This window comes from Arvicola amphibius, chromosome 5, assembly GCF_903992535.2.
Source record: "Arvicola amphibius chromosome 5, mArvAmp1.2, whole genome shotgun sequence".
In the NCBI taxonomy this organism is placed as follows: Eukaryota; Metazoa; Chordata; class Mammalia; order Rodentia; family Cricetidae; genus Arvicola; species Arvicola amphibius.
Genome location: NC_052051.1, coordinates 122844819 through 122988997, shown reverse-complemented (window position 1 = coordinate 122988997; position 144179 = coordinate 122844819). Strand labels below are relative to the sequence as shown.

Genomic DNA, 144179 nt, shown 5'->3' with positions numbered 1-144179 from the left:
TGACCTTCAGGCAAGCTTTATTTGTTAGAATACAAATGGAATATTACTACAACAGGGCCTCAAGGCCAGGGGAGAGCAGCAAAGAGAAACAGTGCAACAAGTGGAGAGTTAAACCCATGGGGCCTTACAGGGAAGGAGAGGCTTCTTTAGAAAGTCTGGAGAGGAACGTCATCAAGAGTGAAAGCAGCCTGGAGAGAAACAGGCAGAGGTGGGACTGGAATTTCCCTTCCCCAGGGACAGGATGATCTGGTTATAAAGTATTACTAGCAACCAGTGCCTTTCGCTGTCTGCTTTCCAAACTCAGTCGATTGGATCTGTCAGATGACTCTGGAATCATCTACAGGACTGCCGTGCAATCAAAGACGTAGAAGCATTGGTTTCAAGACTGAAGCACAAATCCATCCTGTGTGCATCCGAGAAGGGGGTGGTGAACACTGGGCTGGCGGGTGCCTTCTTGTCACCTGGGACACTTGGAATTGATGATGCAGTCTTCATTATTCCGTTGTATGTGGGATTTCTCTTAAAGTGTACTTTGTTGCTTGTGAGAAGTAAATTAAAACCCTAATGAAGCCTTTGAGGTCCACCTGAACGTTAGAAGGAGGTGAAAGTGGGAGGAGCCTTAGGGCACAGATAAAGGCCATGGTCGTACTTTTCAATCCTGTGTAATGTTTAATTCTTGAAACTGAATCCAAAGCAGTGTTAAACCATGGCAACATTTGAACATTAGAAATGAGTGCCTAGCTGTGTGGTCCCACCCTGCAAATGCCAGCCACTTTTAAAGCTAATAGGCTTTGCGCTTTTTCTTGACAAGTTTGTATCATATTTAAATTTTACATGCGTCATCTCTACAGATAAGAGTGGAGAGGGGAAAATGTAATTTTTATGGCAATTTTGATACGAAAAGAAATCAATCATTTATTTTCACAATAGGCTTGGCTCACAAGTGATTTCAGATTTAGGATCCCTATCATGGGATATGATTTTATTTTATTTTTAGCAGCAACTTTGATTGACAGGCATAGCCAGATGTCTTAGTAAATGTAAATTTGAGGATTAAGAAAAGAGCAAGAACGAGAGGGGGGGGGAGTCGCCATGCTAAAGGGGGACACCAGAAAGATCCTTTAGAGGCCAACTTGCAGGGCAGTGTCCCTGAAGTCCTCCTGATGAGTCTCTGACCCGGCCCTTTAACAACAGTAACAGCAACAAAAAGAATCTGACCTTTGTGACCTTTCAGGGGTGGCGGGGGTGGGGGGGTCATATCGAGTGATTTAGCTCATGCCGAAGAGCCTGGAAGAGCCAGACTTTGACTCCAGACCTCTCAAGTAGAAACACAGTAGACTTCTAAACTTTCTGTTTCAGAGAGAGAGCTGCCCAGACTATGTCTGATTGGAGCCATAGGACCTCACCTGAAGGTTCAAGTTCACGTTCTAACTGAAGTGAGCATGTCTTTCACGTGTGAGCTGAGAACTGAATCTTCCTAAAAAGAACTGGAATTTGGCTTCTCTAAGTCCTTGTTTGTGAGTGTTCGGGTGTTCAGGCTATGTTTTCTTAACCTCTCTGAAGCCCATTGAGTTTTCTTGCCTGCCGAGGGCCTGTGGATATAGACCAAGCCTGTAAGTGTTAGCGATACACCGATCCTTTCTAGAAAAATCCAAGGGGAACTTGGATTTTTCTGCATGTCTGACTAACAGGAAGTGAGGGAAAGGGTGAGGCTGAAACCGCAATAACAGGTCTTCCCAGAAGGAACGGAATCTGACAGGGATACATCAGGACCTGAGGCCTGCCAGGAACACCATGCACTTGTGAGCCCCTTAGGAGAAGGCATGCTCCAAACGGTCACTTGTGAATAAGAACGTACTTGGCTCCAGAGGCCAGGCCAAGTTCCGATCGGACACCTGATTGAGCTGGGGGATCCTGAGGGATGGAAATGTGGCCACACAATTCCGGGAAGCAGCTCGGACATCTGTTGCCTGTGTTCCTGGGTTCAGCGTACCTTTGCACCAAGCCAACTGGCAAAGGAAGTTCTTCTCCCAGCCAGAGTCACCCGAATCATACAAATCCAAATTCACCTTGAATTCTCTCTTCCTTTGGGAAGTTGTTTTTCTTTTCTTTTCTTTTTTAAACTTCCTTTTTAATTATTCTTTATGCCTCCCACATCATGCCTCCCGATCCCACCCATCTCCTCCCTTCCCCAGAATAAAACAAAATAAAATATGTGAAAGAGGGGGGAAGGGAGCAAGGAAAAATCTTGTCATGGAAGCTGCAGTGTGACACAGTGAGTCACACAGTAAATCCCTTTATCCATACATTTTTACATGCAGGCGTTCATCGCAAAGAATCATTTGTCTGGTTCAAGGCCCCTGGTCTCTGCTCCCCCGATGCTGGGTCCTCCCTGGGACTCTTCCTGGACATCCTGTTGCTCCACTGTGTTATGGAAATCCTGCAGCCTTGGGTCCACAGGACCGGCCCTACCGCCAAGCTCTAGCAGATTCCAGATGGAGTGGATGTTGGGATGGGCCAACTCACAACTCACAGGGTTGGTCAGCCTGACAGCTCTCCCCTGTCTTCACCACCAGGGTGCGCTCTCCAGCACTGCCCTGGCTCTTAGCAGCATGAGCAAGAGGTGGGGCCGTTTCTCAGGCTTTCACATTCTTAAGGTCAGTTCTCCCACACTGACACCTTCAGGGCCCCTCTACTGTGTTGTTCAGGCGAGGTGTGGGGTCCACTCCCTTGAGTGCTGCAGCTGATGAGGGGAGGGATAGTTCTCTGGATCTTATGACCGCAGGACCAGCTCTTTCACCTGCATTTGGTGTTGATGGGCAGGGGGAGGGGGAGGGTATCTCTTCCCCACCCATGCCTCTATAAGACAAATGAATAATGGGGACAGGTCTCCCACTCTCACAACGTTGGGAATGACTTACCCACACCTCTGCCAACAGGATTGGCTCTACTGTGCTGCCCAGGTGAGGTGCAGGTTCCACTTTCCTGAGTGCTGCTGCTAGTACGGGGGAGGGTGAGCTCCCTTACCCACTACAGGCAACAGGGTCAAGGGGGGAGGACATCTTCCCCTCACCCTCACCACATAGCAGACTAGAGGGATGTGGCCAGTTGTCCCATGCTCAGACACTCGGGGCTACCACACCTGTGCCTCTGCCAACAGGGTCATCTCTACTGTGCTGCCCAGGGGAGGATAGGGGCCTGATTTCCTGAGCGCTACAGATGGTAAGGTCAGCGACCTCATCTGTCAAAGGCAGTGAGGGGTGAGGGGCAAGGGGGGGCATCTCTCCCTACCACACCACCGCATGATAGAGGAGTAATGGAGACAGCTCTCCCATGCTCACAATTCTGGGGCTGGCTCACCCACACTTCCGTCAACAGGGTTGGCTCTCTTGTGCTGCCCAGGTGAGGTGCAGGGCCTGTTCTCCTGCACGATACATCTGGTATGGGATAAGGGGCAGCTCTCCCACTTTCCTGAGGCATTGATGTGGGGGGACGTTTCTCCTCTGCCCATGCCACCATATGGCAGATAAGGGGTGGGGCTAGTTCTCCCACTCTCGTGTTCTCAGAGTTGGCTCACCTGTGCCCTTGTCGACAGGGTCAGCTGTGCTGTGCTGCACAGACAAGGTGCAGAGTTCATTTTCCTGAATGTTGCAGCTGGAAAAGGCCAGCTTCCTTACCAGCTGGAGGCAGTAGAAGCAAGGAGGGGGCATCTTTCATCCATCCCCACCACCGCACCACAGAAAAGAGAGGTGATACCTGATCAGAGCTGGCTCACCAGCACCCCTGTCTACGCGGTCAACTCTCCTGTGCTGCCCAGGCAAGGCAGAGAGTCTGTTCTTCCTAGTGCTGCAGCTGGTGAGGGGTTGGGTCAGGTCCCCCACCTGCTGGAGGTGTTGAGAGGGGAGAGGAGGAGGACATCTTTCCCTCACCCCTGCCCTCACATGGCGGATAAGAAGGTACTTACCTGCTCTCTCAATCCTACACCCTCAGGGCCGGCTCACCTATGCCCCTGCAAACAGGGTTAGGTCTATTATACTGGTATGGCCCTCTCTCCTGAGCATTTCAGCTAGTGAGGGACAGGATCCTACCCTCTCTGCCTTCCCCTTGGCAGCAGACCAGACCTAGACACGTGGCCCAGTGGCAGTAGGGCATCTGTGCCAGCCCCTGCCGCAACTCCCTCAACTCTTGAAATCTGCCTCTCTCCCATGCACATGGCTCATTCTGCCTCCCCGCCCCCATATTACCATTCTGTACTCATTCCTAGTTGAGTCATGCCAGCCACCTGGCATGGTGGGGAGCTATTGCTGTGTGGTGGCCCAGGGCTACAGTCCCCAGGTAGCTCCTAGCTGGGTCCCGCCCCTGCCAGCCGCATGGGATGACAGGGAGCTGTTGCTGCTGTGGCCCAGGCCAGCAGGAAGTTGTTTTTCTTTCCAAGTTTTGTTTTCTTCTATGTGTGCTTTTTCCCTCGTTACTTTAAAGCTTGCATTTAGATAGATGCTTTGAAAGAAAATTGCTTCACTGCAAATCTTGTGACTGTGGAAGTCACAGTCTGGGGATGCATGGAATAGGAACAGGATGTTGTGTTGTTATTTATCACCAGATTCAGTGCTTTGCTTTGCTGTGGGTCTGTCTGTGTTTGGAGAAATGAGGGTTCTTTTCTGAAGGAAGCCTCACCTCTTAGCCCAGACTATCCTGGAACTGCCTATGTAGCCCAGGTTGGCTCCAAACTCCCAATCCTTCCACCTCAGCCTGCCACCACACCCAGCTACTCATAAATTTCATGGAGATGACACTTCCATCCCTTTTCCTAGTTTCTCTAAGTCCTTGGTTGTGAAAAAAGTCTGGATTTTCCCCTGACCACGGGTGTCTCAAAGTACCACAGATAGGGTGTAAGCAACACTAATCACCTCTGCTCAGCTCGCAGTCCTCCACCTCTGCCTGCAGCCCTCCCCCTCTGCTCAGCTCGCAGCCCTCCACCTCTACCTCAGCTCGCAGTCCTCCACCTCTGCCTGCAGCCCTCCCCCTCTGCTCAGCTCGCAGCCCTCCACCTCTACCTCAGCTCGCAGTTCTCCACCTCTGCCTGCAGCCCTCCCCCTCTGCTCAGCTCGCAGCCCTCCACCTCTACCTCAGCTCGCAGTCCTCCACCTCTGCCTGCAGCCCTCCCCCTCCACTTCAGCTTGCAGTCCTTCATGGACCCTGTGGACCTTGACTTGTGAATGGCTGCATTGCTTCCATAAACTAACGTCTAGATTTTGTCCCCTTCTTGCTTTGCTCTTAGTCTTAGAGATAGATTTCTACAAATTCTCTAACAATTTTGACTGTGATTGTCTACAGTAAACAATGTCTCACAGTGTTGAGCCTTTCAAGGAGTGTGCTGACTGATACTCAGATGGGTTCTCACCTACTAGTTCAATGTTCTCTGTGTGCTTCTTTGCGGGGGGGGGGAACAGATGGTGTAGTCTTATTTAATTCCCAAAAGTACAATTTCCTGGGAAATTAGGCCAGTTCCATAGACTAATTAAAACGTTGGTACACATGCCTACCAATAACAGAAATCCAAACAAAATCCAAAGGCTATACAAGCATTTGGGTACTTTCTCCCTGCCAGCTGAAGGGTCCAAGAATAAGAAAATAAAAATGTAGATTCTAGAAACAGGAATGTAGAAATAAAGAAATATAAAGTTGTAAGCCTAGGAGAATGAGAGAATGAGAACAGACTGTCAGCAGCTTTCTCAGTAGCTTAAGGATTAACTATTAACAGTGGGTAACTGCTCTACAACGCTAAAGCATGCCTCTGCAAACTGAGAGCTAGCCTATCAATATGAGCTGAGTCAACTTTTAGAAAATAGATATATGACCTCTGGGTTATGCATTATCCCTGCTATGTGAAACTGGCAGCATCAAAGAGGAGACCACAGGGCTTCAGTAAACACTACCTGAAAGTACCAAGGAAGACAATAGATTAAATACAAACACTAGCTTAACTGAAAAACTCTGTTAATGGAGATTGTAAGTTAAGGCAATCAGTATCTGAGTTTTACCTCGAGATTGCAAAAATTTCTTTGTTCAGACCTAATGCTTGGTGCCCCTACTATAAAAAGATGGGTTCAGAAACCTCCTTTGACACAGCCTTACAAAATCCATCTCTGTCTGTGGTCTCATGTAGCTGATAAGCTTTTTGTGCCCCATGGAGATTTTTCATTTTATTTTATTTTTTATTTTTTCCTGGATTCTGGTTTCTGGAATAAAGTTTGCTTCTGGTTTATTAGACTTTGGTGGTCTGTCCCCATCTTTGCACAACCTCCCTGGAACCAACACTAGCTGATTTCTGTTTAGGTTGTTATGGATTTTTGATTTGCTCTAGCCTGTTGTCTGTGGGCTTCTAGCCTGGTACCCAAGAAAAGCCATGAGGAGGGGGAAGATAAAGGCACCACAGTCAGGGGCCAGGCTCTTCCAAAGGCCTCTGCTGTTTATTGGACTTATGCTTTCCCAAAACTGTTGCAGCCTATTTTGTATGTTTACCAAGGAGATTCACTGCACAGGATTAGTGACATTTTATATAAGGTCACTGCCTGAAAGCAGAGCTGGGGGCTGCTTTTGCACACGGCATCCTCACAGAGCCTCATACAGGCATTTCAGGAATGTGTGTTTGCTAAATTTAGATACATTCCAAAAAGTTGCATGTGAATTCAATTTAAATAAGCTAAACCATAATTTTAAAAACATATGGAGAGCATATTTAGAAGAATACAGTATGGAATCAATTCTCCAAAAGAAGTACTTCCTGATTTGTCTATTTTGCAATTAGAGCCTGGGTTGTCAGGCTTCCTTAAGGCTGAATGTGAAGGCCCTCCTCCACACCTTACCTGAACCTAAAGAGGCTAAAATTAAAGATCGGGGACTAAGATTCCAAGGTCAATTAACCTTAGACTTTAGAAACTGGGGTCTGGCTACTGTCTCTGCTTTGAAGTACAGATGAAAGAAAACAATGCTTTCTTCAGCCTTCAAGTTTCTTGTAGGCATAGGACCCCTGATAGACAGATTAATGAAAGCAAGCAAACAAATTTATTATTAACCTATATGCCATTGTTGCAAGCAAAAATATACAGAAAATAAATAGCTGAAAGGAAGCTGCCTTTCTACAGAATCTTCACTTGAGAATAGTACTTTAAAAAAAATAAACAAGACAAAAAATTTGAGTCTCTCGTGGTGGTGATTTGCGGGAAGGCGAACAAAGGAGCTATGATGGGAGAAAGAAGGGCAGGGCTCTTGTTTTTGTCATTCTGTCCCTTGACTACAGGCTGTCAGAGAGAAGGCTAATGTAGAGGGAAATGCAGGTATGACCTAGCAGCCAGCCTGCCAGGCTCATTGCACTTTTAAAAAGAAGCATAGCTCACCATACTTCTGAATATTCCCAGAAGTTAGAACACAGAATTCTGAAGTAGCCAGCAGGTGGCCTGCTGAGGAGTCTGTGTTCCTATGTCTCCCTTTTACGTGCTTAGCAACCCTGGTGGTGTGAGTGTTCACTGTCCAGTTCAAGCTGGAGAGATGAGGCTAGAGAGATGGCTCAGCGGTTATGAGCAAGGGTTGTTCTTCCAAAGGACCCAGGTTCAAGACCTACCAATGACAAGGCAGCTCACAACTGCCTATAATTCCAGTTCCATGGGAACTGACATTCCCACAAAGACATACATGCAAGCAGAACATCCGTGTACGTTAAGGAAAAAATTTTTTAGGAAGGTATATGTAGTTTGAGGTGATATGCTAACCAGTCACAGCTCACAGGTTTCAACTGTGTAAGTGGTTACTCACATGCAATAAAGTGGATCTGTTCCCTGAAAACATCTCCGAGCGGTTCATCTCTGTGCCCTTCACTGACCCACAGGCATTGCTGGCTTGTTGGGTGATGCCCTGCAGGCCCAAAGCTTCCCTGTGTCTGCTTCTTCCTAAGCCCCTCCAGTGTAACAATCTCTGTACCTTCAACAGAACATTCTAGTCTCCCAACCATAGAAAGTGCAGTGGTCTTCTCTTCGTTTTCATTTATTCCCAACCAGCCCTCTACAGAGACTGTGTTCATCTGGAACAAGTATTCACCTCTCACATGAACGAAGCTGTACCAGGAATCGCTTGGCTGTTTTCTTTTAAATATGGTTATTCTTGTCTACAAATTAAGAGCACTCAGCTGGTTGAAGACAAAGGTACTGAGCATCTCTCCTTCTTGTGAAAGCCGAGTGTAAAACAGACGCCGTGATCAACAGAACCACAAAATCAGCGCACTCTGTGCGTGAGAATATTTGAGTTGTTCTTTGGTTTTTATTTTTCATTATAAAGCAACTGCATTCTGGGCCTGGAGAGATGATAGCTCAGTCATGAAAAGCATTCAATTGCTCTTACAGTAGACCCAGTTTTGGATCCCAGAACCCACATGACTATGGTGGCTGTGGCAATTTGAAAGAAAATCACCCCCAAAGGGATGATGCTTTTAGGAGATGTGGCCTCCTTGGAGTAAGTGTGGTCTTTTGGAGGAAGCATTGCTGTGGCCCACGGAAATCAAGCAGTGAGATTTCAGTTCATAGAGCAGAAGGCTGACCCACCAGAATGAATGCATTCTGATGAAGATAAACCGAGTTTGCAAGGCGCTGGGCCTACCACCTTCTGTGTATCAGCTGATTCTACTCAGGAGATCTCTTGTGAAATCACAAGTACTCTCTCTTGACGCAAGATTCAGTAGACTGTGGATTATTGGGCACAGTTCTTTCCCATGTACTGGTATATTGAGTCATTCCTCACCCCACTCTGTGGGACCTCCAGTGGGAAATTTACACAGTCAATAGCCTTGGCTCTCACAGTCACGTCTCCGCCTCGTTCCCTGAGATACATTAGAAGCCACCTTCCTGCAACTGTCTTCCACTTGGCAGGACATGCAGTCAGGAAAGGAGTCTCTCATATAGATCACATTCGGAACTTTCAAAGATAAAGGGACATTCAAGCTCAGAGAACTGCCTTTGTTTTGTGCGTATATAAACTGGAAACTTTACAGAATAGGAGAGCAGGAGAAGAAGAAAGAAACTGATGCAGAAAAATACATAGCGGAGAGTTCACTTCTCTCTCAGATCCTTTTAAGTCTCACTCTTGCTGTGAGTCTTCTTCTGGACCCTGAGGGGACACTGAGGCTGGCACTCAGAGGTCCCCATAAAGTGTGTCACTGTGGAGGTGGGCTCTGAGGTCTCATACATGCTCAAGCTACACCCAGTGAGACAGACCACTTCCTGTTGCCTATGAGTCAAGATATAAGAACTCTCTCAGCTCCTTCTCCAGTGCCATGTCTTCTGCCTGGCTTCCCTGCCATGATGATAATGGACTAAACCTCTGAACTCTAAGTGAGCCACCTCAATTAACTGTTTTCCTTTATAAGAGTTGCTGTGGTCATGGTGTCTCTTCATTGCAATAGAAACCCTAAGACAGTGGCTCCCAACTACCTATAACTCCGGTTCCAAAGGATCTGACCCCCTCTTTTGACCTCCACAGGCTGCTGCTGCTCATACATGGTATGTATAAACTCAGACTCACATAGATAAATAAATATTTTAAAATAAGCTTTATAAAAGAAAAACATGACTGCATTCAAATGCTCTGATGGGTTATAGCCATTCCTTGGGTCTTCATGATATACACGGTATGCTGTAATCAGAACAGTACTAAGGTATTAGGTTTCTGGTGATTTGTATCTCTCAAGCACCCTCATTTAAATAACATAGTGACTTTAATGTTTTGATAGCAGTCACATGATTATTAAAAATCATTTACAAAAATTTAGAGACTCGGGAGGCAGAGGCAGGCGGATCTCTGTGAGTTCGAGACCAGCCTAGTCTACAAGAGCTAGCTCCAGGACAGGCTCTAAAGCTGCAGAGAAACCCTGTCTTGAAAAACAAACAAAAATAAATTTAGAGACTCTTTATAAATTGCCCTCTATAAATACATTAAAACAGGGTAAAGAACATTATACGCGTCTTTCTATGTGTAAAGAGAGAGCAAAGAACGAAGAGGGAAATGGAGTTATGGATGAATGGTAACAAAGGTAAGAAAAGAAGTTCACACTATATATGCTTTAGAGGACTCATAAAGGTTAATTTTAAAAATTCACAAATTTCAAGGTAAATGTAGGTTTTCAGAAGAGAATAATCTCTTGCACCCAGTATCCGGTGACCCCTATTGTTATTACGGTATTTTACAATCATCTTAATTACAAAAACATACCAGTGCACGAGCATTAGCAAAAGCCTCATTTTTGTTTGGTTTTGAGTTGATGTTCTTTCCGACCCAGAATCCCTTATGACACTACGGCCCTTCTTAGGTAAGCCTGTGGCTGCTTCTCAGATCTTTCTTATTTGAGATGGTATTGGCAAGACTTTGAGTGCAAGGTACTTTGTAAGATAGTCTCAAATTGAGCTTGCCTTTGTCCCCTCATGATTGGACTGTGGGTTGAGGTTTTTGGAAGGAATAATGGGAAAAACTCCTCCTTGTTTGGGGAACTGCACCCCACATGAAGCTTTCTGAAAGCTGGCAGGCTGAAGTCTTAAGGGCAAAGAAGCCTTCAGAGTGAAGACTTGCTGGACACAGACTCGTGGGAAGCCCTCGCTTCCCCAAGCTTCTGCTCCACGGAGAGTTCACGAACCAATCCGCAGTATTCCAGTAGCTGTCAGGGAGGACTCATTCCTGCTTCAGTCACTTAAGACTCTGCGCTCAGCAGGGCTGCAGAAGCGGGTTCTTCTTGCAGCTGCCTCTGGCCTCCACTGCCTCTGAGACTAGAAGCTACAGACATCAGGCCTGCAGTTTTGGAAGCTTGGGGTTCAGATCTGCTCCAGCCAGCAACTGTCATATCTGCTCTGCAAGGGACTGCTTTTCATGGGGGTTTTGTTGTCATTTCTTTGTTGGTTGGTTGATTGCTTTGTTGACTCTCACTAGTATCTCTGGCTGGCCTTCAACTAATACGTAGACCTGCGTGACCTTGAACTCACGGAGATCTGCCTGTCTCTATGTCTGGAGTGCCGGGATTAAACACGTGGGCCACCGTCATGCCTTGCTTCTCCCAGAGCTTTGGAGTTGCAATATTTCTCAGAGCTATTTAAAGGATGCTGGCTAGCATCCTATTGCTAGTGAAGATGTCAAACCTGCTTCATTAGCTCCTGTATGACAATCTCTTTTAAGTTGTTTTGTTTAAAGGTTAAAATCTACAAGAGCTAGTTCCAGGACAGGCTCCAAAGCTACAGAGAAACCCTGTCTCGATAAACCAAAAAAAAAAAAAAAAAAAAAAAAAAAAAAAAAAAAAAAAAAAAAAAAAAAAAAAAAAAAGGTTAATCCTGAAATGACAAACACTCAGCTTCCTGTGTGTCTTCTTTGCTTTTTGCCCACTCATTCTTGAGGAGGGTGGGAGAAGAACCTCCTTGGAGACTGAAGATAATCTTCACCAACTGATTCATCAGCATCTCATACTCAGGGCCCTGAGCTCCTGGACTCGACACATTTCCCCACTCATGTCCCTCTCCATGTGTGTCCTTTGGAAGGAAGACACACTACGTAGCCTGAACTGACGGGATAGGAAATTATGTTCTGTTTACTTGAGGAGGGGAGGCAGCAGTATCGGCACAAATTACATGGAATTCTTTTTACGGATTTGCCAGTTCTTATCTATGAACCACTTATTTGTCAGTGTGGACTTGAGAATATTAGTTTTGTACTTTGTTATTTATTTTATTGCTCGGATTGTTTTGGTGTCTGCCACCGGGAGCTCTTGAATCCCTTTGACATACACCCACTGCTTTGCTATCTGAGCACATCCTTACTTTGTGGGACCAGATGATGCTTCGGGGCCATCCTGTATGTCCCCGTCTCAGTTCTAAAATCTGTCATTTCCCCCGAAGAGCCCTCTGCCCTTTTACTTGATATTGGGATGGAGAAACTGAGTTCTGTCCCTGTTTCCCTGGGGTGTGGCACTTTCTTCCTTTTTCTTCCTATGCCTTCATAGACAATGGAGTAAAATGTATGTGTGGATACTAATTTACATATACACACATATCTATAAAATATGTCTTTGTTTCTTGCTGTATCTATAGGAAGTAAAATACAGGTTGTACTACTGTCAGTTCTATTTCTTAAATTTTTATTTATATTTGCACATATATTTTTGTAACATCTAGCTTCCACTTTCAACCTGTAGATTCTTGTCTGTTTACAATCCCAACGTCTTTTAAAATCAAGCTTTGAAATATGTTTTAGGGTGCATTTACATTGTTATCTACTATAGCCATACCAATTATGTGGTCATTAGAGTGCCTGAGTCTGCCTTCCATAGCTCTGACCATCCCAGCAGGAATAAAGACATTCTAAAGAGACACTGTGCCCCTCCCTCTGACTGTCAGACCATTAGAACAGTAGACTCCAAGAACTTGGAGTTCCCCATAGATGGCACACTGGGAAGGAAAAGGCTGAAGCCTGGATCTAGCCAAAGGTAGAGCGTGTGTGCAGAAGGGGGTTTATAACTCTTCAGGTCACCCTGCAGGAAGGACTGGCAACAAGATCATGGTGGCCAGGGCCACACCTTGACCAGGAACTACTTAGTTTACTTCTTGCCTTCTAATTAAACCTAAAGTCAACGTCAGGAGCCTGAAGACAGAGCAGTTGAGGGAATATGTTGTTCCCTTCCTAATGTCCTTTCCTTGCTTCTCACTGTTGTCTGTTTGCTTAGTGGCCAAGCCTGGCTACGAAGGGGCCAGACAGGGCTGAAGCGGAGGTAACTCCTGTGACATAGCTGTCATTCATCCCCAATTCTCATCCCCAGTCCCCACCTTCTCCTTTACATTTATATTTATTTATTTAGTGTGTTGGGGTGGGACACAAGCCATGGCATATGTGGAAGTCAGGGGATACCTACAGGACTCCTAGACTTGAAATCCAGGCGGTCGCGCTCGGCAGTGAGAGCCCTCGCCCACTCAGCCATCTTGTTGCTCTATCCTTCTCTATGAAATTTATTTTTAGGATCTATGTTTTGTTTTGTTTTTCTTCTGCCTCATGTCAAATTCTTCTCAAGGCTGGATTTATCCAGACTCTTCATCACCCTTCTTTTCCCTTCCTGCCTCCTCTCTCCTCTCCTCTTCTCTTTCGTGACTCTTCTATGGTATGTTTTTCTCATTCATCTCTTTTGAGTTCCACGGGTCCTTTTGATCCCTCTGACTTACATTGTTAACTACCCCTGCCAATTCTTTAAGCTCTTAGAGAAGTCAACATATCTTAGTTTTCCTTTGAAATGACAGATGATATTCTCCATTTCTGAATTCATTTGTCTTTCAGTGCATCTTTTCTGCTCTCTTCCCATTCATTGGTGGTAGACTCTACAGACTCTTATGTCCCAATAATCCTTTATCGTCAGCTGGGACTAAGGGTAAAGAGGAGCGGAAAGGTCATGGAGTGACCCTCAGCATTCGTTTCAGGTTAATAGTAATAAGCCAAAGGAAATGAGAGCAGTGATTCCTAGTTGCTGGGTTTCAAGGGGCAAGGTGGTGGCCTAGGCTGTAAGCCCTGGGCTCTCTGTAAGTGAAGAGCTCTCAAACCCACGCGGTCTTATTAGGCTGGCAGATGGTGATGCAGTCAGCAGAACCCACAGGCAGCTCAGCTCCACTTTCCTCTGTGGTGGGGAGCTTTGTCTAGGAGCATTCTCTGCTTTTCCCCTTTTCTTAGGACTGACCACAAGAAGCAGAGATCTAGATCTTTCTAGACTTCTTCATAATGTAAAAGCTCATTTCAGGGAAATGTTTCCAGTCAAGCATCTTAGAAAGCAGAGCTAGCTTTTGTTTTCCTCCTGACTTTGATTTCACAATATTTCAAGTTCCCTTTGGAGTTTGTGGCCTGGGCTTTTGGCCACATCCTTATGTTATGGAAGATGGACAGGCTATTTATTTTTGTTTATTCAGTGTTTTTACTGGGGGGGGGGGGCGAGTGGAAGGAAGGGAGGGCAGACTTTTTTTTTCTATTCTAGCATAGATTTCTGTGAGTTTTAAGAACTGTGGTGTAAAATGCTTTATTTGATTATACGTCACTGGAATAGCCAAGGGCTTTCTTTCTAAGTCTTTCTTCCCTGACCCCTTCTCCAAATTGGCAAAGTCAGACAACCCAACACTGGATGCAGGTCATTTATCAATTACTCAGCAATAGAGTGTCCGTGTGCTCAAAACCCCCAACACCAGGCCCATCTTCAGGGCCTAGTTTGCATTATCACCTTCTACCCATCCTCCCTCCCTGTACCTACTATCCCTCTGTAGCCCTGTTTACCCGCCTCCTCTCTTCTGGCCAGGTAAGATAATGTATGTGTAGCCTTGAAGTAGGTGAGTGATTTTGCTTTCTGGTACTTTATAAATTTCACTTCATGAAAGTGGATTAAACAAGGGGAATGGAAGCTAGAAAGATTGTTGCCAGAGGCAGTGCATTTCCAGCTGTCCAGACCAGAAATAATCACTCAGAAACTATATTAATTAAATCACTTCTTGGCCAATCACTTAAGCATATTGCTAGATAGCTCTTATATCTTAAATTAACCCATTTCTATTATTTTGTGTATCGCCATGTGGCTGTGGCTTATCGGTAAAGTTCCATCTGGCTGCTGCAGCTCCATGGCTTCTCCCTGACTTTGCCTACTCTTTCCTGCTCTATCTGCTTGGAATTCCAACCTTGCCCCATTCTGCACTGCAATAGGCCCAAAGCAGCTTCTTTATTAACCAATGGTATTCACAGCCTACAGAGGGGAATCCCACATCAAAAGATGCCTCAGTGGTCCCTCCAATGCTTTCTTCTCTTCCAGGGAACCTGAGTTCAGTTCCCAGCACCCATATTAAGCAGCTCACAATCTCCTATAGGAGCAGATCAAGCTTCAGGAAATCAGACTCTTTAAGCCCCAAGGGCACCTGAACTCATATGCTTGTATTCACACACACACTCACACACACACTCACACACACACACACACATTTAAAATAAATAAAAGTAAACATTTAAACAGGGGAAATGGGCTGTTTATAAAGGCTACTACCAAACTGTTTCTGTTTGAAAGCAGATACTGATTCCGGGGTTGAAAAATCACCAACAGAGCAGAGATGAGTAGGGCAGCATCCTGCCTGCATTGTACATGGAAATCAAGTCCTAAACGTTGCTGTTTAATTTTGCTTTTTTAAGACAGGGTCTTAGAAGCCCAGGCCAAGGCAGAAGCGTCTAGGTAGACAAAGCTACTCTTGAGCTACGGACCCTCCTGCCTCCACCCAGCAAGTGCTAGGATTACAAACCTGCACCATCACACCAGCTGAAGTTTGTATTCCCCATGCTCTTACTCTGTGAGCTAATCTTGTGAGTTAGGAAATCTTCTTTAGAGAGTGTTTTCATCTTCGCAGAAGCAGCCCACAGAGCATAACAGACCACTTCACTGTCATTTGGCAAAGTTATTCTTTATTGAGCAATGGATCCTGTGTGTACACCAGTCAGAATTTCAAGGAGAAACGTAAAAGCATTAGCTTGGCTCACTGAGTCATGAATACACAGCAAGAACTTCATTTGTTCTGAAACTGGAAAGTCACAAAGGGACCTTTATTGCAGACAAGCTTCAAGAAAACATTCTAAGGTTTGCACAGTCATGGAAAATCAATTTTAAGAGAAATGGGGTAGAAAAAGCAGGCATACAATGCTAGAACAAAAACCCTGGCAATTCATGTCAGAGAGTCTGTTCTGTTTCTTTATAGGTCATGGCTAAGCACTGAATATTCAGCCTTCTCAACAAGCAGATTTCAGTTACTGCATTTCTCTCATTGTATCTTGAGCGAACCACCCATGGTTATCATGATTTAGTTCTCAGGAATGACTAGAGCAAAATTCCTGTTTGACTTCTGGAGTCTTTCATCCCGTTCATCTTTAAAAAACGATGCTGGTCAACAGGGTTCACTGTCAGGGACTTCCTGAGCTTGTGACTGCTCTCGATCATCTATAACCTGACACTGGTATGGTCCCTGGCCAGCACACCTTGCCTCTAATCTGCCCACACAAAATTGTGGGTGGAGTTTGGGTTCCAAAGACCTCATTCGATGTCCTGTTCTGTAGCCTGCAGCCAGGACTCTACAAAATATGTCTCAAAGAACCTCCTGACAGCTAGCTCCTTATCTATATGTTTAATACCAGAGATTGGGAGAGGTATTCCTTCTTGCTTTTTCTGTTTCTTGTCAGTTGGCCACAGTTGGTTCCAATTGGTGCCAATTAGCTTCTCTTGTTTTTCTCAGAAACGGCCACATCTCTAGGAAGGCAGCAGTTGGTCAGAACCAGCTCCTGAATCTGAGCACCAATATGGCCCCACTCCTCTGTCTTTCCAGTCCCTCTCTGCTTGTATAACCTGTCACCTATATTAAATCCTACCTCCGTTCTATTTGTTAGTCAGACTCCTGCCATGGCGGTGACACACCTAACATGCACTTAAAGGAGGAAAATTAAGTCTGGCTCGTGGTTTCAGATGACTCAGCCCACGGCTGGCTGACACTTATTTGGGGGACTGTGAGAGGTAGAACATCAAAGCAGGGAATTAGGGAACAAAGCGGCTCAGAGCACAGAGGCCAGGAAGTCAAGGGAGAGGAGAGAGCAGGGCATCCTCCTAGGGCACTTCCTTAATGACTTAACTTCCTTCTACATCATTTCTACAAGCTCCACCACCTCCCAGTAGGTACTGAGAGATGGGCTTTAGTAGACAGTCAACAACCCAGCTATAGCACTCATAGAATAAATACCTAGTCTAAGTGCTATTTGCCTGACTAGACTGTAAATCCAGGAAGCCACAGAGTGCTCAGAGCTTCCATACTCCAGGTGGGCAGTACAAAGCTTTATGATTTTTTCCTTCTTAATGGAAAATACAGACAATACATTCTGATCATAGTTTCCCTTCTCTCATTTCCTCCTAGATCCTCCCACTGCCCACCCTTCCAACGCCATGCCTTCTTTCTCTCTCTTAAGAAAACAAATAGACAAATAAAAAAGAGATACAAACAAGGATAAACCAAATAAATAGAAAAAGAAACCAAAGAAACCAAGAAAGAGCATGAGAAATGAACACACACACACACACATGCATACACAGAAAAAAACACATAAAACCTCAAAATCAGAAACTGTAATATACAAATAAAAGATCAGTAAGGTTTTTTAAAAATGCCCAAACAAAGCAACATGAGAAAAAACAAAAACAAAACAAAAAACAAAGAATGGAGCTTCGAAAAATTCTTTTAATGTCATTTATTTTATATTGAAGATTTCTGAGGCAGAATTAACTCTGTGGTACATAGTTCTGTGGATTTTGACAAATACTCAGAAATTAGCATCTACCACTAAATTGATAGCACAGAACAGCTTACTCAACCCAGTTTCTCCTGCTGTCCTTCAGAGACAGTCCCTCTCCCTAGCCTCCAGTTCTGGTAGAAACACTGCCGTGTTCCTCATTCCTGTCCTTTCGTCTCCTCTGGAAAGTCATATAAATGAAAATATACACCATTCAGTTTTTGAACTGGGCACATTTCAATGAGCAAAAATCAAATTCAAGATTTGTTTGTAATGCTGACTGAATTTTTTATTATTTTATTAATTTATTTTGAATCTCCAGTTCATCTATCTATCTATCTATCTATCTATCTATCTATCTATCTATCTCATCCTGGTCGAGGTTTCCTTTCCCTCTTTTCCTCTCAGTCTCTCCCCACAAATCCCCCTCTGTTCCCACCCTCCAATCCACTCCTCTATTTCTGTTAAGGAAAGGGCAGGTCTCCTATGGATATCAACGAAACATGGCACATCAAGTTGCTGTAAGACTAAGCACCTCCCCATGTATTAAGGCTGGGAAAGGTGACCCAGTATGAGGAGTAGGTTCCCAAGAGCCAGCCAAAGCATTAAGGACAGTCCCTGCCTCCACTGTTAGGAGTCCCACAAGAAGACCAAGATACACAACTGTCATATATGCAGAAAGCCTGGATCAGTCCCACACAGGCTCCCTAGTTGTTGGTTCTGACTGAATTTTTTAAATCACTTCAACTTAATACCCATATACTATAGAATATTTCATATTCTGCTTTGGTGAGTGCCTTGGAAACCTTAATTCATTTTGTATTGCCATATAATAAATTACCTCAAGTTTAGAGGCTTAGCATAATACCCATTTACAGCCACCATTTCCGTGGATCCAGAGTCCAGTCTCTGTTCAGAGTGTTGCAAGGCTGCAGTCAGCATAGGACAGGGCTCAATCTCATTTGAAGCTCATGATAGTTTTCCTTTTTCTTTTCTTTTTTTTCTTTTTTCTTTTTCTTCCTTTTTTTTTTTTTTGGAGGGGAAGAGAAAAGGGTTTATTCAACTTATACTTCCATATTGTTGTTCATTATCAAAAGAAATCAGGACAGAAACTCAAGGAGAGTAGGAACCTAGAGGCAGGAGCCAAGGATGGCTGCTACTTACTGGCCTGCTTCCCATGGCTTGCTTGGTTTGCACCAGCCCAGGGCTAGAATCACCCACAATGGACTGGGCCCTTCCCCCATGATCACTAATAAAGAAAATGCCTTACAGATGGATCTTATGGAGGCATTTTCTCAATTGAAGTTCCCTCCTTTTAGATAACTCTGGCTATTTTGTTTTGAGTTGACAAATGACTAGCCAGCACAACTGACACCTTGTCAACTTGACACAGAAACACATAGAATTAAGCGATACAATTTTCTTTCTTATTTGTCCCCAAGATCTCACATTAAAATCATAATTTGAAAAGGCCCACAGTGTTTACAAATTAAACACTTTAGTCTCTTTAAAATATCCAACCTCTCTAAAAATCCAAAACTCTCTTTTAAAAGTTCAAAGTTTTTCACTTGTGGGCTCCTATAAAAATCAATATTAAATTAAATACTTTCTTCAAGAGGGAAGAACCAAGGCACAGTCACAATCTGAACCAAGCAAAACCAAATTCCAAGAGTGTCAATAATTCAATGTCCAGTTATCTGGGACTCACTCACCATCTCTGGGCTCCTCCAAGGAGCCTGAGTCAGTGTTCCAGCTTTGCTATCTGCAGCATACACAGCTTGTCTTCTAAGCTCCGCGAGGCTCTATTCCACTATGGCTGCTGTTCTTGGGGCCGTCCTATGGTATTGGCCTCCAACACACACGGGTCCTCTACTGCAACTGGGCTGCACTTACACCAGTCGGCTCCCTCATGATCATTTTCTTTAACCCAGCAATTTAAACCTCTCGGCCATGCTATGTCTCATGACTCTCTTCTAAGTTCGTGGGTTGATGGGCAAATTCGTTTTCTCGTTGCCTTTGAACTAAGGTTCTCATTCTCTTGCTGTAGCCAACTTCAGGCTCCCTCTCAATGCCTCAGCTCTTCTAAGTATTACAGCTCAAATGGAAAAAAAAGGTATCCTGGCAGACAGGAGCCAAGGAATACCATGAAGTCACACCACACAACAAACCTCACACAAGAGATTTATTGGAAGAGAAAACCCCAGGAGGGTGGCTGCCTCTGCTCAAGCAAGAAACAGCAAAGAACTGGAAAAAACACAGAATTTATATAGGGTTTCTTGCAGGGGAGGGAGTTTTCCAGGGTGACCTGGGATTGGAGGGATTATGTGACCTGATCTTGGGGCAAGCTTAGGGATTGGTAGTTTTTTCCCACGTGGGCACCTGGTCACTCCTCTTCCACCCTGAGTTGCTGGGAAGGGACAGTAGGGAAGTCTGGGTGTGGGACCTGGCCACTGGAGTTCCTCAGGCGAGGGCCTGGCCCTTGAGGGTTTACAAAGTTTACAAAGTACACAAAGGGAGTATCCTTGCCTCTTGAGTTGGTGTGAATAGTCAACAGCTCTCCTATGTGGCCTCCCACCATGCAGTCAGCTTCACAACATGGCGGTGTGCTTCCTCAGGACTAGCGGGTTGCTTTTTGACTCTTCCCCTCCAGTGAATGCCTAGACTCCCCCTTAAGGGTACTACTTGATTAGGCTAGACCTACCCAAGTAAGTCTTCCTGGTTAATGCAAAGTCCCTTGATGGCTATCCTAATTTCATATGCAAATCACTTCATCTTTACCCCACATATAAGATAGTCCCAGTAGTGACATTCCATCACTTCCACAAACCCTGCCCACGACAAGGAAAGGGAACTGGGATTTGAACACCAGGAATCAAGGCTTTGAGAGTCTGCCTACCTTCCCACGTATTCCTTTCTACCAGTTTAAATGCTTCTTACATAGACCTTTCAATTCCCCACTTCTTCCTGAAGGCTTCTTTTAATGTCAACTTTGTTACTAACCAAGGAGAATATCCTTCCCCTCACCGTGTAACTTTGTTACTAACCAAGGAGAATATCCTTCCCCTCACCGTGTAGGTTCCAGGGATTGAACACAGGTAGTGAAGAGCCTTTACCTGCTGAGCCATCTCACTGGCCCCCTTTCATTCATATATATATATATATATATATATATATATATATATATATATATATATATATGCTTATTATTTATTATATAAATCTATATGCTTATTATTTATTATATGTGCTTATTATATATATATTTGCTTATTATTTTAGTTTCACACAGGGAAACAAATTCACCTGCCCCAGCACCTCCATTTCATTTCACTCTTTTAGGAGGTAGCAGTTTAATGAGGACATCTCTGAGGCACTCCTGGATCCAACAGCTTCAGGTGCAGGTGGAATGCCTCCACTGTGAGAAACTGGCAAGTCATTGTGAGGGGAGCGTACACCCTATTCACACATTGTCACCCTATGCAAAACTATATGTGAACGAAATCTTCAAAATACCAGAGAAAAGCTTGAACATACTATTTTGCCTAACATTTCCAGTTTCCAGATGAAAACCACAAGGTGCTTTCTCATGCAGGATCTTCAGTGCTGGAGGGGGAGACGTGAGTAGGTGCAGAGGACAGCCTTGTCACACTGGAGGAAAGGAAGACAAATGCCGAGTATGGCAAGGATGAGTGTTTCCTTAATCCCCCGAGGTACCTCGGGTGGCGGGGTGGTGGTGTGGGGATGTGGGAGGTCCTTCTGTATATGTGCTGCTTTTATTGGTTAATGAATAAAGAAGATGCCTTGGTCTGTGATAGGGCAGAGAAGAGCTAGGCGGGGGAGGGGGGAGCTAAACTGAATGCTGGGAGAAAAAAGGCCTTGGAGTCACAGGAAGCTGCTGGAGAGAGATGTACCATAACCTTGCTGGTAAGCCACAACCAGGTGGTGATACACAGATCAATAGAAATGGATTAATTTTAGATTTATGAGCTAGCCAATAAGAAGCTAGAGCTAATAGGCTAAACAGTGATTTAATTAATATAGTTTCTGTGTGGTTATTCCAAGTCTGGGCAGCCAGGAACAAATGAGCAGCCTCTGGCAATGAGGGTGGGATTGTGTGTTATGGTGTGTGTGTGTGTGTGTGTGTGTTCTCAAGACAGGATTTCAGTAAGTAGCTCAGGCTGGCCTCAAAATCACAACCATTGTGCTTTAGTTTTCCAAGTGTTGGGACTATAAGCATGCACTGCAACACCAAGTGCATAGCCATTAAAATGCTTAGACTTGTAAATGTTATTCTGTAAGCCAAAGAGGATTTTGCAGGTGTGATAGTTAAGGATCTTGAGACCAAAGAGATGGCCCTGGATTGTCCATATAGGTCCTATGTGATCACAAGAGTCCTTGTAGAGGAATCAGAAAAGCAGAAAGAAGAAACACATAAGAGAAGCAAAGAATGATTTGAAGGTAGTTCCCTGCTGACCCTGAGATGGAGAAAGGGCTCTGAGCAAAGGAATGAGCATAACGGTGTTCCTTGAGTCTCCAGGAAGAAACAGCCCTTCAGACACAGACTTAACACAGTGAAACTCCTTTTAGATTGTTGAACTCTGGAAAGAGAATACACTTGTATTGTTTCAAGTCACCATGTTTATGACAGTCTGTGACCTCAATAGAAACCTTATACTATACAGCAGGCATTAGGAGAGATGCAAGGGCATGGGATAGATTAAAACACAAAGGAGATTCTTAGACTTTATTGACTGCAACTGTTGGTAAGGAATACATTTTATATCAACATCCATTATAAGCAAGCATACAGTTTTAGACCTAGAAACAAAATAAAAATATTATATATGGATTGCAAATGTGTATTTAGTCTATGAACTACTGTTTTCTGTCATTTCATTCTAGTTTTTTAAATATATGTCAGTTGGGATCTATTAAATTGACCTCACAGCAACCTAAAAAGTACCTTGAAAAACACTGCCATTCAGGGAAGAGGCTAGGCATGAGGGGAGCTGGAGATCAGCTGAAACCAGGCTTTAGGTGCTGAGCACACATGGCCCATAGTTTGTGCCACTGTCACCAAGGCCCTAACAAAGCTAACACTATAGGCATTGTCTCTCCAGAACTGGAGTTCTCTACTTCAGTTACCTGACTGAAAGGGAAGTGTGCCACCGTCAACGTCTAAAGACAATTTTTGGGTAAGTGGGTGGGTGATGGAGAAGCCTTGTTAGCCAATTATCTTTAAGAGGTGTATCCAAGTTAAGGCTTTCTGGGACCCAGGTGTCTCTCTCTCTCTCTCTCTTTCTCTCTCTCTCTGTGTGTGTGCATGATTCCCACGGGGCAGAGCTGAGCTTGGACTTTTCGTTCCTGTTTCGTGAGTTTTTCCCTTATAATAAATTAAAATATAATTGCTTTATCCTTTAGTTAGCCTGGTTATTTCCCAAATTGAGCTAATTTTTACAGTTGGTGCCCAACATGGGGCTAGAGTCTCCAGCGGCTCTGGCCAGCTGCAGTCAGGATTCACTCCGCCATTCATTTTGGGTATAGAATTCCCGTGCAGTGTCCCTGAGTAGCCGCTAGTTGAGGTCCTTCATATTTCCTCATTAAACGCCTCAGAGTCTGCAGTTGCAGAGGGCCAAGGTACCTGAGGACTTGGAGCCACTCTGGGTCCAGTTTTTCTACACCTTGGAAACTCAGGTGAGACCGGGGCTTCCCCAGGATTCCCCAGATGCCTCTGTTCAGCATTGCTACCTTGCTATGCTACTGCTTGTGCAGCCACTGACCAGTCAGGAACCTCTGTGGAGCAAGCAGTCTTGATTTACACTAAATAACTGTTTCTAATCTGAGCATATCGTTAAGCATTTAACACTAAAATCAGACTCAAACCAGCCAAGTGGCTTCAAGTGCACTGTGACACCTACTGGCAGGTAATGGCTATTGCACCTACTCCAGTTCAAATTCAACCACAGGTAAGATTTATAATTTGAAATATACATTATAAACTTATAAGAAAAATTACAGATAACTTAACCCTCCAGAAATTCAATAGCCTCTTTACTCACACCATGTACGATGTTATGCAAGGTTTATATGACTTCCCTCCTACACTCCTCTATTTGATTCTGGGGATTAGCTTTGTCATTCATATTTTATCCTTAAAAAATGGTTTGATAATAGGGCCAAGAATGAGGCACTTTTAAAAATGATACAGTCTTTACAGATTGACAATGATCAATTAAAAGGGAAATTCAGCGCTCTGGAGTAGGAGACAATTTGACAAACAAAACCCAGGCAAATAAGATATTTTAGAAATGATAGTCTTTACAGACTGATAATGATCAATTAAAAAGACTTTAGTAAATGTTTTACTTTCTCCAGTCTATTTTGTCTATATCGTATTCTTTATAGAATGTATGTCTATATGAATAATGTTTAAGTTTTCCACAATGAACAATAGAGTTTTCTACAGACCCTTTTCCTACAATAATCTTTGAAGTTTCCCAGCAAGAAGACAGGGCCCCACAGCGACAACACCAGGTTGAAATGACATTGTGATGCTGATAGTACTGCTATAAGACCAGTTTTTTTGGTACCAGCTGCTGAAATGGTGCACTTTCTCATGACGTTCTGGCCAGAACTCCAAATAATAACTTTGATAAAAACCTTATCAACTGCTCAGAAGTCGTTTGCAACTATACTAAACAGTAATTTTGAAATTTAATCATTAATTGCAGGATCCCATAAAGAGAACATTGCCCCATTACAGCAGGAAGCAATTCTAGAGGACAACGTTCCCTCTCCTAAAAAAGTTTGTCTTCAGGGTTGGGAACACCATTTAGGGGTTGTTGACTATTATTTGTATAAGGTAGAGGTTTAGGGTAGAAACTATGTAGGTTCAAAAAAGGGGGAATAATAATAGTGGGTAATCGAGTATATACTTGTGAGCTATTATTTATAGATAATTTACATTGGCATAATTTTTGCTTATTGATACAAGTTCAAATTATATTTGTTTTTCTGTTTATAACATTTGTACACCTATGCAAAGTTATTCTATCAGATTGTATATATGCATGTTTCTACCTCTGTTTAGGACATTTTGTATATTGATACAACTTTTAGGATATATTTTTGCATTGCATTATATATTATTCTTACCTCTTAACAAGATACTTATACATTGTTTACATTTTGAGGTCACTGTCCTCACTTGCTGCACATTCATTTACAAATTAATATTCTGACATAAAGTCTTAGTCTTTAAGTTATATAGGTATTAAATATTACAGGTCAATGGTTGTTCATGTTTGTTATACATATAGTCAGATTAATTAGGTTCTTTAGATACATAGAGATTGTATTCAGTCACATACTCTGGGTAGCTTGTGGCAAGTGACAGCTGCACTCTAAAGGTGGAACTGAGCAGTGTGGGGAGCTGCTTGCCTGTGATCTGACAATTTAGGATGGGAAGGCAGGAGGATCGGCCACTAAAGGCCAGCCTGGGCCACTCGGGAAACCCTGTCTCTAGCTAAATGAATCAAAAAGTTTTTCAAATTCATCTGGAAGTTGCGAGGGGGTGGTGTTTATGAGATCCTAAACAATCACATCTGCAATGTGTCAAATTTGCTAAACAGCAAAGCAGGTGATCCTTGCCATCTCAAAATCTACTTGACTTCGAGTCTACTGCAACCAGATGTAACGTATACTCTATCTTCTGAATAGGACACAGGCATCATGGGCTCACTGTAGATATAAACAAGGATGACTTCTACTTTCTAATGCAGTATGGCTGTTTTCAGTTTTCTGAAAATAACTGTCTTGGACTTTCTGAGCTTTGTTGTGGGGCACTAGAAAGTGCTGAAGGGTGAAAGGATTGCTCAATATCTAACTGGTGGTGTCTCTACAAGAAACCATTATAAATGCACCCTATGTTTAGGGAATGACACCCAATTAGAGACTCTGTGGGCAGCCATGAGCATAGGACCAGTTCCTTGGGGCTCATGTGGGTTAGCGAGGAGTGGAGGACTTGGGGGGATGGCAGATGATGCCCAAGCCTCCAATATGGCAACTGTGTTTTAGCCTCCACTCAGGGAGAAAGTCTCACATGTATCACTAATAACTCCTCCATCAGCGGTTTTGAAGTCTGGGTAGGAGTGTCTTCCGCTTCCATGTGAACATGAAAGCACCAGTAAAACTGCCAGGAAGTGGGGGGTGCACTACAAAGGCAGCCTCGAACATAAGCATTTAAAGCCCTGCCTCCTGAAACCAAAATAACTCTACTGGGGAAACACTGTGATCTTAATTACTGTATGGTAGTGTGCAGCCTGTCCCCAGCCTTGTGGAAGGCTGGACTGTGGTAAAAAGTGGTCTTCGCAACCTCAAAAATTCAGGAGCATCAGTAACAAAGGCATTTGAAGAAAATGTTTCATGCAGAACAAACACTTCAAAATGAAAATCGCTCTTTCCTAGCCCTTGTATGGAGTTTCTGAAGCAGCGGCACATGTTAAAAACAAAATGAATCCGGAAAAAAAAACCCATTTCCCTGAACGTTGCAGAATATTAATTTAAGGTGTGCTACATTTGTTTAGTGATGCAAAGATATGTTGTGTTTGTTTAACTCTGTGAAGCTGTGATTCTTTGCCTGTCTAAAGCACCTGATGGTCTAATAAAGAGCTGAACTGTCAAGAGTGAGGCAGGGGAGGGAACAGGCAGGACTGGCAGACAGAGTATAAATACAAGGAGAAGTCTGGGAAGAGGAGAAGGAGCTAGAAAGATCAAGGGGTGAGAAAAGAAGGGACCAGCCACATAGCCAGATACGAAATAAGATGGAAAGAAAAGATATATAGAAATAGAGAAAGGTAAAAGTCAGAAGCAAGTAGGGTATTTGAGTCTTGAGGCCATATACCTCATGAGGCAAGCTGCATGGGATCTTTCTGAGCTTTGCCTTGGCTTGTTTTACAACGTGAAGGGAATGAAAGGTGTGCAGTTGAAACAAGAGATCGGAGAGGTTTTGACTGATGTCAACTCTATCAACTCTTAGGGAGTCATCTGTGATAGAAGCTAATTCTGACACGATGTTTATCTCCTACCTTCTGTGATGTTATAAGGGTAGTCACCTAGTAGATACCCTTTACTCGTCCTCATCAACGTTCTCAGGCTTATGCCCAAGTCTTGTACAAAAGAGGGACTGACTTTTAGTATCTGTCTTTGAAGTCTTACCCAGTGAGCTGTGAATTAGTAAGCTGGTATATGTAAGTGGGGCCACTCATTCTTCTACCTTGTGGTATCTGGGACCTGTGCAGTCTACTTACAGGGGGACATGGCATCATAGAATGGCTGATGATTTAGCCATCAATTTAACTCTGGAGAACGTGGCTCAATCTCTGTACCCTCTGCCCCATCGTTTCCATTTTACCATTGACTACTGCCAGGTCTGCCTATCTTCATGATCTGCTAGCTTGACAAAATCCCAGCTCTCTTCTGCATACACAGTACTTATCTCAGGGCCCAGATGCCCAAGAACTGTTTTCCACAGGATATGTGAGTTCCCTCTGTTGGTGGCATGATTTGGTTACAAAATCCTATGCTGGATTCTCCCACTGGGGCATGCCTATAAACACTATGCAGTCTTCTCCCATTTCTGGCAGCTCTGACACTACTGGATGCTCAGGGAGTGCACAAAGAGGAACTCCTTGCAGCTGCACAGCCCTGCCATGGGCAGCCCTGGAGTGCGGTTGATATATTCAGTGACGCTACACTGGAGAAAACTGATTTCCCTTTAACAGTGGGTATCAACTGCAGCTAGCTTCTCGGTTAGGGGCGGGACATTGTGCCCACTTCCTCTTCACTGTGCTGGGTTTCTGTCTGGTTTAAACTGTGCAGGCCTTGTGTGTGCTGTCAGTCTCTGTGAGTGCATGTGTCCCCTCCTCTGCTGTGTGTGGAAGATTGTTTGGAGCCATCATATGTGACCATCGAACTACAGGAATAAGTCAGTCATCTTTCCTTGTCCACTAGGGGCCACTGTCCTCACAGTTTCTCTCACCCTAGCCAGAGGTCCTTAGAGACAGGTTAAGAAGTCTGGTGGCTTCTCTGGTACCACCTGTGTGGCTTTTTAGTTTTTCTTACTTTCAAGTTGTTCGTGAAATTAGAAATGCCATCCCTGCTTAATTTTCTTTTTCATCGGCCAAGTTAAACCCCTTTCCCTAACACCTTTTGTGTGAACAGAACATGAATTATTAAAGCAAAAAAATAAATAGAAATAAAATGCAAACAAACAAAGCCAGGCATGGCTACATGTACTGTAACCCTAGCACTGGGGTGGTGGAAACAGGAACATCCTGAGGGCTCTGTCAACAAGACTGGCTAGGACGGTAAGATTCCAGCTTAGTGAGAGGCAGAACAATGAGGAAGAGACACACCTGATATACTGCTCTGACCTCCAAATGCATGTGCAATTACATACGTGCACCACATACAACACACACACACAGAATGCATTCGCCAGATTAATACTATATGTGTAGATGTGTATGTAATAAATGTGTATAGACAGACGCCACCTACAGGTTTTATTAATCTCCTCTAAGAGATATCACATTGACACAGTAGTTAAAACCGGGTTGCAGCCTGAAATTTGTAGTAGCACACTGTCATCTTCCAGGGCCTAGATGTAGGGAACAGATCCATCAATTAAATGGGAACATGGACTTCCAACCCAGTCTCTAAAACAGCACTAACAGTTAGAAGGTGGGGCCACAGGTCTGTTTGTCTTTGGTCAGTACGGTCAAGTATTTTAAAGTTTTGTGAAGCATTTCTTCTCTGGGCAGTAATATTACTAGCCTACTACATAAATCAGTTTATCTGGTTCAATTTCAACTTTTAAGGATTTTAAATAGTACACACACACACACACACATACAAATTATATAAACTATATAAAATGGTTTCAAAGTAATGTACTTTAAGGTTTACTTGTATTCCCAATTTCCTGCCATTTCTTCTAAATATGCATGACTTATCTTTGTATTTTAAAAAAGGTAAATAATTTACTCATTTTCTTTTTTTTAAGGTAACTTTTATTAAGATGGTTAATTTTGTGTCAACCTGACTAAGCTATAGAATATGAGATATCTGATCAAACACTCTGGGTATTTGTATGGTGCTGGGGAAGAGACTAACATTTAAGCTGGTAGAGGAGTAAGCGAGTATCTGTCATGTACTGAGGCTCATCCCATCAGCAGCTCTGAAAGAGCATGGCTTACCTACCTGGTCCCTAGGAAGGGACGGGCTCTGCTCTCACTGCCTTCCCCTTTCTTAGGATGGAGACTGAAGCACCAGCTCTTCCTGAGGCTTGTATCTAGTTGACGCTGCAGATCCTGAGACTTGTCAGTCTTCTCAACATGGAGTCATTCAACTCCTAACAGCCTCTCAGAAGTCCTACACACGGCTTTTCTGAAGGGCACTGACATACAGGTAACATCCACTCATCTACTTCCCTAGCTTCCTTTTTTCACCAAGTCATGTACTCTAAAGACTATTTCTTGGCAATATTGAGAGGCCTTTTGATTCTCTCTGGCAGCGCCAGGGGATTTTACGGTATGGACGCGACGCGGCCTTTCTGTCAATCCTTGACAGACACTGGCTCACCCCGGTCTTTTCTATTACAACAAGTATGGCAGTTACTAAATACTTCAGCCATTTTCTGGGAGATAAACAATTAATTTCATGTACTATTTTGGTTGGTAGAAAATCAGCGTAATAAATGTCTTTATACTAAAAGACATCAGTCAGAGGTTGTGGGACACACCTGAAGTCTCAGAACCTAGAAGGCTAAGACAGGAGGATCATGAAACACACAGATTCTATCTTAAAAGAGAAACAATGGAAGGAAGGAATCCTATATGAATACAGAAACAACAAAGGTTGTCCCAAGATGTTTGTATGTTTATTTTTCATTAAAATTTCTACAGAACGTGATATATTCTTTAAAATGTTAGGGTAAATCATATCCCAGCTATCAATCAATATGAGTAATCTCTTGTTTCCTTCAATCACCTCTACCATTTGCTGTAAGTCAACTCCACTAATTTTTGCCAAGACGATGTGAGTAACATCTAACTGTTCCTTAGCCCGTGTTCCCTGATTAACAGTAAGGTCACACATCACTATGTATTTACTGGATACTGATATTGCTGACTTGCTTTTCTTATCAATAGTGTAATCTTGCTATGTTCGGGTTACCAACCCTTTTTAAAAATTTTATACCAACTACTTTGTAGACCCACAAAAATATTTTAATTCTTACAATATACTCTGGTTCTTTCTTCCTGAACATTTAACATATTTAAGACTTGAGAACTCTGCTTTTAAAAAAAACTACTTAACAAATTTGTTTACAGACTTTTACTCTGATAATTCATACATTTGTATTTATAAATTTATAAAATATAAAAATTTAAAGACTCCTCTCACTTTGATATTGTTATATTGTCAAGGTTATTTTGAATAAAATCTTTGTATTAGTATTAAGACTCAAAAAGTATGTATAGCTCACATGTAACTGAAAATATGACTGGCACAGAGTTGTGCTTAATTTTTTCTTCAGGGTTTAAAGTCATTTCTCCTTGCAGTTTATATTTTTATTGCATGTGTGACATTTTTCTTATCTTTACTTCCTCACAGATTTTAGAGTCATGTTTTGGTATTAGGATCTGAACGTGTCCCTGTCCAAAGATGAAACAAGTCAAACCTTAATTCCCCAAATTATAATATAGAAAATAGAGCCTTTAAGATGTAATTAGGTCACAGAAGTGAAGTTCTCATGAATAATGCTTTAAGGCTACTAACAGAAGACCAACAGGATGGTTCACAGAATACAGGCACTTGCTGACAAGCCTTAGTTCAATCCTGGAACCCACACAATGGAAAGAGAGAACTACCTCAGCCAAGTTGTCCTCTGACTTACAGGGATGTACTGCAATGCACATGTATGCACGCACGCATGTGCACACACACACACATACACACACACACCTAATGAAGCTTGTCTGCCATGTGAAGACACAGCAAGCAGGTGCCTCCTATTAGGAATGTGACCTTACCTAACAGCAAATATGCTGAAGGCTTGATCTTGAATGGAAACTTGCAGACCTAGGAAAAACAACTATCACTTGTATATATACTACTCACAGCTTTTCCAGCAGCTCAAAGAGACAAAGACAATGCCAAAAACGCATGTTGAAATGCTAATTGCCAACTCAAAGGTATAAAGGAGGAATTTAATTACTTTAAGGTGATCACGTCATGTAATAGGGTCCTTATGAATGGGATTAATGTCCTGAAGAGAGACTATCTAGTCCATGCCATCTTCTAAGAACACAACTAGGAGGTGTTTGTCTGGACCAGAAAACCAGGCACTTGCCATACAAAAATCTGCTGATTTCTTCATCTGAAATTTCTTAGTCTCTAGAACATTGAGAAATAAGTTTCTGCCATTTATAATCTACCCAATGTACATTATTTTATTACATAGTACCAGGCCAACTAGGGCACTATATTAGGCTTTTTCACTTGTACTCTGTGGACCTTTTGACCCCTAAACTTTTACAATTCAAGTAAATATTAAGAAAAATGGATGATGGGGAAACATGCTAAATTCTTCCCTATCTTTTCTGATTCCTCAACCTACAGAATTTCATGGAATGATTCTCTGATTTTAGCTTTTATTTCCCAAATGTCTTTTAATTTACTTTTCTAGAAACAGTTTGAACTTTACCTCCTAATCCTTCTATTAAATATTCAATTTTATAATATATAAAATATATCCAGTAACTGTGCTTGGCATGGTGGCATATGCCAGCAATCTCAGCACCAGGGAGGTAGAGGCAGGAGGATCAAGAGTTCAAAGTCTTCTTTAGGAACTTTGAGACCAGACACACAATTTACATTCATCCAATAATCTCATTTACTTCCCAAAATGTTTTAAACAAACAAAATGTTGTAAAACAAAGAATATTAGGGTTGCTTGTTGATACAAAAGACTCTTAATACATGAAAATTATTGAGAAATGCTTTCATAGTATCCTCAGAACTGTCTCCCTAAAAGTGTAGAAAAGGAGAAATGTTTATTCCCTTCTCACATATCAGGTGGTGTTGCTTGCCTTCACCTCAGAACTGCACATGAAGAGGGCTAAGAGGGTTCCTACACTATTCCATCTGGTGGGACAGCGAAGTCCTAGGGAAGGCAGGCAGTGACAAGGAGGGTTACACCCAGCTGCAGGGCAGAGGGCCAAAACAATGAAGAACTGGTTCCTAGGGCAGCAGCTAGAGTATGCAGTTGAGAGTACTTTTGCAGTGAAACACAGTGGTATTACATTGGATATAGTGAGAACTCTTCATTTCTTAAGTGTTTAAGCTTTAAGTTTGGCTGTGTTATCTGCATTGGCTTCTAGCTTCCAATGTTCTCAGTCATCAATAGAGGTGATGTGGGGTTATCTGCTTGAGCGCATGGGCCTAATGACCTGACAGGAAGCATGGGAAGAGAATTTTCAATTGCACAGGTTTACTGGAGCATGACATGGCTAGCTGACATCAGTGAGAAGCTCTTAGTCAATGACTGTAGGTTTTATGCCAGGCGCATGCTTGAAATTCTAGCATGCAGGAATGAGAGAGGCAGGAGAATCTCTGTGAATTCCAAGCCAGCCTGGTCTACCCAGAGAGTTCCAGGTCAGCTAGGGCTACAGAGTGAGACCTGTCTCAAAACAACAATAACAACACACACACACACACACACACACACACGTCTTTTCTCTTGTGCTAACCTCCCTAGGGAAGAATAGACTAGTGTCTTCTCCTCCCCAAAGGCAGAGTTGAAGGATATTTAAATCTGGCTGACCTGACTTAAATCACCATTTGGCTGATTTTTAGGGTCCTCTGCCATACAATCAGTGCTCAGTCTTAAGTCATGCCCGTCCCTGCCGTCTCTTTCAGAGAGGACAGGCAACAGGGGGAATATGGAAGTCAAGTTATTTTTCTAGACCTATTTCATTCTCAGTGTTCTAGTACCTCCAGCTCCTAAAACTGGGGGCTCAGCTCACAGATGAGCCCGCATACTTTCAAGACTTGCTGCCGCCTGACTAGCACTCACCTTTGCCAAAATGGCTTCATGTGCATCCTGCTCACTTACAAGCGCCTCCTTCCCAAAATGTAATCACCACCTGCAATTCTTGGTGACACTTTGCATCCAAGTAATTTTTGAAACTTCTGTCATTCTGATGTGGTTATAAGTACAAACATGAATAATCTATGTTCAGGAGAACATTTCTTCCTTGTTTTACTCTGAAACACATAAAAGTTGCACGTGACTGACTATGCCTCACGGTATGCCAGCCACGGAGAAACATCTACAAGACCAACAACAGGAACATCAAGTAACTCGCTCTACTGCCGTCTCCTGCCGTTTCTCAGTATCTGGAGCACATCCCTGGATGTGGGCTCCGCCGTTTACAATTTTTCTTCCTGACCATGCTTACCCCACAAATTTCCACTTGTATGACTTTCCTCTAAGTCTTTCTTTACTGTCTCGGAGCTGGTGGTAATTTTAAAAACTGAAGGTTCAATTTTCTTTTATCTCAGTATGATTCCATACTAGGAATCCACAGAGAGAGAAATATGCTTCAGTGTAGGAAAAAACCACCCCTAAGAACAACAGGCTGTGGTTTTGTCTTACTGCTTAGAGTGCTGAAATACAGCAGGAAAAGCTTCAAAGAAAGTAAAGCGATTTTTTTCTTACGGCGTTCTTAAGAGTAAAATTCATATGTAAAACAAATCTGAAGAAGTGCTTCAAAGAAAACATGTCTAAGAAAAACAACTGTATAGAAAACCATGGTCTAACTTGAAAAGAAACCCTCCGTTCTCAAGGTAAGACCACAGGAGACTATATGGGCCAATGGGCAGAACACCAGAACACATGCCAGAACTTAACCATCAGGACCCAGCAGCTCCTTCAGCTGTAATTTTATAGCAGGAACTGGAATCCTCACCAACAGGTGCCAGCTGACATCACTGGGCACCATCTGGGCAAGAATGGGAGGCAAAGAGCTTAAGGCAAAGCTATTTATAGGAAAACAAAACAGTTCTTTAACATTTTTGAAAAAGGTAACGCCCTCTCGCACTGCAAGGATCGTCACACAGAACAAACACGCTGAGATAAGAGTCCTCAGTCTGACACAGCAGCTTCCCAACGACTCAGTGAGCTTCTGAGGAATAAAAACATGAGCATGAATTGAGAAAGTCAACGCTGACAGGTGTTTAACAGTGGTAAAATATACTTTTATTTACTTTGTTGAGTCAGAAGGTTGTAAAAAAATTATTGCTAAAGTAGATACCAAGCAAAACAGAAAGGTACTTAGAAGTCCAGTTACCTTGGAGTTTATTTAAACTAAGGAAAAGGTCATGTTTTCATGCAATACATACTTGGTTCTTTAAATAACAATTGTGACAAACAGCAGAAAGAATTAGAGAATGCTGCACTTGTGATCCATACAAAACATCAACATTTTGGGTTGTACATAATTAAAGAAACATCTCACTTTTCAAAATACTGTAATAGCCAATATATAGAGGCATGCCTTTATGTGGGCATAGGAATGCAATTTAGAAAAGAAAAAAATCACACTGGAACTACTCAATTTCTTTAAAATCAATGAGCAAGAAAAGCAACATTGAACTTCCATACTGATTTTATGCAGCTTCTATACAGTACCTTGACTTAAATCCAAGAGCAAAGTTAAGACTCTCCTCCTCTATTTTTGGTAAACAACTGCATGGTAAACTTAGATGACTTTCCCTCTGGATTTTACCTGGGAGTGGCCTTTTTAATATTTTATTTAAAAGAGGGCAGGTTTGGCACTTTTATACTGATGTCACCAATGTTAATATTTCTTGGGATCTCAGGAAGGTTCATATTCTTTACAGCTGATACAGCACGGGCTGGAGCTCCTGCTAAGCCAGCCTGTATACAGAAGCAAATAAAAGAAAAAGAAAATGTACAACTCAGGTGTAGCTCATTACAAACAAACTTAGCAATGGAAGACAATGGTAAAGGGTTTCACATAGCAAGCTTAGAGACCAGATGGCAGTTTGAATCAGTATGAGATGGTTACTTTGAAATACTAATTTATAAAGAGAAAACAGCTGACACATTAGAAAATACAATGAATACATGCAATAACAATGTAAAGAAAGATTTAAGTACAAGTTATGTGTGCTACCCAGATACCACACAGTGTTCAAATAAAAGCTAAATTTTAGCTACAATTTAACAAACATCAGTTTTGAGGAACTATTTAGATTAGTTTTCTTATTAAACATCTTTTAAAACAAACACAACAGGTTTGTTTTTATTTTAAAATGGAAATAATATATGTTTATAAAACAAAAGTAATAGCAATTATTTAGCTTTTTCATTCAGGGCTAAATCCTTACATTTTAAAATAATGAGATTGGTCTTATTACTGTTGGGGCTCTTCCTAAGTTTCTAAGAAAGGTCTAAAACATTTAAAATAAAAATTACATCTTTAGAGAAGCCTTAATCCAAAAAGAGTAATTCTTCCTAAGACTGAAGCTGCATGGAGCAAGCCATTAGTGGAAATCAAATGAGTGAGCATGCTTTGTCCTCTGAATTAGACTCAACAACGTATGTTGAGTTTCAACCACACAAACTTAGAGAAAGAATAGTATATATAAAGAAATGAAGTTTAAATTTCACTTTTCACCATTAGTGCATAATACTTGGATTCCTCTAGAAGGAACATGTATAATTTGTCAAATAATTTGTTAGAAACTATGATTTAAAATGAAAGAAAACTACATATATATATATATAATTTTTGAGTTATAATAATAGGCTTCACTGTCAAGATTTAACATACACCAATAAGATTTCGTTGTTTTTAAAAATTCAGACTATATAAAAAGCAAAGCCAACAAATCCATCTGAGTTGAATGGCACTGTTTTACACAAAACAAACACTTCCCCTTTGCTCAATTACATATATGAAAAGACAATATCCATGAAATTAGAAGCAATAGTTTTAAAGTCCCTTTTCATAATTTACATTTTTTTCTTCTGCAATCCTACCTCTTTTAGTTAAAATAATAGTAATAATAAAGCTGTTGTTACCTGAGATAAATCTCGACTGATACAAATAGGCCAGTGTAAACTACGTGCTGAATAAAGGATACAAACATTGTTAAGCAATAAAATAAAAGCCATGGATTATCAATTTAGGGTTGGAAATAGAGAAATTCGTAAAACTGTATTACTACTAGAGATGGTCTACACAGGCATTGATATGGTGATAATGGATGAAAGCTCCATGTCCAAGTCCAGACAGGGTGGGAGAATAATTCAATTTCCATAATTTAATGGAGGCTGTTTTTGATATAAAATTAAAATTTTGACTGACTTCTTCAATTGTACCTACCTGAAACAAGGAAGTCTATGGTGTACCCCACTTCTTTCCCACCCACCAAAGGTGTTAAAAATAAAACTGAGTATCATATCTTCAGAATAATAGAGCTGAAAATATATCATATTCAAAAGGATCTTTAATTTGATAATTTCAAGTAAAAGTCCTAGCTATCAAAATTTGAAATGACTTAGGAGCAAAGAAGATTCCAGTTCAAAGGAATTTACTACCCTGTAAATTTTCTTTTCCCAAAAGTATGTTGGCTACAAGGGAACAGAAATTATTTTAAAGTTGTAGAGATCTGGAACTATCATAACTTTTCCAGGCAAAGGAGGACTTGGTAAATTTTCAAATTCCAAGATCAATTCACTACTATTTTAGCTGTGGAATTTACATTAAGGGTTATATACGAAAAGCTGACAGGAAAGTATCTGAATTCAAATATTTTTAAGGATATAAATTATTAAAATATTTTATTATTGTAAAAAATACATGTCTTGTTTTACTGGTTTATATTTTACCTTTATAAACAGGAAACCTAGTTTTTAAGTATTGTCTACCATGAAGCCCTGTTTTCTATAATGCCACGTGCACAGCTAACTAAGCTTAGGCAAAGAAAGAAAAACATCCTGTCACATTTCACTAAACCATCTCTGTGAGCAAAGATGTTGGCGACTCTTAGCTGCTCATGAAAATATATAAAGGCAAAACAGAAAATGATTTCAGTGGCATTTATGTGCCATATTCTTACTGTGCACAACCAGAAGATTCTAAGTACAACCATCTACATCTCTTCTAAACATATGCAGCAAGCCGTAGACATGCAGAGGATGGGGGTTATTTAGAACACGCAGATGAATTAGAGAATCAAATTATTTCTCAAGCATGTTCAATGCTTTTGTGTAGTATGAGTATCAGGAAAGTAAGTGGTAGTAACAATAAAATGTATGTTTTAATTTTAATTAAGCCAATATTTAAAGAGCACAGATTCTGCAGAATCTATGAAGAAAAACGGGACTATTGGTCACTACACAAAGCTGGCATGAGCTATAGATGTTTGAATATAAACTATGATTTTAACAGAAGGACTATCGAGTCTGAAACATTTTTGCTAAAAAGTAAAATGTGGAAAAGGCAATTTCCCATTAGGAAAGCAGCTTTCTGACACAGGTGAAAGTAACTTTCATCTTGGTGAAGAATTTTTTTTCTTTTGGAAAGATGCACCCAAAGTATATGGATAACTTTTACTAACAACTTTTTTCAACAGCAACATTTACAGAAATAAATTTTATCTCAGTTTTTAGTGGTATGTATATAAAATTTTAAAATGTAAAAATAAGCTATTCTTGGCAGTACAGTATAGCTTGTAAAGGTTTAAGACTGCATAGTGGACACAAAGCAAAAATACGAAGACTGAAATTCTACTGGAGAAATAACTTGTTTCCATCTGTTACACTAGCGCACTACCATGGCGGCTAAGCAGCGGCCACTCCACTAACAAAAACAAATATATGGATCCAAAGCAGCTAAGAGTATGAACTGGATGACAGAATGAAGTACCATAGAGAAAAGAATGGTCATGTTTTCTCTCCCGTGAGATTAAATAAATTAACAGAATTAAGAGAAAGAAAACAAAATGAAGTCTGCAGGTATACCAAAATGAGGCCAAACAGATAAAGAGACTTGTACAGACATACTCTTGGAAATTTCAAGCACCTGAATCACAAAGATAGTAATGGATGGATATGATTTGTTTTGGTTTTGTTTTTAAATTGCCAGACCCAAAAATAAACAAAATATGTGCAAGCAAAACTGAAAAAGCAGCATTGCTAAAATATATTTGAAAGAGCCTGAAAATTTCCTTTCCTTCTTGCAGTTATCAATTTTCTTGGGAAACAGAAATTAATAGTTTATGTACTTATTATTTCATGGTGTATAAAATACCATACTACCATCTTAAAATATTTTCTTCAAGCTTGAAATATAGCATTATAAGATGGTAGTTGGAATAATTTATACAAACTAAAATCTTTCTTTACCCTTCCTTCTGGAAACTGCTATGTGAACATAACTTTGATCTAACAGTCAAATCAAATAAGACCAACATTAATAAACATGGTACTAAATGGTTTCAGACTCAAAATCATTAACAAAATAATGACATGTTTTAAGTTAATGTTTTTCAGTAAAACAGAAAATCCCAAATCTTTTAATTTCTTAATGGAGGCAGTTTAATTTTTAATTTGGGAATTTGTATAGCCTTGTCCTCACAGGGCACAATGGCACACACCTGTAATTCCAGAACTCAGTTAAAAGCCAGCCTGAGCCATGTAGCTAGACTGTGTCTCAAAATAAATAAATAAATAAATAAATAAATAAATAAATAAACCCTAAACAAACAAGCAAGACAAAACAGGCTTGTTTCTTGTTTTGAAGGCAGTGCTAACACCACAATTACAAGCACATTAGAAATTGATGACAACCTACTGAGTCAGACCCATTTTTATATTTTATAAACAATTTTAGCAAATTTTCAATGTTCAAAACTTTTAAACCTTAAAAAAACTTATATATCATCTTTAGTTTCAGTTTTAACTTCTCTCTGTTTCTTACTCTCTTGGTGATACAGGATCTCACTAAGTAGCCCTGGCTGGCCAGGGATTCTCTATTAAGAGCAGGTTTGTGCTGAACTCCACCTACTTCTGCCTCCCAAGTGCTGGGACTAAGGTGTGTGCTACAATTCTGGCCTCACAGTTTTAATATCTGACACAGGATCTGCCTGGGTGAAATAAAAACAGCAGACTAATAACCTTTGGGGTTGATTATAGGTAGTTTTGACAATAACACGTGACCTCAGGGGTCCTCATGGTAATTTTGTAAAAATGCAAATGTCCCTATCAAGTTAAGGAGAAGGTATTAACTCATGTGTTGGCCTTCCCACATCTGTATCTTAGGGCCACTTTTCCTATTTCTTTTCCTTTTTTTTTTTTTTTTGTTTTTTTGTTTTTTTTGTTTTTCGAGACAGGGTTTCTCTGTAGCTTTGGAGCCTGTCTTGGAACTAGATCTTAGATCTGTAGACCTGCCTGGCCTCAAACTCACAGAGATCAACCTGCCTCTGCCACCTGAGTGCTGGGATTAAAGGCATACGCCACCACCACCCAGCCAGATATCTAATTTTCTTTAAACTCAATTACAATTGTAGGAATAGAAGTTAAAAGATCTAAGTGGTTATTGCCTCTTTTGTTAGAAAATAGTTTAATACAAGTAATTACTAGAATATAGAAATTGCTGGTGATCTCAATCAATGAAATGAGGTCATATATTTTCCATACCAGAAAATAATACTTAGATACAGGGACTGAAAGTTGTATCTGAGCTTCATGAGAATAGCCCCTAGTTTCAGAATAGGACATAAATTATAAGTATTATAACTCTATTACGTGCATCACGACTTCTCAGACCCTGCAGACACTGTGATTGCTGGGCTCTCAGGAAGGCGTCTGAGTTCTTCAGGGCAGGCAATGGCTGTCAGCTTGGAGAGCATCTTACCTACCGTAGGGCTCAAGAAATTATTTTGATTTGGAAATTTCCAATTGGAAGTTTATAACCATCTTAGTTTTTCCTAACATGATTTTGTTCAAAAAAGATTGCTTATCATCAGCATTATAAAACTTTTTAAACAGTAATTCACTGTTAATTTGTGGTGTGAAACAAGAACGATCAAAGGTGTGTGTATGTGTGTTTTAGAGTGTGGGGTGAGTGTGGAGGTTTTTACGTGTATAGCATAAACGAAAAATTAGTTTTAATAAGACATAATAATACATTTCAATGTCTGGATTTTGGTAAATATTTATTTTTCGAGCACTTCATTCATCTTTTTAAAATTTGTCTTTTTGTTGGCCACTGTTCTGTTAAGACTTTGGAACTGAAAACCATTTTCGGAGGAAAGGACTCTAGCTAGGAATCGCCACTCTACACCTTCACTGCTTTCCTCTTCATACAGAAAACACAAGGTTTGGCTTTGCTGTTCAAATTCATAGCTTCCAAAGCCCAGCAGGTAATTTTATATTAGGACCTTAATGTAGAATTTTTTTAAAAAAATGCAGGCATATCTATATATACTGCCAGAATTAACTGAGATTGGTTCTAGGGGGACGCTAAAAATTAACTTTATGTTTAAAGTAAATTGTTATTTCTACAAATGCAATTTTTCAATTAAATGACCATGTTTTTACAAAAAAAAAAAGCAAACAAAGAATTTAAAATTTCTTTTTACAATGCAGGCAGACAAAACAGAACAAACATGACGCCAATGATATACTAGTAAAATACACTACGTCCAATAAAAGATGAAGAACTACAAGGATAAACTAGAATGGAAAATAGGCTACAGGGACTATATGGGTTCATTAACACAAAGAATTTTTGAGTCTGGCCTAAAAAATAATTGCCTTCGACATCATTTTGCTTTCCCTTTGTTAAGTACGTTTTCTCAAAGTCAGCAATACCTTGTCTACCTGTCCTGTCTGGGAGACTGAAAGATAAAGGTCTGTAAGAGAGAAGAATGGAAAGAGCTAGAAAGATCAGGATGTTCAGGAAAAAAAGGAGGACTGACTTAAAAAGTAGTAACTAAATCCAGACCCATTTATCCACCTTAAGAATAACCAGAATACATAATGCCAGCAAGTCTCCCACCCCACCCCTCTACCACCCCAGAATTCCTTTTATTCCATGGCAGATTGCTCAGTGCCTCTTAAATTTCCCCAGTCCCCACCAATATCCCATCTTAAACCCGTCTCCCCCAAAATCCCCAAAAGAAAATAAACCATCTTTTCTCTCACATCACAACAGGTGAAACACATCATCATGTCTTTGCCTTTCTCCTTGGGATCAGACAGAGCTGCCTACTTGTCTAGGTGCTAGAAAGTAAACTGGAAATGTACTACCTTAAAGTCCCTATATCTGATTTCTGACAGATAACCTAAATAAATTAATATTTTAAAAGCCATATCTTAATTATATTCAGGATGATTTTCAAAAGCTAGAAGATAATCCTAAAATAGTTCATATTTTAAAAATATGATCAGTTTTTTTTTTACCAATCTGAATTTTAGTTAAGTCTTCCTTGTTATTTTTGTGTTATAATTGAAATTTACTAAGAATTAATACTTTACTTCTAAATAATTTTAAATTCATCTGTAGAGCCACCTGGCTGGTTAGGTCTAAATACATGAAGTTAACTTAAAAACTTAAAGCATATGAAAACTTGAATTTTAGTGTGGTCTTCCAAACATTGAAAAATATACTTAATGGCAACTTGCATGAAGTCAATATAATTTTAACAGAATTTCAATAAATAGGATGTCAAATGTAAAGAAACACATGATAACATAATTTGGTGGCTTAATGTTGGCTTAATCCTTATCTGATTAAAATATACATTCTTGCAAAGTACACACACAGAAAAAAAACTTGGCAGCAGATAATAGCTGAGTATACTTATGAGAACACAGCCAGTGGATAACCATTAGAAACATGTACCAATATTCTAAACTTTTTAAATAAGATTATGCCGTAAAAAAAAAAAATCTCTGCATAGTAATTTTACAAAACCACAGCATTCCCATCAAAAATGTGAATTCTGTATCTTGCCACTCTCCATAGTTTTAAAAAAACTGTCTTTTTAATATAGTCTACTGAAAAACCAAATATGCAAAAGGTACTTCTTGTTCATGACTTTTGCAAATACTATATATAAAACACTATATAGAACAAAAGTAAACAGGCAACAAAAAAGAAAAAAGAGGAAAAGGAGGGACCGTCACTAACAGAAGATGAGTCCCTAAAATATGAAACAAACCAGTCACATGGCCAGTGTATGTTTACAGATTATTACAGAGTTCACAAATTAACCCTTCATTTTAGAGCAACTAGTGATGCATTATGTTACTGTGGCCTTGCATTTAGACCCTACTTTAAAACTACTTTCACACTTTTTGAAGCAATATTGAACAATATGCATACATTTCAAGCCAATATTTTAAAACTCAAGTTAATAGCTTTTTTTTACTGAAATAATGTTACAAATAAATATACTAAAATAAAACTGTTCTTTTCCTTAACCTAAAACTGTCTATTGCATATTTTCTGCTTTCAAAACTCAGTAATGCACAAGCAGGTGGTAGAACATACATGCTAAGTCGTGAGTCCTGACTTTACACTCTGCACCACCACCACAAGCCTCTCCTTTGGAAAGCCAACAGACATGGCAGATTGAGAGAAAGAGACCTGAAGACTATCTCTACTTTAAAATACAGGAAAGTGTTTTTATAAGGAGCTTCATCTGTTTCTCATTCAAACCCTGTATATCCTTCAATTAAAATGAGCATAAAACTGTATCAAACTGAACTTCAAATATCACCAACCAAATATCATATTTTTGGAACTCACCTGTTATAAATTTATTTAGTAACAGTAATCCCACTCTTTTTACAGCAATATGCGTTTGACCTTCCACTAATAATTCTTTTTGTTTTGTTTTTTTCAATCTGAGTTATAAAATGCAAGAATAATCCTTAAAGGCTGGGCATGGTAAACATGCCTTGAGATCCCAGTGCCCACAAGACAGACACAGTTGAATCTCTGTGAGCACCAGGCCAGCCAGGGAAACGCAGTGAGACTCTGTCTCAAAAAAATAAACAAAAGAGCCTTTAAATAAGGGAAATGCTGGGTAGGTTATCAAGACTGCTGATCTTTCTCACTTGTGTCAGAAGCAACATCCCAAGATAATGTGAACTTGAGTGGGTCAGGCACAGCACCTGCCGCTGACATGCAGCCCAGTTCTTGAGAAGAGCGACTAAAACTCTAAAGGAGGGTCTCACACAGCGTGGAGGTGTAAATGTTCCTACTCAACCTGTGCAGTTAGCCACAAGTAACAGGTTTCCATCATAGAATACAGTATAATATACAAATAACTTGTTATTTAGCTTTGGGAAGGACCTAAAAATGAGTAAAGTACTGAATCTCTTTTTCTCAATGTGCAGATTGACTAAACACCTATTACAAAACATGACTTCCTCAAGAAGAATTCTACTTCCTCTCCTCTTCCCCCCTCCAGAAACAGTTTAAAATAGTATTTGATGGCACACTCCCACTGTGGTTAAAAGAATACATAAGCTTTTTGGAGGCTGGCAGTCTTGGGACATTCTGACATAAAATGTGCACACTGAAACTGAAGGGCACGCCAGCTGTGCCTAAAGGTCACTACTGAAGGACACACAGTGAAGGCTACAGAGTCGTGCATAAATAGCTCACAGGCATGCTCAGAACCTTCACTAACTAAAGCATTTTCCAGCCTTACCTCAGATTTCTCCAGTTTATTTTGTGCATCAATTTGTGTAACAATCTCATTCATGTTGGTCTCCAATACCATTCCCCCCATCACCATTTCTGCAAGAATATTGTGGACCTAAAAGGAAAAAATAATATAAACACAGACAATTCACTACAAAGAGTTTAACTACTTCGTCATTTTTGCTTTAAAACCTGCTGTAGTAAACTGTAATCAGACTCCACTTTCATCAGTACTATGAGACTTCAGGTTTCACACAGCCTATGTAGGTATTAAGTTTAATGAGTTGAAAACAGAGATAATACTAGTTCTCCATAAAATTACTGAGACAATTGAATTAGAAAATCTATAAAAGTAATCAAACTAAATAAGTGATAAATATTAATTACAGAATTCCCTCTCATCTGCATTTTTAACTTTTTGAAAGTTTCATTTACCTGCATTCAATTTTAATCCAAAAATATAAGGTGGAAAATTCACAGAAATACACAGTTCATAAGCTTAAAATGCACATTTTACTCCTTTCTAACCAGAATGTGGTCAATTATTGTAAGGTCTTCCTCCCAGACTTCTCTACAGGAAACAACTAACCCAGCCCCTCAGGGCTGGAAAATGGCCAGGCACTGCCCAACAGGGAAAAAAAGGCCCAAGATCAGGCCACCCTGGAAAGCTCTTTTTGCCCAAGAAATCTATACAAAGTCTGCTTCCTGCTCAGTTATTTGCTGTTCCTCACCAGAGCAGAGGTGGCCACCTCCTAGTGTCTTTCCCAATAAATCTCGTGTGTAAAGGTTTGTTGTGCTGTGGACTTTGTGGTATCCCGTGGTTCACAAACGCCAGGATTTTCCCTTCAGAGCTGCAACACTGGGGAAACCTTTCTTTCCCCTCAGAGTTGAGACATTTACAGCTTACAATTCCCTCTTCCTCAAAAATAGCAGCAGGGGCTAGAGAGATGGCTCTGGATTAAGAGCAGCCAGTGCTCTTAATCCAGTTCAACCCCCAGCTCCCACATTTCAGCTCACAACTGTCAGTAACTCCAGCTCGGAGAGATCCATCAGACACCCTCTTCTGGCTTCTGCAGGTACCACATATGCATGTAGTACACAAACATACATGCAGACAAGACATATACAAAATAACAAATAAACAAAATGAAAAATTGAAAAGCTAACAACAAGAAAATACAAAACAAACCAAAAGAAAGCCCCAAGCCATCAGATTACTCACTTAGGACAGTAACCAGTCTGCATTCTTTGGGAGCTCTTCCTCTTAGGACCATCACCTCCAAACACACAGCAACTGTGACTAGAAACCTGAGTCTCCTCCTCACTTCAGCTTCAGGAGCCATCAACACTGACCCAATCTTTCTTTAGTCTCCCTTGGTGGAAATTTCCTTCTGACTATTCCAATAAGCTCTTAACTCACTTGTTTTAAATCTCAATGCATACAAAACTAATTTCCATGCTTCAGGGGGAAAAAATGTCCTCCAAACACACACAAACACAACAACAGCACCACCAAGAGAAAATTAAACTGCTCCAGAATAAAATCCAAAATTCAAGGCAGTAAAAGCTCTTCAAAACCAGTCCTCTTGATTAATACCAATCCCTCTTTACAGAACAGCCTGTATTTTACTTTTGCCAGTACGGTTTTCTCCTTTTTCTAGACTCCTTTTCCATTTATTCATTCTTATAATCCAGTTTAAATGCAAGTTCCTCCAATCACAGACCCAGGCAGAGGCAACTGTGTCCACTAATCCCTGCCCAGGTCATTTCCTCTCCTAGGTAGGAATTCTCTAGCTTTGTTCATTAAATGGCATTTCACTCTAACAAGCATAAATCATGGCTTTTCCTAAATAAAAAGCTTAAAATATTTGACAATATGGTAAACAGTACCTTGTCTACATGGAATATTAAATCCAGTTCACAGACGTTTTCAAAACATTTATCTAATGTTTCCACAAATACCTAAGGAAAAAGAAAAGAAAAAATATATTTTGAAAAGTATATACATTCAAACTTCTTATATATGAGGCAAACAATCCTTACTATATAAAAACTTTTCTATTATCAGAACCTCTTTTGAAAATTCAAGACCATAATAAAAAGCAAATGCCACTTTCAGATAAACTAAATTTTAGTATTCAAAACAAACTTCTGTAAATTACTAAAATTAAATAGGATCACCACTATTACTTAAAATTTTAAAAAATTAAATATTCAAATAAGTTTTCTTCAGGAAAGTATTTGAGTAAAAGTTCATCAGAGAATTCTAATGGACAGAGTCCAAGTTTCTTTCATACCTAATGTGACCAGTCATTTTTAATTACAAAATTACTCTATCTACCCCTAGACATTACTTAGTGAAAGAACAAGACTTCATCACCAGACTGAGCTCAGTAACCTGTGTGACTTTTTGAAGAGTCACCTCAGTAGTCACAGCTCACCCTGCACACACACACACCAAATGACCTGTTTTAGGACTTGTCTCTGGTCGGCTCCTAAGAACTACTCTCTGACTTTCTAGAATACTCTGTCTAATAATAAGTGTTTTTGAACACAAATGATAAATGGACCTCACCTTACTCACCTGATCAATTTAAGCAGCTATCAATGTAATATGTTTTATGGCCAACACTTGTTTTCTTTGGGGGGGGGGGGGGGTCTTCAGCTTACATAACCAAAGCCAGTCACAGGCACTACACACTTATGTGACTGACCCTAATAAAAGTCAACACCACCCCACTAATAACAGAGTACTGACTGGGGGGAGCTATATATTACACTGTTTTATTCTCTAAGTACATATAGCAAATTGTATAAATGTGTTTACACACACACTGCCACCACCACCAACAGCAAAACAACTTCTGACCTCATTTTCCAAAAGGAAGAACATTATCTTAGTATAAATTTCTCATTACCAGGATGCCGAGATTTTAGTATTCATCATCACTATCAAGAAACAAAAGCAGATGAAAAAGTACTGAAAAGATGAACTAACACTAACAACAGCCAAGATGAGATTTTATACTCATTAACTAAAATATCAAGCTATCAATCCATTCTAATAATTTCTTCCACTATACATTATGGAAGTTTCTATGAATAACATCTACACTCCACTCTGTAAAAGTGCATCTTCCAAGTGATATTAGCTACTGACTTTTAATTTCATGGCTCTATTGTTTACATGAGGAATATATTACTCAGGTAACAGCTTCGCTAGATTTGCTTGTTTTAATTAATACAAAGTTCATTCTTGGCTGCACAGTGGTGGTTACACCTTTAATCGGGAGACAGAATCAGGCAGATTTCTGAGTTTGAGAACAGCCTGGTCTATGGAGTGAGTTTCAGGACAGCCAGGGCTATAAAGAGAAACCCTGTCTTGACAAAAAAACAAATAAACAAAAAACAAAAAGTTCATTCTTCAACAATATTGCTAGTATTTTCTAAACTTCAAAATAATTAAAAGGAATAATTCTCCTTTTAACATCTAACATTGCTGTGTTGAGAAAAAGGAATACCAAATCAGAACATGAAAGTCGGGGAACTGCAAAAGATTAGCATTAAGTCTTTCTAGCCAACGTTGCCTGTGAAGGAAGTTTCCATTAATTTCCCTTAAGTCCTCTGTGGGAGAAGAATGTGCACATGGTCAAAGTCCAGTTTCTCCTTTCCTTGTGACACAATTGGGGCTATTCTCCACGCACTGCCACTGCAATGCTGCAGACTACTAGACAAGTAAGCACACCCACAAATTAGAACTCAGGCTTAAGGACTGGCCCATAATCGTAGCTTCTTTGCATGTCTTTTCAAATATACTAAGAAAGTGAAACTGGGGGCCAGTTTTTGCTTAGTGCTGATAGAAGCATGGCATTTAGTTGTAAGTTTAACTTTTTTTTTTACTAAAGATATCTCTAAGGAAAGCTTTTAATTAAATTTTGAGATGTTAATTCTTTTAAAATATAAAATAAATAGGATCATCTTTGCTTCCCTTCCAATAAAAAACATGACTTTTACTGTATTGAATAGGAACAAGGTATTAAATGTATAATACCATATATCTGGGATGAGTGTGCCTGAAGGTGTTCTCAGTTCTCACATTGCTAAACCTATTTTCTTAACGCAATCTTTACAGTTTTTGAGTGGTATTTACAAAATGAAATGCATTAATTTTATTTGCTAAATCTGTTGTTTTCATTTTTCATCTAGATCCAAACCCTGATGCAAGTGTTCTGTCTCTAACAGAAACTATTCTTTTCCCAATAAGTGAGCGCTCATAAGCATCTTTATCACTGGAAAAAAAGGTCAATATCCAAACTAGGATAAACTTTCCTGGATTAAAATATGCCATCCCATATTCTTGGGGAGGTGAGAATCCTGTGACTTCCATGGGAAGAGACCTGGTAGCTTACATTTGTTTTTCCAAATAAACTTGCTCACCATCTGTCTTTGCTTACTTTGCTCCATATCATATCACGATATAAATCCTAACCATGAGTACATGACAGATCTGAGTCCTGTTAACATGAGTAAGTCATCCTAAATTTCATCTTGCAGTTTCACAGGGACTGAATTATCATTTATACCCTTCTCAGAAGTAACCTTCTTCACACAACAGTGACCATACCATTATCCGGCATACTAGATCAATGTAGAGAATAAAAGGCAACAGCTATAAACACAACCACTAAAATAGTATCAATATTATCATCATACAGTAGCACCCTGGAACTGCAAACATAAATGAGAACACCTCAGGAAAACGGAAGCACACTGTAGTTCTGCACGGGTGATTCTGTGTGCAAACAGCTCTCACCAGCAATCCCCTTGCTGTAACCACTCCAAACTCGGGGCCACTCCTACAGCGTCACACTGCGATGCACCTTACAGAACAGCCTGGATGTCATTTCTGCCAATAGGACTACTCTTTCCTTTTCTAGTCTCCTTTTTATACACAGAACTTTTGCTCATTCTTTAAAATTCAATTTAAATACAATTTTCTCCAATCACATGAGGAGTATATGTGTGTGTGTGTGTGTGTGTGTGTGTGTGTGTGTAAGAGAGATGACTTGCCACTCACCCTCCTAAATAGTGTCCACAAAAGTTTTTTTAAAAGATTTATTTATTTATTTATTTATTTATACGGTATCCTGCCTGTAGGCCAACAGAGGACACCAGATCTCATTATAGATGGTTGTGAGCCACCATGTGGTTGCTGGGAATTGAACTCAGGACCTCTGGAAGAGCAGTCGGTGCTCTTAACCGCTGAGCCATCTCTCCAGCCCCCACAAAAGTTTTAAAGTCCAATTTTTTTGCTTTTTTCTTTTACAGTTTGCTGTTGTTGTCAGGTCTCAATTTAAAAAATCACCACCTACAACAAGGTCAAGAAAACTATTCTTTCAGAAGAAAATAATCTGTTTTCTTTTATTTTCCATGATTTTATCAACTTTATCTGGCACTGGTTTTTTGTGTGTCGCCTCTAATCCCAAATCACTAGTAGACTTAGGAATGAGAACAATGTTTTCAGTGGTCTGGTATGCTTATGGCTACCTTAGTCTTAACTTACATGATGAAGTCATTCTGTTTTTATTACCAAAAGAGTATCTGCTAAGAAATGCTATGCAAACAGCTTCCCTTCATTTGCATGTTCTTACAAACGATTAGAAGAACCTACTGAATGTGCAGGTCATGTTGAGTGAAAAAGACAAAGTAGTTGAGATCACTGTGTGCCACTGGAGAACTTACCGACAATGACATAAACAGCCTGCCTGCACAGGTAGTGTGGTGTAGTGAAGACTAAGCTTTAAAATCATTAAGATTTGGTTTCAAATTTTCACTCTGTTGCTACCCAGCTTTAAGGTCTTCGGCATCATTTAACCTCTTTCTAGTCTCAGAACCATAAAATGATAGTAGGGCTACTCACTTTCTGGATTAGTGCCAAGTTTTAGCTAACCCACTTGACTGGAGTATTCATAGCACAGTTCCCAAACCCCAGCCAACAAATGATGGGCAATACTGTACACCTGGGATAGATGTACAAACACAGGGTGGTGCTAAAATTAAAAGAGTAACAGAAAAGTCTAATTTTGCTAGGAAATACTGATATAGGAATAAGACAAGATGACTGTATGCTCCAATTGCCAAGACTTCAGAATTTTCTTGTTAATTTAACTATATGCTAACTGGTCTGACAGAAATGAAATGTTCTAGAGAGATCCTTTGTATTTCTCAGTCTATCAGAATGTTGAGACAATGGACCCCAAATAAATGAGAATTTCCCTAGCAATCTCATGTTCAGAGAAGAAAAAGATACCAGCTAAACTGGGACCTTGCCCCTACAACAAAATTTCACCAATTCTAACAGTATATGAAACCACCTTACAGGATGAGACTGAAATTCAGACAAGAATGGGTTAACATGGGTAGGAGCACACCTTGACTAAAACTGCTTAAATGTGCATATCCTTTGCCCTCTGTTTAAACCCTGGGCTATTATTTCAGGACTCTGACTTGGACTGGCTCACATCTTTAGTCCTTCCTCCCAATGTAACCACATTGAATACATTCTTCTCTACTTTCCACATCTTTAATTGGCTTTCTGAGAACAGGCCAGACCTAATTTAGGGCACAGATTGGATTGTGACTCTCATGTTTGATAAAAGTATCAGCTCAGAAAATCTCAGAAAACAGAAGAACAACAAGATAAAAACAACAAAGACTATAACTATATAGTCTTAGTTTATAAAACTAATTCTTAAGATTTACATATAATCCAGTCAAAACATTAAGTGTGGCTGAAAACATTCAGACCATCTTCAAAAAACAATCCAGCAATTCTCTTTCCATTCAGCAAAAATTATTTAATATAATTAGAAAACCCAGAGGACACATGTTATATTCTTAGGGTAAATCGATCTGCAAAAAAGTACACAAAGATTTTTTGATTTATTTAAAGGACCTTGGAGGTTCTGGATCACAAATAATATTAAAGTGCCATCCTACTATAATTTCTCAAGGAGAATGATTTTTAAAAAGTTAAGACCTAGAAGTGATATGATAAATAGCACCCCCTTGTGTCTCACTTTTTTAAAAAAACCATATAGTTTAGAGTCAGTGTCTTACATGGCAAGAATATAAAATCAAAGACTTAACCTCTGGTTAAGGAATTCAAAGGCTAGTAGGAGATAAATTGTTTTTACTTTACTGTAGGATATTTTAACTTCTTTTACTTAAAAAAAAAAAAAAACCCAGAAAATTAGTATTCAGTTTAATGATGACAGACATCATAAGGTGACACATCCACATATAAACAGGTCCACTTCCCTCATGACAAGAAAACCCTTGTGCCTTCAGCCAACAGCCTTCAAGATACCAGCCCACTTTGGGCATGGTCTCATGTACTATAAATGCAGACGAAAAGCCCTGGTGAATGAACAATTTAAGATTAGGGGCTCGTTAGTAGAGGGCTTGCTTAGCATGCACAACGCCCTGGGTTTGACTTACATACAGCACTGCATACACTGGGTGTGGGAGACAGAGGCAGAAAATCATCTTTTTTTTTTTTTTTTTTTTTTTTTTGGTTTTTCGAGACAGAGTTTCTCTGTGGCTTTTTGGAGCTGGTCCTGGAACTAGCTCTTGCAGCCCAGGTTTGCCTCGAACTCACAGAGATCTGTCTGCCTCTGCCTCCCGAGTGCTGGGATTAAAGGCGTGCGCCACCACCGCCCGGCACAGAAGCAGAAAATCAAAAGTCCAGGGTCATCCTTGGCTTTACAGTGAATACAAAATAGCCTGGGATACATGAGACCCAGGTAAAACAGAAAATCCAGTAGAACAAAGTCCCCTAAGATTAAGTTAAGCAGAAAAGAAAATGATGCAATTAAAGGGCATAGTAAGTGCTAAACATATAAGGTTGGTGCTGAGAGGACACAGCGCACTGTCTTTAAACTCACAAAAGAAAGAGACGGGTGGACTGTGAAACAATACAAAGGTGTGGTGTGATGTGCTCAGTCATATATCAGTGTGATATATCATACAGTTGTTAGTGTCCTGGTGAGCTTTGTGAACTGACAGTCGAGTCATCTGAGAAGAGACTCTCGATTTAGGAATTGCTTAGATCAGATTGGCCTGTGGGCATGTGGGGGGGGGGGGGAATTTTGATTGTTAAGTGATATAGGAAGGCCCAGTCTCAGTCTACTGTAGGCAGAACCATTCTCTGGAAGGTGGGAAAAGGAACTAAGCACAAACATGTGGGAAGACAACAAGCAGCAATAGCCATGGTTTCTGATTCAAGTTTCTGCTCGAGCTCTCTCCATGATGGACTGTAACTTGTAAGCTAATATAAACCTCAACCTCCCTTAGTTGTTTTTGCTATTGGTCAGAGTGCTTCAGCAACAGAGAGAAAACTATAACACTTACTCTTGGGCATTCTCTCTCTCTCTCTCTCTCTCTCTCTCTCTCTCTCTCTCTCTCTCTCTCTTTTTCTGGTTTTTCTATCTGTAGCCTTAGCTGTCCTAGAACTCACACTGTAGACCAGGTTAGTCCCGAATTCAGAGACCCACCTGCCTCCGCCTCCTGAGCATTGGAATTAAAGGTGTTCAACAGCACTGCCCAGCACTATCAAGTATACTTATACCTGTGTGCTATACACAGGTAACGCAGGCAGCCCATTACAGCAGCATCACTGCACACATGATAAAGGTTACGATTTCACTAGGTGATAGTGATCTTATAAAATCCAGGGACAACTGTCATGCATTCAGTTGAAATGATGTTGTGTGGCTCGTAACTGCACTTAAGAACACAAGCATCAGTCCATCTAAACTCAAAACTCAGAAATTTGAAGCAGCTACTTACCACCATCAAGTCTGTTTCTGATGAAGGACTCTCACTGGTTAATAAAGAAACTGCCTTGGCCCATTTGATAGGCCAGCCCTTAAGTGGGTGGAGTAGACAGAACAGAATGCTGGGAAGAAGGGAAGTTAGTCAGATGCTTCAAGCAATCGCCATGCCTCTCCTCTCTGGGTCAGATGCGATGAAGCTCCAGCCCAAGATGGACGAATGCTAGAATCTTCCTGGTAAGCCACCACCTCGTGGTGCTACATAGATTATTAGATTTGGGTTAAAGCAAGATATGTGAGAATTAGGTAATAAGAGGCTGAAACTAATGGGCCAGGCAGTGTTTAAATGAATACAGTTTGTGTGTTGTCATTTCAGGGCATAAGCTAGCCAGTGGCCGGGAGCCAGGCGGGGTGAAAAACAGGCCTGCCCGCAGCTCATCACTACATGTTTCTTCATCTAGGCATAATGATTCCTATATTATAAGGTTGTCATAATAATAAAATGAGTAGCTATAAAGTGCTTGGAACAGTATCTCATAAAAGAAGGCACTGCATCACACCCTGGCTACTGGGTAGATAAAAATGTGCTCAAGGAGCTACAACAACTAATGTCATAAAACAACCCCAAGCAATACCACTTATATGGCAAACCTCTTAGGATTTCTAGGGTAAGAAAGGATTTTCTGTCTCCATTTAGGAACTTCTGTTAAAATTCATGAGAAATGAATCCTATTGGTTTGGATCTATAAATAATGAAGTATAAAGTAAAACTGACATGTTATATGGTGAAAAGGGCTAGGTGTTAGTTAGCACATGCCTGTAACCATAGCACTCAGGAGGCTGAGGAAGAGAACTATCAGGAGTTCAAGACCAGTATGAAATACATGGTGAATTCCAGACTAGTTGGTTACTGTGTGAGTCCCTGCTCTTAAACAACACAAAACGAAAGAAATTATCAGACCTAGAGGTGTACACATACAGCTAGCTACAACCACAGCACTTTTGAGGCCCAGGGGAGGAGGGCTGTAAATCCAAGGCCGGCCTGGGTTACATGCAGAGTTTCAAGACAACTCCAAGCTTCATAGAAGCACCTGTCCCAAACTCAAATAGTCTCTCTTTGTCTACCTGTCTGCTCCGGCCTCTTTGCATCCTCAGTGGAAGAACAGAAGATAAAAATATAAGAATTCTGATACTATTCCAAGCGATATAAACATTCTTTAGTCACATTTTTGTTATTGTTCTGGGTTTGATTTGGTTTTTCAAGACAAGCTTACTCCATGTAGTTCTGGCTGTCTTGGAACTTGCTCTGTAGACCAGGCTGGCCTTGAACTTACAGAGATCCACCTGTCTCTGCCTTCCAAATGCTGGGATTAAAGGCCCGGGCCACCTCTGCCTGGCTCAGATATCCTTAAAAAATACATTTTGGTTTAGGTTTAACCCAAGTCAATAATTATCAATAAATACTGAATGTCTAAGAAAACCAAGAAAGAGTAAAATGAAGAAGAGCTATGAGTAAAGCATCGTCTATACACTCTCTAGGACACACCACTGCTGCAGATGCTGTTCACAATCTTCTCAACACGAGGTTTAAGGTGTACAGGTAGCACTTAACTCAGCAATGTTGGACACTAGACACTAGAGATGATCAATGTGCATTTAACACAACTCAAATGAAAAGGAAAGGAAAGCCTGACTAAGACATTAGTTTTTATAATTGAATTAAGGAAAATAAGAGTCTGAGAAAGTCTAAATGTTTAAGTGTTTAAATGTAAAATATATTAAACATAAATTCAGTTTAAGATCCAGTCACTCCTTTTTCTCCATGGTACTGTTAATGGAGCTGAGCTAATATCCGCCTGTGCAAAGTGCTGCCCTGGCTCCCATTAACCCAAGTTTCTGTGATGCTGTGTACAACAATGGCTGCTTGTGCTACAGGAGTCACATTATGTTACAGTCTTTGCATTTACATATGGTTTATACACTGACTTCCGAAGTTAAGGAAGAACTAGTTGCAATTTACAAGTAATAAAATATTAATTTAAAAATGAATGAAGTCTCTGAATACTTAGTAAAAAAGCTACTCTTAAGAACATTTTTTTTTTTTTTTTGGTTTTTCGAGACAGGGTTTCCCTGTAGTTTCTAGAGCCTGTCCTGGAACTAGCTCTTGTAGACCAGGCTGGCCTCGAACTCAGAGATCCGCCTGCCTCTGCCTCCCGAGTGCTGGGATTAAAGGCGTGCGCCACCACCGCCTGGCTTAAGAACATTTTTTAAAAAATTTATATTGTTGCCCAGCACCACAAAAACAAAACTTATACTGACAAATTGTGAAACTATTTTTAAGCTTCTAAACAGTTAATTTTTAAAATGATATTTTGCCTTGAAAAATACTCTTCCATTTATAACTAAATACAGTACAACTGATTTCTTGATTAAAAAAAAAAGCAGAAAACGACTAACAAGTATTTATAATCTTTTCCCAACAATAGGATTCAACCTGGAAAATAATGCAGAAAGCTTGATGGAATGGAAAACATCACTACTTGGGTAAACATCACAAGTAAATATTTTAGGGAAAAAATGTCAATGGATGCTAAAACTAATGAACAAATACATACAGAGTAAACGCTTATATAATTATATAACCTTAAATATTTCTGTAAGAGACTTATGAGCACAAAAGAAAACAAAATTTATGGTGGACAAACCTGGTAGGCACATCTTAACCAAGCGACTGGAATAAATGCCCTAATGAAAATGAATAAATTGGCACCCCTTTCGTCCTGACAGGAAGCACTAAGAAGGAAGTACATAACACCAAGCAGACCGTGTGGGTGGTCATCCACAAACTAACTGGCCAGCGCTCTTCAAAGGACAAGGTATGAAAAACAGGAAGTGAAGGACACAGACAAGGAGCCTCTGGAGTACAGGAGACTAAGGAAACATGAAGTCTCAAGACACAGCTCGTGTCCGTCCTGGAGGAAAAACTGCATTACAAACACAATTGGCAAATTTTAAACAAGGTGTACAGATTTCACTAAGTAGTGTGTTTATACTCATTTCCTTATTTGGTGGCAGTTTCTGTTTACTTTTTGAGACATTTTCTGCTATATAGCTGAGTTCCTGTCCTAGAACTCAGATATTCCTGCTTGGTCTCCAGAGAATCAGGATTTCAGGAACAAGCTAAGCCCCCTGGGTCCCTAATTTTAATAATTATACTATGTTTATGGAAGATTTAAATTCAGGGAGGTCAGAGTAAATATATATATATATATATATATATATATATATATATATATATATATGGTATGTAAGAATTCTTTGTACTGTGTAGATCATTGTTTTGCAAGTATAAAATAATTCCAACTTTAAAAAAAAATCTTTAAAAGGTCAGCAAGATGGCTCAGGGGTATAGATGTTTATCATAAATGATGGCCTGAGCTCAACCCTGCGAAGGACACGGCAGGGAGAGAGAACCCCAGGAAGTGGCCCTCTGATGTCCACACACACGCCACAGCACACACATCTGCTACTATGTGTACAGTCAATCAATAAGTGTAAAAATACTTTAATTTTTAGAAGTTTTTTTTAATTACACAAAGGGCACTTTCCTCTATGCTCAATTCTTTACCGTAAAAACCAACCATTTTATACCAGGAAGCAATACATTTATCTTGTCCAAATCAACAACAAAAAGTAACAATAGCTCATGTTTTTCTGAAATTTTCATTGAATATAAGAGAGAATAAACTTTTGTGGTTTCCAGCCCCAAATGTGTGGCCTAACTGCCTCAGTTACTGGGAGTACTAATGATGGATGTGTTATAGTCTACACTATATGCAGGCGGCTTATATTCTAAAATAAAATACAGTCAGGAAGATATGTGCTTAGACAGTTACAGGAAAGAAATCTGTAAAATAAAAATTGAAGCTAAATAATTTCCCCAAAGTTAGACAATTGTTACATTAGCTAAGACCTGAGTCATACTACTGTGACCCTAAATATCAACCTGATGTTGCTATTCCAAGGAACTGAGGCAGCAACACAGTATGTAAATTAGGGAAGTAGACATCACCAAATTTGAACAGGCAAAATATAAAATCTAAGTGATCATAACATTTCTAATTACTGAACAATAGCCATTTCAACCATGGAAACAAGATACGGAAGAGATTTAAGGAATCTGAGCAATTCTAATTTAAAGTGTTTATAAAAACATTTTCTGGGAAACAAGATACGGAAGAGATTTAAGGAATCTGAGCAATTCTAATTTAAAGTGTTTATAAAAACATTTTCTGGTTTATATACAAACACATATAAGCATGCATACATAAATACATATTTTTCACTAAAAATAGAAAGCTTAAAACATTGGTTAACAATATAGGAGGCAAAATTATCCTGAAATGATTCCTGAAACATTCCCTCTAGACTGTTCATAATGGAAGCCCACAGGCCAGCATTCCTTTCTTCATAAGGAAATGCATGGGAATTTACCTTCCCATGTGACCAGAGGTTGATTTCATCTCAACAGAGGAATGCAACTATCCACAGTCCTTTGATACTAACTAGGTAATTGGTTTTCCCAATCTTTTAAAAACAAGTGGATTCTAAACCTAGATAGCCCCAGCTTTAAACAGCGTTATCTATCATCCACCAACAAGAATGCTTTCAAGCCACCTTCATTATAGAAGAGGAAAATGACAGAGGTGGGGACATCTCCATTAGCACATGGCACCAGGCAAGTCCATAGCTCAGGAACATACACTTCAGTATAATTTTCTATAGGCTAAAGGGAGATCATTTTCAGCTCAGTATTCTTTGCTTATCAGTTGCCCCAATTAAGCTTACTATTTTTTTTAAAAAAATACTTGTTTTTAATTGTGTGTGTGTACACACATGTGAGTGTGCATGTGAATGTTTTTTGTTAATGAAAGAGCTGCTTTGGTCCTATGGCATGGCAGGATAGAGTAAGGTGGGAATTTCAAGCAGAAATAGATGAGAAAGTAGGCGAGTCAGGAAGACATCATGTAGCCACTGAAGATAGATGCCCAGAAACCTTATGGGTAAACCATGAGCCTTGTGGTAAAAAAACAAAATAATGAAAATGAATTAATTTAAGATACAGGAGCTAGCTAGCAATATGCTTAAGTGATTGGCCAAGCAATGTTGTAGTTAATATGTTTTCTGTGTGATTATTTCGGGTCTGAGAGGCCAGGAACGAGCAAGCAGGCTCTGCCATCATGTGCGTGTGAGTACAGTGCCTGAACAGGCCAGAAGACAGTGTCCAGTCCTGTGGAGCTGAGGTCACAGGCAGTTTGGGCCACTCTGATGTGTGCACTGAGAACTGAACTTAGGTCCTCCGTAAGAATACTACATATTTTTAACCACTAAACCATCTCTTCAGCTAAGCCCTTCTTAGGATATGTGTCTCCCTGTAAAACTCATCCCAAGATAGCATATAGGAGAAAAGATGTATAGATATTTCTAAAAATAAGACAACAAAAAATTATCAATTCAAGTTGTGTACTTAGTCAGCCTTTATGTTCCTTTCTTATAAACATATTATTTGAAGGAAAGTGCTAACTGGCCCATCAGAGACATTCTACAGGATGTTTTTTCAGTGTTCACACCGATTTGCTATTAGTTCCCCACTAGAAGAAAATTAGGGTCAAAAGTTATACACCTAGTACATAGCAAAGTCTGAACACTTTTAATACGAGATACTATACTGCTTGAATTTGCTGACCTTTTTAACAAGCCTATCAACTCTATAAGTAGCATCTTCCAAAGAAGTACATTTTATAGACAAAAAAAAAATCCCCAGGTCTATAGAGATTAAGTAACTCCATGAATATTTTATTAATTTAGCACAGCATCCACAAATGAAATAATCTCATAAAAGCTAGGCTAGCAGTGCTGTAATTGTGGCAATATTACACATGGAACTTTAAATTGAAAATATATCCCAACACCACAGTTCTTCCTAACCATCAATGTTTCCAGTACAAATGAACCAGGTCAATGCTGTGGTAACTACTAAATGTAGTACAGAAAACCACAGCAGAAATTTGGAATTATCCATTATCATGCTTCCATTATCTGTGTGGCAATATACAAACTGAGGATAGTGTGACGGCTTATAAATAACTCAAACGACCCAACATTAATATTTAATGAACTTCTGTTCTTACTGTGTAAATATTTTAACATTTCCAATGTACACATGCAGCAATAGAAAAGACTCTTAAGGCTGGCTATTACGTATGCTCAGTCATCACATTAAAATAGTGCGTATCAAGAACAGAAAAGAGGCTGGTGTGGGGGGGAGGCACGCCTTTAGTCCCATCACTCAGGAGGCAGAGGAAGGAGGAACTCTGTGAGTTTGAGGCAAGTCCAGTCTACACAGTGTGTTCCAGGACAACCAGGACTATATAGAAACTGTCTCAAAAACAAAGCTTTTGCAAAGAGGAATAAAAGGGCTCTTCTTTCTAGCAACTTATGAGCAATTAAAGGACAGAAGCCCCATTCCGGTGAGTGACACAGTGGCGTGCGTCCCAGAGCGTGCTCAACACAACATACAAAGTCAAACCAGGGGACACAAGCACACTGTGAGAACACCAAATCTTTGCACAAAATATGTGTTTTTCAACGATTATTTGAATAGTACCTTTTTAATACTTGAAGCAAGAAAATTACAAGTATATGCTTAGAGATAAGATGACATTTTCTTTATTCTCTATGGAACATGCAAGAACAAGTTTTTCATTTTCCACTTTTAATTTTTTAGAATTGTAGTCTCACAACCGAGGGTGAAAACAATCAAGAAAATCAGTTCCAAATAAGCTCTGAATAGCTGTTTGATGAAACAGAAGCAACAATGATGAGCTCCTCAATCATCTTTGTCCACTTGACCATGTTTTCATGGCAACTGGCTCACACAGTTAGCACTCCCTCTTAAGCAATAAAACAGCTGATAACCAAGAGCAAAGACACAAACATGTCCAAGGTAATGACAGACTTACTACCTGTTAGGTAAATTACAAACCTTTTCTTTTTTGGTAACACAGTAAGTTGATGCGTAATATGCCAAAGGTCTTATAAAAATAGCTCTAGGTTTTTTATAGAACTTTATTTTTATTTTTGTACATTCATGGGTATCTGTATGAGTGTATATCTCCTGTGTGGGTACCTCAGGAAGCAAAAAGAGAGTGTTGGAACCCTTTGAGATAGAATTGTCTGCTGCGGGATAATTCTCTTGTACACTGTAAACATTTGTCACTTGGATAGGTTTAATAAAATGCTGACTGGTCGTAGCCAGGTAGGAAGTATAGGCAGGGTGACCAGACTAAAGATGAAGGGAAGGGGAAGAGCTGGAGTTAGGAGTCATCATCCATATGCAGAGGGAGCAAGAGATGAATGTGCCATGCTAATGTGTGTTATTTACACCACATAACAGTGTAAATAAGGAATATGGGTTAACTTAAAAAGTGTGAGCTGGTTAGTAATAAGTTTCAGCTATTGGCTGAAAATTTATAATTTATAGTAAGCCTCCTCTGTGTGGTAATTTGGGAAGCAGCCACCAGGTATTTGGGAACAGCTGACTGGGTTAAGAAAGTTCTACAGGCAGGTGTGTGACAGTGAGGGTAGGTGCTAGGAACTGAACTGAGAACTCTGCAAGAGTGCCTTTTAACCACTAAGCCATCTCACCAGCTCCTCTAAGTCTGCTTTTATAGTAAGCAAAATGATATAACTCTCCTGAAATACTCTTTTCTGCATTTTATCTAATATCAAAACAAATTATCAGAGTGAAACATGTAAGGCTCTGAGTTAATCTCTCTCTATATTTCTCTCTCTCTCTCTCTCTCTCTCTCTCACACACACACACACACACACACACACAAACACACACACACACAATTCAACTACTACCACCACTAAAGTTACTACTGTTTGAGAAATAAAGTCAAAAACATTAGTAAAACACAGTAGACATTTTCCTTTTCCAAAAGCACATGACAGAACTACTTCAGTTCTGATGCACGATTCTTGTTCTTTGGCAGTTCCTTCTCTAACTCCCTTCTGAGATGTAACAGCTGTCCTGTAGATGTGTCACAACATAAAAATCAAAGCCTAAGGCATAGAGCATGGAGTACTTCTTTACTTCTAAGTAAATTCAAATCATTTTAATCTTTCTCAATAAAGCATACTGAATTTTAAAGGAGTTCTTTCTCTTTTTTTTTTTTTAACTCTAGAGACTAATGAATGGCTACTATAGCCATTCATTAAAAATCAGAACTTTAATGCAGCACGTCTCTACCATTCTCTTCAGTCATGGACAGCCAATAAAGAAACAGAAAATTATTTTCTTCGGAGACACAAAGTTTTAAAATAAAGCTATAACTGTATATCAAATAAATTAGTAGGTGTCATAATGAACTCAGAAGGCAATGCAATCTATAGTCTGAATCATTCCTTCTCTGTTACCAAGCCATATAAAACTAAAAACTGTCTTCTCTTTCTTTACTAGGAAAGTGTACAGGGAAACAAAATAGTGATTCTTTAGTGGTTCTCAGAGCTAAAAGTGATGGAGGAGTGTCTATGTGTTACTTTCATTATTAATAAAGAAAACTGCCTTGGCCCTTTAAGAACAGAAAATTAGGTAGGTGGAGTAGACAGAACAGAATTGTGGGAACAAGGAAGTAGAGTTAGGGAGACGCTTCAGGCAGTCGCGTGGTGAGTCTCCATGCTGCTCCTCTCCGAGATGGACACAGGTTAAGATCTCTCCTGGTAAGCCACAACTCGTGGTGCTACCCAAATTACTAAATATGGGTTAAAGGAAGATGTGAGAATTAACTAATAAGAGGCTACAGATAATGGGCCAGGCAGTATTTAAAAGAATAAAGTTTCTGTGTAATTATTTCGGGTGTAAAGCTAGCCAGCGGCGGGTGGCGGGACGCAGCCCCGCCGCTTCACACTACAGATTGGCGCTCCAACGTGGTGCTAAATCCACTTAAAAACCTTGCCCGCTTGGGATCGGAAAGAAAGTACTCTGAGACCATGCCAATGGCTCACTGCTCCCTTCCTGCACCTGGGCAGATGGCGGAATCAGGCTTAGGCGAGTGGGACAGCATTTGCGGATTCCTGCCGCCATAGAGAGAGAGGTGTTTTCAAACTGCGCGGTGCTCTGCGCCTCAGATTCGGCTGTGACTTGGATTAAAAGAGTTTCTGTGCTGCACGCTCAGTCTCAGAATTAAACTGCTGAGTGCGGCTCCAATGTCGACTGCTGTGTGCCTGGAACTGTGTGCGGCTCAGGGGCACCAAATGACTGAGGCAGGAGCGGCTTTGGCTCTGCTCCGCCATGTTGAACTGTGCTGATCTCAGGCAGGATCTATCGTAATTACCATAATAACAGCGCAGTTAAGGTTTAGACTTGGCTGTAAACAGGCAGTACCGTATTATTTTAAGAAGTGGTTAACCTTTTAAGAAATGCTCCTGGATAGTAAAAAATTACAGATTCACAATAGAAAAGATTCAGACATAGAAGGCCTTTAAATGGCTCACGTAGGCTTAAAAGAGAGAAAAAGAAAATATAGAGAATAAAGTTAATGCCTTAAAAAAAAAAAAAGGTTAAAGTCTTTAAAGAGACAGAGTACAGATAGTTATAGATTAAAAGAAGTAAAGTGATAGAGTAAAAATAAGCCACGTAAAAATGGAAAATTCACAGAGAGTCTGGATTATGTTTTTTATTGTGTTTTCTTTGAAATTTTTGACTGTAAAGGAGCTAAATACAGAGAGACATTTCATTATATGGGCTGCCAGGCTAGACCAGAATGGACATCTTAACGGTATGACTTCAGGATTTGGATCTAAGAACATGATGCTTTGGAAAAGAGTTTCTTCTTTTGTTTTCACAGAGGACGAGACTCTGTGGATTGCTTCTATCCCAATATGGTATGATAGACCACGCCCTCCTGAAAGGTTGCTGTGAACATCTTCAAAAAATTACTTCACTCAACTGCCAACTGAGAGGAACCTAGCACACAGGTTATACCATGAAAGACCTAAATAACAACGCCCCCACTCAGCAGGAAGCAGTTTGGAGAGAAATAACTGCGCCCACATTCCCAAATATTGTTTATAAATGTTCTTTTACATTTAAAGGGGGAGATGATATAGATATGAATAATTTGCATTGGTATGGATTTTAAGGTCAATTTTGTTATATGTATATGTATTTCTGATCTTGATTAAGCTATTGTGATTGTAGTTCATTTTAAAAACTGTAATGTATAATTAGGAAATATAGGTTGTTAATGGATAATCATTGATAATAGTTAAGCTTGTAGTCATGTTATTAGATTTTCTAGATATGTAGAGACATTTCAGTTAGATAGACATTCTTCATATCTTTCAAAGACTGCAGAATATGGCATTTAATGTTTTAATAACTTAGGGTTTTTCATGACAATGAGACACGTCTGCTCCTGGCAGCACCAATCTACTTCGAGAGGAAGATGGGCATCGAAGAGGCTACTTATGGAGTTTGTTAGCCATTTGGGCAAGAAACTGCTCTTGGCTGGACTGTTGCATAAACTGGACACAAAAAACCCGCAGAGACAGGACTGCTGAACTTGCCTAAAGGTGAGATGGTCTTTCGGGGTTCCTGATTCATGAAAGAGTCTGCGAGACGTTCTGCAGGACACAGCAGAAAGTGACTGAACTGTCTTTGGAATTTCCTGCTTCATGAAAAAGTCTGCTGGACACTATGGGCCTGAAGGCTGAAGATAGATGCCCCAACGGTACAGAGGAACTTTGGGTGACTGTCCAGGCAGCGAGTTGTCTCTGTCATTTCTAGAGTTTGAAAGTTGCATATGACTTGTTTGCTTAGGTAATATTATATCCTTCTGGAGTCTTTGATGGAGTTGAAGAATAAATAGATAGTTATAGCTTTCCTTAGTTATGATAAAAGATAAAATAGATTTAAATATTGTAACTGTAATACTTGCTTGATAACTGTTATATGTAATTTTGCTATGTTAAAGTTGAAGCCTTTCTTTTTTGTTTAAACAGAAAAAGGGGAAGTGATGGAGGAGTGTCTATGTGTTACTTTCATTATTAATAAAGAAAACTGCCTTGGCCCTTTAAGAACAGAAAATTAGGTAGGTGGAGTAGACAGAACAGAATTGTGGGAACAAGGAAGTAGAGTTAGGGAGACGCTTCAGGCAGTCGCGTGGTGAGTCTCCATGCTGCTCCTCTCCGAGATGGACGCAGGTTAAGATCTCTCCTGGTAAGCCACAACTCGTGGTGCTACCCAAATTACTAAATATGGGTTAAAGGAAGATGTGAGAATTAACTAATAAGAGGCTACAGATAATGGGCCAGGCAGTATTTAAAAGAATAAAGTTTCTGTGTAATTATTTCGGGTGTAAAACTAGCCAGCGGCGGGTGGCGGGACGCAGCCCCGCCGCTTCACACTACATAAAAGGACAAATAAGGATTTTAAGTCAGATATTGCAGGCTCAAACTTTCTTTGAAGTCTCTGCTTAAAGCTTTAAATATTATTTTAAAGTTATATTCAACCTTATCTGCTGTGGGATGTCTTTCTGTACTCTGTAAATATGAGTTGCTCTTATTGGTTGATAAATAAAGCTGTGTTGGCCTATGGCAAGGCAGGATAGAGCTAAGCAGGAAATCCAAGAAGAGATACAAGAGAAAGGCAGAGTCTGGGAGATGCTATTTAGTTACCCAAGGTACAACATGCCAGACTGGTAATACTATGGTCATGTGGCAATACTTAGATTAATAGAAATGGGTTAATTTAAATGTAAGAGCTAGCTATTAATAAGCCTGAGCCATCGGCCAATGATTTATAATTAATATTAAGCCTCTGAGTGGTTATTAAGGAACTGGGGGGCAGGAGAGAAACATCGGGTTACAAATGGTACCCAACATGAGGCTAGAACCCATGACCCTGAGATTAAGTGTCTCAGGCTCTAACCTGTGTATGTTTGTATATAGTTATTAGACTTATTACACATAGTTTTTCTATGTTAGTTATAACCCCTTTTTATTTTAGACAAAAAAAAGGGGGGGAAATGTTGTGATATTTTGTTGGTGTTCTAACAAATAAAGCTTGCCCGAAGAACAGAGGGTAGAGCTAGCCACAAGTTAATCATAGAAGTCTGGAGGTCTGTGCAGACAGGAGACAAAGTGATATGATGAAGCAGAGAGGAAGTGATAAGGCAGGGTGTAGACAGGAGCTCGGCCTTTTCAGTCTGAGAAGTCAGAAGTGAGAGGTGATTGTGGCCACTCTTTTACTTCTCTGATCTTTCAGCTTTTACCCCGATATCTGACTCTGAGTTTTTATTACTAAGACTAATTAGGATTGCATTTCATTTATTGTATGTTTATCTTAAAATTATCATTTTTCAACACCACCACCAATTTAGGAAGAAAGAATAAGCAGACATATAGCAAATGCTTACCATGATTACTTTGTGCTTTTGTGTAACTGATACCTGCCAAGATACTCAAAAACCAGTGTAAGAAATTATAAACTTGGGAGCTAGAGCGATAGATCAGCAGTTAAGAACACTTAAGGCTCTCTCAGAATCCACATTAGGCAGGTCACAACTGCTTGTGACTTCAGCTCCAGGTGCTCCAACACTCTCTTGGCTTCCTTGGGTACTCATACGCACATGCATAGACATATACATAAAAATAAAATACATCTCAGGACAAACAAAAAAGAATTACACACTTGTCAAGTATGGTAGTGCACACCTTTAATCTCAGCACTCATGAGGCAGAGGCAGACGGCTCTCTGTGAGTTCAATACCAGCCTGACCTACCTACTAAGCATGAGGCCAGCCAGGACTACATAATGAGATCCTGTCTTAAAAAAACAAACAGACAAACAAAAAAACCAACCAACCAACCAACCAAATAAACAAACAAACAGAACAGAAAAGGATTGCAGGTTTAAGAGGAAAGTGATACACCAATAGCTCCATTATCATTTATTGTTTTTACTTATTAACAACTACACCAAACGCTTTAGTCTTACCACTTATATTTCTAGGCTTGGTCATTTAGAATTTATTAAGTTTTCTGCTTAGTAATTTCTCATTTAAAATCAAAGAGTGTTTCCTTCCTATAGACTTAAAAACCATAACTCAATTGACAAAGAAATCTTTTTACATGTAGCTTTCCCCAGCTTTCAATTTACTGATGCCACATCTATGTGTACTATTCAGATAGGAAACAAACAACTCTGTGTATTTCCTCTTGATAATCTTCACCCAAGACAATTACTTGTAACAATTACATTTAAATTTTTAAGGATTATTTACTAGTGTATGTCAGCCTGCGTGCCACGCGGGTATGTGGGGTCAGAGGACAACTTGATGGAGATGGAGCTTGCTACTGTGTGGCTTCTGTCCAGCAGGCCTGCATGGCTAGTGCTTTTACCCACCCTCTGGCCCACAACTACAGTTTTAAAGGTAGTTTGCTTTTCTTCTTCTTCTTCTTTCTTTAGTTTTTAGAGATGGGATTGCATATGAACTGAAAATACATACGTGTGTGTGTGTGTGTGTGTGTGTGTGTGTCTTAATGATTCTCATAAATTAGCACATCAAGCAAAACTCAGATAAGAAAATGTCAATAATATGTAGTCATAGCTATATTTTATTTTTTGGAATTTTCGGTATAACTATTCTAATTAAACTTTAGGCTTTATTGTCAATTATTTTATATTGCATACTGTATATGGACATTAAATCCATTCATCAAACAATTATTTCTTGAAGATCCACTATTCCTTGTATGATATAAATCAACAATAATAATGCAACGCAATATACAGTTCTGGTAGATAAGTCAATAAATAACATAACCTCTAGGCTTCCATAGAGCTTTTATTCTATTCACAGTAAATGATTAACAAAGTATGGCAACCATATGGCATATAAAATGGTAACGTGTGCTAAGGAAAAGAAAAATACAGATGTATGTTAGAAATGTAGAGGGGAATTTTAGAAAGCATGGCCAGAGATTTCCATACTGAAAAGGTATTATCTGGGTCAAAATCTGGAAGAATGATATAGAGCCAGCCAAGTGGGTAGCAAATGAAAGAACATTCCAGGTACAGAAGCCAGCAAGTACAAAGTCTGAAGTAGAAGTCTGCTTGTAAGAGGCTAAGCACGTGAGACGAGGACAGAAGGAAGATAAGCAATGGGGGGGTGTAGAACACACAGGCCCCTGGGTAGTCTATGACAGATGTGCAAATGTGGCATTTACTCCAGGAGGATATTATGGGAGTCTGGGATAAAAGGTATGAGATGTGGCATACTGCAATGGCTTCTGACTGATGCACCAAGTAAGGACCCAAAACAGCAGAAGCAGAGAGAACAGCCAGGAAACTGCCAGAATACAGACTAACTGTGGTGGCCTGGACCAAGTGGTAACAGCAAAGAAGGTAGTTAAGTGGTCAGAAAAGGATTCGCCTAAGATGGAGGCAGGGTGCAGAGAGTGAGACCTAAGGACAAGAAAATACTCAGGTTCCGACTATCACACTAGAAGAGTAAAGTTGTTGCCAACGATAAGACAAAAACCATAGGAAATACAGATGTCAGATCTACCTCAGAGTGGGACACAGGAAGTTTGAGATCTTTATATAATACCCAAAAGGAGAAGTCCAGAAAGAAATTGGGCTTCAAAGTTATTTATTCAAAGAAAAGCTCTGGGCTAAAGATTAAATTTGGTACCACCAACGCATAGATAATATTTGGATAAAATAACCTTAGCAAAGGAATAAAGCGACAAAGAGAGAAGGACATCTACAACTAGATATTGACATCTAGAGGCAGGTGAGACGACGAGGCCACAATGAAGAAATTAAAGACGCAGGACAAAAACCAGGGAAGAACATTACCCTCACAATCAAGCAGAGAAAGTACTTATCATGAGTGAGCGAACTGAATCAAGCAGAGGAAGACTGCTAATAGTGCAAGAGAGCAAAAAGGGGTCCAGATATATTTTTATAACTATGTATTTTGTTGTCAAAGGAGAAAAAGAAATAATGTCAGTGACTGAAGGGGAGTAGAGGTGGGAGAGCACGGTGCTGGCTGCGGGCGGGAATGATTTAGAAGAGGTGTGGGGGTGCTGGAGAAGAGGAAGTGAAGACTACAACAGCCTGGGTCCTCAGCTAGGAGCACAGTGAGTGCAGCCTCTACAGAACACACAACAGACAGGCAGGTGGGCAGCAAGAGCTGGCCAATGCCCTCTTCTGTCTGCTTCAGTGTTGTTAGTGCTCGAGGAAGTGAGGTCTTGCTAGTTTAGAGGAAGTGATGTCAGGGTGAAAAAGTGGACCACAGATGAACTATGATTAGTGGGCAGTACTAAGACTTCCTGAGATCAGTAGTCTAAAGTGAGCAGTAAACAGGATTGTGCTTTTCTTCAACATACTTCCAAATGTATGAGCACAGGCTGGGAATTAAGTGCATAGAAGGCTATGCATACTGTGACTATCCATGGAATCTAAACTGAATAAAGACAAGCAAGAGCCAGGCAGGATTAGGGAAAGTGAAAAACACACCAGACGTTAAACCCAGAGGGACACAGAAACATGGAAAGATACGAAGGCAGCTGAATGCAGAAACCAAGACTGAGAGGACAGACTGATTTGCAGTTGTCTAAAAATGAGGCCTACGCATGAACAGAAAGCTGGGGCAGAGGCGCTCTAAGGAGTGTAGCTCCAGGTCTGCAGACAAAGGGCTATGGAATGTTGTACGTGTAGACCCCAAAGTCCCCAAGAACTTTCACACATGCAGTGCTGTACAGAATACGATGAGTAGGAAGCAACTCTAGAAAGTCTACAGATTTTAGGTCTGTTCAGTCCTGTGAACAGAGGTGACTGTCGTGGACTATCTTCTCAAATCTGTCACGCTGGCAAACAGTCTTGGAAAAATAGTGTCTTCTTCCACAGCAAAGGATAAGTTTACTTTTTCGCTTAAAGAGAATCTCGTTCTCCCCAGAGCAGACATGATTTACCCACATTAAGAAAGTCAGCTCCCTAAGTCCAGGGTCCCCCACCCGTGTGATGAGTTACTGGGGTGCAGGCATCACCTGGCTCCTTCACAGCATCCTCTAAGACTGAGAACGACTGCAAGTAATTGCTAGTGTGGATCGGGGTGTTTTCCAGATAATGCTTCTGCTGTTAGTAATGCAAGAAGTCTACGTCTCATCTTTTGCATTCTTTATACTGTAGGTCAACTTAGCTTGCAAATGGAGGACAATCTCAAAGCCTTGACACCTGCTGACAAAATCTCCACGGCATGGGAGGTAGAAAGAGATGAATACGACTAAATTCAGGCTAGTCTAATAGGAGATGAGATCCAGAGAAGGAAATGTGCTGGAAGAAACAAATACATCTGTGGGCTCAATAAATGAAAAAACACACATGCACACACACACACAAGCACACACATACAACCTGTTGAAAGTTGAAGGCAGTAATAAAAAAGCAAGATTTAATTTAAAGCATCAAAGAAGTATTAACAGATGAGGTTCAAAACATCAGTTTTCTTATGACTGACCTTGAGTTCTATGGACACACTACAAAAGCTTTTCAGAAGCCTGGGAGAGTTAAGTCTTCAGGGTCAGATTTGGATATGCAGAAAGACTCATAGTCTTGGGCTCCTTGCAGTAACTCACACGAACAGAAAAGGCATGACGAAATTAGTTGTAATTAGTCCTAAACAGATTAGTTTCTACATCCCTTAATATGGTTGGAACTGGATCATGAGGGTACTGTCTTTCTAGGTGAAATAATCTACTTGTTTGTTTGTAGCTAAGCAGTCTACCGAGAGGTGGAACCTAGCTGGAAGAAAGGGGCCACTGGAGATATCTTTGAAATGTTTACCTTGTCCTGGCCCTTTTGCTTCCCAACTGCCATGAGGACAACAGCACTCCTCTGCCATGCTCTTCTACACTACTGCTTTGCCGTGACATAATGCATGGGATGGAGCAGCTGGTGGACTGAAACTTCAGAACTCTGAGCCAAAATAATATTTCCCCTAAAATGACTTGTGTCAGGTAATATGTGAGAGCATACCCACCTGATATCAACTATGAAACACTTATCAAGCAAACCATCATTTTACAGAGTTTGAATTTTAAGTTCACAAAAATATAATCAAGAAAACTAATTAAAGGTAGTTAAGATGTAACTGTTAACTTACTTGAATTAGGTCTAAAATGCCAAGTTCACTTTCTGAGGAATCCACACAGAAGACAAAATATAGTGTTGCATAATGTCTATAAATCAGCTTGTTGTCAGAGCCTCCAATTAATCTAAATGACAAAACAAAGTAATTAAAATGGTGGAGAACAAAATGCAGAACATCTCACTAGCTCAAGCAAAATGCCATTTGTTAAGACTTTTTGTAAAACAGAATGTAACAATGGCATAGCGTTCAAGTAAACTTCAGAAGCTAAGTAGATTAAGACAGCAATTTTCTTCAGAAATGTCAAGTAAAAAAAAAGCCAGTACTTAATTTTAGTTAATTATTTATTAAAGTATTCACTGAGTTAAGTGTGGTGTGTCAGGCACTGACAGCAGGTAGAGACAAGAAAGTCAATAGGTAGGGGAAGGTGCCACACAGAGAACCAGGGCAGGACTAGCACATCCATGAGCTTCCCACTTCAGAATGGACAGAGAGAGAGAGAGAGAGAGAGAGAGAGAGAGAGAGAGAGAGAGAGAGAGAGAGAGAGAGAGAGAGAGAGAGAGAGAGAGAGAGAGACAGAGAAACATTTAGACCGACATCTAACCATTAGGGTGAGCCACGGAACAATGAAAAGAGGAGCACCTTGGAGTCAGGTAGCAATGGCTGAAAAGGGCTCTTTGTCACAACAATATGCACTTTCAGGGAGACATGAGGCCAGTAGACAAGAATAGGTTAGTAAACAATGAGGCTGAAGGAACAGGCAAACCAGATCACAGAGCATGTGCAAATGCTTACAAGATATAACTTCATAGGTCACAGTAAAATACACAGCTTAAGACTGATTATCAGCTAGGAAGAAAAAAAAGAGTATTTCTTAAGTTTTAGACAGACTTAGCATCAAGATGCTCTCAAAAAACACTGCTCTTAAATCTTATTGTAAGAACACTGGGCTAATGAATACTCAATTCTTTCATTAAATTCTTTTATTCACATAACTAGTATTTAGCATTTTTAAAAGAATAATTTAGGAATCATCTGAGGCATCTTCTATTTTTCCAAATACACTTTAGCTGTATAATAGTCAAGTTTACAATAGCAAATTCACCTTCTCAAGACCACTTCCACATTAACATGATTTAAAACAAGGTTATAAACAATCAAAATTAAGAGAATATTCACAAATATGGTATGGCATTTTTCTTAGTCCATAAATATAACACTAAACTTGCAAGCGCTATAGAAACCACTTCTAAGTACATACTACTTCCTTGTCCTGTAAGAGCAAACACAAATGATATGGGGAGGGGGACCCAGGGGAGGATTCTTAGTACGCTAGGTTACTTGTCCAGAGAGGATTTAATTTAGAAGTCTGTATGTACACTTTGAACATCTGACATTGGTTATGACAACAGTTACAAATTATTCCCTGAAAGGGCAAAATAAACAACACATCAGCTATTTTACTGTAAGCTGTCTTTTGTTTTGCTTTAAAAGACCACGCTTCTGAAAATGTGTTACAAATTAGATTAATACTCAGAGAAACTAAGGACCTCTGCAAGGAAAGAACATAATTGGCCTTGAAAAACATAATTTCACTTTAAACCAGTCTAATACTGATACAAGTTATTGTATAAGTTGTCTTAGTCAGGGTTTCTATCACTATGATGAAACACCATGACCAAGAGTCAAGCTGGAGAAGAAAGGGTTAACTTGGCTTACATTTCCACATAGAAGTCCATCACTGAAGGAAATCAGGACAGGAACTCAAACAGGGTAGGACCCTGAAGGCAGGAGCTGGTACAGAGGCCTTGGCTGCTTACTGGTTTGCAGCAAAAGGCCTGCTCAGGCTGATGTGTTATAGAGTCCAGGACCACAGCCCAGGGATGGCACCAACCACAGTGGGCTGGGCCTCCCACACTGATCACTAATGAAAAAAAATGACTTTCTGCTGAATCTTATGGAGGCATTTTCTCAATATCTCCTCTCTGATGACTCTAGTCTGTGTCAAGTGGACTAAAAAGTAGACAGTACAGAGGTGAAATACAGAATGTAAAATTTTATAAACGTAAGTTTATAACTTTTGATATCTTCTTAGATCTAAATTTCATTTTAGAGGAGAAAACGAAGTTCCAAGAATTTGAACAATGTGACCAAGGGGACTGGCTAACCAGGATCAGAACTAGAGTGAGGACGGATGAGCAGCTTCATCTCCGGCATAGGAAGTAACTGCTTCCCAGTTTTATGTGGTTAGGGAAGAATCTCAGTTTCAAAGCCTAATTTCCGTCCAAACAGGGCCCTCTTTATATCTACCGTGTGTACCGCCCTGCGCCTGTGGGAGGTGAGACGCCCGTAAGATGGGTAAGAAGCTAAGGGAGAAGCAATGGCTACAGCAAAGACGACCAGATCCCTACAGAAGCTAAACAAAAGCAGAACAAGTGGCTGCCCTGGTCATTAAGTTAGAGTCTGAAGGAGCTTAACATCAAAATCTACACATCATAAATATGTATTACATGTTTAAGTACAGCATGATATAACTTTTTAAAATGCAAATAAACTTTCCACATGATTAAAAAAATATAGTCAGACAAAAATGGGTTCTGTTGCCCTGATTTTTTTTTTTACAATATGCATCTTATCATTCATGTAGCTTTGCTGATACTTAGTTTTAATTCTCAATAAGAACATATTAAGTGTGCTAATTACATAACTGGGGAAGAAAATATTTTGAGGTAAACTGCTGTCAATAGAATCCATTCATTTTAAAGGATTTACTTAGCGCTTGGGATGAATGAGTAGGAAAGCACTTGCCTAGCAAGCACAAAGCCTTGGGTTTAATTCCCAGTGCTGCAAACAATAAAAAAGAAAAAATAAATATTTACAGTATTTATTTAGTTTTCAAGCTATTTTTTTCATTTTAAAAACAGAAACATATACTAGCTGAATTTATACTACAGATATATTAGATTCATAGATATTTGAAAAGTAGACTTTGACTTTGTTTATAATAAAATAAAGTATATGATCTGAAATATTATGTGCATTCAAACTAGGAATACTACACCCATTAGAAAGAATGATCTCCCAGAATTTTAAAAAATGTTTAACCTTATTTGTGTATATGGATGTACATACGACAAATGACAACTTGTGGGAACAAGTTCTCTCCTACTACGTGGGTCCTAGGAATCACGTTCAGGTCATCAGGGCTGGCAGCCAGCACCTTTGCTAGGTAAGTTCTATTTCTCCAGATGAATTTACAGACAAAATTTTACAAAGTATTAAGCAAAAAACGTAACATGCCAGTAAACACTGTGATCTCATAAGTAAAATATTTTAAGGCTCTATTTTACATGTCAGTAAATATAAAATGCACAAGAATCTGGGTGGAAGGACTAAGGCTGGGAGAGGAAAAGTTTTAGAAAGACTGAGTATCTTAAAAAGTCTACAGATTAGAGTTATGCCTAACAGTGACAGCAATTAATTCACCGAATTTAATGAATTATAATGAAGGATTTTCATCGAGTGCATACTTTCACCACACACTGGAAATCAGAAATACCCACAAAATGCTCTACTTACAATCCTCCTTCTAGGAAATTACACACATTCTCATCTCGCTTAGACACCAAATGGAAAGTCTCCCTGATGATCTGCTGTTGCGTATCTTCACTCTGAGAAAGAATAATTCACACGCATTAGGATCGAGTTTGCAGGTTTAACAGCATTTTAAGATATTTTGAAAATAAAAGATAGTAATTTTAATCTGGAAAAAAAGGGGGGGAAGGTCCTTGGGAATTAGATTCAAACTACAGAGGCAAAACCCAACACTGTTAGGTAAAAGTGTGGGTGGGGAGCCTCATTATAGTTTACCACTACAATGAAAGTAATATTTCTACCTTCAAAATGAATGAGGAACAGAAGACTCAGACACACTGGTGAAAAAGGAAAGTAGATATCAGCTAGTCAAAGACGCTGCTTTACAAATGGCTAAAGTAAGCAGGGAAGTAACGTTAGGTTGACTCGTGGAGCTACAATAAGCATATTTAGTGCAGGGACAATAGAGAAACTTGAGTTTACAGGTAAATTGAACCTTGATAGACTACAGACTGAGGTTATGAGTTCTCCTTATTCATCTTTATGTAGACCAGATCCCAAACCAAGAATTGGCTCAGTAGATATTTTCTAAACTCAACCAAGCAATTCCTATCCCAGTAAAAAAAAAAAGAGCTATTTTCCCAAGTCATTAAAAATGTAAGCAAAATCATGAACAGAAACTTCACAAGAAAGGAAATAAGATGGTTCATAAACAAATATAAAGCTGCTAAGCCTCAAAGTAATCCAGTGACATTCAGTTAAAGTAACAATGGCAACACTCCAAGGAGCCACACTAGAACAGGCACAAAATAGCACAAAAACCCCAAGCACAGGAACTCTCGGCCCACCAGTGTGAGGGTGAGGGTACTAGCATTTCACAGCACTTTTCCTCCTTAGACTCTCCTAACCCTAGGAAACCAATCTATCAGCAATGGCAGACATATAACAAACTCTTAATATGTCCAACGGGAAAGCACTTATAAAATGACCTTTTTAAAAGCTGAAATAATCCAAATATCCTTCATTCACAGAACAGATAAATTGTAACATGCTCTTATCCTTAAACATTTAAATTTCCAAATCATAAGGGGAAAAATAAAAGAGCCTTGATTCAATCTGTCGCAACTGCAAGAGGCAGACTGGATAGCCTACGTAGAACTGTTTATTTTTGACAGGTCTGGGGGCTACAAGTCCACAATCAAGATACCAGCAGTTCTCTCTGTCCTCATGCAGAAGCTCACTCTCCAGCCCCTTAGGAAGACACTAGCCCCCAAGAGGGCCCACTCTCATGCCCTCCGCAGATACCGTTCCCCTGGAGCTCCAGCACGGGCACCTGGAAGAGACACACCAGTCCCCATGTGGAACAGAGAGGGCAAGTAGCACAGGGATACACAATCATTCCATTAGCATAAAATCCAACTAAGCAACACTAAACATTGTTTAATAACATATATTACAGGAAACAGAAACAAAACCATTGCCAGCAATACTGGCACATGTCTGCAATGCAAGGAAGGACGTAGGAGGCTGAAGCAAGAGCGCTCAAATTTCAAGGCAACCCTGGTCTATATGGAAAGTCAGATAACCTGGTTATGCAGCAAGACTTCATGTCAAAGAAAAACATAATTAAACTATAAGAAAATCAAAAAGATGAATAACAAATACTAAAAGATTGGTTTCACAAAAATTATATTCTATATAATCACATGCAAGTTATTTTAGTTTTCAATCAAACCTTTAATGAATAGACATTAAAACAATAGTTTCTCATCTCTGTACATAGACTGCAAGCTTCTGAACTGAGAGGTCAGTCCTAGGTAACGACTCCTCTGTGACACCGGAAGGCTGCACAGCAGCAGCTCCAACCTCACTACTTAAACTGGAGAAGTGAGCTCAATGTGCCTACACCCTCCCCTGCTGTGGCAAAGGTGGAAAAGTAGGGCAAGATCCCTCTTCCAACTCCAATTAAATGAAATAGATATGCTTCTGGAGGTGCTTGCAGATGAGACGGAACCCAACCTGGGGCCCCTGGAGAAAGAGAGATAGGCAGGATACAAGGAGGCTCCCCTCAGCACCTGGCCCCACAGGGCTCCTTCAAGTGCAGGAGGGGAGCTCTAGGATCTCTCTTTGACCCAAGAGAAGTCTGTTATGCAGTATTTTAAGATCAATAAATTACAGCAATAAAAAGCAAGGTAGGATAAAGGGATTTCCTGGTAGAAAGTTTAAGTGGGGTGACATCTCCACTTCCTAGAGAGCATCCTGGGAAGGAAGTTTAGGGCATCCTTAGCTGCCACAGCTCCCAACCACCTCCAGTTTATGATGTCAGACTGAGGCTTGGGTCAGATCCTTCTCCATCCCACATTCCTGGTCTCCACTTCACAGGTTCAGCAATGCTAACCCCATCATGGCTAGGAAAAAGGAAGACCTTGGACACTGGAGCACAAAAGAACTTCAGAGAGTATCTGCTCTAAAACCAGGTTCTTAAAAAAGAGAAATTAAAAAGCACCAACATAAACCCAAACGACAGAAAGACCTAAAAAAACTATTTTTTTCAGACTTTTCAGAGATGGTTCATGTGTGTGTGTGTGTATGTGTGTGTGTGTACGCGCACGCTCATGTGTGTGTGTAAGCTACCAAATTTAGCAAAGTGGAAACATATACCATTAATACACAAAAAATCCTTCCATACCATAAACATCTTCCAAATTTACTTTTGAACTACCTATGGAGTTTTCTCACCTGCTGCTTCTCCCTACCCATGCAGATCAGCCACGGTGAATGCTCACTGCTCTCTTCAGTTCCCTGCCTCTGTCTCAAAACACAGTGTTTACCCCACTAAATAAAGCTGTTCCGGCCAGTGGCTTAGCAGAGGAAAGCCAGGCAGGAAATCTCAACAGAGACATAGAAAGAGAGAAGGCAGATTACAAAGAAGCTGTGTAACTGCCCAATGAGAAAGACACCACCAGAACCTTACCAGTAAGCCACAGCCTCATGGTGATATATACACAGATTAGTAGAAATGGGTTAATTTAAGATGCAAGAGTTAGCTAGGAATATGCCGGAGCCTTTGGCCAAACAGTGTTGTAATTAATCCAGTTTTGTGTGATTATTCAGGTCTGGTGGCAGGGAAACAAAAGCACAGTCTCCGTTTACACCTTGGTATCATTCCTACTCCTGTGACACACTTAAAATACATACTTGAACTTCCTTCATAGATTCCAACTTCTAACAGCAGGATCTGAGCTCTGTATCTGAAAAACTCAGGAGATATGTAAACTACAAACGAGTAAAATTCAGAAATTAAGAAGGATATCATGAAAATTATAACAAGAAATTTTCAAATTCCAGATATAAACTAAAAACAACAGCTTGAGAAAAATGCCTATAGAAGAGATTAGAGGCAGAGAAGAAAAGAGAACATTTTAAGAATTTACAAGTCTAGAAGAATCAAGAATTAAAGACTCAGAATAGAGAGAAGGACTGAGGATATAGCTAACTCTGTGATAGCCATTGCCTAGCATACTCAAGGGCCCTAGGTTTAATCCCTGCATCAAACAGAACATAAAGAAACCAAGAAATGATTCCAGTAGACAATTAGAGCTTCCAGAATAATACTTGGTAGAGTATCCCACGCTATGGACGCGAACAGTCTCACAGCAAGGAACTCTTAAGACTTTAGAAACAGAAGCCTATGCATTGCTAGTAAGTCATAAAGTCATACACAGAAAGGGAGTAGCCACAATTGCTGCAGACTTTTTAAAAACCAACAATGGAAAAAGAAAGGTGGCACAGCATGCAATCATGAAGATTGGAATTCTAAATCTCAATGTACTTATTAATAAGACTTTCAGAACAGCAAGCTCTCATAAAATCTACTTCTTGTTACACTTTACTAAAGAAGTCACTGGCTCTACCACGATAAGACAACAGACAAAGAATCAAGCAATTGAAGATCTAACATAGAAAACAGCCAAGAGGAATCTCTCAGATAAAGTCCAAACATGACTGCCAGGCAACTGGCAGAGAATGATCCTAGCCAAAAGGTTCCAGAAGAGATTTCTTAATGAACAGGAAACTGACAGACACATGCTGGCAGAAACATAAATTAGAAATAAGTAAATAAAAAAAAACCTAGCTCAAAAGAAAAGCAATTATCTTCAAGGAAGATAAAATGTCAGAAGGAAAAAAACTAAACAAAATTGACAAGCTGGCTCAGCTGAGGACGGTTTACATAAAAACTAGTATGGGCACGGAGGACTGACACAATCTGAAGTATAAAATAGCTTTGAGGGACTGAGACTCGGGTGCTGTAAGTCAGAACTAAATTATTATTTCCAATAACAGAAGAGGACATGTCTACAAATGAAAACTTAGCCAAAAGCACATTATTTACACAATGCCGTGATAGCCAGATAAAAGTAATCACCTTGGGAAAGGAGATATAAGGAAAGACTTATTTTTATTTTTGAGATATTAATTTGATTACAACATTTCTTCCTTCCCTTTCCTCCCTCTGAACCTTCCCATACACCTCTCCCAGCTCTCCTTGAAATTCAGTCTCTTTTTTTACTGTTATTGCATGCATATTGCATACATACATATATTTCTAAATACAACCTGTTCAGTTGGTATAATGCTACCTGTATTTTCAGGGCTGGCCATTTGCTACTGAACAACAAATTGGTGTGCTCTTCCCTGTGGACGGTCATCTTTCCTGTTACCAGTTTTCCTCTACTGCTAGTAGCTCTTTCTGCAAGGCTGAGACCTCACGGGCTTTTCTCTGCCCAGTTTGGCAGTTCATTGGTGTCATCCTCCTGCAGCTCACATCTGCACAACCATGTTGGTGAGACAAGCTTCTGATACAATTAGAAAACACAATCTCGCAGCAAACTCCCTGATTTCCTGGTTCTTACAATCTTTCTGAAATGTTCCCTGAACCTTAAGAGTAGAAGTGTTTTGTAGATGTAGCCATTGGAACTGGTCTCCACAACCCTGCATTTTGATTGGTTGTGGTTTTCTGTAATGGTCTCTGCTACAAAGGGAAGTTTTCTTGATAAAGACTACACTTATCTGGAGATGTAAGAACAAATGTTTATAGATTATTGCTAGGGATTATGCTGGTTTAGTCAATTAGTGGTTATGGATTCTCTTCCAATAACCATGACTTTAGTAGAAATAAGCAGTCACCTAGATTTCCAGTATCAGACATGGACTCCCTCTTGTTGAGTAGGACTGAATTTTAATTAGAGAGCTGTTGGTTACCCCCAGGTATGTGTATCACTGTTGTACACTTTGACACAAGGTTTTTCACTGAACATTTCTTGCAACTTGAGTGGTTGGCCAGCAAGTCCTAGAGATCTACTTCTTTGGTGCTGGGATTAGAGGTACATACTACTGGACTTGGTTTTTTATGTAAAATACTCAGGATCTGAATCTAGGTCCTCATGCTTGCACGACAATCACTATGTCTACTGAGCCATTTCCTTAGACCTAATGGGTGCTTAAATTACAATAATGCCTAGATATTAGCATATGTGGTCATTATTTTTAAACTTTTCTAAGATTTATTTAGCTTCATGTGTATTATGTTTTGCCTACATGATTCACATTCAAGCAGTGCCTGGGGAGATCAGAAGAGGGCCCTGGATCCTCTGGAAATGCAGTTATTGAAGGTTGTGAGCCACCAAGTAATACTGGGAACCACACTTAAGCCCTCTGGAAGAGTAGTAACGCTCTTAGCTGCTGAATCAGCTCTTCAGTTCCAACAATAAGATTCTTTTTAAACAGACAATAATAGTCCCTTAATTTGCTAATCAACACATACTCCTATTTTCCAGCTTTCTGACAATACCACTTTATCTGTTTCCAAGCTTGGATCCTGATGAAAGAAAGCTATTATTGGTTTTTGTTTGACTGTCTAGCCAGATTGTTGGGGTTATTTTTGTTTTTGTTTTTGAAGGGACAGGGCAGGGAACAAATTTTAGATTACAGGAACTAACCACTCTGATTCAATTGTAAGGGTCAGAATCAGTCTTTGGATAACGAATTCTTGTGCCATGTAAGGCAAATAAAGTAGCACTCTGTAAGGAAGTCACCGGCTTGGCTGAATCCATGCTGGAAACCGTATTCTACTCTATACTACTTACCCTATAGGAACTGTTCAGAATCATTTGCATCAATCACATAAGACCCAGTTTAGGTACCCCCAAAGAATTCTAACCAATACTAAAGGAAAACAAATCATATGGAGGGGCTGGAGGGATGAGACGGCTCCATGGATAAAACTATTTGCTGCTCTTGTAGAGGCCCAGGTTCAGTTCCCAGAATCCACATGATGGTTCACAACCATCTCTAACACCAGCACCAAGGATCTGATGCTGTCTTCTGACCTCCTTAGGAACCAAACATGCACAGGGTGCACATACACAGATATAGACAAAACACCCCTACACACAAAATGAATCTTTAAAAGGACATTTTTAAAGAAATCATATGGATTTTTTTCTTTAAAAAGTTGAACTGTGTAATAATACATATTGATATTACTCAGAACTGCTGATAATTGTACCTTTTAAAATTTCATTTTGTTTCAAATTTTGAAACAGAGTCTCCCTATGTTGTCTAGGCTGGTCTCCAATCCATGGGCTCAAGTGAGCTACCTGCCTCAACTTCCCTCGTAGCTGTGAGTACTGGGACTACAGCTGGGTGCCACACCTGACTAACAACTGGCTGGGGTGTAGCTAAGATGTACGGCATACACGAGCATACATGAAGCTCTAGTTTCATGTCCAGGACGGGGAAAAGGTAAGAGAGATGAAAACCAAAATGCATCTAACTATCCTGCCACATTGCCGTAAGTCACTAAAGGAAACCAATAAGCACAGCTATGACTTATTAAAGATGTTTAAAAGAAAACATCATGTTCAGAACTTCACACTCGAGGATTAGAGAACAGTCTTTCTAGTGCTGGAAGTTGTTCAACAGCCTAACACTTAAACATAGCTTACACGTACATATATTGGGGTAACTAATGTATTGTACAGTTTACAACTGTTTCTGCTTGAACTAAAGTGTGGTAATCTTTAGTATCTGCAGAAACAAGGACAACTCACAATGTCCTTCTACTTTATCAGCATGATTCACTAAATATATTTTGATTTACCAATAACACAGAAATCATATAGCCCAAGAAGTTTTTGTTGTTGCTTTTGTGATTAATAGCTATGTAAAAATACATCTGTTTTAAATGTTAGTAATATACAAATAATTTCTAGGTAACTGTTAAGACTAAAAATTACTATTGCCAGATTGCTGTGGGTAAGCATGACTTGAAATAATGTGCACACACACAAATGCTAAACTTGCAGAAGTTTAGAAATGACAAGCTCAAGGGGAAGTAATCAGTCCGGCCGTTCCTAATATCTTACTGAAGTGGAAAGATCCAAAAGTTTAACTCAGCAAAGACCACAAAACACGTGTTACTTCATGTCTCACAAATGACACCAACCGAGAGGCATGGCCAAGGTTATTTAGTGCAAAATCTACGGTACAAAGGGGTAGAAATGACCACACAAATGTGATATCCTGAGGAAGCCTAAATGAAGAACAAAAACCCATTGCCGTAGGGAAACATGTCAAAGTAAAGCAATTTTCAAACTGTTACTATTAACCCAAAATGTTGAACTTAAACCTCAGCATCCTGTCAGGGCACAGAAACGTTGGCCTAGAAATATCCTGAAATATTGCTTAATTTATTTAACTCAAAACTGACTTTATTGGATATACTTCTTTTTAAATAAAGTACATTTTTTAATTTATTTGTGTGAGGAAGACACCAAAGGGTCGGAGGTCACCATAAAAGAGGGCTCTTTCCTCCCACTACAAGGGTTCTGGGCATGGAACTCAGGTTTCCCCGGCTTGGCAGGAAATGCCTTCCCAAATGAGCCACCCGGACAGACCTGAAGAGCACTTCTTAAGAGACTTCTCCAGCTTTACACGGGAAAGAAGCAACAGCTATTCCACCATTACGTTCGTGCTGAAGACATAGATTCCGAAAATCTCTGCTCAATGGAGAACTAATTTGTAACAGTTAGAAGGAAATTTAACAATCAATTTTAATTCAACTTTTATCCCAAAGCTAGATTCCAAAGGAAAGCATTTAACACCGATTCCTTAGGAGTTCACTACAGGAGCCAGAGAGCTAGTTTGGTTAAGAGACTTGACTGCTCCTGCAGAGGGTAACGCCTGGCTCCCAGCACCTACTGCAAGCAGTTCACAACCAACTGAAACGCCAGTTCCAGCAGATCCCACTCCCGGCCTCCGTGAGCACCAGTGCACATGTGGTACACACAGACACAGACAAGCACATACACACAATAAAATTTAAAAAGTTCAGTACATTAAAGACACGGTGTTGACTGCTGGAAACAACACGAATATGCTTAAATTACATCTTCCAACAAAAATTCAATAGGCTGTCCCAAGGACTTAGAGCTGTGAAGCAGAGTATCATACCATAAAAAGGAAGTTCTAAGACAAGAGCAGCAGCAGGGTAAATTCCTTCAGAAAACACATACATGGTGTTTGGGCTAAGCAAAGAACAAGGACTCAATTTGGGGCCTGTCACAAAGAGAAGAAAGGAATTTCAGGCAATGCAAAAGGGCTACATTTGAATGACCTAGACAACAAATGCCATTTCCGAGAGTGCTTCCTTGACAGTCTCCGCTTGTAAGGCAAGTGTTCTTGATATTCCTCCTCCAAACATCAACTTTTGCATTTGTGCACTCTTTCATCTCTGCCTGGAATGCCCTTTCCCCCAGGTATCTCTCTGCAAGGCTGCTCTTCTTACCACGCTCAATCCTTGGCTTAAACGGTACTTCTTGGTGAGAATGTAACTGGCTGCAGTATTTTCAGTTGTCATGCTCACGGTCCCTACTTTGTCTTGATTTATTTTTTTCCACATTATTTATTACTATTAATACCTGTGATATCATACAGGCTATTTGTTAGCCATGTCTACATCCTCCTACAAGCAGAAAGTGGATGTGTTTCTTCATTTACAGTGCCTACATGTGGCAGACACAAAGTAAACATTTGATGACAATGGAGTAAATGAACGAAAAATAGAAAAATATAACCCCATAGGGGTTATAGTCTAGTGCAAGAAGCAAAAGAAGCAAAGAAATAAATTACTTTCAACTATTTCTAAAAGACGATTTAGCACACGGTCGGGAAGATCCAATTTGTAGCGGCTGACAGAGAAACAGTTCTGGCGCACCACCTCTATAGGGCCCGCATCCCTTTAAATTCCGTCCAGCCTCACGCCGCCAGCAGCACTGTCACTCAGTGACCAAAAAAGTGCCACCACAGCTGCTTCAGCTGCACACCTTTTCCACATTAGCCGTCACTGCTACCTAATAATGAAAGGTAAAAGACAAGTCTGCTTCCACTGCTGGACAAAGCTGTATTTCTAGATTTCCAAGTTAAATTCATACTTCATATGATTTAAGTCTACCTATAGTAGTGATTACCGTGAAATTATGGATTAGCCAAGGGACCTATTATTCTGAATCCTGCTTAATAATTAATTTTATAATACTAGGGATTGAAGCCAGGACCTTGTGGACGTGAGAAACGCTATCACTAACCCACTTTTTACTTTTTATGTTGAGACAGGGTCTCACTAAATTGCTCAGGCTGGTCTTGAACTCCTAGCCCAGGTCTTGACCTTCCAATACTCCTGTCTCAGCTTCCTGAGTAGCTGGAATTACAGGCCTTCATCACCAGGCCAGACGGATTACTACTACAGATTTAAAGGCAGAAAGAAAAACAAAACTCTTCCATGTGATTTCACTATTGGAACGTGCCTTTTCTACACAGCAAATGGACTCAACAAGGGCATTTTAGGCAATCAGGTAGTCAAGCTAATGGCATTGTTTTCCTCAGAAGGAACATTAGCGTTTAGTTATACTAACGCGGAAAGTAGAGCAAAGTGTTCTTTAGCATCAGGGAAAGCGAAGCAACTTAAGGAAATGCAGCAGCTCTATTTCTCACTTCACCCAACACCTCCACAGACTGCATTATCACTTCAGGCAAACTGACATTTTCACGTTTCATTTCTAATGGCAGGAATAATTTCCATCTGGGGCCATGCGCAGAAAGTGTCGGTGTTGGCATATTTTCAACACTAAATTCAAAGTCCACGTCTGGCTATACGCAAAACGCCCCCCAAGACAGCTACAGAGCTCACCCTACAAATGACAGCTCAAAGCATGACCTAGTCTGAGTTTTGCCCTCAGGTAAGGCATAGGAACCTATCACCTCTCCTCCATCGTTTATAAGTGATCTTCGTGACTTTAAAGTCTTCTGCTCCTAGCAATATTAAACAATGTCCACAGTTCTAGAAGAGAACTTTCGCAGATGCTATTTCCTGTCAACCAAAACTCAGGACAAATGCATTTGCCCTGAGTTTTGGTTTAAAGAAGAAAAACCACACCAAAATGAAATCGTTAACTCCGAGATGCAGAGTCCCCTTCTGATGGGTTAACGACTTACGCTGCCAGTTAAGTCAAGAGTAGATTCAGACGGTAGGTTAAAAACCCAATCAAACGCCAGGTCCCCACTTAATTTCCTCAACAGTCACACGGGGGCTTGGGAGGCTTCCATATGGAAACACACTGCACACACTGGCCAGGGCGTGCGGCGAGCCAAAGTTGCTGAGCTCGCCGGGGATTAGGGTGGACAACACAGTGGCCCATCTGTCCCCGAGCAACAGAAAGCAATCCACCTGGCCAGGCTGGGCGACAAGAGAGTGGGACTGGGAGCGGCACGGCCGCCGTGCTGGAGCGGAGGTGCCGGGCAGGTGGGCAGCGCCCCTCGCGGCGGACAAACCGCCTCGCCCACAGACGGCGAGCCGCCGGCGGGGAGTGGCAAGCGGCTCCCACTGCCTGAGGTGACAGGCGGGCCAGCGGTGCAGGAGTCGGACGCGGGGAGGGCCGCGGCGTCGCGAGGGTCGTTCGGAGGAAGCCGCTGGGCGCTGCCCTGCGCCGGCGCTCGCCCTCTCCCCGGGTCCGCGGCAGGGGCATACTCACATAGGGCTGGTAGAACTTGGAGAGCCGCGGCTTCCCGTGGTTGTTGAAGATGAGGATGGCCTTGATCATGGCTGGGCCGGGCCGACCGGGTGGGCGCTGGGGCCAGGGCGGGGGCGGGCGTGCGAGCCTCGCCTCCGGGAGCTTTCCTGCCACTGCTTCCCCACCCGCCCCCTCCCGCACGCGCCCGCGCGCGCTCCCGCGCTGTGGGGCGGGGCCTGGAGGCGGGACCTGGGCGGAGCAGGCCGGAAGGAAACGGAAGCGTCTCGGGCCGGAGCCAACTTGCTGGAGGGAGGGGGGACTTACTCATCTGGTGGCGAGCTGAGTCGCGTCGTGGAACGTTCCGGAAGCTCGCTGCGACTAGATGACACTTAGAACTTTATTAAATAGTGTTTCCAACGGATCATCTAATGTACCGCTCTCCAGACACCCCAAAGTTCACTGTTGTCCCGGGACCCCCACCCGGCGCCTGCTTTGCGACCCTCCGTGGAGCAAGGCCCAACCTCTGCACCGGGTACGTCACTTCCGCCATTGACTCTCGGCGAGCAAGATGGCGGAAGAACCTGAGGCCCTGCTGCAGCTCCCTCCTTCAGCGGCCGCAGCTGGCGGCGAGAGCCTTTCGGAGCTCTCCCCGGAAACTGCCACCCCAGAGCCCCCGTCTTCGGCCACAGTCTCTCCGGGGACGGAGGAGCCTCCCGGTGACACCAAGAAAAAAAGTAATGTCAACATCCATTTGTGTGCGGAGGCGGGAGATGTAATAGAGTTTGTAAGAGAGGCGGCCCCTAAAGAAGCGAAAGCTAGAGAAGGGCGCGTCTCAGAGGTGCTCTTTTTCCTCTTACCGGTGTTCGCGCCTTTGGGGTGCCTAGGTGATCCGGGTGGTACCCGGATTCGCCGTCCTTCGCACTTTTTACGGGGTCTTGGAGGTAGTCAGCCTTCGAGCAGTTTGAAGCTGGGAGGCGAGTGAGATCTTGGTACCTCCGGGTAGAACAGAAGTTACTGAAATCAAAATTGAAGATGACAGGGGCGACAAGTGGAGTACAACCCACGAATTCTGACGAGTTTCGCTATTGGCTTCCCCCAATATGGATATTAATGGAATAATAATGGAATGAATATGGATTCATTCTATAGAACAAAAACCTGGAACTTGAGCTACTGTGAAGAATGCTAAGGGAAATTCAAGGTATAGGTGCCACCTTTTAGTTAGCTATTTATTTGGGAATGGGGGGGCATGCCTTTTTTGTGCGACATTGAATATTTCTTTAACTAGCTGTCCTCAACCTCTGTATTGTCTTATGCTTACCGCTGGAAAGTAAGGAAATTGAGGTTAACTTGCCCTGACCACTGTAAGGTGAGATTTGACTATAAAAAAAAAAAAATCATCAAATTAACGCGTATCAATGGAAAAGGTAGACCTTGTCCTTGATTGTTCTCCTTTCGGGGACATAAAATGTAGATCCGGGTGTCTTTTCTGCTCCGTAATCTCTCCAGCTTGTTTGTGCTGCACAGAATTGTTTCCCAGCACTGCTCCTGGGGAAATGCAGGTGTATGTAGCTCAGTAGTAAAACAGTACTAAAGGTCCAGGGGTTCAATTCCCAGCCCATCTAGACAGAAAAAAAAAATGACCCTGCAGTTGGAGGAAATCTGCCATGAATATATATGCTGTACTTAGTATTTTGACAGATGACCAGTCAACCTGGAGAAAAAAAAATGTCCTAATATTTTTTTCCTCCAGTTAGTTGTAGCAAGCACCGGGCCGAGAGTGGTGGCGTACACTCTTAATCCTAACATTCAGAAGCCTTTGACTAGCAAATCTCTGTATGGTCAAAGCCAACCCCAGGCCAGAAACAAAAACATCTAGCCATCTCAGTCAGAGTTTTAGTCTGTCACACTGATGATTGCTGTGCAAAAATCAAACACAAACTAGAAAGTGACCCATAATCCAAGATGATGCCTGAGGTGGCTGTGTTTGTTTGGGTCTCCATATTTCCTTTCTCTCTCTCTCTCTCTCTCTCTCTCTCTCTCTCTCTCTCTCTCTCTCTCTCTCTCGCTTTCGCTCTCGCTCTCTCTGACAAATTGAATTCCTATTTTCATCCTTTTGTAGACAGTTTCTTTATCAGATATTTCATATTTCCACTGTAATTTGCCGAAGAAAGACGGCATGTTCTTGACCCTGCTGGCACAGGCTTTCCAGGCCAAATGTTTAAATACCAGTGCTAAGGTCCTACTTTGCAAAAGATTGCGATCTAATTGCTGTGTATATTAACTTCTCCGGTTGATTCTAATGTGTAGTCAGGGTTCAGAGCTACAAGCAAGTCATTTTGGGAACTAAGACTACAGCTGTAATTACTATATAATTACTATAAATTACTGAGTCTCTAGCTTCTTGCCCTCTGGCTCTTCTTTCTTCAGTAGTACATTTCAGTGCCTAATTAGTGCCAAGTTATTGATTGCTCCAGGGGTCGAGGTAACTGGAGAGGAAGGTGTGAAAGGTAGGCTAACCCAAATCACCTTTATGCCTTCCCAACTCATCCTTATTCCCAAAATAACTGAAAGGACACTTACATAGTTCTTTTCCAGGATAATGAGCTGCATCATATGTTCTAGATTCTGTGTTTCATTTCAGGAGGAGATGTGATCTCCTGGAACTCATTATGTAGACCAGGTTAGCCTCAAACTGCCTCAGCCTCCTAAATGCTGGGATTAAAGACCTGCACCACCACACCTAGCTTCAGGAGGAAACTTGAATAAGTTGATCCCAACTTCAAATGCCAAACAAATTGGGCAAGAGTGTGGTAACAATTGGACAGTTGTGCTCTCAGGGTGGCTTTGGTTATAGGTGTCTCTTAAGGGAAATAAACTTCATTAAGGAGATTAGTCTTTATTTGCATGTCTGTGTGCTGTGGGATAATGCTCTTGTACACTGTAAAGATTTGTTTTAAAATGCTGATTGACCAGTAGCCAGGCAGGAAGTATAGGCCACTTACGAGTTCTAGGCAGATGAAAGGCAGAGACTCGGTCACCAGCCAGACACAGAGTAAGCAAGATGAGAATGCCTTACTAAGAAAAGATACCAAGTAGTGTGGCTAAACTTAGACAAGAATTATTGGTTAACTTAAGTTGTAAGAGCTAGTTAATAATAAGCCTGAGCTGATAGTCCAAACAGTTTATAATAATAAAAACCTCAGTGTGTTTTCTTTGGTACTGAACGGCTGTGGGACCAGGCGGGACAGAAACTTTCATCTACATCTGTGTTTTGAATCATTGAAATATTACTGCTTTCTTTGAAACTTTTTTGGGCCCCTGATTTTTTTAATAGTATGTAACACGAATAATAAAAACTCAGAGACAGATATTGGGGTTCAAGCTGAAGATCAGAAAAGCAAAGCAGCTAGCCACTTGGCTCTTACCTCTACCTCAGACCAAAAATGGGTGATCCCACCTCCAGAAATCCTCAGATTGAGACAGCATGAGACCTGTCTCCTCCCGTTTTATATTCCTCTCTAGGGCTGAGATTAAAGTCATGCACCACCACTGCCCAGCCTCTATGACTAGCTAGTTTGGCTATTGGGATTAAAGGTGTGTGCCACCACTGCCTGGCCTGTATAGCTGACTAGTATGTCTGCTTTGCACTGATCTTCAAGCAAGCTTTATTTATTAAAATACAAATAATATACCACTATAGTAGTAGGGTTTTTTTCATTAAAAAGTTAAGTATAGAAAATTTAGTATTTACAAAAAGCCATATATCACTACTACGAAGTAACATTTTGATATGCTATACTAATCTGAATATGTGTTTGTGATTCTGAATGAAGTTGGGGTTGTATACACCCAGTTTTTCTATTTTGCACATTTTCTCAGCTTCTTAAACTATTAACCGCTTTTTAAATGTATTCTTTTTTTCTTTTTTTGTTTTTTTGTTTTTTCGAGACAGGGTTTCCCTGTAGTTTCTAGACCCTGTCCTGGAACTAGCTCTTGTATACCAGGCTGGCCTCGAACTCAGAGATCCGCCTGCCTCTGCCTCCCGAGTTAATCCCAGCACTCGGGAGGCAGAGGCAGGAGGATCTCTGTGAGTTCGAGGCCAGCCTGATCTACAGAGCGAGTTCCAGGACAGGCTCCAAAGCTACAGAGAAACCCTGTCTCAAAAACCAAACTGTGTTCTTGAACATCTCTTTATAACCTTAAGGTTCTATTAGTATAACTTATGGCCTGGGTACTGCTGTGAATGTGCATTAACTGACTTAGTCCTCATATCAACCCTGTGAGGTAAGTGCTGTTACAAGGGTTTGAGAGTGAAAGAGTTTAGTGCTTGTAGCTCTACAAGAGACAGAGCCATAGTTTGGACCCAATTTGGAATGTGTGTCCTTTCTCTATAAATTCTACCATAAAGCAGCTCATATTTTATTTAATCCTACCTACATATATGTGTTGAATATGTAAATTTACTGCTTTTTTCCCCCTGTAAAAATAAATGTTTTGATGAAGATGACATCCTTTTATATGAATCTTTATAAATCTCAAGCTATTTTAGATTTTAAGTAGTATATTATTGAGTCAAGGTGTATCTCCAAGTCTCGGATATGTATTACCATATTGCTTTCCAGAAAGGCATGCCATGTTACAGTGGCAGCAGCAGCATTACCTGCATTACCACCAATTTCTTAGGTAAAAAATGCATGAGTTTTTTGTTTTTTTTTTTTAACTTGGTTTTGGTATTGTTTATATTATGGGCCAGATCGATTTATTATCTTTAGAGTTCTATTGTGTCAAATGTGTCTTAAAGATTGGTCTCATTAGAAAGAACTCTGTAGGATTAAGGGGGAAAAGAGTAGAGTCTAATATTTTTGTGTTTCTCACATAGCTCCAAAAAAGTAATTGTAGATAAAGCTTGTTTTCTCAGCAGTTTCACATCACCTTCTCATGAGATGTTTCAAAACAATTTTTTTGAAGTTGACATCCTGCTGAAGGCTGTAGGAGATACCCCTATAATGAAAACAAAGAAATGGGCTGTGGAGCGAACCCGAACCATCCAAGGACTCATTGACTTCATCAAAAAGTTCCTTAAACTCGTGGCCTCGGAACAGTTGGTATGAATACAATGATTGCTTGCCTATAAAAATCCACAGTAGTTCCTAGGCAACCCTGAGTAATACGTGTACATAGAAGCTACATGTTGCTTTTGTTCTATGGACTTTTGAGCAGATTCTCCCTTTACTCTCGAACACGGTTGTTTTTATTGTTCACCTCTGGTGGCGGTTGGCATGTACATGCTGTGGTCAGAACAGTGCTTGGGAGTGGATTCTCCGTCCACCATGTTCCTAGAAATTATGTCAGGTCATCGGGCAGGAAGTGTGCTTTTTATCCCAAGCCCTTAACGTCATGTTTAGCATTACTGTTGCTGCTTTCCAGTCTGTTTTGTATTTTTTAAGGCTGGCATTTTAGTTATTTTCCTCAAAGTATCACTGAATATCCATGCAGAAATATTTGTCATAGAACATTATATTCTCTGTATATTAGTACAGTTTGGTGTTTAAATTACTTTGATTCTGTATTACTTTTGTTTGTCCTATTCTTGAGGTAAGCAATGTTATCTTTCACATATGATGAAAGAACTAAGACTCATATACCTGTTTCATGGTACACAATATAGTAAGTACTCCATTTAGGTTTTAGTTGTGATAAGGCTTTTGTTTCTTTGAAGAACCTCAAGCATCATGCTTCAGTTGCCATCCATCTTGTTCTTTGAGACAGTTTCATTGGCCTGAGGCTCACCAAGCAGGCTGAACTGGCTAGCCAGTAAGTCCCAGGAGTCCCTGTCTCCCTCTCCCTATTGCTGGGAGTACATGAGGGATAGAACTCAGGTCTTCATGCTTGCATATCAAGCACTTTACCAACTGAGCTGTCTCCACAGTTAGCAGTGGATACATTTTGAGAAATACATTATTAGACGCTTTTGTTTTTGTGTGGACATCTTGAAGTATATTACACGGATTAAAATAGCATGTCTATGAAGACAGGATCTTACAGGACCATGATCATGAATACAGTCCCTCCTTAACTAAATCATCACTAAAGCACATAGCTGTGTTTGGCATTGTATGTTATTTGGTGTGGTTTGCTCTGAGTAGCCCCATGAGATACAGATACTATTACTTTAAGTACTGCTCGTATACATAGAGTAGGCCACGAAGTGTTATCTGTATTTAGAGCCAGGACTCTTTAACTGTCTCATTCAGTACTGAAGTAAAAAACTTAACCAATATTTATTGTTGTATAAATAATACCTGTTGACTAACTGTTCGCATACTGTTTCTGTTTAAAAGAGAGTTGTTATACCTAGAATATTTTATCCTTAGATCTTGAAATAGATGTTACCTGCCAATTTTCTTCTATTTTCTAAAAAGAAGTTGACCAAAAGCCTCTTCGACACTATGACCTTTTGCTTTAATATATTTAGGAATTCTTTAAGCACTAGAAATATTTTAATTTAAAACTGATTAAAAGTCTAGAACAATGAATTCTTTTTTCTCTTCAACTAATTTAATACTAAGAATGTCCAGCTTAAAACTCAGTACCCCAGAAATTTTTCAATAGTAAAGATCAAAAGAAAAAAAGGAGAAAAAATGTGTGTAACATACCCAAGGAAAATGCCCAGTATCAAATTTACTGATTTTTAACTGCAAATGTGAAATTAGTAGAAGAAATTTTATCTTGGCTCAGTGAGAATTATTTTTTTTTCTTTTGGGATAGTCTCACTGTGTAGCCTAGGCTGGACTTGAACTCATGGGCAATCCTGCACTCTTTCCTGCTGGGATTACAGTCAGGAGCTGCTTTGCCAAGTAGGCATTTTGTTAATGTAGTGTTTTGAATATCCTTCCAAAAACTATTTGTGAAAAACTACTTAAAACGTATTTATCTAGGGAACTGGTTCAGTCTATAAAGGCCTTCCACCCACAAAGATGAAGATCTAGTACCTCAGGGACCTGTGCTGGTCTATGTGACCCCAGTGCCTGCTGGGGAGATGGGCAGACTCTGGATCTCACTGACCAGCCGGACTAGCATTAGATGAGCTCCAGACTCAGAGAGGGGCTCTGTCTCAAGCAAGAGAGCCACCAAGGATGCCCAGTGTTGATCTCTGGCACAGAACCATACACAGTATTTAAAAATGTCTTAGTTACAAAAAGGATACCTTTTTGAATCCATTTTTTTTCCCTTTAGTTTATTTATGTGAACCAATCCTTTGCCCCTTCCCCAGACCAAGAAGTTGGAACTCTATATGAGGTAAGTAACCTCCCCTCATGGGTATTGTGTTTATTGAACAGTGTGGATTATTGATTCACGTCTTTAAGAGCTAGCATGCCACTTTGTTCTCTATATCATGAACACCTTTAACAGAGTAGGATCTTTATAATTAAGCTTAAACAGTCAAGGGATAAGTTTTATTTAGAAGTAATTTTTAGCTTTTCTTAGAAATTTTTTCTAATCTCTATCACTTCTGCATTGTTCATTGCCATCCGTACTTGACCTGATAAAACCGCACTAGAATGACCTTCTCAACAGCACTGCTTCATGACAATAGTCATTAGTAGATAGACCAGCACTGCCAGGAAAGAGCTGAAAATACCTGATCAGAGATGTCATGAAGGCAGTGAAAGTACCTAAGTCCATACCCAGGTACCCTAGTTTTGTTGAATGTGTATAATTACTGATACGTATGATAGAGGTATTCTTTGGAAAATGGAGTATGTTATAGAACTCTTTCTTAATCTAAAAAGAGTCAGTGTTTAATGTGTTGTCTTTTTCTTTCTGTAGTGTTTTGGCAGTGATGGTAAACTGGTCCTACATTACTGCAAATCGCAGGCATGGGGATGAGCCGCAGATGGACAGCTAGATATCGTCACAGAAGAAAGGGCTCGAGAGGCTTAATGACTGTCAGATACTCAGCATGAATCTGCCATGAGTTGTTCTTATGTGTAAGAAGACATCATAGAGTAAATGGACTAAAAACGAGATTTGCATTACCATAAAATCATGAACGATTAGTGCACCCATTACCCCCGCCCACTCCTGTTTCAGATCTGCCTCCAGGGTTAGAAAGGGGGCTAGAACTCTATTGTGGGTTCTCAGGATGACTGAAGTTTCTTGTGGAGTTGGCACTGTGTTCTTTCCATGGTAAAGATTAACTGACTTACTGAAGGGTTTGTGTTTTGAGGTGGTTTTTTGACTTACTCAAGGAACCTCTGTTTGGAATATGGAATGTTTACATTTGTCTGTATTGCTTTGTGAAACCAAGCGCCCTGACTTGTCTCAGTGCCTTAAGTTATCCAGTAGAGGGCAGCCCAGTTGGCAAAATGATTTGACAGTTGTGACATCTTTGCCAGGTGATTGGAGGAACGACTGTTGAACCTAGTTTCTAGTTAATGTGTAATCAGGAAAGCAACTATGTTGACAGACGGGAAGAATTGGAGGATGTGCATAGTTTAAAATTAATCATGCCGGAAACAATTGTACGGATTGTGAGCAAATGAGTCCTCAATGCTTTTCAGTCCTGCCATTTGTGATGCTTGTGCTGAAGCCTGGGCATCGAGATCACACTTGTGATTCTAGCACTCAGGAAGCCTGGGCAGGAGGAAGGGCAGGAGTTCAAAACCAGTCTGGGCTGCAAAGAACTTATTCCAAATAGACTCTTGACTCCCCAACCAGTATATTCCTAGGGTCGGTTATCTGTGTCAAAGCAATTGGCTTAGTAAACCCAGCAACATCATCAAGCTTTCAATTCATCCCAGCCTCGTTTGTAAGCTGTTGTGTTTTTAGTTTGTTTCTGTGCTGTGCTGGAGATCAGTGTACACCTGAGGCAATGGCTCTGCATAGCTGCATCTCCCGCAGTCACTGAGTGCTTCATAATGTGTTTTCCAAATTGAAAGCATTCAAAGATAGCGATTTAAAAATAGCCTCCATAGGCCAGGCAGTGGTGGCGCACGCCTTTAATCCCAGCACTCGGGAGGCAAAGGCAGGCAGATCTCTGCGTTTGAGGCCAATCTGGTCTACAAGAGCTAGTTCCAGGACAGGCTCCAAGGCTACAGAGAAGCCCTGTCTCAGAAAAGCCTCCAATTTTATGTGTCCTCGTGCCATCATGGGAAAGAGTATTACTGTTACCGGTGTCGTTAGACTGGTCATTGCTTGAAGTAAGATTTAACTTCTTTTTCTTATGTACTGTATTTGTTATGCTTTCTTTTTGCAGGGAGAGGGGGTGGACTCTGCCTAGCCTGAAACTCACAGAAATTTGTTTACCTACTCTTGTCTCATGAGTGCTGAGATTTGAGGTATGGATCACCTTACCCTGCTCCATACGTGTCTAAGAGTATTAGAACCAGAAGCAGACATGATAGTGCACACTTCTCCAGCACTCAGAAAGCTGAGGCAAGAAGATTAACTATTTAAGACCAGTGTGGGCTACAGGGTGAGACTGTCTGAACACAACATGAAGTTAACCCTTCCCCTCCCCTGACAAAAGCGTTCCAATAAATTAAATGTCTAAACCGATTACAGGATTTAAAGTATGTCACAATTCCCAGGGTTTGCTTTCAGAAGTGATGATCAAAATGTGTTTTTTATCAAAAACAAAACCAAAAAAAAGTTGAAGACTTGACTTACTCTTTTTGTTCTTTTTGAGACAGAATGTGTCGCTCAGGCTGAGCTGCCCTGGGCTTTTGGGTGCCGGGCTTATGCACCACTGCTGCTGGCTCATTTTTAGCTCTGATTCCTAGAATGTGCTTTACAGTAGTGCTCAGCCATGTGAGCCCTGGTGGATGCTGTGTAAGAACACAACACAGTGCTGTTGGCTTCTTGTTTCTGCCCAAGAATGAGTTTTGGGTGTCCCCTTATCAGCATTGCCCCGGAGTGAGTTAATCCAGGTAATGGTTCACAGAGGGAGGGTGTGGGCAGTGAGACACACAAGATGTAAGCTCAGGAAAACACCTGGCGCACTAATTTATGAGCAGTGTCGGCTGGACAGCAGAGAGCTCTGTTCTACCTTTGCCCACTACGAGGTTCCTGAAGGAACACAATGGTAGATACTTAACAGGAGAAATAATGTTGGATTTATTGTTTGCTGATGTTCTAGATGACAGAGTGCTTATTACCTCCATGAAATCAGAAATACTTGAGTTTGAATTTGTAATTTTTATCAAAATAACTTATTGCCATATTAAATCAAAAGTTAACCAAATATGTATGCCTTATTTTCTTCCCCCAGTAGCTTTGAGGACTGTGTAGGGATTTATACTGTCGAATTGTTTACATTGTCTGTTGGTCTTTGCCCACATAATTTTCGACACTTGTAAGCTGGGAGCCCATGATGGGGTGACTGGACAGTTGAAATCATCTCGGGCAGTTGAAACTTAGGAGGAAAGGAGTTTTCCCTGTGTGTGATGAGCATATGATGATATCTGCACCCTGTGCAGAGGTACAACAGCACACAAGTATATATGAATATTCCACGCCTGTCCTTCAAATTATTTATGCCAGGGATTTCATAATGAGTTTTCAAATATTTAGAACATACAGAAAATTAAAGTGATTTGTTGCTAATCAAAATAAGATTGAATTCTTCCTGAAGGCTGATTTTTAGAAGTTTTAATCTTAAAGATTTTGTTTTTTTTCTTTTCATAATCTTTTTAATTTATGATTTATTATTATAAAGATTTATTATTTAAAGCCGGGCGGTGGTGGCGCACGCCTTTAATCCCAGCACTCGGGAGGCAGAGGCAGGTGGATCTCTGAGTTCAAGGCCAGCCTGGTCTACAAGAGCTAGTTCCAGGACAGGCTTTAGAAACTACAGGAAACCCTGTCTCGAAAAACCAAAAAAAAAAAAAAAAAAAGATTTATTATTTATTGTATATACAGTCTTCTGCCTGCATGTGTGCCTGCAGGCCAGAAGAGGGCATCAGACCTCATTGCTGATGGTTGTGAGCCATCATGTGGTTGCTGGGAATTGAACTCAGGCCCTGTGGAAGAGCAGCCAGTGCACGCTAATCCCTGTGCTTGGGAGGGAGAGGCAGGCAGATCTCCATGAGTTTAAGGCCAGCCTGGTCTACAGAGCGAGTTCCAGGAAAGATCCCAGATCCCAAAGTTACACAGAGAAGCCTTAGAGGGGAGGGGAGGAAAAGGAAAGAAAACAAAATTGTAAGCTGTGCCTCAGATTACATAACTTTAGTCAGCCAGTTTACCCGTGGGTAACTTACGGTACGGTAGGGTAGCATTACATATTGCAGGGGTACGAAGATGGAAACGGCTTGTTACGAAGCTCCCACTTCATTGTCCAGGTATTCTAATATGCTGAGCAAGCTTCGGACAGGAAGAGAGCCGGCTCTAGGAAACCGACTGACGGGGAAGGCTGAGGAAACTTATCTTACTGTACTCCACCAGGGCACTTTGCAGCCTCACAGGATTAGTTACTCCCTGGCTTGCCTATTCTTTGTTTCCTAGGCCTCCTCCAAGGATTCACTAACTCTTCGCTCCTTCAGGGTCTAATTGGGACTTGGAACTCTTCCCTAAAGTCTATGAGTGACTCAGGGACCCTCCTCCTAAGAACACTTGAGAAAGCCACGACTGTGGCAGCGCTTAGCTGTGTGCTGCCATGGCAGACACGCCCCCATCACTCCATGATGGTGGGGCTGCAGATGGAAAGGAGGGCTGCTTCTGTTTCTCTTCCCTGATTGCATTAAGAGGGATTTCACTTCGAAAGGAACAAGGAAGGAAATCTGTAGCTTTCGTACAGCAGAAGGTAACAGAAAAAAAAACAATTGCAGTACATGGAGAGGTTAATGCTCTTAATATATGGATTCATTCTGGATAAGGCAAACACTAATCAGCAAAACCCCACAGGGCCTGGCGTAGATCAGTGGTGGAGTTCTGGGTTGATCCCTAGCACCCCAAATAATTAAAAAGTGAAAAATGACTAATGAATGTGGAAAGACCTTGGGTGACTAAAGAAAAACCTAAAAACTTCAGATGCTAATCATTGCCTTTGATCCATGACACCTGCAGTGGAGTAACCAGATTTTCCTATTTGAATGTAAGTCTTACAGGTTTGGGGGTATTGGGTTTTGGTTTTTGTTGTTTTTCTTGTTTTAGAAACACTGGAAAGTGGAAAACAAAAGCATTGGGCAGCACTGGTTTAGCTTGCTTTCTTCAGTGCTTGAGAGATCAAACGTGAACGGCCATAAGGAGAATCTTAGAATTTAACTCCCACAGTCCTTTCACATCACAGGAAATGGATACTAATCCTAACATTGCCTACTTCGAGGCTCCAGGAAACTCTGTCCAGTGTGAAATGGCTCTTTTTACAGAGCTACCTGTAACAAGCCAGTCCGCATTCCTGGCTCTCCTGTGGGATTCACAAACCACGCCAATCCTCCTTTCTCCAGTCTCTTCCCATCTTTGCTCATCTTCCAAACCAGCTCATCTGTCTGCAGATCCTGAGAGCTCCCTTCAGCCCTCCTCACTCTCCACAGTCGGCCAGTCACAGCCAGTCTGTGCTCTGAATACAGACACTAAGATTGTATCCACTCCAAGGACTTTTGTACTTGGTATTTCCTCCTCTTGGAAGGGTCTCCTCCAGTTAAATGCACTTGACCTCTCTGGTTCCTGCTCAAACGTCACTTTTAAGGACATCTTCCCTGAACACCCTCTAAACTGGTAACTCCTCACTACCAGCTTCCCCTGCTTTGTATTTATCCACTGTGTATACTGCCAGTGTCTGTCCGTCTCTCCATGTACAATGCTGTGACTCAGCCCTCCCCTTAAACTATAACCCATCTGAGGACAGTGACTTAAAATATAGGGAATTTGGATTGTGTGAACAAGCTTGCCTCAGAGTACATGGTTTTTAATGTTTTGCATTCGTGGGTAGACACATTATTTCCAGAACTCTATTACTTGTAGCTCCTTTCTCTCAAGTGCTCTCCCAGTGGCAGTATCTCACAAAGCTGCGTCATTGCCCTCAGCAAATCAGTATAGCAGCACTACCTGGATCTTGACATTTCACTGATAAAAATAATGCCAGTTACTATCACAGGGTGACTTATACAGCCCTTAGGAAAAATTCAGCTGCCCCTTACTTACAATAGCATTGTCCTAGCCACTTACCGGCTCTCTCACCACCTTTTCTGCGTACCTCCCGACATGCACAAAGCACCGTGTGCTAGGTATGGATGGAGATGGGAAGTGTTGGCAGTCATGGTGGCCTGTGTCTGTCTGTAGTTACATCTCATGGGAAGCCAACTGAGTCCCTGGCCAGCCTGGGCAACAATAGACCTAATCTCAAAAGAGTCCTTCCTGCACATCCTAATTCTTCCTCTCTGGTTGATTCTTGTCAAAGAACCGGGCATTGGTGACGCACGCCTTTAATCCCAGCATTTGGGAGGCAGAGGCAGGCGAATATCTGAGTTTGAGGCCAGCCTGGTCTACAGAGGAAGTCCAGGTCAGGCTCCAAAGCTACAGAAAAACCCTATCTCAAAAAAAATAATAATAAAATAAAGGCGGGGAGGGAATTGTACTTTTCCTATAAAATCAGGGGTGTGTGTAGGGGGGGTATGGACAGGCAATAAAGTCAAGAATGGATGGAAAGGAGAATGAGAGGGAACTCAGAAAAATGGAAAGTAAAATAAGTTTTGAATAAGCTATAAAGTTTCAGGTAAACTTGATCCTGGATGCCTTAGAAAAGCTTTCAGAGAACCCCACAAAGCTGTTTTGTTTTAGTTTGGTTTTTCTGTTTTTTGTTATTTGTTTTGTTGCTTGCTTGTCCACAAACAGCAGTTGGGCCTCAGCCAACCAAGTGCTAGGATTACAGTTGAGACATATGTATGCTGTGATAGCATTAAACAGGGGTGTTCCAAAATACAACCATGCAGCTCAAGTAAATATTAACGTGTGGATAGTGACAGGGGTAGGGATACAGAAGTCTATACCTTTAATAATCCAAATTGTAGTGATGAGTCCGCCATCATTTCCCCTTTTTCTGTTTAAACAAGAAAGAAAGGCTTTTTAACATAGTAACATTTAACATAGTAAATTTCATATTTAACATAGTAAAATTTCATATAACAAAACAGTTATCAAGCAAGAATTACAGTTACAATATTTAAATCTATTTTATCTTTTACCATAACAAAGGAAAACTATAACTATAACTAACCATTCTTCAACTCCATCAAAGACTCCAGAAGGATATAATATTACCTAAGTAAATGAGAAGTAAGCAACTTACAAAACTCTAGAAATCACAGAGACATCTCGCTGCCTGGATAGTCACCCAAAGTTCCTCTGTACCGTTGGGGCATCCATCTTTGGCCTACAGGCCCATAGTATCCAGCAGACTTCCATAAAACAGGAAATTTTAAAGACAGTTCAGTCACTATCTGCTGTGTCCTGCAGATTGTCTCACACTCTCATGAATCAGGAACCCCGAAAGATCATCTCACCTTTAGGCAAGTTTAGCAGTCCTCTCTCTGAGGGTTCTCTGTGTCCAGTTTATGCAATAGTCCAGGCAAGAGCAGTTTCTTGCCCAAATGGCTATCAAACTCCATAAGGAGCCTCTTCGAAGCCCATCTTCCTTTTGAAGTAGATTGGTGCTTCTAGGAACAGATGTGTCTCATTGTCATGAAAAGCCCTATATCATTTCCCCCTTTAAATGTAAAAGAACATTTATAAACAATATTTGTTTATAATAATAAGGAGTTATTTCTCTCCAAACTGCTTCCTGCTGTATGAGGGCTCTGTTAATCGGATCTTTCATGGTGTAACCTGTGTGCCAGCTTCATCTCAGTTGGCAGTTGAGTGAAGTAATTTTTTGAGGGTGTTCACAGCAACCTTTCAGGAGGGCGTGGTCTATCATACCATATTGGGATAGAAGCAATCCATAGGGTCTCATCCTCTGTGAAAACAAAAGAACTTTTCCAAAGCATCATAACCTTAGATCCAAAATTTGAAGTCAAGGTATTTTCAAAATATCTATCTTGGATTCGTTCAGCAGCATTTATAAACAAATATCTTTTAGCAGCTGTTGCTCCTTCCTCAGGATTCAAACAATTCAAAGAGAGCATAATAGCATACAGTATCAAGATTCTCTGTGTATTTTCCATCTTTGTGCAGCTTTGTTTTAACCTCTATTTCTTTTATTTTTACTTTTACTTTTTGAGACACGGTCTCTGTATATCTTTGTCCTGGAATTACCCTGTAGACCAGGCTGTCCTTGAACTCTCAGAGATCTGTCTGTCTCTGCCACCCTGGCATTGGGATTAAAGGTGTGTGCTACCACCCCTTGAAGTCACAGAAGTCAATCTACTTCTGCCTCCCAAGTGTTGGGATTAAAGGTGTGTACTACCACACCCAACTACTTTCTTCCTTTTTTACCCTAAGAACTTTAACCTTTAGCCTGCATATATTTTTAACACACTGTAAACCATTTAGACATTTTCTTCGACTTTGAATCTTTCTTTTACTGTATATCTCTCTTTTTGTGATCACATGAGTCTTTAATTTACCAAACAATATCAGTAGGACTAAAGCCATGGCTTTGACAGCTAGATCCAGCCCATTCCTTAGCTTTCTGCGATTCCAGCCTTGTGGCTGAGAAACCGGCCAGAGCCATGTTCATTGCCACAACTCTACAGATTTCAAGGTCCCTGCCAGCAAGCAAGCTGCAGCATTCTGCTCACAGACCACACTCAGTTGGACTGCCTGCCTGAAAGAGTCAGAGTTTGCCCTGGCAGGACAGCCCAGAAAGCCAGCATTTTAAAACAGCGCAACTTGTTTCCTGCTACAGCTGAAAACCGAAAAGCATGCAGTCTGCTTTTCATCAACACTATGTAAGTGTTTCATGGCAGGACCTCTTAAAAGAGCTGCAAGCTTTGCAGCTAAAGCTGAGTCAGGAAGCCTCTCTTAGATGAGAGTGCTTGCTTGCCTCTAGCAAGCTGAGTAGACCCGAGAAATTGCTGCCACCAAGAAGCCATGCTTTATTCTTTCCCAAGCTTTCTCAAGCTTTCTGTGGATTCAGTTATCCACGTGGGCGCCATTCTGTAGTGATGAGGTAAGGGCAGGCCTGCTTTTCGTCCCACCCGGCTCCCGCATGGCTAGCTTTACACCCGAAATAACAACACACAAACTGTATTCATTTAAATACTGCCTGGCCCATTAGTTTCAGCCTCTTATTGGCTAATTCTCATATCTTGCTTTAGTAATCTGTGTAGCACCACGAGGTGGTGTCTTACCAGGAAGGATTCAGCATGTCTGACCTGGTGGCTGGCTTCATGGCGACTGTCCCAGAGAGGAGAGGCATGGCAATCGCCTAACTTCCCTTCTTCCCAGCATTTTGTTCTGTCTACTCCACCTATCTAAATCCTGCCCTATCAAAAAGCCAAGGCAGTTTCGTTATTAACCAATGAGAGTCCTCCATCACCAAATCATCATTTATAATGGAAAGAACGAATATATACTTTGAGGTGTGTCTGTTCCTTTTTCAGCCACATGTAACCCCTGCTGTCCCAGAGCATGTTAAGTGCCAGGGAGTAGAACTCTTTGTGTGCATGTGCCTAGAATTTAAGGATTCAAGTCATCCAGTTGCAGTCTTTTAAATGTACAATGACGAACATCACCACCACCAGCCCCAGCAAAAGGCCTAGTCTCACCATCTCTTAGCCTCCCAAGTGCTGGGATTAAAGGCCTGTGCCATCACCACCCGACTCAGGCTCTTTGCAATGGGTATATTTTACCAAGCGATGTATAAGATCAAAGCCCCTGGTCTTACTAAAAACTCAGGTCAAAATTAATCCACAGTATACTACTGTACATTTGAATTTAAAAAGAGAAAAACCCGAGCACTCTGGAGGCAGAAGCAGGCTGGACCTCTGAGATCAAGGCCAGGCTAGGCTACAGCCAGCCAGCGCTGTGAAGTGACTCTCAAAGCAAAGATTAATTATCGCCTAGCCCGGGGCTTGTATGTGGACCGTTTATAGTCACCTGACAGTTACTGTGGCCAGGGAATGGATTCATCGTTGATCTTCCCAACCACCTTAGCTGTATTTGGAAGATGGGTTCCATTTCCTCAGTATCCGCTCAACTCCCACTCCCCCCCCCCCCCCCCCCCCAGACCTACAACCCACAGGCATTCCTTGTAAACCAAAGCCCTGGAAAGGGATGGGATGGGCGGCCAAAATCCGCTGCTAAGGCGGGGAAGAAATTGCTCATATAGAGCAAGGGCAACAGTGGGACTTCTGAGGGCTGGCGCGCAAAGGCAGCCAAGTCCTGTGCCAGAGCCTTCCCTCTGGCGCTCTCCAGCTCCAGCCCCTTTCTCAGGTCTCTCCGCCTCACTCCACCCCCTGAAGGCGGTTGGTACGTTCTGGATGACTCCAAGAGCTTAAAAAGGGCCCGGGAGGGCGGATTCCGCTGCTTTGGTCTTGACCGGTGCGGTGCACTAGGCTGGTCTCTGGTGACTCCTAGACTTGGGTCTAACACCCTTGCGAGAGCCTTTAGTGCGGTGGGTCCCGGGCGTCCCGGGTCCTGGGTGTGTCGGGTGTCCAGCCTGCAGCCGGGGTCCTCCGCAGCCGGCCTGGAGGGGGGTGCCGCAGCCCTACGGGATGGAAGGGACGGAGCTGCTGAAGCCGCGGACCCTGGCCGACCTCATCCGCATCCTGCACGAGCTCTTCGCGGGCGACGAGGTCAATGTAGAGGAGGTGCAGGCTGTGCTGGAGGCCTACGAGAGCAATCCCGCCGAGTGGGCTTTGTACGCCAAATTCGACCAGTACAGGTGAGCGTGCCCGGGCTTCTGCAAAGCTAGGTTCACGCAGTCGGAAGGTTCCCGCACCACTCTCAGGCTTTCCACTGTCTCCGGCAAAACCCCGCCACCCCCAGCCCTAGCCTCCAACATAGCAACACCACGCCCCACCTCCGCAGCCGTCTCTGGCACAGCACTGAGACCCCTCCCGCCACCTGGCACACTCAAGCTCCCGCCGGGCAGCCGCCTGGGACTGACGGCAGATGGTCGGAGAGCGCTCCAGGAGATCACCCTGGGTGCTGGTGGGACCCAACACAACCCCAAGTCAGTCCTCCGTCCCCGATCCTGGAACGCTTTCATGTGAAACAGCGCAAGGGTTTTGCGAGCTGTTCCTGTCCAGTTAGTTCTTCCAACCCACTTCACCACCCCGACTGAGGGTTGGCTCGCACACTGTCAGATTTTGTAAATTGGGCACACTGCGGCTTTTGCAGCCCCCTACCCCAAGCCTTCGGCCTTCTCTCGCCCTTGTTTCCCAGAACCTAGAAGGTAAAACTAAATAAAGACCGCTACTTTCCGGACCTGCTTGAGTCTGCTAGGCTGAGACCTTTGGAAGCTTTGACTTAAGGATTAAGTCTGATCATCAGCCCTCAGGAGCCAGAGTAAACTCTTAGGGTTTCTGTGTGGAAGAAAGAGCAAGCCTCGGTGCTTGTTCTTGATAGAATGGCTGGTGAGAGGAAGCTGGCTGGAGGAAAGGGGGGCAAGAACGGGACTTCTCCTCGGAAGTTCTCTCCTTAACATGTAAAGTTCTGTCAGCAAGGACTGTTTCAACAAGATTTTTAAACTTAAAGTAGTAAAAACTAAGGACAAGAAGGGTGGCATTTTGTGTTTGGGAAGTGGTCTGAAGCGGTTTCCTTTTATTCTGGTCACTCAGTTCTGGGCTAGGTCCCGCAAGGGTACACCTGACACGTCTATTTAAATGCTGGCAGGTAATTGCCCATTTGTGGACCAAGCGCTCCTCCAGTCAGGTCACATGGTGTGAGACAAAGCTGTTCTTACCTCAGTTTTACAAGCAAAGAGCAGCGGGAAAGGAGCTGGGTATCCTACACAAGGTCCGTTTCCTCGTTATAGTTTAGGAGCCTACAACGAACAAGGCCGCCTGCGGCGCCTTTGGCCTGAAAAACTTTTATAGCTCCATATATGCAGGTGTTTAAAATAAAATCAAATATTTACTGAAAACCATCCACAGTTTTTTTAAATTTAGCATATATATAATTCTATCATTTATTAAAGATTAAAGCGAATATATATGCTAATGAGAGGGATTGTTTGTTTATTTTTACATGAATCTTGGTCGAATGTTTGTTGTTTTGATTTGGCATCTGAATGAGATATTATTAAGCATGAAAACGACTGGGGCTGGGCATGACGCTTCCCTTGGGAGGTGGAGGCAGGTAAACCTCAGCTGCACTGTGTGTTCACAGCCTGGGCTACATGACAACTCCACAAAGATGCCATATCCTTTACACTAGCACCAGGGCACATGCATGCCCAAGCACACACATGACACACACAATAATAATAAATTTTAAAAAACTGGTTGCTATGGCGTCATGCGATGACACAGGCAAGTGCTGCCAGTTACCAATTTATTACACATTACATTTTATTTGGTATTAACTTGGGGCTGTACATTCAGAAATCTTACACTGTTCCCATCTTCTATGCTCCCACATTCCGCTGTGCAATGCACAATTTAAGAAGCTAGACTAAAAAAAAAAAAAAGAAGAAGCTGGACTATAAACCCCCAGGCAACTTCCTCTAGACCTGTGACAAATTCTTCAGTTACTGTAACATATCTGGAGACATAGCATTGTCCAAGTGAAATTAATCAGGTGTGTGGCAACAGCTCCTGCTCTCTAGAACAATGGCTTTGCCAGGGATCTCTCCCTACATCCAAGCACAGTTCATTAAGATAAAGGTGAAGTCCTGGGTGGGATATGGGTGGACTATAGGGAGAATAAGAGACAGAGATAGACGAGAATTCTATTGTATTGTCCTTGGTGCCCAGAAGGATTCCAATCTGATCTGGGGGTGGGAGCAATGTGTTCCAGTATATCCAGACGGTGAGTTCTTTGAAGAAGTGGGGTGTTAATACAGGAACTCTGTTTACTGTGGTTTAAAGGCTGTGTGTACACCCCTTCCTGGGTCATAAGGGATAAGGGAGACTAACAGCTAGAAAGAAAATAATAGTACCTGGAAACTCTCCAGAGACCCATGCCCTGCAAGCACCGGGCCCTGAGCCTGGGGGACAGAAGGAAGGACAGGACAAGAGGAAAGCTGCACTGTATGGGGAGCTTGGGTTAACAGATGACCGAGTGAGCAAACAGTACCCAAGCAAATGTGTACAACGCTTCCTTGCCCATAGAGACAGCAGTCTAAAACGGGTGTCACAACTATCAGACATTGCTAGCCAAATGCTGACAACAGGATCATTGGACCAAATTACAACTTAAGAGTTCAAGTGTCCGTAGGATAGTTGTTTTGGCTTTGATGGGTTTTTTTCCCCTTACCAGTTATGATAGTAAAAGGTTTGGTAGTATTCTGACCTAATGTAGCCTTTGTTCTGGTATTTACTTCAAGCCTCAGCAGAACTTTTCCTTATGAGTGCTTTTGAATGTGTTTGTATCAGGGCTTTAGCAGTAAAACTGGGCAGCATTCTAGAACAGTCCTTTAATGAAACTTCGGTCCTCAAAACCTACTAGAAGGAGAAAAAAAATCCCAAAACAATAGCAACATTCTTTTCTGGGTAGTAATGAACTCTCCAGATACCTTCCATGAGAGCACTCCTTTTTATTAGTTTGAGACTGATATGCATGGAGAAACAAGAAATTTTCCCCCTGTTATCATTTCATGCTGGTAGTAAAGACTGAATAGCTACCTCAGGAAAGTCAGCAAATCAAAATACAGAAATGTTTTGTCATTCTTTCTAGACCAGAAAAAGTAAAAGTACACAATGCAGAAAAGTCAAAGCTCAGCTGTGAAAACAGTTTTTATTTGTTCTGGGCTCTGAATTCAAAAACCATGTTCAAGTTTTATTGAGGTGGAAGCTGGGGGCTGGGATTCATGCTCCTATGCACAGTGGGTTAGGGGGTCCACTTTGAAAGCCCCAGAGCAGCTAGGCCTTTGAAAGGTATCTGCCATTCCTGGGAAGTGTATCTGGAGGCTAAGTACTGCTTTCCTTGAATAATGCCTCCCTTGTTTTAAAAAACAAAACAAAAAAAGTGCATATTGAAGTGGCTCACAATTTGACTGGGCTAAAGGAAGCAAGCAGTACTTGTTATATTCACATGGCTTTGTGGACAAAACTGAACTATGGATTTAACTCAGGAATACGCATTAGCATTGAATGGGTGTGAGCTATTGGTAGTGAGAGAAAGGGGGGTTGTTCAATTAACCTGTCTGGCTCCATGCTCTTTCCTTTCCTTGACAGTTTTTGACAATTTGTTTGGTTTGGTTTTGGTTTTTCTTGTTGGCTATTTTTGTTTTGTTTTGATTTTATATTTCCCTCATTCTTGTTTTGTTTTTAAAAGAACAAATCCCAATCCCTACAAATGGCTTCTTCTGAACTTTTACATTTGAATGAAAGATTATGAAACAGAAAAAAAAGAAGTAAGGTTGGGCATAAGTGATGCTTGGAATCCCAGCCCTTGGGCATGGAGATAGGGGGGCCAGGAGTTCACAACCTGGGCTACATGAGACCATTGTTTAAAATGAGAATATTAGTAAATAAAAGTAGATGGCAGTGCGTTATGCTTCTTTTTTCGAGTACTTATCTCAGCAGCCAGACTCAGACTGGCGTATGTCTGTCTTTTCAGGTATACTCGCAATCTTGTGGATCAAGGAAATGGGAAGTTTAACCTGATGATTCTGTGCTGGGGTGAAGGGCACGGCAGGTAACACAGCTGCTCACTCAATCCGGTCTTTCCCTTTGAAAACTCCTCCCTCTGGCATCCTTCCACCCTCTGGGGTTCTTTCCTACTTTTCTTTGATAAATCTATGGTTTGGCTGGTCATGGTGGCACACACCTTTAAACTCAACATAAGAGCCAAAGGCAGGTGGATCTCTATGAGTTGGAGATAGTTACAAAAAGCCATATGTCCCTACTGTGAAGTAACATTTTGATGTGTACGCTATACTGATGTGACTATGTGTCTGTGATAATTTTGTTAATGAAGTTGAGGGTAGATACACATTGTTTTCTGTTTTTGCACATTTTGTCAACTCCTTGAAGACCAGGCTGCCCTCAAACTCACAGAAATCCACCTGCCTCTGCCTCCCTGAGTGCTGGGATTAAAGGCATGTGCCACCACCGCCCAGCTGTTAACTGCTTTTATAATGTGTTTTAAAATAGGTATTTAATAATCTCAAGGTTCAACTAGTATTACGTTATGATATACACAGTGAGTTCTAGGACAGCCAGGGGTACAATAATAAGACTCTGTCTCAAAATAAATATTCCAAAGTAAACCTATATTCTACAATGCCAGGATTCAAATGCATGTCTCATGCATACTAAGCAAGCACTCTACCCTCTAACATTGAACTAACACCCCAGCCCCATTCATGGTGTTTCTTACAATGTCTGGCCCAGCGTGTGAACAGTAAGAGCTCCAGGCTAGTCACCAACTTCACAAGGACTAGCAATTCACATTTTAGAGTTGTTTACATTGTCCACTAATCTCAGCATGGAATTTGCATAGGGGTAGGAGTCAGGCATGTACTAAATACATTAAAATCACCTCCCATCTCCTCCCTCAGCAAGCAAGATAGCTCGCCCCCAACCTTGATGATTCTCCCCAATTACTGGAATCCACAGAGAAAGCCAACTCTTACAAGTGGTATATGCACATACAAAGAGAGAGGGGGAGGATAAATAAACAAACCAAAAAAGAATATAAAATAATAAAAATAAAAATAAGGCCTCCACCTCAAATGAGTAGCAATTCTGAGGAAGCAAATAGCCACCTTAATTCAACATCTCTGTCTCTTACGGAGTTAAACTCTTTTTGGAACTGTGCTTAACCCTGACCTTTGACCTTTGTGGTATGTGAGATGTGTCAACAACTGTGGGACCAAAGACCAAACTGGCAAGATTTGGACCTAGAAAACGTCACAAATTCAGAAACATTCTGTCTACCTCTAGTTAATCGTTCAACTTCTTTACTAGGAAAGCAACTTAAACTAACACCAATACTTTTCAAATCTGTTTCCTTGTCTTTAGTTTGCACACTGGTCAGCTTTGTTACCAACTGAATAATACTGTATTTTTACACAGATCTCTCGGGTTCTGTCAAAACAATAACCAGACCCATTTTGGTGAGAGAAAAGAAATGCAGAATTACGAGGTTTAGGATGTTAGGTCCATAGGGAACATTTGTTGATGAAATGGGATAGCGATCATTCATTCTCAGTGCTTTTTAAAAACAGATCAGCAGGGCCGGGCGGAGGTGGCGCACGCCTTTAATCCCAGCACTCGGGAGGCAGAGGCAGGCGGATCTCTGTGAGTTCAAGGCCAGCCTGGTCTACAAGAGCTAGGTCCAGGACAGGCTCTAAAAAAGCTGCAGAGAAACCCTGTCTTGAAAAAAACCAAAAAAAAAAAAAAAAGAAAAAGAAAAAAAAAACAGATCAGAGGGATAGGGCTAGTCTGTGGACACAGGAAACAGTTCTTTTTATGATACATTTAAACATTACCAGAATTCAACGGGATGCAAATGCTAAAAATTATATACATTTTTTTTTTTTTGGTTTTTCGAGACAGGGTTTCTCTGCAGCTTTTTTAGAGCCTGTCCTGGAACTAGCTCTTGTAGACCAGGCTGGCCTCGAACTCACAGAGATCCGCCTGCCTCTGCCTCCCGAGTGCTGGGATTAAAGGCGTGCGCCACCACCGCCCGGCTTATATACATTTATAGATTTTATTCAACCTTGTTCCTGTTATGCCTAAATTGTTGGCTCTAAGATCACATGAATAAATTCCTTTTCACTTAATATGCAGTTTGCTTTCTCCCACCAATATTGGAAGATCATCTCAGGTAGGCTACTCCAAGCCTGGAAGATGTTAACACTATGTATACATTACATCATCATTTCAGGATAATGAGTATGTTATGCGCACATATACATTCTCCCACCCACACAAAGAAGAAAAGAGGAAAAGCCTATGGGGAGAAACATAAAATATCAAATGATCCCAATATGGTTCAGTGATTACAGATGACTATCTTTGTCCTTTTAAAAATTTCTTTAATGAACCTTTCCTCCTGTGTGCCCATGCATGGGTGCATGCGTACATGCATGTGTGCATGTGGGATGCCAGAGATAAAATTCAGAACCTCACATACTATGTGAGCCCTCCTCCACTTCTAATATTCTTTCATTATCAGTTGTAGCACAATTTATATGTCTTATTAAATGCTGCGGTTTCCTGGGCGTTGTGTCGCACTTGGAATCCCAGCAAGCCTGTAATCCTCCCTTCTAAAGCAGGAAGAACATGAATTCTAGCCCAGCCCTATCTGTATGATGAGACCTATCTCAAAGACAATGATCATCAAAACAAAAAGACAAAAACAAACAAACCAAACAACAGTATTAGGGGGAAAAAAAAGGAAAGGTTTCTGGGTTTGTGCTTTGTTACCAGATTACAGTTGTAACATTTTAAAAAATGTAAGCCAATCTTTAGTGAGAGCTTACATCTAAACTGTTAACTACATGCCTTGCTGTGGATGCTGTGCTGTTATTGTGCCCAGAACCATCATGCTGAATTGTACGGCTAGATGTAAAACACAGCAACTGAAATGAATTTGGTTGAGAGCTTCCTAAGAGTGTATCAGTTTCCGCTGGGCCAACTACTGAATTCATTTGTCATTTTGTGCTCATATAGCAGTATCCATGATCACACGGACTCCCACTGCTTTTTGAAGATGCTGCAAGGAAACCTAAAGGAGACATTGTTCGCCTGGCCTGACAAGAAATCAAATGAGATGATCAAGAAGTCAGAAAGGACCTTGAGGGAAAACCAGTGTGCCTACATTAATGGTAACATCCTATTCTTTGTCTAGGAGAACGCAGGAACAGCTGAACTCTTATCTATGCATGTTGATGGGAAATAGTTGCAATCTGGCCTGAACACAATGTGTTTCTAAGACTTTAAAGCAGGGTTGGAATTATTCACTCAAAACCTATGCATGAAGATTGTCATTCATTGGAAAGTTGTTTACCCGTCAAAACTTAGAACAAAGAGAGTGGGATATGAATTTATACAAAAAAGTTGTGTCAACTTGCAAAATGTATAGTGTGCTTATATCAAAAAAAGCAAGGACGTGTTCTGGAAGAGATTAAGAACATTAGCCAGTGCCTATTTTTGTAAACTGCATGCAGCATACCTAAAAGACTTTTCTCAAGGGAAATTTTGTAATGTATATTGTTGGGCAATGACTTAGAGATATCGTACCAAGAATTTGTTCTTTCCCCAATGTCTCCTGGAACAGCCAAATGCTCCCCAGGAGAGGCGGTGAATTTATTTATGTTTCTAAAAAGGACCATAATGTTCCAAAAGTTTATTAAACATATGAGAGTCATAATTTTTCATTTATAGATGAGATTGCCAGTACATATGAAGATTAAATAACTTGTCTGGAATCACTCCGGTTTTAAATATTTAGCCAGCATTTGAGTCCATGCAGTTCGATTCCAAACATATGCTTTTAATCAGGAAGCTGTCCTGCTTATATAAAATAAAATATTATAGCTTTTCCCTGGCAAACCCGGCATTTCCTTCATATATCTTAAAGTCTAGTATTAACCTTGCTACTTGGCTTAAATTTATTAGATTATTAGTTTAGGAATGCAGATCACTTACAAAAATCAGATTGTATGGGAAATGTTTTCTCTTGTATTTACTTCACACGAGTCTGTCAGTTTCCTCTGTAGACATTTTCATTTGTTTTCTCAAATATTTGAGGGTTGCTATATAGAAGGCGCACACCGGCTTTATAAGAACAGGCTTGTCACTTATACCATAGCACAGTAAAGCTAAAAGTCTTTTAGGGTAATTACTTTCAGCTGGACCCAGAGTCTTTAAGAATGTCCATTCCATCTGGAAAAGAGCTCTGTCAGGGGTCTCCAGTGCAGAAGCCTGTAGCAGCCAAACACGGTGAAGGAGGGAGATGCAGACGAGGGGTAAAAGATTTTGGTGAGGACCTAATGAACTCTGAAAGGACAGCAGTGGTCTCCCACCCCAGCATGAGCGTGAGTCCTGGTTCTTTTTCCATAGAAGTGTTAAATTCTGGTTGCTAATGTTAATTTTTGCCAGTCAGTAAAAGGTGGGGTGTACTCACTGACTATTTTTGTAGACTAATTAGTGAAAAACGTTGAATGCTTCCAACCTCTGATGTTTACAGATTAGGGGCAGACATAGGTATGATCAGGGGAAGGTTCCCAGTCCAGGGAAAGGTACTGCAGAGAACTGAAACTTGAGGAATAGGGGCAAATGGAAAGGAAGAAGGAAGGGTTGAACAGGATGTATTAGAAGACTGTAAACAAGATCAAGACACAAGGCTCTGCAAGCAGTAGGAAGACGAGCTCTCGCCCATCAGCAGAGCTGTAGCTGGAAATAATCCAGGAGTAACATACAACATAGGTGGAAGAGAGCGGAGAACTGGGACAGACACCCAGGAGCCTGTTTCAAGTGGGAGAGGTCCAGAGAACTTTGACAGAAACACCAAGACAAGACCAGCATGGCTCTAACGGAGGGAGTACAGACACATAGGGGAGAAGGAGGCAAAGATTCAAATGCTGAGACTGTAAACAGTCAGGCTCACGTAGGAACCTTGGGCTCTTCTACAGGACAGGTGACTTGATCTGAGGGCCTTTGACTGCACGATTGTCCGTCAAGAGCCAGCTGGTGTGGACACCTGCAATTAGAAAAGCAAAATGTCATTCGTATACAGCACTCCGTGTTAACTGTTGATGCTCATTCCAAATTGTGCATAAGCAGGCGCTAGATCATCTTGGTTTTACTACTGCAGAGTGTTCATGTACCGTGTAACTCTAGCACTCAAAAGGCTGAGGCAGGAGGAATTCTTTTTTTTTTTTCTGCAAGTTTGAAACAAGCCTGGGCTACATAATGAGTTCAATGTCAGCCTTGGAGACACAGAGAAATTCTGAATGTTGGGCAGGCATAGTGGCACAGCACTAAGAAGCAGAGGTAGGTGATTTCTGTTCCTTTGAGGCCAGCCTGGTCTACATAGTGAGTTCTAAGACAGCCAGAGTTACATAGTGAGACCCTGACTTGAAAAAATAATGAGAGATGGGTGGTGGTGGGGAGAGAGAGAGAGAGAGAGAGAGAGAGAACATTGGTTTTTAATCTTCCTGGACATAATTGCCCTGTCTAGACTGGTTATTTCTAAGCCAGGTTCACTGTCAGCCTTCCCTTGGCTTTCTTCTGTGTCGGAGCTTATTTCCTGAGTTCATGTTGTCTTTGTTCTTGGTTCACATCCTTGTTTGGGTAAGGGTGTCTTCCGGTGTCTCTCTATGGAAGGCATCATGGATGGAAGATTTTTGAGACTTCCTAATATCCAAAGCACAAAACCCCATATTTCAATCTTATAACTTGATGGATAAATTAGCTGAATTTGGGTTGTGACCTCAGAAGCCTCTATCTTTGCCTTTAGTATCCTGTTCCTGTCCCTGTTTGGAGGGGACAAGTGGTCATTCTGACTCTTAACTCTGTCTCTGAAGTCTCTTCTGGAAATATTTGGGATCATCTCATGTGGTGTCTTCATCTGTCCACGGTGATAAGGTCACCTAAGGACTCGTCGTTCTGCCAGGTGCTTGGTTACTCGCAGTTTGACCACATGAGCCTCGATCCAAGAAATTTCCTCATGCTACCCCTATGAGCTGTGTTTCTGAAAGGCCTCTTGTTTGGATATTGAGCTCCCTGAACTTGTCCTTTGAAATTTGTCCCCTTTATTATTTTCATCTTTGTCCTTTGATTTTTTGAAGCGACCTCAACTTTTTCTACCAGCCCTTCTGTTCAGGTTTTATTTTATTTGGCAATCCTCCTGCCTCTGCCTCTTCAGCATTTCCTACAAACATTCACCACCACATCCAGCTATCTTTTTATTTTGAGAAGCCTTTTTGAGGCTGGGGCTATAGTTCAGCTGGTAGAGTGTTTGCCCAGCATGTCTGCACAAAGTCCTGGGTTCAACCCTACCTCCAAATAAAGCAACCCCAGACTTGGGGCGGGGGTGAGAAAGGGAAGATCAGAAGGTCAGGGTGACCGTGGGCTGCATGAAACCATCTCTCAAGAAATAAATAAGCAAAAACAAAAAATCTTTTGATTCCTGTTCCCCGCCCCCTGGGTGTTTTGTCTCAGGTAGAATGCTAATAATAGACTTTCCCAGGTCTCCTCAGTGTCCTGTTTCAACTTGCTTTCCCAGGCTGCTCAGACCCCCCTCTGTCTTCTGTACTAGAGGCTAATTCAGTTGTGTGCTCATGTGTAAAATCCAGGGACAAAAAAGTTCACTGGTGTCTCTGTGCACAGGACGAGGCTTGTTGACAGGATCGCTCTCTGAGGGTCAGGCAAAGCCCTTTAGCAGAGGGATTGCTGGTGGCAGAATGGGGAGGGCTTTTCTGTGGAGCTGGTGAGACTCCTTACGGAGTTACCTGCATCTCTGCCTGGAGAAAGAAGTCCTGGATGTTGGCTGGCTGGTAAAGAAAGCAAGACTCTTGCCATTCACATGTGGCTTGTTGCTTCATTCACTTGCTTGTAACCTGGTATCCACCAGTCCCGAGTTCAGCCACGGTACTTTTTCTAGACAGCAAATCTCTGCCTTCTACTGGGGTTGGGAGTGTGGAGGAGAGGGAATGGTGAAAGAATTTGAGACCCTACTTCCTAAACAACCTTTCAACCTATCAGTGTGTTTAGCCCAGCCTTCATTTGTTTCCAGAAAGTGCCTGGTGCTGCCAATTCCTGATCTATTTGAGAGTTTCAAATTATAGTTTCTTTCTTGGCTTTTCCCCTGAATGGTTTAGGGTTTTGTTTTGTTTTTTTTTTTTTTTCCTTAATGAAACTATCTTTTAAGCTTTCAAGTTCTTACAAATGCTTTTTTCCCCTCCATATATATATATATATATATATATATATATATATATATATATATATATATTGGTTTTTCGAGACAGGGTTTCTCTGTAGTTTTGGAGCCTGTCCTGGAACTAGCTTTTGTAGAGCAGGCTGGCCTCGAACTCACAGAGATCCGCCTGCCTCTGCCTCCCAAGTGCTGGGATTAAAGGCTTGCGCCACCACCGCCCAGCATTTCCCCTCCCTATATTGTATCTAGTTTTAGTCTTTCACTGTAATGTGAGGTAGTTTGCAGTAAGAATGCCTGCATGGCTCTTTCTATCCATAACAGGGAAATTAAATCTAATGTATATTCATTCCACATTCATTGATATCAGTTAAAGATTGTGGGTGATTAAGAAACTTTGCCTTCAGCCGCCATCGCGATCTCTCTGTTGTTTCCTGCCCCCTTTGTCCAGATTCCATTGGATTACATCGAGTGGAGAACGTCAGCCACACGGAGCCTGCCGTGAGCCTTCACCTATACAGCCCGCCTTTCGATACGTGCCACGCCTTTGATCAAAGAACAGGCCATAAAAACAAAGTCACCATGACATTCCACAGCAAATTCGGAATCAGGACTCCATTTGTAAGTAGTTTCCTGGGCTCGAACGATTTAGGAGGGACTACGGAAATGGCTCCTGCAGGGGACCCAGATTCAGTTCCCAGAACCCCACGATACTAGGACCCACGTGAATCTCTAGGGGATCCGATGCCAGTGTCCTCTTAGGATCTCTATGGGTAGCCATGCACATTGTGCACACACACATATGTAGGCAAAACACTCATGCACATAAACCTTTAAAAATGCATAGCTTAAGGCCGGGCGGTGGTGGCGCACGCCTTTAATCCCAGCACTCGGGAGGCAGAGGCAGGCAGATCTCTGAGTTCGAGGCCAGCCTGGTCTACAAGAGCTAGTTCCAGGACAGGCTCTAGAAACTACAGGGAAACTCTGTCTCGAAAAACCAAAAAAAAAAAAAAAAATGCATAACTTAGGGGTTGCCAATAGTGTGTTGCATGTAGGCTTTTATTGCTGTAGGTTTATTTAATGTGCTGGAGAGATGGTTCTAGAGCTCATGGTTCTTGCAGAGAACCATGGATCCCAGGACTCATGCCCAGCAGCGCACAGCTGCCTTCAGCTCTAGCTCCAGGGAGATCCCATGCCCTGGTCAGCCTGGGCACCTGTACTCACATGCACATACCTACACACATGTACAGATTATTTTAAAAATAATAAGCATTATTTAAGTATCACACACAAATCTAAGATATTCTTGAATAAAATCTCAGGGTAAAAATCCAGTCTATCCTTATTTCTTTTTTTTTTTTTTTTTTTTTTTTTTTTTTTTTTTTTTTTTTTTTTGGTTTTTCGAGACAGGGCTTCTCTGCAGCTTTTTTTTTTTTTTTTTTTTTTTTTTTTTTTTTAGAGCCTGTCCTGGAACTAGCTCTTGTAGACCAGGCTGGCCTCGAACTCACAGAGATCTGCCTGCCTCTGCCTCCCGAGTGCTGGGATTAAAGGCGTGCGCCACCACCGCCCGGCTCTATCCTTATTTCTTAAGCATTGGAGATACTTTATTTTTTTTAATTAAATTAAATGCAAGGACTTGTTTTGGGGAAACTTCAAGATGCATATTCACTCCTAAAGAAAATATTTTCTCCACTTGGGAAATAAGACTGAAGACTTTGTCTGGCCTGTTTCCCACTACTCTGACTTAATGTTTATAGGTCTAATTTACTGGGACAATAATACATTGCATTTGCTGAGACTGTTCTGAAGCCTGTGTTTTTCACGCGTGCTAGCTAGCTCATTGAGATGTGATGTTCTTTAGACCACAAATATGTTGAGATATGCTATATGCTAAGACATACTTCTTGAAGGACAAGCATTCCGCCCCCCCCACCCCATAAGGCAACCAACATTGTTGTGGTAGGACAGTTTTCTGTCATTGGTGAAATACATTGACATGGTCTCCATTGAGTCATTAAGGAAGCACATGGCAACTTGTTAGGAAACAGGACGTGGAAGCAGCTGCCGTAATCCTCAGGTAACTTACCTTCCACATCTGAAGCTCTAAAAGATTCTCCTATCACAAGAAGAAAGCCATGAGGCTCCATTGTCATGGCCAGGCTTTCAAATTCTGTTTGAGAAACAAGACCACTTAGAACAGTGTTTCTCAACCTTCCTGATGCTCTTCCTTAGGTTGTGGTGACCCCAACCATAAAATTATTTTTGTTGCTACTTCATAACTGTAATTTGGCTACTGTTATGAATCATAATGTAAATATTGGTGTTTTCTGACAGTATTTGGGGGATTGCAGCCCCTATGTTGAGAACCACTTACTTAGTACAAGCCTTCATGTCTTGTACAAAATTTCTTACACAGCTTTCTCGTTTCCTTCCTTACAGCCAACTTCAGGCTCAGTGGAGAACAACTAAGGCATACCAAGCCCTGAGAAGCTTTGCTTCTGGCTCCTCAGTGTTTACCTTGGACAGAGAGGCCGCCCGACATTTGCTGCCCAGTAACACAGCTAAATAAGCCCACGCTCGAATCTATGGCAAAGTGTCCCGAGCTATGCGGGAGAAAATCTGTGTTCTTGGTATCGGATGAGAACTTTTTAAATCTGGATTTTATATTTTCAAGCCTATTTGACAAATTCCTATGCCGTGGAGAATAGGAAAGCATATAGCAGCCTGCTGCTTGGTAGTAGACAGCAGCGGGTGTGGAAATGTGCATCTGCCCGACCTCCTGCATGCAGAAAACTGAAACTGTCTCTAATGTGCCCCCTTTGTACTGCCACCAAATTGCCAAACTACTTTAATAAAACTGGATTTGAGAAGAAGTAGACGTTGCTTTTTTGACGCATATGCTAGAAATCATCATATAAATGAGTTTCTTAGATTTAGATAAATTACAATGTGAAAAGCATTTTGGTTTGGGAGAGAGAGAGAGAGAGAGAGAGAGAGAGAGAGAGAGAGAGAGAGAGAGAGAGAGAGAGAGAGAGAGAGAGAGAGAGAGAGAGAGAGGAGTGACTCAAGGCTTCTTGCATGTTAGGTATGTACTTCACCATTGAGGTATACCCCCATCCCAAAAGATGTTTCTGTGATAAAGGATTTAAAGGATTGTGAAGGCCAAGGAGATGCACTCAACAGTAACGTGGGGGTCTTATTTTCACTAACTGACAAGAATACCAACGCAGAGGTTCTTGCCTGAAAACAGCATGAGTGTCCTTATTTGCATGTGTTCAAATGTGGTTTTGTATCCAACATTTAAACAGTGAAACATTATAAAAGAAGATAGATTCCTAACATCTTGAACCTTGAAGTTACCTGGAAACATTAGGCTAGACTGTGTTTTCTTTTTTTTTTTTTTTTTTGGTTTTTCGAGACAGGGTTTCTCTGCAGCTTTTTTAGAGCCTGTCCTGGAACTAGCTCTTGTAGACCAGGATGGCCTCGAACTCACAGAGATCCGCCTGCCTCTGCCTTAGACTGTGTTTTCAACTAGGCTGCTGTTCCCCCTCTCAGAGAGAAGTTCTCCATCCACCCTACCTAACAGCCTGGTCCCACAGCCAATCAGTCACAAAGAACCACACAGAGGTTCTTTAAATTAATTATAAACCATTTGGTCTCTTAGCTCAGGCTTATTAACTAGCTCTTACAACTTAAATTAACCCATAATTCTTGTCTATGTTTAGCCACGTGACTTGGCACCTTTTCTCAGTAAGGTGTTCACATCTTGATTTTTCTGCATCTGGCTGGTGACTGTGTCTGTGCCTTTCCTCTTCCCAGAATTCTCCTAGTCTGGTCACCCCACCTACACTTCCTGCCTGGCTACTGACCAATCAGCGTTTTATTAAACCAATATGAGTGCAAATCTTTACAGTGTACAAGGGCATTATCCCACACTATTGTCTCCAGATGCTGTCTGTCCAGCTCCACGGAGCAACTCCACAGAGCTGAGGATGCTGTTCCTCTTCTTCACTCCTCTATCATGGAGATTTTGCTGACAGGACAGAAGCTCTGTGTGCGTGTGTGCGTGTGTGGGGGGGGGGGTGACGTCGTTTTCTTTATATGCAGAATACAAAGACACATAGTAACTGCCCAGTATTTATAGGATGAATAGAGAAAATTCCGTCTCCTCACACAGTAATCTGACATGCATGCATCCTGATGGTATATTTCTCTCTGTGACTCACCAAATAAAATGAACAATGTTATTTTCTTAAATATGTCAATTCCAGGAATTTTTTTAAGCCACTGGTTTTTTTTAGGTAAGACCTATGTCCAATGGCATTATCTTTGGTATGGGTTCATCAGTCACACATTTAAACAAACTGATGCACCTTAAAGGAATTATGAATAGGCTTCAAGGGAGAAGGAAGCATTAGTTATCCCATTCAGCGTCTTTTAATGACCTTAAAAATTTTGGACACAAGCTGGGCAGTGATGATGCATGCCTTTAATCCCTGTACTCGAAAGGCAGAGGCAGGCATATCTCTGTAAATTCGAGACCAGCCTGGTCTACAAGAGCTAGTTTCAGGACAGGCTCCAAAGCTACAGAGAAACCCTGTCTCAAAAAAAATTGGACACAAAAGAAAAAGAACACCAGAAAGAAACCACACCCACAATTTGCACACAGCTCAGAAAGGACTCATGGACCCTCTAAAGGTTGCTGGGGGCCTTAGATAAAGATTTGGCTTCAGGTTGGGGGGAGCAACAGCCAAACACTGGGCCAAGCTCTGGGAGTCCAGCTGAAGAGAGAGAAGAGGGATTATATGAGCAAGAGGGGTCAAGATCGTGATGGAAACCCACAGAGAAAGCTGACCTGAGCTAATGGGAGCGCATGGACTCTAGGCTGACAGCTGTGGAGCCTGCATGGAGCTAACCTAGGCATGTGTTGTGTAGTTTGGTCTGCTTGTGGAGCCCCTAGCAGTGGGACCAGGATCTGTCCCTGGTGCATGAGTTGGCTTTTGGGAACCTACTCCCTATGGTGGGATGCCTTGCTCAGCTTTGATGCAGGGCACTGAAGCTTGGTCCTGCCTCAACTTGATATGCCATGTTTTGTTGATTACCATGGGAAGGAGGCCTTGCCCTTCCTGAATGGAGACAGAGGAGGAGTAGATGGGAGAAGGATAGAAGGGAGCTGGTGGGGGGGGGGGGGACAGGAGGAGAGGAGGGAGAGAAACTGACTGTGCTTGGTATGTAAAATAAATTAAAATTTTTAATAAAAATTTTAAAAAGAAATAAGTTTGATGCAGGGCTTGGGACAGAGATCTCATATATGTAATATATATCAGAGGTAGAGTATTTTGACTGGCAGGTACAGGGCCCTGGGTTCTATGCCCAGCACTGCAATGAAAAGGAAACATCTGACCCAATAGTCCCACTCTTGGGTATCCATCTGTGACAGCTACTGTTTTAACTGTCAGTTAAGCACACCATAGACCCACTTGAGAAGAACACCACAATGAGGGCCTCTACAGTGAACTGGCATGTGGACGTGTCTATGGGGGACTGTCTTAATTAAGTTGATTGCCCCGGCCCACAGTGGGCAGCACCATCCCCTAGTCAGGAGTCCTGCACTGTGTAAGAGTGGAGAAGCCAAGCTGAGCACAGCGAGCACACAGCACCCATGCGTTCACTCTCTCTTCATTCTTGACCGAGCACAGATGAAATGTGACCAGCTGCTTCAGGCTCCTGCTGCTGTAACTTCTCCGCGATGATGAACTGTAGCCTGTAATTATGAGCTAAAGTAAACCCTTTCTCTGAAACAAAAACAAACAAAAAAAAATGGTTTCAGACGGGTGTAGTGGCATACAACTCCAACATCCCAAGAATTTGGGACAGGGGGTGGAGACAGGGGGATCAATTCAACCTCTTCCTCTGTGGCACAGTGAGTTGGAGACTAGCCTGGGCTACGTGAGACTTTCTCTCAGAACACTACACATAAAGATGTGTGTGCGTGATAGTGCACGCTTTTAAATCTAACACTCAGGAGGCAAGAGGTGGGTGGATCTCTGTGAATTCAAAGTCAGTCTGGTCAACAAAGTGATTTCCAGCTGGGGCTATGGCAGTGAGATCCTATCTCAAAAAAACAAAACAAAAACAAAACATCCAAACCCCACAGATGATGTAACGCTCTCTATATGCCATATACAAGCCATGACTCATGGGAACTAATGACTATTGGGCTTTGTTTTATGAAATTAAAATGGCACTAACATGAGCAGGAAAGGCCAATAACGGATGTTTCTTTGTTTGCTCACATGGCTTTGCTGTCTGTCGTTTACTAGCCTGGAACTCAATTAGTAGACCTGCCTGGCTTTTAACTGATAGAAATCGATCTGCCTCTTTCTCCCAAGTGCTGAGATTAAAAGTATGCACTCCCATAACCCATACAAAAAGGCAGTATTTTTGTAGGTAGCCCACAATGGCCTTAAACACACCACCCATTGGTTTCTAACTCCCCAAAGCCGGGATGGGAGAAACACATTTCCAGTGTGGCTAATTAATTTTTTTTTTTTTCAGTTCTGAAGATCCAGCCTAGGACCTTGCACATGCTAAGCAGGTGCTCTACCACAGAGCCACATCCCTGGCCTTCTACTTAGCCTTTTACAGGATACAGTGGGGGGGGTTCTAGAAAACATCAAAAGCATGAGCTACCTCATCGGAGACATGTCCACACAGTTCACAAAGTTATGTCCTCTCTGTCGCTAAGGAAACCCCAGGCTTTCATAACTCTATTTATCTAACTGGCAGGTGTTTAGAGGGAAAAAAAATTACCTGTGGAAGAATGACGTAAACCTGCCACAGGAAGACAAATAATGTAGAGTCTGTGTATTCGAAGAACCTGGAATATGCGCATTCATGGAGACAGAACAGAGCAGAGAGGTTTTCGGAGACCAGGGTGAGGAGGACTAGAGAGTTTGTTGACGAAATGATAACCGGGGTTGTGGTGGCATCGATGAAATGTTTTGGCTATAGATGTTGGGGACAGGCACACAGCACTGTGAATGCATTTAACGCCACAGAATTGGACATTTGTGAATGTTTAGAAGAAAAATAGTTGTTTCAAAATTTATATTTGAAAAAAACTGTCTACCTGCGTGTGACAGAATAGGTAGGAGGCCACAGTGACTGTAGTATGAAAAGATGTGGAAGGGATGTGGCGGGATTCCTTGCATTCCAACCAGCAGGTATTCGGTTTCCCGCTTTGCAGGCAGCGAGTATACCATTTCACGTGTTCGCTTATTTCTTCCCTCCGCTTTTATAAACAGGCTCGCAGTCTGGAGCCAATGCTGGCCACCCACAGCTCTTTCCACCTCAGATTCCACCACGTGCAAGCTAGTTCATGAAATCTCGTACTGATGGACTTTTACTCTTGGGTATTCCCAAACCTTTACCCCTGCAAACAATTCTGCAATGAATACAGGGAAGGCAATGTCATTTTTACGAATATCACTTGGTGTATTTCTGTAAGGAGAGTCAGGGGAGATAAGGGACCCTGACGCGGAGTGGTGGCAGACACTGGCAGGCCCTCCTGTGACGCAGAACCTGCCCCTTGAAGTCCTCACTTGTCAGCTCAGCCATTTCATTCTGCTCACTGGCGAGCCGAGGTCATGAGAAGCTCCAGCGCTCTCGGGAGTCTGTCACTGGCATGGAGATTATCACATCAAGGAAACCTTGGGGAAGCCAGTGTTGGTCATGGTCAACTTTAGAATTCTGCTCTGTTCTCCTTCAGAACATTGAAGCATCCTCTGTGTTGGCTTTTTATTGCTGAGCCATTTATGTGGCTGGAGGTGTGACAGCCCTACATGAAATAGTGTTCCATGTGCTGTTTATGGAGAGGGTTGTGGTTTATTTGTTTATTTGATTTCTTTTTTGAAACAGTATCTTAGTAGGCCTGCAAACTGGCCTCAAGCTTTAAGTGGTCCTCATGTCCTTTCCTCTCAAGTGCTGGGATGTAAAGTGTGCACCATTGTGCCTGGCTAGTTTATTTTCCATGCTACATTTTGCAGTCCTGGGCGGGGGAGGGGCAGACCCAAGGCCTCACGGGTGCCAGCAAGTGCTGTTTCCTGATACTCCAGCCCTGGTTTGCTTATTTACTGATTTTGGCTGTCTGAGACAGTCTCACACGGCAGCCCAGATTATTCCAGAAACTCACACAGTAGCCCAGGCTATCCTAGAACTCACTATGTAGCCCAGGCTGACCTTGAACTCGGCAACCCTTCTTCCAGAGTCTCACAAGTCCTGGGATTACAGCTCTGAGCCACCATATGCAGTGTATTTTTAAAGACTGGCTCTCCCCCTGTCATCCGAGGGGTTGCACACGTTCAGGAAGAACATCTGGAGCTGGATAGCCACACACCAGAGAGCCGGTTTTCATGCTTACGAAAGAAGCACAGCCAGAACAGCTCCTGGAGAATAGACTTCCTCAGAGCTGGGAAGTAGTCCAAAGCCACGGGAGGCTGATAACCCTGACAGGCAGGATTACAAGTGTCTTAAGTCCCAGAAAGAAACTGGTAAGATTATAATTAATTTACACAGAATTCTCCTAACCAAATGTCTTAGAGCATAAACATTAGTGCTTATGGAGTTGCGATGGTGAAATGCACTTAGGTGAGGGTTTCGTCAAACAGGCATGGTGGCAAACGGAGAAGCTGAGGGCACTGGGGTTAACGTAAGTGTTTAAGCAGTGCTGTGAAGTCATAGGCTCATACGGGTCCTAGGGATTTGTATTCAGAAACTTTGCAAGCAAATCAGCGGTCATAATAAGTGTTGAGTATGGTGGTACACGCTTTTAATTCCAGCACTATAGAGACAGAGGCAGGCAGATCTCTATGGGTTTGAGGTCAGCCTGATCTGCATTGCATGTTGAGATCCAGGACAACCAGGACTACAAGTGAAGCCCTGTCTCGAGAACAAAACAAAGCAAGTAAATAAATAAAAATAAAATTAGCCATGACAGGAGCATTCGTACCATGGAAATTTGTCAGCACTGTAAATTTGGTTTTTCTTCCTCTAAAAACCGATTGTTAACACTCATCAGCATACCACTATATCCGAGCTCACAACCAAATCAAAGCAGAGTCAAGACTTTGCTGGACTATTTAAACCTGCACTATGAGCTTTGCATCTCCACTTAGCAAACACTCGTTTGTATCTTGTTTCAGCTGCTTTAGAAAAGTAGATGCTCAGCCTTCCGGAACCTTTTCTCCTTGTATTTCCCCTCCCTCATTCCCACATGAGGACAGCATCTTTGTGATCTTGTCCCTAGGGACTGAAGTTACATCAAACCAGCCTCTCTGGCCCCTTTCTACCTAGTGTGATTGAAAAGATTCAGGGGAGAAGTCAAGGAGGGTAAGAAAGCAGGATTCTGAAGGCCTTTGTAGATCCTAAGTAGATGGAAAAGGTGTGTGAGTGTGTGTGTGTGTGTGTGTGTGTGTGTGTGTGTACAGTGTGCGTAGCGTGTATGTACAGTGTATTGTGTACTGTGTATATACAGTGTGTGTATTTCAGTGTGTGTGTATATGTTGTGTGTAATATGTGTGTAATATGTGTATGCTGTGTGTGCAGTGTGTGTAGTGTGTATGTACAGTGTGTGTGTGTGTGTGTGTGTGTGTGTTTGCATATGGAGGACAAGGACTTATGATCCATTCTATTAAGTGTTTTGGAAAGGGTAGAAGGAAGTCTGGTCACTGGGATCAGTTTGTTTTAGCCTCATCACAAAGCAGGATCCCTCAAGGGATCAGACAGATTTAAACAATAAACGAACTGGTAATTATCAAGATGAATCAAAACCAAAGGTGTTTTCTGAACTTTCTCAACACTATGCTTATATGCTTCCTCAACTGTTGTACAATCTGAAGGAGGGAAGGAGCTTCCTCAAACAAAGTTGAAAATATGGTTTTCCACCAACCCGGTGGATATTGAACTGGAGTGCAAGTTAGACACACCAAATGAAATTATGCAGCTCCCGGTAGTGGTAAACACCCTGGTTGCTGCAGGCTGCATTCAGATTCATAAACTAGCACTTCATCTGATTCTAGGTCATGAATCCACAGAGAACTCTTGTGTTTTAACTCAGAAAAGGTTCAGACTATGAGTAGACGCAGACAGACAGTTGGTGTAGGAACACAGGCAAAGTTATGTGGGATCAGGTGAGCCCTGATAGGCTACAGAGCTGGAAAGTGCACTCTGTTCTGCCTTTTTCTGAAGACAGGTATGCATGTGTTACAATGAGTTATGCAAAATGACCATTCTGGGTCTTTGCAGGCAACAGGCACTCGTGGAGGTGCAAAATAAACACCATTAAAAACACCATAGTTAAAAGCTTTCTATAAACATGGTTTAAACGTAGATGTCTTCAAGTCAGGAAATAAATAACTGTAGTGGGATACCCTGGTGTTTTGATAATTTTGATTGCAATTGTAAAAAAAAAACTTGGAGAAAACCTGAATTACAAGTTGCTAGTACTTTTGGGGAAAGGCTAATCTTGGGAAATATTTTCTGATTAAAAAAAAGATTTTACTTTTTGTGTGTGTGTATGAGTGTTTTGTCTGCACGTGTGTATGTGTTCCGTGTGTGTGCCGTACCCACAGAGGCCAGAAGAGGGTGTCAGATCTCCTGAGGCTGGAGTTACTGGTGGTTGTGAACTGCCATGGTAGTGCTGGGACCTGAATCCAGGTTCAAGAGCAGCAACCACTCCTCACTGCTGAGCCTTCTCTCCAGCTCTGTCACATATATCTTTAAAACATAATTATAAATCAAGAGAACAGGAAGGCTCTTTATGGTTGCTGACATAAGTCAGCTAAACACTCTAAATGATCAGATGAATTGGATTTATATCTCTACAGACTCTCTCTCTCTCTCTCTCTCTCTCTCTCTCTCTCTCTCTCTCTTGGTTTTTCAAGACAGGGTGGCTCTGTAAAGCAGTCCTGGATGTCCTGGAACTCACTCTGTAGACCAGGCTGAACTCATACTCACAGAGATCTGTCTGCCACTGCTTCCTGAGTGCTGGGATTAAAGGTGTGTGCCACTGTGCCTGGTGATTTCTTATTGCTTTAATATAGATTATGACTTGAAAATTTTTTATTAGTATGGTACAGTATAGTTTACTATACTTTCTCTTTACGGACTGTGTGTGTCCTAGCCGTCTAAGGAAACTAGTTGTAGGGTCTTACAGTAGAGACAAGATCCCCCACAGTGGCCTCATTTTTGTGGAAGAGACCATAGAGAGGAATGTGGCTGGCTGAGAACATTCCTTTCTTGGTGTTTTCAAGACTGGATAAGGCAAACTTTAGGAAGGCACTGATGTTGGATTGTTTTCTTTATGAATATCCTGTCAAGATCAAAGGACCAGACCATATGAGGGTGGACGGCAGGAAGAATGGGGTCAGCAGATTTCTCAAAAACACCCACTTCCTGTCAGTTGGTCTAGAAGACAGACTGTGGCTGAGTGGAGGGAGAATCTGCCATAGATGGTAAAGAGAAGAAAATCCCTTCCTCTTTACAAGCACTGGGAAATGCCATCCCAGTGTGTTTCTCTGTTGCCATAAAAAGCGCTAACCAAACCCAAGTCAGGGAGGAAAGGGTTTACTTACTTCTACTTACACTTTCTAGTCCATCACTGAGGGAAGCCGGGCAGGAACTGAAGCAGAGACCGTAGAGAAAGACTGTTAACTGGCTTGTTCTCCATGGCTTGCTCAGTTTGCTTTTTTATACAACCAAGAACCCCCTCCCCTGGGGTGGCATCACCCATAATGAGCTACCCGCCCACCACAACCACATCAGTCGCAAGTCAAGAAAATGCCCCATAGATCTGAGTAGAGGCCAATCTGATGGAGGCATTTTCTCAACTGAGGTTTCCTCTTTGAAGATAGGTCTAAGTTTGTGTCGAGCTGACATAAACCAGCCAATACAGATGTGGAGTGGGAACCTTAGCATAAAGTGTCAGAGCTGGTTCCTGTCACACCGAGGGGACAAGCGGCCCTTTCATAGACCCTAGCGCAGTTCTGAGCCTAAGGTCTCAGAGAAGCCATATCTAAGCCTACTATGAGTTTGTTCTGTCTATAGTTCATCTCATTGTGTTTCATGACATATTCTTGTCATCTTAGTACTTGATGGACTTTGGGGATTCAATGGAAGATTGGGTTGGTCCCCTGAAGGGGCCCTGGTGTTCTTTCCCTGAGGCCAGAATTGGAGATACAGTAATGCACCAATAACCAGCCATGTCATGAAGCATTGGCAGCAGTGTTAGGTTAGACAACAAAATGGAGAAGAGAAGGCTAATTACACATACATGAGACAGTCTCAAAACCACCTGGGAGTTTCTTTCTGAGGCCGCGGAGTTCAGGCCATGCCACGCTCTAAGTTCACACATGTTGTGTAAGCCGCTGGCAAGCTGTGTCTTGCCTGAGGCAATTAATTTTACCAGAGGCATCTGACTACGTACTGGTTGAGTTCGGATGTAGTGGTGGGATGATGCCACATCCTGTTGTGCGCACAGACACCACCACCACCAGTCTGTGGACACCACCCACCAAGCAGAGACTGATAGGTATCTTATTCCTGAAGATAAAAAGGTACCATTTATAAATTCATCAAAGCAGCTTGGGCATGTGGTGCCCAGATGAGCACAAGTATGCTCAAAACTAAAGATCTGAGAACTTCCTGAGCACACTGGCAGATGAGGGATGTAACATCCGCATCCGTGTCCCATAAAAAAGAGGATGCCTAACACTGCAAGGGCCACAGTCCCAGCAGCTTGTCCTTTGACTATCCGGTGTAAGCATCCACCAATAAGAAGGGAACACCTAACTAGCCCAAGTCACCTCAGCTTGGCTTTTAATGTCATTGTATTTAAGGTCCTAGCAATTGACAGTAAAAAACAACCAAGTCCATGCCCACTGGTTTTACGGAATTCACCTTGCCAAATTTCTGAGGTTCTAAGTTAGGAGCAAACTGGGAGACAATGACAGAAGCCAGACAGAATTGCAAATATCACCTTGGGTATGATGGCGGACTGCCGTAACCCCAGTGTCTTAGTTAGAGTCACTATTGCTGTAATAAACAGCATGGCCAAAAGCAGCGTGGGGAGGAAAGGGTGTATTTGGCCTTACAGATCCTGAGCCAGTCTAATGAGGAAAGCTAAGGCAGGAACTCAGCCCAGTGGGGAACCCTGGAGACAGATGCTGATGCCGAGGCCATGGAGGAGTGCTGCTTGCTGGCTTGCCCCTCCTAGCCTGCTTTCTAATAGAATCCCAAACTACCAGTCAAGGGATACTACCATTCACAAGGGGCTGGGTCCTCCCCCATCAGTCCCTGGTCAAGAAAATGCCCTACGGATTTGCCTACAGCCCAGTGTAATAGAAGCATTTTCTCAGTTGAGAATCCCTCCTCTCAGATGACTCTGGCTTCTGTCAGTTTGACATAAAACCAGCCAGCACACCCAGCTTTTAAGGCAATGAAAATGCTGGGACTGCGTGGGAGTTGGGATAAGCCTGGCAAGATAGGGAGATGCCCATCTAAGAATAAAACAACAAACGAACCTCATTTTTGTAATGGTCACCTTTGTTACCATTGGTAAACTTGGCTTCAGAATTTCAGCCAAGTAGTTTACCAATCTGTTACTTTTTCGATTAGACAGTCACCGAGACATTGGCTTATCAGGATCACTGGTGGCTTCCTGCCTCACATCCCGCAACTGTCCCCAGGCACAAGGCCCTGGTTGAAAGAGAGAGAGCGCGCATCTCCACTCTAAGGCCAGGGAAGTTTTTTCTCCAAAACTCACTAATCAAGACACACGCTCCTTCAAGTGAATGAGGAACACGGGAAGACACCAGCTCCTTCAAGTGAATGAGGAACACGGGAAGACGTGAGGGCAGCTGATCAATTATGAAGACAAATATCTATCTCGCCTCTCTCCATACTGTTATTAAGTATTGTCTTTATTGCTTTTCTTTTGCCTTGGCCTAAGCAAAACTTCTTATGAAACCCCACAATTAAATACTTTTTAGTATATGTGAGAAATTTTCCCTCAGTGGACCTGCTTAAAATAACTTCAAACACTTGGAGCTGTGGCGCTGGGAGAAGCTGGTAACGCCAAAATGAGTGAGCGCCAACAGAAACAGGCACCATAATTGAGCTGCGGTGAACCAGGAGCTAGCAATTTTACTGTTATAACGGAGTTCCCTGTTTCTTCCCAGAGTTGCAGCATTCCGCGCAGGGTTCCCGAGTCCAGTGTACCCGCCAGCTATTTTCGCCTTGAGGTGATGGAATGCCAAACATAAACAACCTGAGTGAGAACGGATTTGTTTGGGGTCACGGTTTCAGAGCCTTCAGTCTCAGACTGAAGCACAGGCATTGGACGGGATGTCCTGGGCGCGGGAACAAACGGAAGAGTGTGTGGAAGGGGCTGAGCCCCGCTTCTTGGTGAAGAGGGAACAGAGAGCAGGGCTGGACAAAGCCCCAAGGACACATGCCGGAGTCCTACTTCCTCAGCTGGATGCTGTGCTCCACCTTTCGTCGCTACCAATAAATATCATATTATAAACACGTGAAGCATGAGCCCACACATTAGGTCAGCTCCCTCACGATCTAATGGTCTAGAAACATCCTCCCAGCCAGGGGTAAGCTGTACAAATCTCAGAAGCATTTCTTAGACTCACCACATTAGTAATTAAGAGCAATCCCTACAGTTCTGGGACTTGAAGCTTAAGAGGATTTCCTGACCTATTCCCAAGGTGGGATGCCTTGCTCAGCCTGGATGCAGGGGGGGAGGAGCTTGGTCCTGCCTCAGCTTGATATACCACGCTTTGCAGACTCCCAAGGGAGGCCTTAACCTTTCTGAGGAGTGGATGCAGGGGGGTTAGGGATAGAAAGGAGTCGGGGAGAGAACAGGGGAGAGGGGACGGACTGTGGTTGGTATGTAAAATAAATTTTAAAAAAATCTAATAATACAGAAAAAAATATTTCCTATTGTGCTATGAGCCATGGAGACAAATTTTTGTTGCCTTATTGTTCAGTCTCCTCAGCTGTGGTGACAGCAGTGGCTGCTGGGTTCCTTTCTCTCTCTCCTTTCTTACCTGGTAAGAGCTCAGGCAGAGATGCCACGGTGTAATCTCAGAAACACAGCAAGGTGAGGAGGGTTCTGGTGTTTGGGTTCACTCCCAGTGCCTGCCACATGCGGATGGCTCAGTCAGTAGGGCAGGAGACCCTTGTAGTTGTTGTTTGTTTGCTTGTCTGTGTAGACCAGGCTGGCCTGGAACTCAGAGATCCGTCTGCCTCTGACTCCCAAGTGCTGGAATCAAAGGTGTGCCCCACCACCACCTAGCGAGACCCTTACTTTCTGAGACAGAGTTTCAATGTATCCCAAGCTGGCCTCAAACTCAGTAGCAGAGGATGACAAGACATGGCCCTTTTGATCCTACCTCCTGAGTGCTGAGATAAGAGACATGATCTACTAAACTGGGTAGTTGATGCAGCTCTGTACATCAAATCCAGGTGGCCAGGGATCAAATCCAGGTGACTGGATGACTTGGCTATAACTCCATGCATGCATTCTGAGCACTCCACCACCTGAGTTATATCCCCAGCCAGCGTATCACACTCTTTTAAATGCTTTATATTAGCACATGTTAACCTTCTAAAATAATGAATTTCATTATACTATTTTTATACATGTATACAATGCATTTTGATCATCATCCTCCCTCGATCACTGTCTCTTGTCCCCCACCCTTTCCATGATCTTCTTTCTCTCTCTTTTCCACTAGTCCCCCCTTTATTTCCATGTCTTTCTGTTTGCACAAGGGCAGTGTGTGTGTGTGTGTGTGTGTGTGTGTAGCATGATGTGTGTGCAAGAGTATGCATGTATATGTATACATCCACGTGAAGTCCAGCGATCAATACCAGGTGTTTCCTACATTCCTCTGCACCCCATGTCTTTTGGGGGGAAGGCAATACTGGGAATTGAACTCTTGACCTATGAGCATGGATAGAGAAGTGCTCTAGCACTGAACTACACTACAGCTCTTCTGCCTTTTCTTTTGACAGGCAGGGTCTCTAATGGAACACAGCACTCACTGATTGGCTAGACTGACCGGCCAATGAGCTCCTTGACTCATCTGTCTTCCTACCTCCTGTGCTGGAGATCCAAACTGAGGTCCTCGGGCTTCCACAGAAAGACCTTTACCCACTGAGCCATCGCCCCATCCGTGACTTATTTTGTTTGCCACTGGTGACCAGATGGGTTTCATTAGCGTTGTTGACAAGAACATGGGTGAAGGGTTATTTTCAGAAACATAAGCCCCTTGTCAGAGGCTACCCCACTGAAGAAAATGTCTCTCCTTCTCCGAACCAATCACTAACGACACATCAATATAAATCCTCAGAGAGGGGTAGGGCCTTGGGAACCTCTTCCCTGAACATGAGACTTGGGGGAGGGGGTCATAGAACCATTTCCTTTTGTGCTTTAAGCTTAAAGAAAGGAAAGCACTCAGTCCCCCCCCACCTCAAAATCTCACACTTGTGTTCCTTCTGTGCCCCTGTGACTGCTTGTGACTTTCTCCATAAGAAAGGGAGAGTGGACTGGGGTAGCCCGCTTACCCCCCGAAGTGTGAAGCAGTTACAGTGGCAGCAGGCAATTGTCCTATCTACCACTGGCCTTTCTCCGCCATAACAGAAGTTGTCCCAAAGGACACTGGTGGCAGTGAGAACAGAGCTAAGCAACTACATACAACAGCTAGAGCTACACAAAACACCTTGTAATTTGGAGCACTAGGCCATCTTCATTGTCACTTAAAATATGAGTGTGTGTGTGTGTGTGTGTGTGTGTGTGTGTGTGGTGGGATTGTCTCACCAAGTATCCCAGGTTAACCTTGAACTCACATCCTTTTGTCTCGGTCGCACAGATTTTAGAATTACAGGCTCGTGTCACTACACCCAACGTCAGCTTTATGTTTCAATGTGGCCAGTGAGGTTGGGTGTTGGGCTTGCTTGCTGTTGCTTTGCTTTTGGGTGATACTGGGGAACTGGACTCAATCCTCATCCCTTTACCCCTGAGTTAAACCTCCAGCCTCTACAGTGTTTTTAGAAGTGAAAAAGCCAGGGCCAGCACGGCAATTCACTGGGTTGAAACTTGTTACACAAGCCCGATGCCCGGTGCACGACCCTCCTTCACCTCCACGTGTCTTATCCACAAACAACAGTAATAAAACAAATTTAAAATGATAAATCAAAAGCCAAGTGGCAGCAGTTACAAAGATACTCTGTGGCAGACACATCCTGAGGAAACCTACACTTTGGGCCTTGTCTTAAAGGCTGCCGTGGGAGGGAGGAGCTCCCCATCGTCAAGCGTAAGGATGAAACTGAGGAAGCTTCTGTATGGAACGGTTTCCTAGGCTCACCCCCCAGGAGCCCTGCGACTGCAGGAGGCTGGATGAAGAGAACATCCCCCAGAGACCTGGAACACTGGGGCGCTAGGTCTATAGAACAGATCTGAGACACCAGGCTCATCACGGCGCTGGGGAGCTGCTTTTGCTACGGTGCACACTTGTCTCTGGCACCTATGACTGTTTTCCCTTCCGTCATATGTCTCCTAGCTTCTGGCCGTCACAGCGTGACGCTAGGAAAAGAAACAAGAAGATTCGATCAGCCCGTGCTCATGCTTCTCTGGCACTAACTTGTACTGGGATATTAATACACTTCTGTGAAGTTGTAGCTTCCTCACTCACTATTCAGTTAAAGAATTAAAAATAAGCTGCTCTCCACAGAATCCCAAGACTCCTAAATCTGCTATAGACTGGATGATTCAATGAGCAGTGCAGGGTGGAATAAACCATAGAGGACTTAACCCACTGCCTCCAGGGACCAAAGCAGCTGGACTCCAAATATTTGCTTTATAATTTGGATCTCATATAAAGTTCTGTTGGACAGATTGACCTCACTGATTATCTTCCTGGGAACAGTGAGTACAAGCACTTGTGAAAATAAGAGGACCTGGGGCTGGGGAGATGGCTCAGAGGTTAAGGACACTGCCTGTTCCTCCAGAGGACCCGGGTTCAATTCCCAGCACCCACATGGCAGTTTACAACAGTCTGCAACCCCAGTTCCAGGGGATCTGATACCTTCACACCAATTCACATAAAATAAAGTTTTAAAAATATATTAAAAAGAAAATAAGAGGACCTGAATTCAAATCCCCAGCACCTCCAGAAACTAGGCATGGCCTGTGCACACCTGCAACCCCAGTGTTGGGAGGAGGCAAGTGGATCCCAGGAACTTGCTGACCTCCCAGCTAACCTAAATGGTGAGCTTCAGATTTGAGGGGCCTTGTAGTGAATGATATAGGTAGGTCATGAAGCACAGTTATCTGCACACGCACGTGCACACGTGTGCGCGCGCACAAACACACACACACACACACACAATGAGATTTCAGGTCTTTCAAGCATCCTTTGGTTCTCATTCCAGAGATCCCAGGTGGCAGATCTGGCGCCATCCTTCTTTGTGTGGCTCTTACACCGCCCCAGTCCATGGTGGCCACTATATTAGCTTGGGGGAAAAGATTCACTTCTAGGACTCATAGTGTATGAGGATCCAGGGATGTGACTCTCTGCTTGGGACAACAGATGATCATTGTGACGTTGTGACAATCAATAGCTGTCTAGATCTCTGCCCATCGCTTCCAGGGATGGCCCTCACCTCTAAAAAGAATAATGATAAAAATTATGAAAGACTTTTAAACGAAGGGAGGCCTAAGGGAGGGGAAGATGGAGCCCTCTGCCTGAGGAGTGGATGCGCAGGCACGGCAGGCACGTGTCGATGATCTCAATCCTTGGAGATCAGAGACAAGAAGTCAGGGAGTCATAGTACCACTAAATAAGGACTTGCATGCTGATATTTCCCTTGCCTCCCAATTCCTTTTTTATTACTACATCTGTTTATTTGTTTGTGTTTATATGCATGTGTTTTCTAGTATTGGTTTAAGAGGCAAGGCCTTGCTGTGTTGCCCAGGCTAGCCCCAACTGATGGGCTCAAGCACAAGCAGTTCTCCTGTCTTACCCTCTGACGTAACTGGGACTACAGGTGTGTGTAGCCGTGCTTACGATTTTTAAAGGGACTTCCGGAAATCTTTCATGTGTCACTTAATAACAACTTCATATATGCTGTTTGTCAATTCTTCAGGTCAGTGGTTGGAGTTCAAGCAACTCCATTGTAAACAATTTTTAAAGAGTTTTAAAAATGTGTATGCGAGGTTTATGTACAGGAGTGCAGGGCCTAGGGAGGCCAGTAGAGGGTGTCATATTACCCAAAGCTGGAGTTACAGGCTGCCCAATATAGGTGCTAGGAATCAAACTTGGGTTCTCTGAAAGAGCAGTAGTTGCTCTTAACCACCGAGCCCATAAATAATGTTAAAACTCCTATGGTTTCTGCTACAGAAAATAACGTTCCAAAAACCTGCATTCAATAGCTGCAGTAAAGCAGAGGCCACGGCTATAATGTTCACTGCAGAATCCTGTGTGGGGAAACTGGGCAGAACAACTGAGCAAAGCAGCTGGATAGAACAGCTGGGGAGAGAATCTGGGCCGAAGCTCTTTTGACTCTGGGGATGAATTGGTAAAACCGTGCTCCATACAGCTGCCGGCTTATGAATATCACATAGAAGACTGTCGTTGGAACACCGCCCTCTGTCTACAACACCTACGCTGCTCCAAAGTCCCTGCAGGCAAGCTATCACCAGCAGCTGCCAAACCACAGACATGTACACACAATGCCAGGCTACAGAGATAAGCACACAATCTTGGACCATCAACCAACTGAGGAGAGGAACACTGGGAGAGACGTGGAGCTTAGTGGATGATTAACAAGAAACAAAGCCAACACTCGAAGGAACAGTCAAGCCAAGCAAGGAAGACTCCAGATCATAAATATTTTCCGTGTGGTAAGACCTTATCAATATACCCATATATCACAAGGTAGAATTATTCTTAGTTGTTATCTTTTTGTTTTCTTTATTGTAGGAACTTTAAAAGCTCAAATGTGGACCCAATATAGGAACAGACAAATTAGAAGAGTAAATAGTAACTATCAAACCTAGTAAAGAAATTTCTTATAGCCTGGCATAATCCAGAAGATCTGCTGTTTAGGTCAGAAAAGGACTGAAAGGAGCTTGACATGGACACTGAGCGAGGAAAATGAAAAAGGGAGAAAGAAAGGGGAAGAGGAGGGGGAAGAGGAGGTAACACCCAGGCACATGCATGCACATACACGTGCGTGCGTGCGTACACACACATGCACACACACATGCGTGCACACACATGCACACACACGTACACACATGCGTGCACACACACGTACACACACACGCGCACACACATATACACACACGTACACACATGTGTGCACGCACACACATGCATGCACACACGCGCACACACTTATGATTATGAAAGGAGGGAAAAGAACGAATGGAAGAGAAAGGGGGTGGGAGTAAAGAAAGGAGGGAAGGAAGGAGGTAGCAATCAGGTAAATCAAAGGGAAGACAGATTAGCCATCCCTGGAGAAAGACAAGAGTCTGCAGATGAGAGAGCTGAGCTGAGCATTGTCCTTCGTGCCTGTAATTGCAGCAACTGGAGGAAGAAACAAGAAATCAGGACTCAGCTATGTAGACAGCTTAATGTCAGCCAGATGTCTAGGGCCTGTCTCAATCAAGTGTGTGTGTGTGTGTGTGTGTGTGTGTGTGAGGTATTTTGTCACAACAATGCAGAAGTATCATACCATGCCCTTGGATTTCCAGAACTGTAAGCCAAATAAACCACTTTTTTCTCTATGAAGTCACTCAGTCATGGATATGACATCATAACAATGATTCATGAGCCCATATCTCTTTTCACTGCTGCATATCGTTTTTGTCTTCAGAGGCAAACCAGCTTGCAACTGAAATGGTTTCCAGATCCACAGGGCAGGGAGAAGCAAGGGATCTGGATTTCTGATGCTGTCGTGGGGCTGACGAACCAACCGACTGGAAGCCTGCTATGCCTTTGGAATTCCAGCTATGATCTAAAACTGTCCTTAATGTTTCCTAACACTTTGAAATGGAGTTTTGATCACTTCAGCCCATTGCATCCTAACTGGTGCAATACCAACTGCAGCATCGTGAGTAATAGAGAGAAGTAGCCAAGCGACCTAAACACTTACAAACAGGGAAGGGTTAAATCAGTCAACTCTGCCATTTCTGAGGTAGGCAAGCAAGGGAGATACTTGAATGTGGAACCCTACTTGATTTGGGTGATGCATGTGCTCCCCTACCCACTCTGCAATAATGCACTGGAGCTGACTTGCTTCTTTACCTGCACATATACATATGAGCACACAGGCCTCTCCAAACAATGCACCTAGTAACCTTGGAACCCCCTCAACACCCCACCTACACTGGGCTCCATATACTCCTGTCTCTGAACAATAGTAAAGATTTCTCTGTCCTTAGTAATAATCAGATTTGGATAGCTTCTATTCTACCGTAGTCCCACTGTATCCTGGGGCAAAGTATAGCAGGGCCCATTTGGTCTGAAGTTGCTTGGGGTGCATAGTAGTAAGGCAAACAGTCTTCTTCAAGTGAGTTTTTATGGAAAATGTTCTATTTACCATATTATGCCTCTTCACAGTTGGATATATATATATATATATATATATGATAGAAATCAGATGCATTATGGGAAGGACATGCACAGTGGAAAAAAGTGAATATATAATGTAATTCATCAGTCAAAACAGAGAACGCCCCAAACTATGACCTTTAGTAGCTATTCTCTCCTTCATTAGACCCCCATAAAAAGAGACCCAGGCTATAGTAGTCTGAGACCCTCACTTACTTTCACTCATGTGGCTTGCTGTCAGTCTCAATAGTCTGTTCTATCCCTTCTCTCTGAACAACATCATAGAAAATCTGCGTGAGCCTTAATTTTCAATTCTTTGGATAAGACACAAAGAACCTGGAATCAGCTGGCTGGGATCCCAAACACATATAAACATATTCATACTGTAGAATATTATGAAGGCAGTGGATTAAATGAAGTGGATTTTCAAGATATTTATAAGTGAATATAACATTAAATATTTATGTTGGCCAGGTAGTGGTGGCACATACCTTTAATCTCAACATTCGGGAGACAGAGGCAGGCAGATCTCTGTGAGCCTGAGGCCAGCCTGATCTACAAAGTGAGTGCCAGGCCAGGTCAGAGAAACCCTGTTTCAAAAAACAAAAACAAAACAAAAAAAACAAAACATACATACACACACACACATACATACACACACACATATATATGTATGTGTATATATACACATACATATATATAACTCTAATGCCCCCTCCCTCACAGGTCTCTGACCAAAAAGCTCTTGGACCCATCGTGGCTGATAAGGATAAGGCCTTCCTCATTCTAGAAGGGTTCCCCTCATACCTTAGAGGGAAGAATGCTGTACAGAGAGGCCAGGAAAAATGCTAGGCAGGCCTGGTTTGGTTTCCACACCCAGTCTAGTAACTATCATGCCAGTGTGATGAGATCTCCACCAAAACCCAGAAGAGAAACTGCCAGATAGCTGAACCTGTGGAACACGCAAGTTGGTGGCCCTCCACCACACGCCCTCTCCCCATCTCTATCCTCTGTCCCCTGCACACCTGACCAGCGAATATGTGTAAGTGTTCCCTGAGCTCTGTGACCCACTTGAGCAAGCATTTCAGGAACCCCAGTTGTCAGGGGCGGGGTGAGTGAACAACCTAGGGCTTATAACTGGCCTGGAAAGCGGACAGAGGGCAGCCTCGGGGAATGACCTTTGACGCATTGCACCCGGTGTTATCTCAAAAAAGCAAGGGTTAGAACTGAAGTGGAGCCGATGACATCTACTTGGTATCTGCTACCGGAAAAAATAACAATTACTTGCTTGCTTGGTGTGTGTGGGGGAAAACTGTATTTCTGGTGTCTGAAGTGTTCTGTGCTGTGTAGGTGAAGGAGAAGAAACTGAAAGTTGGGGTTGGCTTTTCCTTTCTGTCTCCAGAGTGAATGAAATCAAGGCAGCACACGCCGACGCTCCAACAGCCACGCGGAAGTCTCCATATTCAACTGTGAAGGCCAGAGCTGGGAAAACACAGAGATCCAGGAAAGAGAGTGGAGTGTGGGACAGGAGGAGGAGGAGTGCACGGTTCTGTTTTCCTTCTCGGCTACTGTGTGAGGGAAGCCATGCCTATCTTGTGCTTAGCGGGGGTGGGGGTGGGGGTGTGGATGTGGGGGGGGGCTGGGGGGGTTGGGGGGTGGTGACAGCTGGTGAAGTGGGCAGAGCTGTGTGATTGGTTTAGTAGTTTTATTCTTTAAGTTATTGTTCCCCACGATCCCACAAGTCTGTAGAAAGAAATGATTTTCCCATTTGAGTATCTCAAAGGCCTTTAATGTAGCTGAAACTCACTAAAACCTGAACACAGAAGAAAAAGTCTACAACCCAAAAACCTGGCTTTGAGGCCTATTTTCACTGGTTATGATTTAAATTCTTTTGGAATAGGGTCTCATGTAGCCCAGGCTAGCCCCCACCTCACTTCATAGCTGAAGATGACCTTGAACTTTTTATTCTCCTGCCTCTACACCTCCCTCGTGTGCTACCACCCTGACTTTATAGATCTGCTCCTAGGCAGAAAACCCGGGGCTTCCTGCACACTAAGCAAGTGCTTTCCCAGGTATCTCAACCCCCTTTAATATTTTTTTTAACTTTTATCTTTAAAAAGTGTTTTTATCAATTCTACTTTTGTACAAAAAACAAGGAAGACATCTGGCCAATAAACACAAGGAAGGGGGCTTGTCAGACTTGGAGTCTAAGCTCATACTAATGTTCATTCATTGTGTCAATAGTAATTGTGTATGATTCAAGAAGTCAAGCAGTCTTTGCTGGCTGCAAACCTGCCTTGTAGCTGAGACTGGCCTTGAACTCATGATCCTTCTGTCTCCAACTCCAGGTGTTAGGATTGCAGATGTATACCATTAAGTCCAGTTTTGATTTTGTTTGTTGAGGTATGGCCTCCTTCTCGTAATCCTCCTGTCTCAGCCTCCTAAGTGTCGTGGAATATTAATTTAAAATGTGTTACTTTTATTTACACCATGGAACATTTGTTTAATAATGCAAAGATGTGTTGTATTATTTTATGTTTCATTTTTTTTAACTCTGTGAAGCTGTGTTACTTTGCCTGTCTAAAACACCTGATTGGCCTAATAAAGAGCTGAACGGCGGCCAATAGCAAGGCAGGAGAAAGGATAGGCTGGGCTGGAAGGCATAGAGAATATAAATAGAAGGAGAAGTCTGGAAAGAAAAGATCAAGGAGGAAGTGATCAAAGACAGAAGGAGAAGGACATCAGGGGTGAGCCACCCAGTTAAACAGCCAGTCACAGAAGTAAAGAAAAGTATGCAGAAATAGAGAAATGTAAAAGCCTAGAGGCAAAAAAAAGATAGATAGAATAATTTAAGTTAAAAAACAAAAAGCTGGTTAGAAAAAAGCCAAGCTAAGGTCACACATTCATATGTAATAATAAGACTCCACATGTGATTTATTTAGGAGCTGGATAGTGGTCCCCCAAAGAGCCAAAAAAGTAAAACATAACAAAAAAAATGAACCACCAACACCTGAGTGCTGGTATTCCAGGTGTGCACCACCACACCTGAGTGCTGGTATTCCAGGTGTGCACCACCACACCTGAGTGCTGGTATTCCAGGTGTGCACCACCACACCTGAGTGCTGATATCCCATGTGTGCACCACCACACCTGGCACATTGGCTTTGAGCTTAGTCTAGAACCTCAAGTCCACACAGATGTGTCTCCAGAAACTCCCATGTCTTTTACCAGTTAAATGTGAATAAAACCAGAAAGCATCATAAACTGAAGTTACACTGGGAAATGTTATTGGCACAAGCTGAAAGTCTCTAGCAGACTCCAGGAAGAGGTCCAGATTCCCTTGACCCTGGTGGAGCTCTTTGCTAAATTTTTCAGCTATTTAAATAAAAACCAACATTGCAATATATGTGACTTTTTCATCCATTTGGAATGAATGCCTAAGGCACTGAGTACCTCCCTAAAGACACCACAAGGCATGAGGACACATGCCTAAAGTCCCAGCAAGTGAGGAGGTAGAAGAAAGAGGATTGGGATTTGAGGTCACACTAAGCTACACTAGTGAGTTTGAAATTAGCCTGGGCTACATGAGATGCTGACTTAAAAAATAGAGAAACAAAAGACATCAAATTAGCCTTTCTGTGGCATAAGAAATTTGTGTGCATGCCCATTGATCCTGCTAGGTTGTTTCCCTACCACAACCAAACCCCCAAAACTCTCTGTCATTGATCTGTCCTTTCAGCCACTCATTCATCGGGCGAAGGCTTACCTTTTCTTAGGATGGCTCATTTCATACACCAACCTGTTTTGACTATGATACCAAATAATTCAATAAAAACTAAACTGTGACTACAGTATCTTAGTGTTTGAGCATTTACCCAGCATGCCACAGGCCTGCCTGGGTTCAATGTCCAATACTGAAAACAGCAACAGAATCTAATCTTCTAGCTGACATGAAGGTACTTTGCAGATGTGACTGACGTTTACAAACAGATGATATTATCCAAGACTATCTTCAATAACTGGCATAAGTCCTATCCAAGAACTGAGAGGCCTTCTAAGCTAAACTGATTGACCAAGAAAAAAACCATGGTGCTGTGGACTCCAGCTTCAGGTCCCATGCAACTCCGACCTGCCAATCCTGCCAGCACAAGTGTGTAAGCCAATCCCTATCACTAGAGGAACTCTGGGGCCACTAAAACATTGAGCATCCTATTGTGTAAATATATTGCTATTTCCAGGGCTTGGTGTACAATGCTTCGTGACTTTGGATAAGTATATGGGTGGATTAGTGTATTTAAAGGTGCCATGGTGGACTCTTCCAAATTTCAATACCACTTCTCTGAGGAAAAAGATTACTACTTCAGTTTCATAGCGTAAAGCAAATTTCGCATCACCGAGTGAGAGAATCATGTTTGGGTGACTTTAAGAGAACTTTAGAATGAGATGGAGAGCTCAGAAAACCCCCCATGCTGCCAGGAACACACATCCCTGGTAGATAACCAGAGTTTGGGAGCACACATGCTGGGGAAACAAAATGGGAGGGTCTCTTGTTCCTCGGTTTCTAACTCTGCTTCAAGTCCGTTATTTACCTCCCTCACTTCAACATTTCAGCTTTGTAAAGTACCCAGGCTTCCGCCCCACTCCCAGAATTCACCCATACAATTCACCATGGGTTATTGTCATTTGCGGATGGGGTCCTTGCAGTAAGGACTTGTTAAAAGGTACACCTTCCTAGGTCTCAGCCCAAACTTACCAAAGCAGAAACTTTTCCAAGAGAACCCAAGTCAGCATTTTAAATATGCTGCCTGGTGATTTTGTTCTAAAAGAGATTTATCACATTATTTATTTGTTTGTTTGTTTGTTTGTTTGTTTGTGTGTGTGTGTTGTGTGTGTGAGAGAGAGAGACAGACAGACAGAGAGAGAGAGAGAGAGAGAGAGACAGAGACAGAGACAGAGACAGAGACAGAGAGAGAGAGAGATCGATCCACTTGATAGAGGCGGTGCCGGGAAACAAACTCTTAACACGTGGCCATCTCTTCAGCCCTCTCCTAGAGATTCTGAAAGTTGAAGAAGAACATTGCTGTATTCTAGAAAATTAATACATTGAATTTTTGTATTCCATTTACTTATTTATTGCTGTGTTTTTTTTATAGGTATGTGTATGAGTGTGTGTCAGAATGTGTGTGTATAGGCGCACACTTGCCACAGCACTTGTGTGGAGGTCAGAGGACAACTTGCAGGAGCTGGGTCTCTCCTTCGGCCTTGGGTCCTGGGTATCAAGCCCAGCTCATCAGACTTGGCAGCTGCCTTTATCTGATGAGCCCTCCTGCCAGGCCTGCCTGTACATTCTTATAATAAAAACCTAAAACACAATTTCATTTTTCTTTTTGTTTGCTTTTAAATAAGCAGCTATCACTCTCACAACATGCACATTTTAGCCAGGCATGGATTGTGCACACCTTTAATTCTGTCACTCAGAGGCAGAGGCAGGCTGATCTCTATAAGTTCAAGGCTATTCTAGCCTGTATATAGTGCTTCGGGACAACCAGAGCTATGTGAAGAGACCCTGTCTCAAAACCAAAAACCAAAACCAAAGACAAGCGGTATTTGCTGTGTGTGATTGGGCATACCTGTAATTTTAGCGCTCAGGAGGTTGTGGCATGTTTATGAATCTTAGCCCAGCCTGACTACGTAGTGAGAAATAATAACAATTATTATATTATGATTAATTATTAATAAATAGTATCTTACCATTACTTTTTAATATCTAGCTTTCCTATAACATTTGGGCACAGTAATTCACCAGATTCTCCAAGTCATTTTCATCAAATCCATGAGATCAAAACTACTTTTACAATAACACCAAGATACCACTTGAGTTTTTAAACCTCATTCTTTCATAAGCATTGGTGGAATTTTCCCAAGGCTAAATGACAAGGAGATCACAGCAAATCAAACGCAGAAGCAGCCGGGGACCTGACTTCTTCTCTGAGGCATGAGAGGGGTCTGTAGTTGGGAAGCAATGCCTCTTTTTCATTGCTTACTCTTTGCTTTTCATTAAAAAGATGTTATGTTAGCATGCAATGGACTTATAGTTTAAATACAAATTAATTAGTAAGTGCATCTTTAGATTATAGTCTTGATTTCTGAATAACGGATAATAATAGGTAAAAGCCCACCTATAAATGAGCTATTTAGTGTGTTCAGTATTTTCAGCAGGGGTGTTGTCATGAGCCAAAAGTTTGAGAAGAGTTCCAAATTTATTTTTCCTTCTTAAAAGAATCCTGAAAGATCTCAATGGGAACTCTTTCCTGGCTGCTTTATTAACGTGTTCTGAAACATTTCCTTTGGGATGGAACAACTGGTTTACTAGGTGAGCAAATACACCACTGGTAGATGGACCTTGGTGGAGTGTTTCGACTGTTCAGGAGTAAGGAGTGATGTTTTCCATGAAGACCAAGTTAAAAAAAAAAAAAAAAAAAACTAGAAAAACAAGCTCTCAGAATTCCGTCCAAGTAGCCAAGTCTAGTCACCCCTGAAAGAGGAGCAAATGGGGCAGTATTAAAACAAAGATGTTTCAGACACGCAGAACACAGCAATGCAGACAGCACTGTGTTTGCAGTTAGCATTCCTGGAACCTAGATGTCCTCTCTTGGTTTCTGTTTTATCTTAGGGAGATCAAACTTCTCAGAGGGTCTGTCTTCACATCTGGGTTTATTCTGGAATTCAGCATTCATTCATTATTCATCCTTTCTTTCATTCACCAAATATTTATTAAGCATTTCCTTTGTTCCTGACACACCATTGCACACTGGGAACACGGAAGGCAATAATGCGGTGTCTGGCTTGAGGCATAACCAAGTTTTGTGGAGACGAACATATGAGAATGTATTTATTGTTGAAGCTCCTTTGACCAAAATAACCACCCTCTTTCACAACAACCTTTGCTCTTTCCCCAGATTCTGATTTCCCCATAGCACTTATCATCAGAGGCTCTGATATCTCCCTTACCTCTGTCTCAAAAGGACAGCAACCACGGCATCTGGACACTCAACGGCATTTGTTGAGTGAATGTATCTTTCTTTATTGTCGTTTTGTATAAATCATAAGAAGAAAGAAAGAAAAGACAAATACAACAAAAAAAAACCTGTGAATCTAAGGGAAGAGCTGCTTAATATGTCCCTGTATCACTTTATAACCCAAGCAATATGACTGTCTCTCCAGCCATAGTGTGTAAGCCTCTAGGCTATCCAACAAAGTCAACAGGAGAACTGGGACAGTGGCCCATGTATGCTGAGTCCTTCCTAAGAGAATACTTGATATGTATCTCATCTCTAAGCCATGTTACCAGGTAGGCGATGCTGTTAGTTACCATATCACAAATGAGGACACTGGTGCTCAGGGGGTTATGAGACTTGCTCAAACGTGTAGCCAGTTGTGGCAACAGGAAATGTATGATTTATCCACATTTCCAGCAGATTACCATGCATGTCAGGGCTACAAATGCACTGGTCTCCATAAGTGACTTGCCATCGCTGTTAACGGTTTTCCAGAACACAGATCTTTATTCCTTGAACATTGCACGGGATACCTCTATTGGCGGGTCACGGGGGGAACACTGCACATTGCGTCCCAAGCAGCTGCTGTTCTTCCTGTCTTACAAGTACTTCCAGCTGCTCCATACTTTCAACTACCTTCTCCATAAAGCCTTTGCTCCTTCAGTCCCAGCGAGCCCCATGCTGCTTCTGTCAGCCCTTCTTGCTAAGGGCAGCCCCGTGGTTCAGTGCCTGTGGGTGATTTTCTAGCTCATAGACTAGTTGTCTTACTTTCAATCTCCCTATAAAGTCTTTGGCAAGAAGTACTTTTTTTCTCATTGTAGTGATTTGTACCCCCATCCAAGAACTGTATTTACCCTTAAAGGAATATCATTGCTTTCCTTCCATCTGTATCTTCCTACCCAAGAGACGCACTTGGAGATGGGGGTGGGGGGGTTGGTCCTGGACTGGAGCAACTGAAATAACCTCCTTATAGTTCCTGATTTAAAGAGAAGTGTCATACACCAGGGTTTCTCAAGTTTAAGAACTATAAGCTTTTCAAGGGAAATGTTTTCGTAATGCCCCAAGACTTCGCCCAGGTTCTTCACTGAGAAACATACTATTCCATGAAAGAAAATATTTTAAGCTTAAGCTACAAACAAAAAATTTCCAGTGTCAATTAGCACCACAAATATTATTTTTAGTGGCAAGCAAGATTATTTTCATGATGTCTTCAGAATGAAAATTCAGCATTGAAAATTACACCACAAACTCCCAACCCCCAAAGAATGCAGCCAAGCCTGCCCCACCTAGTTTGAAAAAGAAAATCTACGCCAGTCAGAAGTTTATCTCTGATAAAGCATCCTAAATTGCATAAGGGGGCTTTGGCAGCCCCGAGAGGGCAGGGCACCACCCAGTTTCCTTCCTTGTTGATTTAAATTGGGGGAATTACAGCATGATGTTCTCAGTTTGGTCATGTAAGAGGCAGTTAATCTGCATTCCTGGTGTCTGCCTGGTGGAATGGCTGATGTCACAAGTCCAGGCAGGGACTTCAGCCTTCTTTTGTCCATGGTTTAAACCCTGCTTGAATTCCCTGTATTCAGCATCTTCTGGAGCGGGCTCATTTCCATTCTTCCCACCCAGAGGCTTCTCTTCCAACCAGTTACCCACAGCTGAAAGGGCTCCAAGGCCTTGGAAGGGTTCTCATCCTCTGAGGCTGTTGGCTGGCCAGAAATTAAAATCAGGCTTTTGTGATACCTAGGGTTTGCCATATGGCGTCTCAACGGGGCTGGGATCATTTTCAGCAGGAATTCAGAAGGATTGTGTTACAGGATCAAATGGCTAAGACTACCCTGCTTATGGCCTAGCCTTCCTAAGCAGTATGTGGGCACTGAGGGAGTCTGGGAGACCTGGGTTAACTCCTTAAGAGCCAAGAGTGGATTACAGGAACTCCAGCAAATGCCCTGTAACTGCTTTAGTGGGGACTGCTCTAGAATAGTAGGCAGAAAGGTCAGAGAAATAATTAGCAATAGCTCTATTTGGATCCTAAAAAGAGTACAGACATTATAAACTTTACTGTGACTTCTGGGATGAACAGTGCTGTTGTTGTTTTAACTCAGAGGCTCACCATGTAGCCCAGGCTGCCTGGAACTTGTGGTCTTCCTGTGTGGTCGCTGTCATTTTGAGCATGCACTGCCATGCCCAGCTTCGTTGGCAGATGTAAGTCTTTTGATGATGGGACAGCATGCGATTTCCACCCCCTCCCCGCCATTCTCTGCATTTCTGTACTTTTCCAAGGAGCCACAGTGAGGTAAGAGGGGAGATATTTAGACTCAGACTGGAGACTCCATTATCTAACCCATTCCCCCGAGACCTTGGCAAGTTATTAATCTTAGTTTACTTCCGCCTCTTTTTGTAACGTGTGTGTGTGTGTGTGTGTGTGTGTGTGTGTGTGTGTTGGGGGAATATCAACAGTCCTGCCTTCTGAGGGCTCTGTATGTCCCGTGCCCCACCAGTCTGTGTCTACCATAAAAAGAGTTTATTCATTTGCTGATTCTGACCTCCATGTACTATTGTGGAAGTTCTGATCCTTTCTAAATTCCGTTACTCAGTGCATTAAG

At 41.8% G+C, this 144179-nt stretch overlaps 3 protein-coding genes across 4 annotated transcripts; 2 read left to right on the top strand and 1 right to left on the bottom strand.

Annotated features, from left to right (window-relative positions):
- Positions 1–33656: 33656 nt before the first annotated feature.
- Ap3s1 (adaptor related protein complex 3 subunit sigma 1) lies at positions 33657–84112 on the bottom strand. The gene is made up of 6 exons (XM_038331571.1): positions 83916–84112; positions 72811–72902; positions 69247–69358; positions 45063–45134; positions 43180–43287; positions 33657–34360 (listed from the first exon to the last, which is right to left on the bottom strand). The coding sequence occupies exons 1-6, from the start codon at positions 83982–83984 to the stop codon at positions 34232–34234; spliced, it is 582 nt and encodes a 193-aa protein (XP_038187499.1). The 5' UTR covers positions 83985–84112; the 3' UTR covers positions 33657–34231.
- A 138-nt stretch (positions 84113–84250) lies between these two features.
- Atg12 (autophagy related 12) lies at positions 84251–94143 on the top strand. Of its 2 annotated transcripts, XM_038331006.1 has the most exons (4): positions 84325–84628; positions 88866–89002; positions 91134–91196; positions 91728–94143. In XM_038331006.1, exons 1-4 carry the CDS (start codon positions 84463–84465, stop codon positions 91785–91787), a joined length of 426 nt encoding a protein of 141 aa, XP_038186934.1. In that variant the 5' UTR covers positions 84325–84462; the 3' UTR covers positions 91788–94143. The 2 variants fall into 2 exon arrangements, with proteins under 2 accessions (XP_038186935.1, XP_038186934.1); XM_038331007.1 differs by lacking the exons at positions 88866–89002; positions 91728–94143 and having other exon boundaries at positions 84251–84628; positions 91134–91195.
- A 7200-nt stretch (positions 94144–101343) lies between these two features.
- On the top strand, positions 101344–115708 carry Cdo1 (cysteine dioxygenase type 1). Its single transcript, XM_038330205.1, has 5 exons — positions 101344–101721; positions 105564–105641; positions 108626–108780; positions 113287–113456; positions 115275–115708. Exons 1-5 carry the CDS (start codon positions 101552–101554, stop codon positions 115302–115304), a joined length of 603 nt encoding a protein of 200 aa, XP_038186133.1. The 5' UTR covers positions 101344–101551; the 3' UTR covers positions 115305–115708.
- Positions 115709–144179: the final 28471 nt, after the last annotated feature.

Coding starts and splice junctions, on each gene's coding strand:
- Ap3s1 (XM_038331571.1), bottom strand. CDS start 83,984: ATGATCAAGGCCATCCTCATCTTCAACAACCACGGGAAGCCGCGGCTC. Junction 69,359..72,810: donor AATTTCCTAGAAGGAGGATT/GTAAGTAGAGCA, acceptor TTTGTCATTTAG/ATTAATTGGAGGCTCTGACA. Junction 45,135..69,246: donor GCATTTTAGACCTAATTCAA/GTAAGTTAACAG, acceptor CTTTTTCCTTAG/GTATTTGTGGAAACATTAGA.
- Atg12 (XM_038331006.1), top strand. CDS start 84,463: ATGGCGGAAGAACCTGAGGCCCTGCTGCAGCTCCCTCCTTCAGCGGCC. Junction 84,629..88,865: donor CGGTGACACCAAGAAAAAAA/GTAATGTCAACA, acceptor ATTTTTTTGAAG/TTGACATCCTGCTGAAGGCT. Junction 89,003..91,133: donor TCGTGGCCTCGGAACAGTTG/GTATGAATACAA, acceptor TTTTCCCTTTAG/TTTATTTATGTGAACCAATC.
- Cdo1 (XM_038330205.1), top strand. CDS start 101,552: ATGGAAGGGACGGAGCTGCTGAAGCCGCGGACCCTGGCCGACCTCATC. Junction 101,722..105,563: donor GCCAAATTCGACCAGTACAG/GTGAGCGTGCCC, acceptor CTGTCTTTTCAG/GTATACTCGCAATCTTGTGG. Junction 105,642..108,625: donor TGGGGTGAAGGGCACGGCAG/GTAACACAGCTG, acceptor GTGCTCATATAG/CAGTATCCATGATCACACGG.